At 46.6% G+C, this 127,004-nt stretch overlaps 1 protein-coding gene across 2 annotated transcripts; it reads left to right on the plus strand.

The window, feature by feature from the left end:
* Positions 1-6,140: 6,140 nt before the first annotated feature.
* Lima1 (LIM domain and actin binding 1) lies at positions 6,141-121,103 on the plus strand. 2 transcript variants are annotated; one of them, XM_041642497.1, is made up of 11 exons: positions 6,141-6,271; positions 50,131-50,272; positions 64,905-64,950; positions 78,072-78,536; positions 90,795-90,876; positions 91,722-91,864; positions 95,950-96,054; positions 102,185-102,242; positions 105,289-105,398; positions 114,814-114,947; positions 117,795-121,103. In XM_041642497.1, the coding sequence occupies exons 2-11, from the start codon at positions 50,154-50,156 to the stop codon at positions 118,789-118,791; spliced, it is 2,259 nt and encodes a 752-aa protein (XP_041498431.1). In that variant the 5' UTR covers positions 6,141-6,271; positions 50,131-50,153; the 3' UTR covers positions 118,792-121,103. The 2 variants fall into 2 exon arrangements, with proteins under 2 accessions (XP_041498431.1, XP_041498432.1); XM_041642498.1 differs by lacking the exon at positions 50,131-50,272 and having other exon boundaries at positions 6,230-6,271.
* The last annotated feature ends 5,901 nt before the right edge of the window (positions 121,104-127,004 follow it).

Genomic DNA, 127,004 nt, shown 5'->3' on the forward strand with positions numbered 1-127,004 from the left:
GTAAAAGCAGACAGACAGTATGTTTGTCCTTCTGTACTTGTGGCACTGTGGTGCATGTGAACAGTTACCTCTGTGTACTACATTTCCTTCCTTTAACTATGTTATGCCCTTTGCTAGCAGATAAAGGCCTATGGCAATATCAGTATTTTTCTCAGCTTACACACTAATTGAAAGTTGCAGGCTGATTTGGACAAGAAACTGCTTTTGCCTGGACTGCTTGACAGCATACTGTATGCACTGGACATGCAGGACCCACAGAGAAATGACTGCTGAACTTGCCAGAAGAAGGTAAGACAGTCCTTCGGGGTTCCTGTTTCATGAAAGAGTCTGTCAGACATTCTGCAGGACACAGAAGAAAGGGACTGACAAACTGCCTATATAGACAAAACAGTCTTTCAAATTTCCTGCTTTACTAGAAAGTCTGCCAGATACTATGGGCCTGTGGGCTGAAGATTGGATGCCCCAACATTACAGAAGGACTTTGGGTGACAGAGTAAGATATCTCTGTCATTTCTAGAGTTTTGGAAGTTACTTACAAAGAACTTCCTGCTTACTTAGGTAGTATATGCTTCTAGGGTCTTTGATGGAATTGAAAACAGTTATAGTTTTCCTTAGTTATGATAAAAGATAAATTAGAGGGCTGGAGAGATGGCTCAGAGGTTGAGAGCACTGGCTGCTCTTCCAGAGGTCCACAGGCATATATGGAGGCAGAATATTGTATACATAATAAATAATTTTTTTAAAAAAAGATAAATTAGATATGAAACTTTCCAGATACAAATGGACTAAATATTATAAGTGTAATTCTTGCTCGATAACTGTTTATTTAAAACATGATTAACAAAATACAAACAATTCTCCCACACCAGTATGTAATTTTATTATGTTAAAGTTAAAACCTTGCTTTTTATTTAGACAGAAAAGGAGAGATGATGTAGGATTCCCCTCTGTGTGCTGTGAATGTTTTATTGACACTGGTTAATAAAGAAGCTACTTTGGCCTATGGCAGAGCAGAATATAGCAAGGTAGGAAATCCAAGCAGAGATAGAAGAGGAGAAAAGGTGGAGCCAGGCAGATGCCATGCAGCTGCCAAAGAAGAAAGATGCCAGAAACTTACTGGTAAGTTACAGCCATGTGGCGATATGCAGATTAATATATGGGTTAATTTAAGATGTAAGAGTTAGCTAGCAGGGCTGGAGAGATGGCTCAGTGGTTAAGAGCATTGCCTGCTCTTCCAGAGGTCGTGAGTTCAATTCCCAGCAACCATATGATGGCTCACAACCATCTGTAATGAGATCTGGTGCCCTTTTCTGGTGTGTGGGTATACATGGAAGCAAAATGTTGTATACATAATAAATAAATAAATCTTTAAAAAAAAAGAGTTAGCTAGCAATATGCCTAAACCATTGACCAAACAGTGTTGTAAATAATAAAGAGAGAGAGAGAGAGAGAAAGGAAAGTTGCAGAGTTGCAGGCTGGAGATATGGCTCAGCTGTTAAGAGCACTGGCAGTTCTTCCAGAGGCCCTGAGTTCAATTCCCAGACACCACATGGTGGCTCACAACCATCTGTAATGAGATCTGGTGTTCTCTATGCAAAAACACTATATACATAATAGATAGACAGATAGATAGATAGATAGATAGATAGATAGATAGATAGAAAGAAAGTTGTGAGTAGACTTCTATTAAATTGTAATAATATTTCCAAACATCGTATTCTAGGGTTGTAGTTCAGTGGTAGAGGTAGCAAGCAGAAGGTCCTGAACTCTTGAGAACCATAAAACAAAAACAAAACACTGCATTCATGTGTACTGATGCTTTCTCTATTGGTACAGACACAGCAGCTGCGTATGAATGTGTGTGCCATTGGGCTGAATGGAAACCAAAGGACAAGTTCCTTGGAATCTTCCATGCGATTTAAAGACAGGAGTCCAAGGCATCCACTGAATTATTTTGCTAGATTAAAAACTAGGATGGTTTTGGTTTTAGTTTTTCGAGACAGGGTTTCTCTGTGCAACACCTCTGGGTGTCCTGGAACTCGATTTGTGGACCAGGATGGCCTTGAACTCACAAAAACAAAACAAAACAGGCTGGGCAGTAGGGACGCACACCTTTAATACCAGCATTTGGGAGGCAGAGGTGGTGAATCTCTGTGAGTTCAAGTCAAGCCTGGTCTACAGAGCAAGTTCCAGGAGAGGCTCCAAAGCTACACAGAGAAATCCTGTCTTTTTTGTTTTGTTTTGTTTTGTTTTTTTTGATTTTTCGAGACAAGGTTTCTATGTGGTTTTGGAGCCTGTCCTGGAACTAGCTCTTGTAGACCAGGCTGGTCTCGAACTCACAGAGATCCGCCTGCCTCTGCCTCCCGAGTGCTGGGATTAAAGACGTGCGCCACCACCGCCTGGCTAGAAATCCTGTCTTTAAATACTAAAAACCAAACTAAACTAAAACAAAACAAAACAATTTTGACACCAGGCAGGGGCATACCTTTAATCTCAGCAGTTAAGAGATAGAGGCAGGCAGGTCTCTCAGTTCAAGGCCAGCCTGGTCTACAGAGCAAGTTCCAGGACAGCCAGGGCTACACAGAGAAACCCTGTTTCAAAACACCAAACCAAAATAACAAAAAGACTTTGATAATACTTTCTCCAAGGATGTTTCATAAGATGAAACTGTGAATAAGTGTTTGATTACTATTTGGCTCAGCTAAGAAGATGCCTGCTTTCCTACCAAGAGAATCCAGTTCAGACCTGGGAGCTGGCTAACACTTTCATTAGGTTCATCAGTGAGACAAATGAGAAACCACGGGGAGAAAGTTAGAACTCACTCGCCAGTGATGCAAGCAGCTCTCTGCGGAATTCCAGACCAGCTCACCAACACCTGCCTGGTTCTCAGCATCTCAAAATGTAATGGCTGCTACGGTGCCTTTCTACTCAATTCTGCTTCCCTGACATTTTCTGTCTGCCTGCTGCCCCCTTTCCTAAATGAAGCACGGAGCTGGGAATGTAGCTCAGTTGGGAGAGAGTTTGCTAACACAAAGCCCTGTGGCTGACCCGCAGCATTGCACAAATGACAGCAACTGGGTGTGTCGTGTCTAGAATCCCAGGACTCGTGAGGTGGAAGCAGGAAGATCAGAAGGCCAAAGTCATCTCTGGCTACGTGATGAAGTCAAGGCTGGCAGGAGATCTTGTCCCTAAATAAATAAATACTGGATGGCAGCCACATCCCTTCTGTGTGTGGTCTATGGTTACTTTGCAGTGAGAGATGAGTAACTGTTACACAGAGACTGTGGATTAGGAAAACCTAAACAATAGGCTTGTTCTGTTTTGTTTGAGACAGTGTCTCACTATGTAGGCCTGGCTGGCCTGGAACTCATTCTGTAGGCCAGGCTGGCCTCGAACTCACAGAGATCCGCCTGCCTCTGCCTCCCGAGTGCTGGGATTAAAGGTGTGCTCCACCACTGCCGCCACCACTGCCTGGTCCAAAATTTGATTCTTAAGAATGGTTTTTATGATTCAGGCAGTGGTGCCGAATGCCTTTAACTGCAGCACTTGGGAGGCAGCGGCAGGAAGTTTGAGGCCAGCCTGTCCTACAGAGTCAGTCTCAGGACAGCCAGGGCTACACAGAGAAACCCTGTCTCAAATAAACAAACAAAAAGAATGGTTGTACTAAAAACTGGCTCATAAAAGCCTCTGCTGCTGTACCACAACCTAAACCTTACAAAGACTCGGGGGATTGCTGATCTAGTAGGTAAGTGGCTGACCAAGACTTAGATCTAAAAGCTCAACAGAGGTTAGAGGGATGGATTCCTTTCCATATGCAACAGAAACCATTTGTTGAAGTACAATCCCATACTCCTTTTTAAAAGCATTTTTTATTTTTTGTGTGTTGGTGTTTTGCCTGCATGTGCGAAGGTGTCAGATCCCCTGGAATTGGAGTTACAGACAGTTGTGAGCTGCCACGTGGGTGCTGGGAATTAAACCCGAGTCCTCTGGAGGAGCAGCCAGTGTGGTTAACTGCTGAGCCGCCTCTCCAACCCTGACATTACATGCTCTTCAATATTCTCCTCCATGTTGGGTTCTTGCACACATGACCCATGTTGGGTTTTAGGGTCCACTCAGTTTTGCTGGCCTTTCTTTTCTGCTTGTTTCTTAGCAGGATCTTAGCCTCCAAGGTGCTGGTGTTTACAGGTTAGGTAGGGACTGAGCCAGGGGCCTTGCATACGCTATCATGAGCTACAGTCTCAGCTTTTACTCACGCCTGATGGTATTAAAGTAAAATAAGCAGGCTCTTAGCCTAAGGTTATTTTTGTTCCAGAAAGTCCTTCTAACTGATTAATTCTGAATTGAGATCGCCATTTACAGATAGCCAACCCATAAATTGGTTATATAACTAGGGTGCTGCCATGTGACCATATCAAATAGGGCAAAGTCTAGCTGTAGCCAATATCATTACTTCCTTGTTCAGCTTAGAAAGCTTGTTTCCCAAGTTGTTAAAGCAGTTTGCTGCTTTCCTTTTCAAAAAACATTTCTTATACAACTTTTTAAATGATTTCTTCTTATGGGCATTGGTGTTTTGCCTGTATGTGTGTCTGTGTGAGGGTTTTTGGATCCCCTGGAATTGGAGTTACAGACATTTGTGAGCTGCCATGTAGGTGCAGGGAGTTGAACCAGCGTCCTCTGGAAGAGCAGCCAGTGCTCTTAACTGTTGAACCATGTTTCTAGCCCTTTTAAAAATGTTTGAATAAACTGGGCAGTGGTGGTGCACGCCTTTAATCACAGCATTTAGGAGGCAGAGGCAGGTGGATCTCTGTGAGTTCGAGGCCAGCCCAGTCTACAAAAGAGCTCCAAGACAGGCTCCAAAGTTACAGCGAAACCCTGTCTCGAAAAAAAACAAAAAAAGGTATTTGAATAAATGCTTTAAAATGTTTGGATAAAGTGTTAATCTTTCCTGGAGCTTAAGTACATTTATCCAGAAGTCGGTCTAGGTTAGATATCCCAATGAAGAGGCTATTCTGTTGCTGGAAGGTGTTCACTTCCTTAATGCATAGTCATCAACTACTTTCTGTTGCTAGACATCCTCGCTCTGCAACACAGGCGGCCCAGACAACCATCCTATTTCAGACTTCTGGGCGCCAGGATGAAGGTCACGTGCCATCATGCCCTTTGTCTTTAGGACTTTTAACCAAATCTTTCTACCACTAGCCCTTATCACACTTATCAATACTTACATGAAATGCTTCGGAAGTTCTTTCATTTGATACTTTACTTGGGAAAAGGTACTGTCAAAGGGCATCACGCAGAGGAATGGAGCTTGAGAAAGAATCTGAGGGCGTGATGGCCAAACGATACGGCTCCTCAGAATCTCCACAGCTCCTCATGGCCCAAGTGCAGGAACAGAGGCGGGTCTTGCAGAGACTGTGAGAAGGCCGAGCCTTCTAGGATGCTTGCTATTGCCCTTTTCTTACGCGGGCGCGCGCGCGCGCGCGCGTGTGTGTGTGTGTGTGTGTGTGTGTGTAGGGGGGCGGGGAGAGGTGAGCAGGAGCTCGTAGAGCGTGAAGATGGTGTCAGCTCCCCAGGAGCAGAAGTTACAGCCAACTATGAGCCACAGCTCAAAGTGGTCTTCAGATGACTCCCCACCCGCCACCCATGTCTCAAAAAACAAGGGAAAACTTCCAGTTGTTGCAAAAAACAAACCACAGCAGCTCCTGGAGAATTTGGACACCACCTCCTCTCTTCTCCAGCCATTTCTCTCCATGAGGAAACTCAGGTCCACTAAATTGAGATGGCCTAATGCTAGCCCAAGCCAGGCCTCATTCGCTCCCTGCTTTTTACACAGGCCACGGCTCTGCATAGAACTCACCCTGACAGCACCAGGAACTTCCCTGCAGTTGAACTTAGACCACACTTCTGGGTGATTCTTAAATCAAATTGCTGCAATCCCTAGTCAGAGAGAGTTAGAGTGAGCCAGAGAGGCGACGACAGGGTTGGAGGCAGACACAGGAGCCACGCCTCCCGCAACTTCAAACCGCAGCTAGGGCGACGCTAGCGCTCACGAGTCGCAACGCCAGGAGCGAGCACGCAGGCCCCACGGCCGCTCGGGAGGCGGGAGGCGTACGCGGCGCCGCAGCCGGGGGCGGGGCCGGGCGGAGTTCTGAGCCGGACCTGGGCGGGGCCGCAGAGCCGTAGGTACCGCAGCCCAGACCCGACAGGTGCGCTGGGTAGAGCGCAGGGACCGTGACCGTGCAACGCCGAGCGCCGACGGCTTTCTGGTCTGGTAAGAGCCTCCTCTCCCGTCATCCCCGGAGCCTGGGTATGCTCGGAGTCTCGGGCTGCGCTCCGCGTTCTCTCCGCGCCTTTGAGGCGGACTGTATGTAGCAGGAGCGGGAACCTCTCCCCTTGGGGTCGGCAATGGAGGAGCCCCCCACCCTCCGCTCGCCCTTTTGGGAAGTGCGCGGGCTTGAGCCTTCGCTGCCCCGGCCCATGGTCTCCCACGGGATGGAGAGAAAGTGGCAGTTCATCAAAAGTCAAAACTCTTTCTCGGGGAGATAATCCGGCAACTCTTTCCTTCTTCCATGCAGCCGTTCCCTCTCCAGTTTTTCTCCCTTCCATTCCTCCAGATGAACTCTGATTAAGGCTTAATACCATTCCGAGAAGTGTGGAGAACATAGGAGACCCTCATTGCTTTCCTTTTCAAATCGCTCTCATGTACTTGAGCTGGGACCCGTTGCTCACTCACATCCTTACGTGTTAATATTAGGTAACTGTACACCTCTGGCCACACACACTAAAGCTTGAAGTTGTGGGTGCTAGGAGCGAACCATCTGGCACCCGTCCTAGCCTCCTTATTGGTGCTCCCAACAATGAGTTTAGCTGATCCTGGTGAGAGATACCGACCTACTATTGTCTTGCAACTAATTCCATCTTTCAAAAAATCTGCCTAATCCAATGGTTCTGTTGACTTTACAAGTTAGCCAAAGGCTCTGGGGTTATCGGTTTTTAGGACAAGTGCTCCTTGGAGGAGAGATCGTCTTTTGCACCTGAGTGGGTAAGTGGACTGACTACTTTTTATCTACATAGTTTCTGGTGCAGTATACATAATTCCAGTTGCATCTACTACTGGTCTTTCCGAGTTCTATGGATGAAGTGTGATCTTGTTTGGACAATCTTCAAAACGCTAGAAAGTTGGCAGAAGAGGGTTTTGTTTTGTTTCATTTTTTTCAAAAAACGACTCCTCCTCCTTTAAAAAGTTCCTGCTTGGCCTGGAACTGGCTGTATAGATAGACCAGGCCGACCAAGATGTGGCTGCCTCTGCTTCTCAAATGCTAAATGCTAAGGTTGAAGGCCTGCTGTTCCACCATCCCTGACCGTATAAATATGTGCCGTTTGTGTGTGGGATATGTGTGTGTGTGTGTGTGTGTGTGTGTGTGTGTGTGTATGAATACCAGCACAGCATGCCATGTGGGCCTGTGGAGGTCACAGCTTATAGGAGTTGGTTCTCTTCGTTCGGGTTGGAGGATCAAACTCGGGTCCTCAGACTTGTGCAGGAAATGTTTTCACCTGTTGAGCTGTCTTGCCAGCCTGCAATGGTTTTTTTTTTTCTTCCTTTCTTTTACCATTTTACATTTATTTATTGTGTATGTGCCATGGCATTTGTGTTGTGTGTAGGTCAGAGGACAACTGGGGGTCTGCTCTTTCCTTCCACCATGTGGGTTCAGGGCTTAAACTCAAGGTGTTAGGCTTTGTGGCAAGCACCTTTTACACGATGAGCCATCTTGTCGGCCTCTTTTTAAAGGTCTGCACACACATACCTTTGCATTGCTAGAATAACATAATATGGTGCTAAATTATGTTAGGAATTTTGGGGGGAACAAAACCCTTTTTCAATGAATTTTATGAAAGCTTTTCTGTAGATTCGAAGTTCCAAAGCCCCTACCCTAAAAGAGCCTACAATTAAATGAGTTAGACACGCCACTGATACATCTTACCATATTGGTGAAATCTTTTGCCGATATTGTTTTGGTATTTCTTCTCTCTCTGCCCCCCATTCCCAAACCCTGAGAACGTGCATACAAGAGAAGCGTTCCCGACTGCTATTTTACCACTCATATCAGTCAACTCTACGGCTTTTGAAAATGGGATTGGAGTCTGTTCAGTTCTCCGGAAATTCAGTATATAGCTGGTGGAGCTGTTGGGTGAAGAAAGTACTGTTATCAGGTAGTCCCTGACCCGTGGAGTCTCTGGGCTGAGACCGTGTGTTGGCATGGTTAGCAAAGCAGGGCCATTTTGTAAAAATTACCTCATTGTATGACTTTGTTTAACTTGATACATTCAGGCTTTGTTCCTGACTCTAGTTAAAGGTGGAGCCAAGTTTCAACCTAATAATTCTAGGAAGAGAAAGCTTCAGAAGTGAAAACAATTCTATTAGCAACGGAGACACTCTTCACTGCTTAGGTGCCCTTTAAATGCTCGACTCTGGGTGTAGCTCGGTGGTAGCGTGAGGTTAGTGTGTGTGAGAGCCTGTGTTCCATCCCCAGCACATGCACACACAGAATATGAAGGAGATCTTGTCTTAGGCCAGCTGAGGGAAGAGTGGAGCCTTTGAGGGCTCTTTAGAGTTTGATGATCTGATATCTGAAGTTTACGGCAGGGCTTTGAAAACTCTTCATTTGGGATTGGAGAGACGGCTCCGCAGTTATGAGCACTTCCAGAGGACCCGGGTTCAATTCCCACTACCCACATGGCAGCTCACAACTGTCTGTAAGTTCCAGGGAGTCTGGTGCCTTCACACTGACACACATGCAGGCAAAACACCAATGCACATAAAAGAATATTTTTAGAAAGAAGAAAATGTTTCATTTGACTGCAGGCTTTTTGTTGTTGTTTTGAGTTTTTTGGAGACTATGTCCCATGAAGCTCAGGCTAGCTTCTGATTGCTATGTAGCCTCAGAGGCTAGACTTGACCTCTTGAATTTCCTGCCTCCATCCTCCATGTGTTGGCATTGTAGGTGTGTACCGCCTACATACCTTCCCAGATATGACTACAGGCTTTTATTAATTTCCCAACCGTTTAACAGTACCGTAACATACAAAGGATGGCCATGATGTGGTGCCCTCCTATAGGTCTGTTTGTCAGCGTGTGTGCTAGTTGCTTCATTTGGCGATTTGAGCCGTGGCACTTAATGGGACTGTTTCTTTGACCCTGCTGTCTCATCTCCTTTGCTCCCTAGAAGGTGTTTTCTGATAGAAAGTTTTATAAAAGCATCAGGTTTATTTGCATGCATTATGTATTTGAATATCTACAAATGTTTATTAGAATGTTTTCAAATATAATTTTAATTTTTCTTTTTTCTTTATTTATTTTAGCGTTTTTGAGATAGGATTTCTCTGTGTAGCTTTGGAGCCTGTCCTGGAACTTGCTCTGTAGCCCAGGCTGGTCTAGAACTCACAGAGATCCACCTGCCTCAGCCTCCTGAGTGCTGGGATTAAGGCATGCACCACCACTGCCTAGCTAATTTTAATTTTTCTGAGGGTTTCACCAATCAACTATAATCAGGTATAGTTAACTTTAAAATTCTGTGCCAAAGGTTTATGAAACATACACACACATAGAATTGTTGAGTGAGGGAGATCACGAGGCATCTTCACTATGAATCACTACTGTACCACAAACTAGAGAAAAAAAAGTCATTATTTAAGTTGAAAGTGAAATTAATTTCCTTTTGTTTTAATTTTAAATTACGTTTATTTATGTGTGGTGTGTGTGTGTGTGTGTATGTGGTGTGTGTGTGTGCGCATGTGCATGTAGTATATGTGTGGTGTGTGTGTGTGCATAGTATGTGTGTGTGGGGTGTGCGTGTGGTGCATGTGTGTACATGTGTGTGATGTGTGTGGGGTGTGTGTGCACATGTGCTTGTATGGGCACATGTGTGCCATGGCATGCCTGGGGTATGAGATGACAGCTTGCAGGAATCCGCTGTCTCTTCCACGGTGCAGGTCCTGAGGATTGAACTCTGGTTATCAGGTGCTCTTCCCTGCCGAGCCATCATCCTGGGCACCAGTTCCCACGCTTTCCTCACTGCGTATTTCTACCAGAGAGACGACGTTCACTTAAATGAAATTTGCTTGTTCTACAGACAGAAAATGCTTAACTTTGTCCCTAAGATAATTTGTGCAAGAAGAGACTAGTTTTTAGAAGGTTGCTCTGTTCTTTAACTGTGCTTTTTACAGGAAGATAAAGCACCCCATTGTAGACTGTGCACAGTGACCTCATGATGTGGTTCAGTCCCTTAACACAGACTCTCCAGGTGTTTAGGAACAAATCAGTGGCTTTTAAGTAGTTTCCGCTCTATTGTTAGGAAGTCGAGGTTCTTGGTAAACGGCACTTTCGGCAGAATCGTTCTGATGTGTTTATTCTGTGGCTGGATGGAGACTCAAATGTATTTTAAAGGTTTATTATCATCTTTACTTATGTGTGTGTGGGCAGAGGGAGTCTGCTCGCAAGTTCAGGTGCCCACAGAGTTATCATCTTTACCTATGTGTGTGTGGGCAGGGGGAGTCTGCTCGCAAGTTCAGGTGCTCACAGAGGCCAGAGCATCAGATCGCCCTGGATCTGGAATTAGAGGTTTCAAGTTGCCTGATGTGGGCACTGGGAACTGATCTTGGGTCCTCCGTAAGAGCTAAAGTACTCTTCACCACTGAGCCTTCTCTCCAGCTCCGAGGCTCAGATGATCGCTTGAGTGAAGACTTCTTTTCACTGAAGAAGGTGGTCTGACCCACACGCTCTCATTAGCCAGCCTGTCAGGTGACCTCTTGTCACTTAAACGTTTTAGGGGCTGCTCTGTTCCTAGCATCCACACTGCATGTCTCCCAAGCCTCTGAAACTCCAGCTCCAGAGGCCCTGAGGCCTCTTCTAGAGGCGTCTGCACAAATGCTTGAGCTCCATAGACACACACACACACAAAGATAAGAGCTAATTAGTGATTTTTCAGTAACTGCGCATGTTCACTTGTAGGACATTAGTACAATAGCATGAAATTTACATCCTTTTGATTTTCTTCTCAAATTCGTTTGTTTCCTGAGACAGTCTCTCACTGTGTAGTCCTTACTAGCCTGGGACTCACTATGAAGACCAGGTTGTACTTGAACCTAGTAGTCCTCCTGCCTCTGCCTCCCTGTGCTGGGATTAAACAGTGGTCCTCGATCTGTGGGTCATAACCTCTTTGCAGGTTCAATGACCTTCACAGGAGTCACATTATCAAATATCCCACATATCAGATATTTACATTACAATTCATGGCATTAATAAAATTACAATTATGAAGTAGCAATGAAAATTTTATGGTTGGGGTTAGCACACCATCAGGAATTGCATTAAAGGGTCACAGCGTTAGGAAGGTTGGGAACCACTGAGTCAGGAGCCTGCTGTATCTTGCAGGTTGGCCTGGAACCCATGATCGTCCTGTCTTTTGCCTGGGATGCGAGACTATCATCATAATTGGAGAGCAAAGGCAGGAAGACTGCTAGGAGTTAGAGGCGAGCCTGAGCTATACAGTGAGTTCAGGACCAGCCTGTGCTCCAGGAGAGACCTGTCTGAAAAGAACCAGACTATTAAGAGTACTTAGGCAGAGAAGCTGCTTCCCCCCTCGCACCCACAAGGCAGTTCACAATGTCTCTAGCTCCAGTCCCAGGGCCTTCCTCATCTCATTCTGCCTGTGTGGGCGCCAGACACACATGTGGTGCACTTACATGCAAACAGAACACTTGCACACATAAAATAAAAATAAAAATTTTAAATAGAACCGAACAGTAAAGCTGGGCGTGGTGCTGTGTGGCTACGGTGCCCTCCGCAGGGCAGGTGGTGGGCAGAGGGAGCTGCCTGCCTTTTTCTTTCTTTTTTTTTAGGTTCCTTTTTAAATTGTTTTTATTGTGCTATATATTTTTATCCACTCCCTTGAGAACTGCTTTCTTAAAGGTGTCCTCTACTCCACAGTGCCCTGTGATCCCTTCCCCACACTGCACAGACATACATTTTTAAAAGGTATGAGTTGTATGTGCTATGTAAAAATAACATGTACCTCACTTGCAGCCTTTTGGTCAGGTAGTGTGGGACGGGTGTTACGTGTGTAGTGTGAAACGGGTGTTACGTGTGTAGTGAAGGACGGGTGATACATGTGTAGTGAGTAGTGTGAAACGGGTGTTATATGTATAGTGTGGGACTGGTGTTACATGTGCAGCGTGGGACGGGGGTTACGTGTGCAACGTGGGACGGGGGTTACATGTGTAGTGTTGGACGGGTGTTACATGTGTAGTGTGGGACGGGGGTTACGTGTGTAGTGTTGGACGGGTGTTACATGTGTAGTGTGGGACGGGGGTTACGTGTGCAGCGTGGGACGGGGGTTACGTGTGCAGCGTGGGACGGGGGTTACGTGTGCAGCGTGGGACGGGGGTTACGTGTGTAGTGTTGGACAGGTGTTACATGTGTAGTGTGGGACGGGGGTTACGTGTGCAGCGTGGGACGGGGGTTACGTGTGCAGCGTGGGATGGGGGTTACGTGTGCAGGGTGGGATGGGGGTTACATATGTAAAGGTGCACTGCTTCTCCCAAGGTGAAAATCCCAAGACTCTTGGAAGCGCCTTCTTGGACTCAGCTCCCTGGTTGGTGATAGCTGCCTACGTCTCCAGCCTGTACCAACACGAGGTTTAGAAAACAGTCAGTTCAGAAAGATTCACTCAGAGCACGAAGAAAGAGAACTCATTTGAACTGCTTCTCCAACTGTATAGGTCAAACTATTGATTATAGTAAGAATCTTCCCCTTGAGAAGGCCCCATGTTTCCACGTGCTCACGTGGATTGTAAGTTTAGAGTAAACAAAGATAGTTTTGTACTAACAATACATTGTTGGCGTAGCTTCAGAGCAGCCCCTCCCCCCGTGGTGGAGCATCTGCATCATCTAAGTCAGGCACCCTGCAGCTCAGTGATGCTATATAGTTCAAGTCCATATCCCTGTGGATGACCAGTGTCTAAGTGGTTATTAGGTGTGGTATACATGCATTGTTTTATTTGCGGATACATGGGTTAGTAAATATTTTTTAAAAAGAACCTAAAACTAAAAGCTGGCATGGTAGTATATGGCTGCAATCCTAGCAACACAGGGTGGAGGGTGGACAGAAATTCAAGGCCATCCTTGGCTACGCGTCAGAGTTTGAGGCCAACCTGGGAAGTACGATACACTTTCACTATGAAAAAGAAAAACAGGCCAGGCGGAAGTGGCACACGCCTTTAATCCCAGCACTTGGGAGGCAGAGGCAGGCGGATCTCTGTGAGTTCAAGACCAGCCTGGTCTACAGGGCTAGCTCCAGGACAGGCTCCAAAGCAACAGAGAAACCCTGTCTTGAAAAGCCAAAAAAAAAAAAAAAAAAAAAAAGGAAAAAAAAAGAACCAGAAGCAGCAAATATACAAATATACTTCTGATAGTAAGTGTAGAGTGTTTACGTATTTTGTAACACGGCTCATGGTATGGACATTTTATAGTCCCTCAAACACACTCTGTTTTGTACACAGAAGGATCGCCAATTTTGTTTCATTTCTTTACTGATAAACTAATGATATTGAGATATTGAGATGCTTTTGTTTTGTAGTTCCATAAACTTTTCCTGTGTAAGGAAATGCTGGGGCTCAGGACTAGGGTCTTGAGCATGCTAGGCAGCTGCACCCTGTCCCCATATATCCTTAAAAGTCTGAAATTTGAACCTGTCTGTCCAGACATAATAAATATCCTATGATTTTTCTCTAGTGCCCTGCCACTGTCTTCCTTGCTGCCACTTAGCAGCAGAAGATAATAATACTAACAATTAAAAAAATAAGATTTTTTTTTGAGCCAGGGCCTTGTGTAGCCAGGCTGGCTTTGAACTCCTGATTCTCATGCCCCCACTTCCCAAGGTGTACTTCAGCCCTGTGCCAAGCTAGGCTTTGGTGGTGTGGATTTGTACTCCCAACTCCTCTAGACACTGAGGCAAGAGGATTGCAAGTTCAACGTCATCCTGAGCCACAAAGTGATACAAGGCCAGCCTGGGCAGTTGAGAAGAAGTCTCAGGATGATAAGGAAACAGAGCTGGTGACATAGCTGAGCAGGTAAAAGTGCTTTTTCTATTCAAGCTTGCTTCAGTTAGGGTCACTGTTGCTGTGATGAAGCACCATGACCTAAAGGCAAGCTGGGGAGGAAAGGGTTTATTTGGGTTACACCTCCATATCTTAGCCCATCACTGAAGAAAGTCAGGACAGGAACTCAAACAGGGCAGGAACCTGGAGGCAAGAGCTGATGCAGGAGCCATGGAGTGGTACTGCTTACTGGCTTGCTCTCCACGGCTTGCTCAGCCTGCTTCTTCCTTCCTTCCTTCCTATTTATTTATTTTGGTTTTTCAAGACAGAGTTTCTCTGTGTAGCCCCAGATGTCCTGAAACTCACTCTGTAGACCAGGCTGACCTTGAACTCACAGAGATCTGCCTCCCTCTGCCTTCCAAGTGCTGGAATTAAAGATATATACCACCATTGCCTGTCTTCGGCCTGCTTATAGACTGCAGGACCACCAGTTCAGAGGTGGCTCTGCCCACAATGGGCTGGGCCTTCCATCTACGTCAATCACTTATTAAGAACATGCCCTACAGGCTTGCCTACAGCCTGATCTTAAGGAGGCGGTTTTTTTTTTTTTTTTTTTTTTTTTCCGTTTTTCTCAAATGAAGCTCTCTGCTGACTCTAGCTTGTGTCAGGCTGACATAAAACTAGAAACTAGCAAGCTCAGTCCTGATGCTGGGGGGTGCGCAGGCGGACAGGGATGACCTGATGCTGGGGGGGGTGGGCCGCGGGCAGACAGGGATGACCTGATGCTGGGGGGGGCGGCATGGGCAGACAGGGATGGAACTGACTCCTGCTGGAACACACTTGCCTGCACCCACATCACCTCTGACCTCCACACATGTGCCATGACATGACTCATCCATCCACACTCATGTGTACACACACGCACATTAATACATTTTTTTTGTAGAAACTGAAAGGAAGTCAGGAATGGTGGTGCCCGGCTTTAATCCCAGCACTCCAAAGTTCAAGGCCAACCAGGACTGTGCAGAGGGGCCACTGGTCTGGGAGTCGGGCTCAGTGGTCAGCCTTTGCCTAGCATTTGTGGCATGGTAGGTCTCACTCCCAGCACCCACCCCCACCAAGATATTCCTTACCCAGTTTTCAGGGAGGTTGCATGTTTTAAACTGCTTTGCATAAAGATTAATAAGCATTGTTTTCTGCTGGGGTGTGAGTGCCCAGCGTTTGCATCTTTGGAAACACTGGTTGAAAGTTACTCTGAGGTTTTCTGATCTGATAAGCACAGTTAGCTTAATTTGTATTTATTTACTCACTTTTTGTTATTGTTCCCACTCTGTAGCGCAGGCTAGCCTTGAATGGAGTGGCCTTGGCTGCTGGGGCCCCAGGCTCTATCATCCTGGCCTGTTTGTGTTCCTTAGTTTCTTGTCAGGCTGGACGTTTGTCACGCACATTTCCATTTGATTTCCAATGACTTGCCTTTTGGTCAACCTCTTTTTTTTTTTTTGAGAGGGTTTCTCTGTGTTGTCCTGAGAACTCGCTTTGCAGACCAGATTGACCTCAAACTCACAGAGATTGTCTTACCTCTGCCTCTGCCTCCAGAGTGCTGGGATTAAAGGTGTGCATCACCACCGCCCAGCTTTTATTTGGTCTTTTGTTTGCTTTCGTTTATTTGGAATGTTGAGGTCTTGGGGAAAAAGATGGACTTTCCAACCAGAGTGAACGAGTGGCTTAAAAAGTGGCAAGTGGCCAGGGCCGCACTTGGAAGTAGAGGCAGGTGGATCTCGCCGAGTCTGAGGCCAGCCTGGTCTTCCACGACAGCCAGGGCTACATGGAGAAACCCTTCTCAAAAACAGACAAGGAAGGAAGGAAGGAAGGAAGGAAGGAAGGAAGGAAGGAAGGTGGCAGGGTTAGCTAAAGTTGTGGTATAATACTTGTTCTATGGGGGCAGAACTGCTGATCCATGAAGTGGCACTACCCCGAGGAAAGATTCTTAGGAAGCCCAGCCAAGTATTGTCACAGCCAGGTAGGGGAGCTTGGACAAGTCACTCATTGACTCAGAGTCTCTGTGGGACAGAAGGGTTGGGCTCTTGATCCCAAAGTCCACTCTGTAGAGCTGTGGTTACCAAGCCGCTCTGAAGTTACTTCTGGCCCCATTGCTACCCGGCTTCCTAAGATCAGCGGCAGTAAAGGCCGTTCCCACTGGACTGGCAATGGAACCCTGAGATAAGCATTGTAGCCCTTTAATTCTCAGGACGATAGAAGTTAAAATAAAAATGGGTGCAGCTCCTTAGGTACTCCCCTAGACCGAGCCTCAGGAACCTCATAAACTAAGTTAGAAGAAGCCTGCTGGCTTAGCGCACAAATCCTGTCATGGCTGGCGGCTCCGAACTAGGTCTCACCCTCAAAAGAGGATTTATCTGCCATGTCAAGCTATTAGACAAGATCTGCCGTTCTTAGTATTTTCTTTGGGATTTGGAGAAGCTCATTTTTAGAATGCTTACTCTTGAGCTCAGCCTGCTTGTTTTTGCCTGAAACACTGTGTCTGACTAAGGAGAAGGGGTTCCTGCGTCCAAGGACAGTCAGGGTCGTAAGAAGAACTTATCTCAAAATATAAAGTAGACACTTAAAAAGGATAGGATTCATTTTTATTTCCCTCTTAATTTTAATTTAAATCTTTCCCCTTTAATTTTAATTTTTGAGAGTCCATTTTGTTTTGTCGTTTGTGTATGTGCACAAGTGTCCTACGGTGCGTGGAGGTCAGAGGACTGCTTTCAAAAGTCAGTTCTCTTCTACTTTGGGATTCTGGGATTCGATCAGGCCTGTGTGGCAGGCACTTTCTTCCGCTGAGCCATCTCTCCGGTCTTAGGTTTTTATTTTTTTTATGTGAATATATGTGTGTCTGTGAATGTGCCCTAGGAAGTGTGAGAGGTGTCAGCTACCTGAAGCTGGAGTTCCAGACAGTTGAGAGCTGCCTACCTAGTGTTGGTGCTGGGAACTGAATTCTGGTCCTCTGCGAGAGCAACATGTGCTCTAACCACTGAGCCATCTCTTCAGCCCCCAAGTTGGTTTTCCTCAGACAAGATCTTACTGTGTATCCCATTGTCCCCAGTGTGTAGCCCAGCAGTGATCATGGCATTCATCAGTCTCTTAACAGGTTGATTGATTGATTGATTGATGATTGATTGATGATTGATTTTTTGCCAACACCATTGAATAATCCTTGGAGCTGGCTTCAGACTTTGGGACCAGCAGAGCTGTCATAACAACAAACAGAAGGTCAAGAGCTTGGATTTTCAAAGTACGGGTTCCCCAGCTTACCCGCTCGCAAGCTGCCTGGGCGTGGGGGAAGGTAGACTGCCCAGTGCCACCTGTCCTCTCTGGGGACCGAGATGGGAGTGTGAAACTTAACTGCGCCTGAGGAGCCGCGTACACGCTTCAGGGAGCCAGTACCCAAGGAATGCTCTAAATTTCAGTGTGCATCCTTCAAGATGCCCCCACATATTTTTCCAGGCTTATCTCTCGACACTACCCTCCCTCCTGGCACCGCAGCAGAAGTGATTCACTGTTTCCTGGACCCGCCCGGTTCTCTTCCTGCCTCCGAGCCTTTGCTCAGGCAGTTCCCACAGCCTCCAACTAACCCCCACCCCATTCCTGATGAACCCCTGTTTCTTAAGAACCCAAATTAGATGTGACCTCTTAAAATACAGGAAAAGCGTATTCTGGTATTGAGCTTTGAAATCAGTGGCTCCCTCTCCAGCCTTCATTTATTGCATTTTTATTTTATTTCTTGCCTCTATACTTGCTGGATTATTGCTTCCTTGTAAGATTACAAGCACTATGTGCAGGAGTCTCTATCACTGTGTCTATAATGCATATAGCAATCAAATCCTCATCGTATATGAAATATATCTGATCTTGCGTCCACAGTGTTATATAGCAATTAAAGTCCTTTCCAGCTGCCTGTGAGTCCGTGTTTAATCCGGCTGCCATTGTCTCGCACTCCATCCCCACTCACTCCCCAGCAGATCCACTCCTGCCCCAGGGCCTTTGCGTTTGTTCTTTCCTTTGCCCGGAACATTCTCATCACCTCTTCCCCTGGCTGGCTGCCTGTATCCTCCCCCTCATTCTGCATTCCCGTCAAACGTCAGTCATTGGGAGACTTTCCCGAGCCACTCCGAAGCGACTGCCCCCTTGCCATCTCTACCCGGGTTCCTCTTGTGCTTTCCTGCACCAATCACATCCTTTATTTGTTCCAGTTCCCCAACAGAATGGACGTCTCACAAGGGAGACCTTGCCTATCGATCGATCGATCGATCGTTGTTAACTTTTAGCCGCAGACCCTGCCCAATGATTGTGAGAGCTCGGTAGATGTTTGCTGAGTGAATGAGCATTGAAGAAAGACTTCTCGTTTTCACAAAGTCTTGTTTGGGTCTGCAGCCCCAAAGGTGTGCTGTTATCTTCCCAGTGGACAACAGTCTGAGCAGCTCCGTGTGGGTTCACATCAGGTAGCAATCTCTGAGGGTTTCTGTAGGACAAAGGCCTGGGCATGGAGGCAGCTGGGGTTCGGTTCCCTCGGGGTGCAGATTTCCAGGGTGATCCCAGGACCCAGCCCCCGCTTCGCTGCCGCTGCCACTGGGAGTCTGCAGAGTGAGCACGGCTAGAGAACATGGTTCTCTCGGCTCTCGTTACCCTTTCATCCCCCCTTTGTTTGTTTATTTCGTTTTTTGAGACAGGGTTTCTCTGTCCTGGAACTCCCTCTGAAGACACTACTGGCCTCAAACTTGGAGATCTGCCCATTTTTGCCTCCTGAATGCCGGGATTGAAGGTATACAGCACTACCACCTGGCTCTCCCGTTACCCTTTAAAACCTGGCATCTAACTGGTAAACACCTCAGTAACCAGCAGGCTTCTGTCCTCTGGGGTGTAGGAAGGAGGACAGCAGGCCTCTTCTGTCCAGACCCCTCCACGAATGGTGAAATTATGTTCCTTCTGCTTACTCTATGTCTTGAAATGAGACTGATTAGAAATACTTTTCAATGGCTGGGCAGTGGTGGCACAGACCTTTAATCCCAGTACTTGGGTCGCAGAGGCAGGCGGATCTCTGTGAGTTTGAGGCCAGTGTGGTCCAAAGAGTGAGTTCTGAGACAGCCAGAGATACACAAAGATACTGTCTTGAAAAAAATAAAATTAAATAAATAAAAACAGAGACACAAGTTGACTTCTCCGTGTCAACTGAAAGACATGCCTATCAGCATTAAGAGACAAACATTAAAATTCAATTAAAACATTGATATTAGGGGGGCTGGAGAGATGGCTCAGCGGTTAAGAGCATTGCCTGCTCTTCCAAAGGTCCTGAGTTCAATTCCCAGCAACCACATGGTGGCTCACAACCATCTGTAATGAGGTCTGGTGCCCCCTTCTGGCCTTCAGGCATATATTGTATACATAATAAATAAATAGATTAAAAAAAAAACCATTGATATTAGGGTGTTAGAGTGAGGGCTCCAAGGTTGAGAGCACTGGCCATTCTTCCTGAGGTCCTGAGTTCAATTCCCAGCAACCACATGGTGGCTCACAACCAACTAAAATAATAGGATCTGGTGCCCTCTTCTGGACAGCAGGGATACATGCAGGTAGGTGTATATACACTATACATAACTGATAAATAAATCTTTAAAAAGAAAACCATTGATGTTGATGCTAAATGTAGCTCAGTCCTGTGCCTTCAGGACTTGAGAGATATAGACAAAAGAGGATCAGGAATTTAATCCCAGCACTCGGGAGACAGAGGATTAGAGGTGTGCACTGCCACCGCCGGCTTCCATTCTTATCCGAATCAGCTACATTTTCTTCCGTTTTCATCTTAAATTTGAAATTATTGATAGAATCTATTTTTCTGGCAATTTCTCTTACTATATGTTTTTTTAAAAAGCCCTGTTGTGTGATGTTTTACTCTTTTGGACTCTTGGGGGCTGACCACCCAACTTCCAAAGAAATCAGACACGGAAGCTTGTTCTTAGTTATGAATGATCTGCCTTAGCTAGTCTTGTTTCTCTTCAGCTTTTCTAATTTAAATTATCCCGACTACCTTTTCCCTCTGGGCTTTTTCCTTTTCTTCTGTACATCTTACTTTCACTCTGACTCCCTTGCTGGCTGGGTGGCTGGCCCCTGAGGGCCTCCTCCCCATCTTCTCTCCTAGCTCCTCCTCTTTTCCTCAGTTCTCTCTGCCTGCCAGCCCCGCCTATCCTTGCTCCTGCCTTGTTATTGGCCGTTCAGCTCTTTATTAGACCCTCAGGTGTTTTAGACAGGCAAAGAACCACAGATTCACAGAGTTGAACAAATGCAGCATACACAAAAGGAGCGCACCTTAAAATAATATTCCCCAAGTAAACCCCCACTAAACCATCCACTGAGCGTCGTTTGCCCTGACGTTGAGTTGATTATCAGTAGAGCTGGAGAGGCAGGGAGGAGCCAGAAGAATAGCAAACAAACTAGGTCATTTGGGATAGAAGTGGAGGCAAGCTCACTTAGAGCTGGCAATCGTTCCCTTGAAAGAGAGGATAGATTAGAAAGGCTCTTGGGTGATCTTCTATGGCCTACAAATTTTAGGCCATGGTAAGCTTTTAAAGGCTGTAAATAGCAGTTTATGCCTGCAGAAGATAAGTGGAGAGACCGCAGTTACGGGGTTTCCTTTTTAAAACTTTTTTTACATTAAATTATCTCACATGGGCCTGGAGGGATGGCTCAGCCGTTAAAGGCTGGGCTCACAACCAAAAATATAAATTATCTCACATGTATATGTGTGTGGACACATGTGGAGTCAGAGAACAACTTTTGATGCGAATTCTCTCCTCCCACGTGGGTTCCAGGGCTCGAACTCAGGTTGTCAGGCTTGGAGGCAAGCGCCCTTAGCTGCTGAGCCGTCTGGCCCGGCCTGCCTCGGGATTCTGAAGTGCAAGAGAACTCATCACTAAGCTACATGCCGATCCCGACCCTCTCTTTTATTGATGATTTAACAGAGATAAGTCGACCCTGTAGGACCCATATACCAAGGCCACTTTTCTGTGGTATTTGTGCTGGCAGCCATCTTGTTTCCAGCCTCGCCTCCTGGAGTTAATTTGACTTCACCTCTCTGAGCCTCACGTTCTTCCTATGCATATTACTCAGCAACTTAAATCCACTTCAACAATATTTCTGCATGTGTTACTATAAGAATTGCTTAGGTTTTATGTGGAATTAAATTAAAACTTCATGTGCCTGTAATCCCAAGAAAGGATGACGATCACAAGTTAAGACCCTTCTGGGCTATGCAGTGAACACAGGTACAGCCAGGGTACAAGGTGAAGCCGCGCCCAATAAGGGGGCTGGAGAGATGGCTCAGTGGTTAAGAGCTCTGGCTGCACTTCCAGAGGACCCAGGTTCGATTCCCAGCACCCACATGGTGCTCACAACTGTCTATAGCTCAAGTTCCAGATCTGACATCCTCACACCAATGTACTTTTTAAATAAAGTTAAATAATTTTTTTAAAAAAAGAAGACAAAACAGAAAACTCTGGCCAAGCACGTTGGTATGAGCCTGAATCTCACCACTCAGGAGGCAGAGGTTGGAGAATTAGAACTTTGACTTCCATGCTGGCCCAGGGTACATAATGAGTTCCGGGTCAGTCAGGGCTCTATAGCAATTACCTGCCCTTAAAAAAATGCTCAGTAGATATTAGGTATCTTGGAGTTTCTGTTTAGATTTTTTGTTGTTTCGAGACAAGCTCTCAAGTAGCTAGCCCAGGCTTGCCTCAAACTCACTATGTAGCCTAGGATAGCTAGATGATCTAAACTTCTGTTTATTTATTTGGGGGGGGGGCACAAATTCGCAAGGCCACAGCATGTGTGTGGAGCTCAAAGGACAGCTTTGTGAAATCAGCTCTCTCCCCCACCCACCTTCAGATGGATTCTGTGTGGTCAGTTCTCCCCCCCCCACCTTCAGATGGATTCTGTGTGAAGTCAGTTCTCCCACCCTCAGATGGATTCTGTGTGAAGTCAGTTCTCCCCCCCCCACCTTCAGATGGATTCTGTGTGAAGTCAGGTCTCCCCCCCCACCTTCAGATGGATTCTGTGTGAAGTCAGTTCTCCCCCCCCTCAGATGGATTCTGTGTGAAGTCAGTTCTCTCCCCCCTCAGATGGATTCTGTGTGAAGTCAGTTCTCTCTCCCCCCCCTCAGATGGATTCTGTGTGAAGTCAGTTCTCCCCCCCTCAGATGGATTCTGTGTGAAGTCAGTTCTCTCTCCCCCCCCTCAGATGGATTCTGTGTGAAGTCAGTTCTCTCTCCCCACCTCAGATGGATTCTGTGTGAAGTCAGTTCTCCCCCCCTCAGATGGATTCTGTGTGAAGTCAGTTCTCCCCCCCCCAGATGGATTCTGTGTGAAGTCAGTTCTCTCTCCCCCCCCCTCAGATGGATTCTGTGTGAAGTCAGTTCTCTCCCCCCTCAGATGGATTCTGTGTGAAGTCAGTTCTCCCCCCCCCCTGAGATGGATTCTGTGTGAAGTCAGTTCTCCCCCCCTCAGATAGATTCTGTGTGAAGTCAGTTCTCTCTCCCCCACCCTCAGATGGATTCTGTGTGAAGTCAGTTCTCCCCCCCCCTCAGATGGATTCTGTGTGAAGTCAGTTCTCTCTCCCCACCTCAGATGGATTCTGTGTGAAGTCAGTTCTCCCCCCCTCAGATGGATTCTGTGTGAAGTCAGTTCTCCCCCCCCCCAGATGGATTCTGTGTGAAGTCAGTTCTCTCTCCCCCCCCTCAGATGGATTCTGTGTGAAGTCAGTTCTCTCCCCCCTCAGATGGATTCTGTGTGAAGTCAGTTCTCCCCCCCCTGAGATGGATTCTGTGTGAAGTCAGTTCTCCCCCCCTCAGATAGATTCTGTGTGAAGTCAGTTCTCTCTCCCCCACCCTCAGATGGATTCTGTGTGAAGTCAGTTCTCTCCCCCCTCAGATGGATTCTGTGTGAAGTCAGTTCTCCCCCCCCTCAGATGGATTCTGTGTGAAGTCAGTTCTCCCCCCCTCAGATGGATTCTGTGTGAAGTCAGTTCTCTCTCTCCCCCCTCAGATGGATTCTGTGTGAAGTCAGTTCTCTCCCCCCTCAGATGGATTCTGTGTGAAGTCAGTTCTCCCCTCCCTCAGATGGATTCTGTGTGAAGTCAGTTCTCTCCCCCCTCAGATGGATTCTGTGTGAAGTCAGTTCTCTCTCCCCCCCCTCAGATGGATTCTGTGTGAAGTCAGTTCTTCCCCCCCCTCAGATGGATTCTGTGTGAAGTCAGTTCTCCTCCCCCCTCCTCAGATGGATTCTGTGTGAAGTCATTCTCCCCCCTCCTCGGATGGATTCTGTGTGAAGTCAGTTCTCCCCCTCAGATGGATTCTGTGTGAAGTCAGTTCTCCCCCTCAGATGGATTCTGTGTGAAGTCAGTTCTCCCCCCCCAGATGGATTCTGTGTGAAGTCAGTTCTTCCCCCCCCCTCAGATGGATTCTGTGTGAAGTCAGTTCTCCCCCCAACCCTCAGATGGATTCTGTGTGAAGTCAGTTCTCCCCCCCCTCAGATGGATTCTGTGTGAAGTCAGTTCTCTCTCCCCCACCCTCAGATGGATTCTGTGTGAAGTCAGTTCTTCGCCCCCCCTCAGATGGATTCTGTGTGAAGTCAGTTCTCCCCCTCAGATGGATTCTGTGTGAAGTCAGTTCTCCCCCCTCAGATGGATTCTGTGTGAAGTCAGTTCTCCCCCCCCCTCAGATGGATTCTGTGTGAAGTCAGTTCTCCCCCCCCTCAGATGGATTCTGTGTGAAGTCAGTTCTCTCCCCCCTCAGATGGATTCTGTGTGAAGTCAGTTCTCTCTCCCCCCCCCTCAGATGGATTCTGTGTGAAGTCAGTTCTCCCCCCCCCCTCAGATGGATTCTGTGTGAAGTCAGTTCTCCCCCCCCTCAGATGGATTCTGTGTGAAGTCAGTTCTCTCTCCCCCCCCCTCAGATGGATTCTGTGTGAAGTCAGTTCTCCCCCCCCCTCAGATGGATTCTGTGTGAAGTCAGTTCTCCCCCCCCTCAGATGGATTCTGTGTGAAGTCAGTTCTCCCCCTCCTCAGATGGATTCTGTGTGAAGTCAGTTCTCTCCCCGCTCAGATGGATTCTGTGTGAAGTCAGTTCTCTCTCCCCCACCCTCAGATGGATTCTGTGTGAAGTCAGTTCTCTCTCCCCCCCCCTCAGATGGATTCTGTGTGAAGTCAGTTCTCCCCCCCCCCCCTCAGATGGATTCTGTGTGAAGTCAGTTCTCCTCCCCCCTCCTCAGATGGATTCTGTGTGAAGTCAGTTCTTCGCCCCCCCTCAGATGGATTCTGTGTGAAGTCAGTTCTCCCCCCTCAGATGGATTCTGTGTGAAGTCAGTTCTCCCCCCCCTCAGATGGATTCTGTGTGAAGTCAGTTCTCCCCCCAACCCTCAGATGGATTCTGTGTGAAATCAGTTCTCTCTCTCCCTCAGATGGATTCTGTGTGAAGTCAGTTCTCTCTCTCCCCCCTCAGATGGATTCTGTGTGAAGTCAGTTCTTTCCCCCCTCAGATGGATTCTGTGTGAAGTCAGTTCTCTCCCCCCTCAGATGGATTCTGTGTGAAGTCAGTTCTCCCCCCCTCAGATGGATTCTGTGTGAAGTCAGTTCTCCCCCCTCAGATGGATTCTGTGTGAAGTCAGTTCTCCCCCCAACCCTCAGATGGATTCTGTGTGAAGTCAGTTCTCTCTCTCCCTCAGATGGATTCTGTGTGAAGTCAGTTCTCTCTCTCCCCCCTCAGATGGATTCTGTGTGAAGTCAGTTCTCTCCCCCCTCAGATGGATTCTGTGTGAAGTCAGTTCTCTCTCTCCCCCCTCAGATGGATTCTGTGTGAAGTCAGTTCTCCCCCCCCTCAGATGGATTCTGTGTGAAGTCAGTTCTCCCCCCTCAGATGGATTCTGTGTGAAGTCAGTTCTCCCCCCAACCCTCAGATGGATTCTGTGTGAAGTCAGTTCTCCCCCCTCAGATGGATTCTGTGTGAAGTCAGTTCTCCCCCCTCAGATGGATTCTGTGTGAAGTCAGTTCTCCCCCCTCAGATGGATTCTGTGTGAAGTCAGTTCTCCCCCCCCCCTCAGATGGATTCTGTGTGAAGTCAGTTCTCCCCCCAACCCTCAGATGGATTCTGTGTGAAGTCAGTTCTAACCCCCTCAGATAGATTCTGTGTGAAGTCAGTTCTCCCTCCCCCCCCCAGATTGATTCTGTGTGAAGTCAGTTCTCCCCCCCCTCAGATGGATTCTGTGTGAAGTCAGTTCTCCCCCCCACCCTCAGATGGATTCTGTGTGAAGTCAGTTCTCCCCCCCCCCCACCCTCAGATGGATTCTGTGTGAAGTCAGTTCTCCCCCCCACCCTCAGATGGATTCTGTGTGAAGTCAGTTCTCCCCCCTCAGATGGATTCTGTGTGAAGTCATTCTCCCCCCCCCCTCAGATGGATTCTGTGTGAAGTCAGTTCTTCCCCCCCCCCAGATGGATTCTGGGAATTGCGAGGCTTGCCTCACCAGGCCACAAGCACCTCACCATTGCCCACTCAGCCATCTCAAAGGCCTCTGGCATTTCTGAGCCTTCGGTGCTGGGATTGCAGGTATGTGCTTCCGTGTTGATTGTAAGCAGTGCTAATGTTGGAAACTGTGGTCTTTGCCTGAGGTGACATGCAAGCACGCAGTCATCTCAGCTACACCTCAGCCCCCAAGTGGTTTGTACTGCCCTACAGCTGCCATTTTTATTTTATTTTACTTTAAAAGATTTATTTACTTATTATGTATACAGTGTCCTGCCTGCATGTATCCCTGCACACCAGAGGAGGGCACCAGATCTCATTACAGATGGTCGTGAGCCACCATGTGGTTGCTGGGATTGAACTCAGGACCTCTGGAAGAGCAGCCAGCGCTCTTAACCTCTGAGCCATCTCTACAGTTCCACTGCCATTTTTATTAAACAGTTAATTATCAATGAGTAAAATCTTTAGGAAACTAAGCTTAGGGAATTCTTAATGGTCCAGAAGTAGACACTCATCAGCCTGAACCTACAGAAGCTCTGAACAGCACTTTAGACCAGGCCACGGCCTCTGGCCTTTATCATTTCCTGAGAGCCTTGAAGAAGGTTCTCAGAATACTGTGACATCAGGGGTGTGGTCTCAGCACGTCATTAGCCCTTAGTAGTTAAGACTTGGTCAGGCTGTTTTCAACCTAGGTTCTGACTTTTCTGTTGCTTTAGCCAAGGTCTCTCTCCAGAGCCCAGTTGGCTAGAACTTCCAACAATCCTCTTGCCTCAGCCCCATGATACTGGAGTGACAGGTGGGATTTATGAGGTCTGCCATGTTCTACTACTCTAATTTTATGTATCTATTTATGGGGGAAAGGCAACTTGGGGGGGGGTCAGTTCCTCTGTTTCACCATATGAATTCCAGGGAGTTGAACACAGGTCATCAGGCTTAGCAGGAAGCAGTATTACTGCTAAAACATCTCCAGGGCCCTCGTTCTAAAACTCTGTGACATTGAGAAAATTACTGCACTTCTCTGAACCTGATTCTTCCTCTATGGGATGAGAATACTTGCTTCATGATGTCATAAGCATTGCATGAATGAGATCAGGTAGAATAATGACCCAGTATATGTTAAGCATGTGGCATCCGGCTAGCATTCGGTAACTCATCCTCAGCTTACAAAGCTACATGACCCGGCGGAGACACGGTCTTCCTAGGTAGATGACCAGAACCTCCCGCCTTTCTCCCTGCTCTGGCTAATAACTTTGGAAGCAAGCCAAGACTACATCCCAGATCTCTTTTGCACTGGAGTCCTGGAGAACCCATTTCAGAATCCTGTTTGGGCTTCCTGTGTGAGACCGCGTTAGCCCAGCACCCTTGCACATTTGTAATCCCCGTACGTGGGAGGCTGACCAGGGAGAATCAGGAGTGGCAGCTATGGTGGCGCACGCCCTTAATCCCAGCACTCAGGAGGCAGAGGCAGGTGGATCTCTGAATTTGAGGCCAGCCTGGTCTACAGAGCTAGTTCCAGGACAGTCAGGGCTACACAGAGAAACACTGTCTCAAAAAAACAAAACCAAAAAACAAAAAAAGAGTTTGAGGCTAGCCTAGATCTCATAGCCTGTCTCAAAGAGAGATGCAGCCTCTAAGGCTGATCCTGATATTCAAACGATATTTGGATGGCCCCTGCCTGAGTGGGAAGTGCTAGCCTGCCTGGAAGTGGAGTGCCTGAAGTACCTGGAGCACAGCCCCAAACAGTGACCTCTTAAGGCTGGGAGGACACATAGCACCAGCCAGACTTCACTGGGCTGGGCACAAGAGGGATATTGATGAGCAGTAAGATGTGGGTATTTTACAAACAGAGACGTCTTCAGAGACAAGGTTCTTGTCTGTACGGTCAAGCACCATGTCTGCTCGCAAAGAATATTAATGAGGCCTGGATAAGAATCAGACACCGGGAAGGGACAGCTGCCGGGAGAGGCAGTTCAATTGTACGAGGAGCTGCATGTGATATTCAGACAGGCCTCATGCAGTTTAAAAGCGTAATTAAGTTTTAGAGATAATAAACAATTTATAAATGACATTTTAAAAATAAATGCTGGCGAGATGGCTCAGCTGGTAAGAGCATGTGCTCTACCGGCCGGATGATCTGAATTTCATCATCAGGATTCGTGAGAGAAGGAGAAAAACCCATTCCCAAAAGCTGGCGTCCAGATATGTGCCACAGCATAAGCACACCCATCAAACACACACACAGGGTGGGGGAGAGCCTCCAGATATGTACCACAGCATAGGCACGCCCATCAAACACACACAGAGAGACAGAGAGGGAGGGAGAGGGAGAACCTCCAGATATGTACCACAGCATAGGCACGCCCATCAAACACACACAGAGAGACGAGAGGGCGAGAGAATTTTAAAATAAAACAAATGACCAGGTGGTGGTGGTGCACACCTTTAATTCCAGCACCTGCGAGGCAGGTGCTGTGAGTTCAAGGCCAACCTGGTCTGCAGAGTGAGTTCCAGGGCTGGTTCCTCCATAGCTACTAAGAAACCCTGTATTGGAAAAACAAAACAAAACAAAACAAAAACAACAACAGCCAGGCGGTGGTGGCGCATGCCTTTAATCCCAGCACTCGGGAGGCAGAGGCAGGTGGATCTCTGTGAGTTCGAGACCAGCCTGGTCTACAAGAGCTAGTTCCAGGACAGGCTCCAAAACCACAGAGAAACCCTGTCTCGAAAAAACAAACAAACAAACAATAAAACAACAACAACAACAAACTTTTAAATTGAGAGCCACAGCACTCAGGAGGCAGAGAGAGTCCGGCAACTTTGAGGCCAGCTTGGCCTACATAGTGAGTTCCAGGCCAAGCAAGTGAGACCCTGTCTCAAAAACCAAACATCAACAAAACAAAACAAACCCTTTATGTTGAGCTTGGCAAGGTGGTGAAATATGTCTGTAATCTAACACTCAGGAGGCGAAGGCCAGCGTGGGCCACAGAGTAAGACCCTCGTCTTGTTCCTCCCCAGCACGCTGGCTCAGTCAGCAAAGTGCCCGCTCCGTAAATATGGTGACCCGAGTTTAATCATCAGTGTTCGCATCAGAGCTGGCTGTGGTGGCTTTCATGTGGCATCCAGTGCTCAGGGGAGACACAGATCTCCAGACTCCAGCCAGTCCAGCCAGTCAGTGAGCTCTAGTAAGAGACCTTGTCTCGAGATGTAAGACGAGCTGCCGAGAAGGAGGTCCAGTGTGACCCTCACGCTTTTACACAAATCCACACGCAAACGTGCACAAAAAGTACGACTTTTAATTGCATAAGAAATGTACGAAGGTTGATATATTTTTAAAAATATTTCTTATTGTTTATTTACTTTATTTTATGTGCACTGGTGTGAAGGTGTCAAATTCCCTGGAACTGGATCTTCAGACAGTTATGAGCTGCCATGTGGGTGCTGGGAACTGAACCTGGGTCCTCTGGAAGAGCAGTCAGTGCTCTTAACTGCTGAGCCATCTCTACTGCCCCGAAGGTTGATATTTTTATGGACTTAGTCTTTTGTTTTTTTTTTTGTTTTGTTTTGTTTTTGTTTTTTCCAGACAGGGTTTCTCTGTGGTTTTGGAGCCTGTCCTGGAACTCGCTCTGTAGACCAGGCTGTTCTCGAACTCACAGAGATCTGCCTGCCTCTGCCTCCCGAGTGCTGGGATTAAAGGCGTGTGCCACCATCGCCCGGCTGGACTTAGTCTTTTTACAGTTCTGTGTTACATTTACCACTTCAAGAGGTGATTCCTGTTTAATTTAACTTTTTAGTTTTTTAGTAATACTGGGAATTGAACATTGGGCCTTTCGAATGCCAGGCGGTCTCTCTCCCCAGAAAGCAACATCCCTGGTCCATAATTTGGCTTCTGATGCCGTAGGATGCAGCGAAGTGTGGAGTACATAATTTCAGTCCCACACTCAGGTGGGGGCGGGAGGACCAGAGTAGAAGGTTATCATTGGCTACACAGCGTGAAGCCAGCCTTGGCTACGTGAGACCCTGTCTCAAAAAATATATATGAAAGGAGGAAATGTAACACTAATGGATTTTATTTCTTTATTTAAAATATTTACTTATTGAATTGTGTGTGTGTGTGTGTGTGTGGTATGTGTGCTTGCGTGAGTTTATGTGTATTGTATACATGCAGGGCCCGGTGCTGGGACTTGAACTTAGGTTCCCTGAACAGCAGGAGAGAGTTCTCAAGCATGGAGCTGTCTCTCTGGCCCCAAATGTTTTAGACAACGTCTTGTTATATAACCTCTACTGATCTAAACTAATAATCCTCCTGCCTTGTCTTCCGAATGTTAGGCTTACTGACATGTGCCACTGTGCCCAGATTATGAGTAATGATAATAGTAATAATAAAAGCTATTATTATTACTGTTCTGTTGTTTTTGAGACAGGGTCTCACTATGTAGCCTTAGCTGGCCTGGAACTTACAGCAATCCTGCCTCAGCTTCCTAAGTGTTGAGATTACAGGTTATGGCCTGCTATTCATACAACTTTTTAAATAAAGATTTACTTTGAATTGTGTGTATGCAAGTGTGCATGTGCAGGTGTGTGCGTGTGCAGGTGTGTGCGTGTGCAGGTGTGTGCTTGTGCAGGTGTGTGCGTGTGCAGGTGTGTGCGTGTGCAGGTGTGTGCGTGTGCAGGTGTGTGCGTGTGCAGGTGTGTGCTTGTGCAGGTGTGTGCGTGTGCAGGTGTGTGCGTGTGCAGGTGTGTGCGTGTGCAGGTGTGTGCGTGTGCAGGTGTGTGCGTGTGCAGGTGTGTGCGTGTGCAGGTGTGTGCGTGTGCAGGTGTGCAGGTGTGTGCGTGTGCAGGTGTGTGCGTGTGCAGGTGTGTGCATGTGAAGGTGTGTGCATGTGAAGGTGTGTGCGTGTGTGCTCAAATGTGTGTTGGTGTCAGCAGAGGCAGAAGAGCGTTTTGGATACCCTGAAGCGAGAGTTACAGATGGTTGTGATTCAACCTGCGGTGCTGGGACATGAACCTGGGTCCTCTAGATCGGTCAGTGCTCTAACCTCTGAGCTACCTCCCTGGTCCCTGTTATGAATTATTTTTAACTAGAGCCTTATGACAGCCACAGGTCTTATATAGAAATTAAGCTACTGTTGTTTGTTTGTTTATTTATTTATTTATTTATTATGTATACGATATTCTGTCTGTGTGTATGTCTGCAAGCCAGAAGAGGCCACCAGACCTCATTACAGATGGTTGTGAGCCACCATGTGGTTGCCAGGAATTGAACTCAGGACCTTTGGAAGAGCAGGCAATGCTCTTAACCTCTGAGTTATCTCTCCAGCCCTAAGCTACTGTTTATTGTATGTGACTTAGACGGTGGTATAAAGAAATGTCAGGAGACCTCTCCGCATTTCTCTCCTTGTATGTTTGGCCACTCTGGGCAGGTTATCATCTCCACTTTACAAAGCGGGAAGGTTGCCATGAGCCTGGTAAACTCTGGAGTCAGAGTGGGAACCAGCTGGTGTTTCCGTCATATGGTCTGCCTCCAGGTAACCATGGAGAGGATGGTGATGCGTGCCCTGAGGCGGGGGCACCGCAGTCGTCATTGATTACCTGGCAACTTTCAAGCAATAATTTTATTTTATTTTTGGTGCTGGGATTTAACCCAGGGCTTGGTGATGATCATCATGGGTTTTATCACTGCCCAGAGTTCCTGTAAGACATAATGTAGGCAGGTAACTCATCTGAGTGCCCACTCGGTGGTTTTTCATATGCTCGGAGCTGTGCAGCCACCACATGACTAGCTTTCCATTGTCACCTCCCGGGAATCCCATCCATAAGCTGTCGGTGAGGCGAGCACTGGTCCATTTCCAGCTCCAGAGACTTAGCTTCCTATTAATGGAATCATAAACCATGTGTTCTTGTGTAAAGGGTTTTCCGGAGTCCATGCTATAGTGTATATCAGGGCTTCAGCCCCTTTCATGACCATATGCTATTTCATTGCGTGGATATATCGCGTTCTGTTTCTAGTGATAACTAGGTGCACAATTGGATTATGTCCACTTTTTGATTATTGTGAATAACGTTGCTATGAACTGTCCTGTATGTGTACGTAAGTTTTTTATTTGATTGGCCAGTTGATTGATTATTTGATTGATTGATTTAGATAGGGTCTCACTGTGTAGCCCAGGCTAACCTGTATGTAGCTCTCGAGGCTGCTATCTCAGCCTCTTGAGTGATGGGATTGCAGCTAACCTGTATGGAGCTCTCGAGGCTGCTATCTCAGCCTCTTGAGTGATGGGATTGCAGCTAACTTGTATGGAGCTCTCGAGGCTGCTATCTCAGCCTCCTGAGTGATGGGATTGCAGCTAACGTGTATGGAGCTCTCGAGGCTGCTATCTCAGCCTCCTGAGTGATGGGATTGCAGCTAACCTGTATGGAGCTCTCGAGGCTGCTATCTCAGCCTCTTGAGTGATGGGATTGCAGGTTTGCACCGTCATAACCAGCTTTATCTTTGGTTTTTTTGTTTGTTTGTTTTGGGTTTTTGTTGTTGTTGTTTTTGAGATAGCAGAAAAAAATAGTTTATTGTACACAAGTTACACTTGGCCACAAGTGAGAACAGGACAGAGCAAAGGACCAGAGGGTCTGTTTTGGTTGTAACAAAGCCAGTCAAGTCTCTCAAGTGGTCTCTGCGAGCAGAGGTTCCAGGTCCACGGAGACTTATCCCGTCAATAGCACACAGTCCAACAACTTGTACCGCGTCCCGGCTTTCAGCGTCCCTTGCTTCTGTTCCTTTGGCCTGCGTGGGTGGACAGGCTAGCTTACTTGTGCCTCTGCTCATCTTCTCTTGCGCTTCAGCCTTCACGTTCGCGTCTTCCTCCGCTTCGCTCTTGTGGCGCAGGAGTTTCAAGGAAGACGGTGCTAAGGCCACCTGCTTTTGTTTTAACTAACATAATTTTGCATGTTTGTTAGGTATGGGTGACATGGTAATTTGACATGTTTACACTATCTTGAATGTTTCTATACGTGTGCACATGGATTCTCGTGTGTTTTTATGTGCACACACACACAAGGAAGCATCGCCGACTCAGTTCTGTATTTAATCCTCTGAGGACCTGGTGCGCTTTTCCAAAGCATCTGTCCCATTGTCCTTCCCACCCACAGGGCACAGCGTTCCGGTTGCTTGCCTGTGCACCAGCACTTCCTACCCAGTTCTCACGCACATGGCCAGCTCAGCAAGCGTTTGTAAGAATGTTTACCTGTGGCATGATTGAACGCTGTAGCACTTTCTTCTGTTCCTTCTTGTTCGAGCGAACTGACGGGCTGAGGCTGTACCTCGACCAGCCAGCTCCTCCCTGAACACAGAGCACGCTGGATGTGCTGGGTTCAGTATTCAGCTCTGCAGAAACGAAAACAAGAGCAAAGCATGCCGGTTGTGACTCCTAAAGTTGATTTTGAAACTTGCTAATTGTGCCCTGGAGTTAGAAAAACACTAGAGTATTGTAAGTCTCTTCATCTTACACAAGAGGGAGGGCAGGGCTCAGACAGGTGTCTTTCTGGGGTCACTCGGCTAATTAGTGGCAGAGGCAAGATTAGAGCCCACGCCTGCTGTCTTCCTGATTTAACTTTTAAATTGTGATTTTGAGTCTGTTCCAGCTATGGTGCAAGTTATTCTGACTTTCGGACACACCATAGGGCATGCCCGAGTCCTTCCTGAGAGCAGCTTGTGCTTCTGTTTTGTGAATCTTTGTGATCTCTGGCACCATGGGCTCATATGGGTTTGGCTCGCACATATAAAAATGCTTTTGAGAACTTGAGAACTGGGCCAGGAGAACACTGGTTTGAGGATAACAGCAGTCATGCTCATGACTGTCGGGATTTAGGTGATCAGTTCTTGTGAGCACAGTGTTTGAAAGGCGTTCTTAGGAAAATGTGAGTGGCCAGACAGCCCACGGCACCTGGGTAGGAGCCCTCACCAGGCTTTGTCACTGTGACTCGCCCACGAAACACATCATCCCCAGTTGGACCTGGCAGTGTTCCAGACGGTCACAGACCAAATCGCCAAGTTGCTTTTTGGTTTAATTTAATTCTGTTTTATTTTGCAGTGCTGGGGATTGAGCTCAGGGCCTTCAGTACTAGGCAATGCTCACACCCCTGGACTATAGCCCCAGCCGCTAAGGTTTGGTTGTTAACCCTTTCAGAACTGCCCAGGTGGCAGGAAGGTGTCTGTCCTTTCACTTCTCCTCTCCTGTGTTTTTCTTTCCCTTGTGATTCCTTCCTCCTCTAAGTGCTGGGGATTGAATCCCAGGCCTGACAAGGCTGGATGACGCGCTCTTTTGCTGAATCACTCACCTTTAAAAAAATGAATATTTGGCTGGGCGGTGGTGGCACACACCTTTAATCCCAGCACTCAGGAGGCAGAGGCAGGCGGATCTCTGTGAGTGCAAGGCCAGCCTGGTCTACGGAGTGAGCTCCAGGACAGCTAGGGCTATACTGAGAAACCCTGACTCAAACAAAACAAACTAGCAAAATAAGTGTTTTGTCCACTCATTTTGCTTTTTGTTGTTGTTGTTGTTTTGTTTTGTGTTGTTTTTTGAGGTGGTGTCTTACTGTATAGCGCTGGATGACCTGAACTCACTCTGTAGACCAGGCTGGCCTCAAACTCACGGAGACCCACTGCTTCTGCCTCCTGGGTGCTGAGAATAAAGGTGTGCACAGCTGTGTAATGTATGACCTTAACTTTTTTTTATTTTATTACTTGTTTGAATGATATCCATGTGGGTGTGTGTACCCAGTGTCGTTTGCATGGAGGTCAGAGGGCAACTTTCAACAGCAGTTCTCTCCTTCCACCATGGGTTCTGGGATCCAGCTCAGGTCCTCAGACTTACCTGACAAGTTCTTTTACCCACTGAGCCATCTTGCTGACCCTAGTTTGCTTTCTTTTTCTATTAAAAAGCTTTTTTTTTTAAAGATATATATATATATTTTTTAAAGTATTCTGTGAGTCTGGGTATTTCCCCTGCATTTGTGTCTGTGTACCACATTTGTACAGTGCCCTCAGAAGCTAGAAAGGATGTACGGTCCCCTGGGACTAGAGTTATAGTGTGAAGGTGTCAGGTCCCCTGGAACTAGATCTTCAGACAGTTGTGAGCTGCCATGTGGGTGTTGGGAATTGAACCCGGGTCCTCTGGAAGAGCACTCAGTGCTCTTAACCACTGAGCCATCTCTCCAGCCCCGGGACTAGAGTTATAGATGAGTGTGAACTGCCACGTGGGTGCTGGGGATGGAATCAGGGTCCTGCAAAACCATCATTCCAGCCCTAAATTTTTATTATTTTTAAAATTATGTATGTGCATGCGTTTGTGTGTAAGTACTGTGCACTGACTGTAGGTGCTGGAGGAGCAGACAGTTTGTAAGCTGCCTGACACAGGAGCTGGCAACAGAATTCAGGGCAAGGGTAGTGCATCTTCTAACCGCTGGGCCGTCCGTCTCTCCAGCCCCTTTGGTTTCTTTTAAGATAGGCTCTCGCCGTGCAGCCAAGGCTGGTCTTGAGGTCCTAGCCTCCGTGTCTCATGTCCAGAAGGCCTGAGCTACAGGTGTGTCAGCCCATCTGGATACCTTTGTGTGTCTTTCTGAAGAGTTATTTTAAGTTAAATGACAAACCAGATGAGATGAAACTAAACCTGATCTTATCATCAATATCCATTCATTTACACAGTGACTTTGTGCCGTCTCGGCAAGGAAGTTGTAGGTGTCTCTAGGTATACGCATCATACTGGGCAAACTCGGTGTGTCTGAACTTAAGGCTACTTCTTGTTTTAATGGATTGCACCATGTCCCAAGCTGGCTTCAAACACCTGATCTACCTCCTGAGAGCTGGAATCACCAGGATGTTTCACACGATGTGGCTCTCCAGTTGCTTTGTTTTGTTTGTTTGTGATCAGGAGCTGGAGCGCCTTCCTCAGCCTCCCAAGTGCCACCTCGCTGGCTCAGGTTCCTGTTAAAGGACAGATTGCTGGATGACAATAGAAAATTTAGAGTGTTGCCCTATTCCACATTCTGTGGCCCCTCTCCCATTCTTCCTGGAGTCTCCAGCCCTTCAATTCTGAGCCTTAAAGGCGCTAGAATCACCACAAGGTTCCGTTTAAAGGTCTTCCTGGCTTCTTATCTAACTTGATGAACCGTGGGAAAAGGAAAGTATTTTCAACAAGTTCCCTAGGTAATTTTTGTGTATTCTTAAGTTTATGACCTGCTAGATTAAAATTTCTTTTCTCTTTTATTTCTCATCTTAATTCCTTTTGGCTTCTCAGCTTACACCCTGGCTTTGTTAGCTGTTGAGCCATAGTTATTCATTAGTGTTTGTAAGAAAACGCCTGAGTTCTGTCACCAGCGCTGACTGGAACACTGCACTCTGAATTCAGGTTACACGTCTTTTCTGTTGTAGTCAGTGGTTGCTCATAGTTTGCGATGATTTATTTTGCAAGAAACAAACAGCATGTTTCACTGTTGCTTTTCCCTGGAAGCCACTAGTCCGTACAAAGAGCTGACTTCAGAGCCTGGGACCCTTTTCTTCACTAACAAATGCCCTGTCCTGGGACCTCTAATTCTAGCACTTGGGAGGAGACAGGAAGTCAGAAATTCACTTAGCCTCGACTACATAGCAAGTTCAAGGTCAGCCTAAACTATCTGAGACTCTGTTTCAAGAAAACCAAGCCAGAGACTGGAGAGCTGGCTCAGTGGTCAATAGCTCTGTGTGTTCCAGAAGACCTGGATTTGGTCCTGTGTCCCGTCCAGTTCTCCCCCACCTACACAGCTGCTCAGTTGGTCTGGAACTCCAGTCTTTGGAATCTGATGCTCTCTTCTGGCCTCCTCGGGCATTGCATACAGATGGTACACATACATACATGCAGGCAAGACACTTATAACACAACAACAACAAACTGTACGGTGTGATCAGTGTTGGGGACTGGTCTTGTTGTCTGAGAGCTGAAGAGCCTCTTAGGGCTGGGGAAGGAGCCCAGTGGGGAGAGTATTGCCTGAGCCCTGGATTATATCGCTAGTACTGCAAGGAACCTTCTAGCCCAGACTTGAGGTGTTGGGGAGGAATCTAGAAAAGTGTCCTCGAAGCTAGGACAGGAACTGAAGCATTTCCCCGGGAAGAATGGCATTGTCATAGGGGAACAGCGTTCTCAGAAATCCTGGGGTCAAGGTGTGAGCTGGGGGCCTAGAGAGATGACTCCGTGCTTAAGAACACTGGCTGCTCTTCCAGAGGACCTGGGTTCAATTCCCTGCACCCACATGGCAGTCAGCTCATTGTTGTCTGTAACCCCAGTTCCAGGGACCCTGACACTCTCACAAAGACCAACATACAGGCAAAACACGAAGGAAGGAAGGAAGGAAGGAAGAAGATGTGAGTCGTTGTGCCTGAAGTTTCATGCTGCTTTGAACCCAGCACGCGGGAGGCCAAGGACGGAGGCTGCAAGTGGAGCTGACTTGGGCTGCATAGAAAGGTCAAGCTCTCCTCAAAAGTTTAAAAACTATTTAAAATGTGGGGGGAAAGTTTGTACAAAGTCTGTATGTAAAATAAAATAAGGGAAATAGATCTAAAATAGCATTTTTAATGGTGAGTAGCGTTATATACACTTGTTGTTTAGTAACTTGTTACATTCCTTTTTTTTTTTTTTTTTTTTTGAGACAGGGTTTCTCTGTGGCTTTGGAGCCTGTCCTGGAACTAGCTCTGTAGACCAGGCTGGTCTCGAACTCCTAGAGATCCGCCTGCCCCTGCCTCCCAAGTGCTGGGATTAAAGGCGTGCGCCACCATCGCCCAGCCAAGACAGTGTTTCTGTGTGTAGCCCTAGCTGTCCTGGAATTCTCTCTGTAAACCAGGTTGGTCTTGAACTCAGGGAACCTCCTACTTCTGCCTCCCTAGTGCTGAACTTTTTGTTCTAGAAACCATGACCCATGGTTTATCCTCATTTTACAGAGGGGAACCGGTGTAAAGTATATGACTCACACATCTGGACTCTGGTCTATGGCCACATCTGTATTCTGGTCTACGGCCACATCTGGACTCTGGTCTATGGCCACATCTGTATTCTGGTCTATGGCCGCATCTGGACTCTGGTCTACGGCCACATCTGTATTCTGGTCTGCGGCCACATCTGGACTCTGGTCTATGGCCACATCTGTATTCTGGTCTATGGCCTTGCTCTTGGTCCCTTACTGGTCACCAGTCTTTCTCCTCCCAGTGGCACTATGCTAGTGAAGAGGTAAAGAAATTGACACACAGTTGCTTTAATTAGAAAGATAACCAGGTGGTGGTGGCTCACATCTTTAATCCCAGCACTTGGGAGTCAAAGGCAGGCGGATCTCTGTGAGTTCGAGGCCAGCCTGGTCTACAATAGCTAGTGCCAGGACAGGCTCCAAAGCTACACAAAGAAACCCTGTCTTGAAAAACCAAAAAAGGGCCGGGGGGGGGGGGTGGTGGCGCACGCCTTTAATCCCAGCACTTGGGAGGCAGAGGCAGGCGGATCTCTGTGAGTTTGAGACCAGCCTGGTCTACAAGAGCTAGTTCCAGGACAGGCTCCAAAACCACAGAGAAACCCTGTCTCTAAAAACCACACACACACAAAAAAAAAAAAAACAAAAAAGGAAAAGAAAAGAAAGATATAGATCAAAGAGCCTGCAATCCTCTTTTAAACTGAAAAACTTATATGTATATATTCTGATACATTCATACTGTCCTTTATGGTATATTAGTTTTTTAAAAATTTTTTTATTATTTATTTAACTTTATTTTATGTGCATTGGTGTGAGGTTGTCAGATCCCCTGGGACAGGAGTTACAGACAGTTGTGAGCCATGTGAGTACTGGGAATTGAATCTGGGACCTCTGGAAGAGCAGTCAGTGCTCTTAACTGCTGAGCCATCTCTCCAGCCCGGCATATTAGTTTGATATAAACAAGAACTCATATTCTGGTTCCATTGGAGAAAAATCAATAAACTCCATTTGAGGGTCATAGGGTAGAAAAGATAGTTTAATTTGGATTGTATATTCTGTGTGTGTGGATCCAAGGAGGCACTCAGACAGAGGCAGGAAGTTTTTCACACCTGCACATCGGTCGTCGTCTGATATGACTTTGTTTGCTTGTTTTTGAAACGACAGTGTGTAGTCCTGACTGTCCTGAAACTTGCTTCGTAGACCAGGCTAGCCTCAATCTCAGAGATTCACCTGCCTCTGCCTCCTGAGTGCTGGGATAAAAGGTGTGTGCCAACACTTGGCTGTGGTCCTCATTTTGATCATCAGGAAATGCCTGGGACCAGAGCGAGGCCAGAGTCGTGGGTGGAAGTCGATGAAGTGACGTGGGTGAGGGCTGTACCACAGGAGCAAAGTGAGGGTGAGAGGGAAAAGTTCAGCTAAGAAAAAATTTTAAAAAGCTTTGTACGAGTTCAGATATATATTATAGATATAGAAACAAACTCATCCGAAATGGCTCACATCTAGGTAGAAAAGCAGGGACAGAGGTGGGTAGAGGTTGTGGAAGATGAGTGTTTGATTGGAAGCTGCTTTGCTGTGATTCGAAGGTAGAGCGAGCCTTTGTCTAGCGTGTTCAAGGCCCTGGTTCAGTCTCTGGAGAAAAAGTCTGCCTCTTTTAGGTGGAGACACTTGTTCCCCCAGTGTAGGCAGAAGGGAGAAAGACCGAGTGGAGAGCGCTTGTCTGCTTCTGTATTTTATCCCCGGCATGGTAGAGTGTGCCTCAGTAACTGAATGTAACACTTAGTGCAAGCTGCTCAGAGAGTGAATCCTTATACCTTGGGCCTCCGGTTAGCAGTTCCACAAGTGAGGTTGCTTCTCAGTTACACAGCCCCTTTCTATACGCAATATCCATAAAAAGGGGTGAAAGGGGTCACATGTTCCTGAAGTGACTGTCCTGATGCAAACGTCTATGTCCTTGCTGACTCTGGGAATTTGGTTGTCCTTACAATTGCCCTATTGTCTAGGTACATATCCCTACAGACAGCTGGCGAAGTCCTCCCAACAGATGTGGGCTGTGGGTAGCCCGACTTGTCTATAGACTTGTCTGTCATCTTCCTGAATAATAAAAGACTGAGCCTTTTGTAGATGGTAAGTGAAGTTTCGTGTTTGTTGTTTATAGGATTATTTTGGGGGGCAAGGACAATATCTCACAACTTAGACAAGGCTGTCCTCAAACTCATGATCCTCCTGTCTCTACCTTCTGCACTGTCCATAGGGGCTTGTCTGTAATACCACACCTGGCTTCAAGTTACTAAGTCGCCTTTGTTTTCATATGATCTGCATTTATGTCGAGGGTTTGAATAAGGACTGGTGAGGTGGCTTAGTGATCTGATATTTATATCTTTCCGACCTTTACACGTAACCATCCACTGACCCAGCGATTCTTGCTCACAGGTGACGTGTCAGTAGAATAATATCTGGAAGTCTGAAAATGAGACTCATCTCAGAAAGACTGGATTGCTGAAACACAATGCCTACCTTTAATGTAGGTTCACAAAAGCTGAGATCCCTGATACAGTGGGCAGTGTCCTGCTAGCCAGGGTTAACTAGGTTTCTCTTAGGAATAGGGATGATTGCTTCTGATGCTCATCATTCTCAGAAAAACCAGCTGTCCCTTGAACTCTTCGGGGCTGTGGAGCTCAAGTCCCTTTATACGGATAGTGTAGGGTTTACATGTAACCCATGTGTGCTCCATCCGTCACTAGACGACTTATGACTTCTAGTGTAGCAGGTGCAGTGCAGAGTTGTGCTGTATTTGTTGATCATGGAACAATGACCCAAGTCTGTGTATTCAGTGTAGGTGCAACATTTTCTTTTCTTTTTTTAAAGATTTACTTTTTATGTGTACAGTGTTCTGTCTGCATGTATGCCTGCAGGGCATAAGAGGGCAGCAGATCTCATTACAGATGGTTGTGAGCCACCATGTGATTGCTGGGAATTGAACTCAGGACCTCTGGAAGAGCAGCCAGTGCTCTTAATCTCTGAGCCATCTCTCCAGTGCACTGTTTTCACTTTTTTAGTGGTTTCTTGTTTTACTGGCTAGCTAAAACTTACAGCAATGCCGTATCCTCGGCCTCCTAAAGTACAGGCATGCACTAACATATCTTGCCAAATGCAACCTTTTGAAAATATTTTTGGTTCTCAGTTGGTTTATTCCACCAATGCAGAATCCAAGTGTGTAGGGAGCAGCTGTAGGTGTTGCTATTGCTTTTAATACATTTTAATCACATTGATGTGTGGTTATGCATGAATGCCTATGCACCACGGCACAGGCGTGGAGGTCAGAGGTCACCTTGCAGGAGTCCGTTCTTGACTTTTAACCTTTAAAACCCGGGCTTAAACTCAGGTTGTCAGGCTTGATAGCAAACACTATCATGCTGGCCCACTATTCTCTCACTGAAAAACAATTGTTTGAGTTTGCAGCTAGGCAGTTCAGGAATGAATTGAGGTTATCTTTCTTCTCAGCGATCAACTTTTTGTTTTAGCTAAAAGTGGTTATTTTAACCATCATTTTGACTTTTGATGTAAAGAAAATGGAATTTGGAACCAAATGATACCCAGCTCTGCTACTTTATAACTAGATTAACTTTATTATTTAATAAATCTGACTCTCAGATTCATAATCATAAATCAATAGGGCTGGAGAGCTGGCTCAGTAGTTAAGAGCATTTGTTCTCTCCGAGGACCCGAATTCAGTTCCCAGCATCCAGTGGCTCACAACTGTCCATAACTCCAGTTCCAGGGAATCTGGCTCCCTCTTCTGACCTCTGCAGGCCAGGCATGAACATGGTACACATACATATAAGCAGACAAAATACACATAAAATACAAATAAATAAATCAAACATACATATATTAATAAAACCAATCTTATTTGAGTGACCATGGAGCTTAAGTGAGATTTTTGCTTTGTCTAAAGTAGCTGTTTCAAATGTTCTCTCAAGAGCTTCATTGACATTTTTTCTCCCTGTGTATTCCAGACTGTCTGGAACTCGCCATGTAGCCTAGAATGGCTTCAAACTTGGTGGTCTTCCTGTCTTAGCTTCCCGAATGCTGGGTTGCGTGAGTGAGTTGCCATGACTGACTCTGAGATGTGATGTCTTTCTTTGTAATTTTTTAGCCTGTGTTTGCACAAGTGCAGAGGTCAGGGGAATCATGACATTAGATTCTGCCTTTCACCTTGAGACAGTCTCTTGTTTGACACTGCACAGGCGAAGCTCCCTGGTCCTGGCGCTCTAGAAGTTGGCCTCTCCCTGCTTCCCATATCACCACAGGGACGCTGGGATGGCAGATACTCACTGCTGCTCCCTGGTAAAACAAAACCCGTCTTGAGGCTGGAGGGATGGCTCAGCAGTTAAGAGCACTGGCTGTTTTTACAAAGGACCTGCATTTGGTTCTCACTGCCTACATTGGGCAACTCGTAACTGCCTGTAACTCTGGTTCCAAGGGGTCTGATGCCCTATTCTGGCCTCTGGGTGCCTGCACACATGTGGCCACATACACCTAGAAGTAAAAATAAAATTAAAGCCATGCAGTGGTGGCACATGCCTTTAATTTCAGCCCTTGGGAGGCAGAGGCAGGCGAATTTCTGAGTTTGAGGCCAGGCTGGTCTACAGAGCAAGTTCCAGGATAGCTAGGGGTACACAGAGAAACCCTGTTTCAAAAACAAACAAACAAACTAATTAATTATTAATTAACTTGAAAGCAGAACTGGTCCTTTTTTCTATATTACACTTAGCCTTTTAGTCAGTCCAGTTGATAATGCTAACTTCAACTCGTCTCTTACTCTATCTGTCCATTCCCACACATGCTACCGTAAACCTGGACTACTCTCACTTACGGTTCCAGTAGTCCAGATTTGTCTTTGTTGTTCTTGGCAAGTTATTCATGGATGCAGATTTCTTTTTTCTTCTTTTTTTTTGTCTTAAGAGAGGACCTTACATATCCCAGGCTAGCATCAAGCTCATATATATATATATATATATCAGGGGATGACCTTGAACTTCGATCCTCCTCCACACACACACACACACACACACACACACACACACCACCAGTGCTAGGATTACAGGTGAGTGCCACCATACTGGCTGTGTGTCACACACACACACACACACACACACACACCACCAGTGCTAGGATTACAGGTGAGTGCCACCATGCTGGCTGTGTGTTGTGCTAGGACCCAGGCTTCATGAGCACTCAGCAAATGCTAGCTACATCCCAGGGCTTCATGAGCACTCAGAGAGCTCTAGCTACATCCCAGGGCTTCATGAGCACTCAGAGAGCTCTAGCTACATCCCAGGGCTTCATGTGCCCGCTCAGAGCGCTAGCTACATCCCAGGGCTTCATGAGCACTCAGAGAGCGCTAGCTACATTCCAGGGCTTCATGTGCCCACTCAGAGCGCTAGCTACATCCCAGGGCTTCATGAGCACTCAGAGAGCTCTAGCTACATCCCAGGGCTTCATGTGCCCGCTCAGAGCGCTAGCTACATCCCAGGGCTTCATGAGCACTCAGAGAGCGCTAGCTACATTCCAGGGCTTCATGTGCCCACTCAGAGCGCTAGCTACATCCTAGGGCTTCATGAGCACTCAGAGAGCTCTAGCTACATCCCAGGGCTTCATGAGCACTCAGAGAGCTCTAGCTACATCCCAGGGCTTCATGAGCACTCAGAGCGCTAGCTACATCCCAGGGCTTCATGCACGCTCAGAGCGCTAGCTACATCCCAGGGCTTCATGAGCACTCAGAGCGCTAGCTACATCCCAGGGCTTCATGAGCACTCAGAGAGCTCTAGCTACATCCCAGGGCTTCATGCGCGCTCAGAGCGCTAGCTATATCCCAGCACAAGCTGGATTGTTTCATGACAGGGTAACCCAGACTCACCTGGAACTCGCAATAATCCTTCTGCCTCAGCATCTACAATGCTAGAAAAATAGGTATACCTGGCTAAAATAATCATTTAAAACATGGTGTTCACATGCCACTTGCCTCTGAGAAACCTTGGTGCACCGCAGGCTGCAGTGCTCGGTAGAACTTTTATTTTATAATGTGTGTGAAAGCTAAGGGAATCATTATTTGCCTTAAAGGTCACACATATGACGGTCAGATGCCCTCTCTGCTCACTCCTGGGCTAATTCTTGCCACCGTTGGAATAGGGCCACGTTCTTCAGCGTGGTTTTTCACAGCTCTCTGGTGTGGTGCTGTCTGTTTCAGCCTAGAGTCTAACTCACTTCCTCAGATACTTACCAATGCTGCCCTTCCCACCTCAGATGCACTTCCTCCGTCTGCCCTCACTTTCCATTCTGCCATTCCCAAGTCCAGCTGATGTCTTTTCCTGCCTCTGAGCCAGAGGCCTGCATTGCCCTTAACCACATCCTTGCCTGTGCTGTGATTGTGTAGCGGTCAGCAGAATCCATAGATGAGGAGCAGTCTGTGGAGAGACGCTCTCTCTCCATCCTTCAGGTACAGTCTGTGGAGAGACGCTCTCTCTCCATCCTTCAGGTACAGTCTTTAGAGAGACTTTCTCTCTCCATCCTTCAGGTACAGTCTGTGGAGAGACGCTCTCTCTCCATCCTTCAGGTACAGTCTTTAGAGAGACTTTCTCTTTCCATCCTTCAGGTACAGTCTTTAGAGAGACTTTCTCTCTCCATCCTTCAGGTACAGTCTGTGGAGAGATGCTCTCTCTCCATCCTTCAGGTACAGTCTTTAGAGAGACGTTCTCTCTCCATCCTTCAGGTACAGTCTGTAGAGAGATGTTCTCTCTCCATCCTTCAGGTACAGTCTGTGGAGAGATGCTCTCTCTCCATCCTTCAGATACAGTTCACTCACTATTTGAACATGAGGTGTGTTTCTCCTAACCTTAGACCAAAGCGAATATTACAAATTTCCTTTACATTTTGGACAAAAGTAATCAAAACCATGAACTTGAATTTGGGAATTACTTTTTAAAAAACTTTATTATCACTAATTTTACAAATAATATATTCAGGTCTGGTGGCAAATGCTTGAAATCCCAGCACTTGGAGAACTGAAGCAGGAGGATTGTGAGCCAGAGAGCTATCTAGCCAGACCCTGATATATGAATGTCTAGGAGTGCTGGTGGTGGTGGTGGTGGCGGCAGTGGAGGTGGTGGTGGAGGTGGTGGTGGTGGCACTGGAGGTGGTGGTGGAGGTGGTGGAGGTGGTGGAGGTGGCAGAGGTGGTGGAGGTGGTGGTGGCAGAGGTGGTGGTGGTGGAGGTGGTGGTGGAGGTGGTGGTGGTGGTACGTGTAGTTTACATATTATCTTATTATTGTTGTCCAAGCAAGTCTCAAACATTCCTGCCTCGGCCTTTAAGATAGTTGGGATTATCAACTTGCACTACTGCAGCTGGTTCTGTGTTTCTTTTTTGTGAACAGCTTTGAGAACATACTTTGTTTATTTTTTCCTCTTTTATCTGTAATTGTTCACTGTAAAAGAACTGACAACATTTATATTCACACCCACACTGGAAGCATAATTTTCCCAAATGTTGTCTTATAGTGTTGGTCAACATTTCCTAAGTTTGGCTTGACGGACAGCTGCGGTGGTGTCTCGTTTTGATGGGCAGCTGTGGTGGTGTCCCGTCTTGATGGGCAGCTGCGGTGGTGTCCCGTCTTGATGGGCAGCTGTGGTGGTGTTCCGTCTTGATGGGCAGCTGTGGTGGTGTCCCGTCTTGATGGGCAGCTGTGGTGGTGTCCCGTCTTGATGGACAGCTGTGGTGGTGTTCCGTCTTGATGGACAGCTGCGGTGGTGTCCCGTCTTGATGGACAGCTGTGGTGGTGTCCCGTCTTGATGGACAGCTGTGGTGGTGTTCCGTCTTGATGGACAGCTGTGGTGGTGTCCCGTCTTGATGGACAGCTGTGGTGGTGTCCCGTCTTGATGGACAGCTGTGGTGGTGTTCCGTCTTGATGGACAGCTGTGGTGGTGTTCCGTCTTTATGGACACAGCTGCGGTGGTGTCCCGTCTTGATGGACAGCTGTGGTGGTGTTCCGTCTTGATGGGCAGCTGTGGTGGTGTCCCGTCTTGATGGGCAGCTGTGGTGGTGTCCCGTCTTGATGGACAGCTGTGGTGGTGTTCCGTCTTGATGGACAGCTGCGGTGGTGTCCCGTCTTGATGGACAGCTGTGGTGGTGTCCCGTCTTGATGGACAGCTGTGGTGGTGTTCCGTCTTGATGGACAGCTGTGGTGGTGTCCCGTCTTGATGGACAGCTGTGGTGGTGTCCCGTCTTGATGGACAGCTGTGGTGGTGTTCCGTCTTGATGGACAGCTGTGGTGGTGTTCCGTCTTTATGGACACAGCTGCGGTGGTGTCCCGTCTTGATGGACAGCTGTGGTGGTGTTCCGTCTTTATGGACACAGCTGCGGTGGTGTCCCGTCTTGATGGACAGCTGTGGTGGTGTCCCGTCTTGATGGGCAGCTGTGGTGGTGTCCCGTCTTGATGGGCAGCTGTGGTGGTGTCCCGTCTTGATGGGCAGCTGTGGTGGTGTCCCGTCTTGATGGGCAGCTGTGGTGGTGTCCCGTCTTGATGGACAGCTGTGGTGGTGTTCCGTCTTTATGGACACAGCTGCGGTGGTGTCCCGTCTTGATGGACAGCTGTGGTGGTGTCCCGTCTTGATGGGCAGCTGTGGTGGTGTCCCGTCTTGATGGGCAGCTGTGGTGGTGTCCCGTCTTGATGGGCAGCTGTGGTGGTGTCCCGTCTTGATGGGCAGCTGTGGTGGTGTCCCGTCTTGATGGGCAGCTGTGGTGGTGTCCCGTCTTGATGGACAGCTGTGGTGGTGTTCCGTCTTTATGGACACAGCTGCGGTTGTGTCCCGTCTTGATGTGCAGCTGAGCTGCATGTAGCTCCCATGCCTTTCTCTCACTAGAGGGAATACTGATGATGTTTGCACCCGAGTACTTTGACCGTTCCAGAAAGGAGCCTTTTTTTTTTTTCTTCTTTTTCGAGACAGGGTTTCTCTGTGGTTTTTTGGAGCTTGTCCTGGAACTAGCTCTTGTAGACCAGGCTGGTCTCGAACTCATAGAGATCCGCCTGCCTCTGCCTCCCAAGTGCTGGGATTAAAGGCGTGCGCCACCACCGCCCGGCAAGGAGACGTTTTTTAAAGCTCTCACATTTACTATTGTCTCATTCTGTATGAGTGTCATTTCTCCTCATCATAGTAACCCCATTGTTATGAATAAGAAATCGAAGTTTGAGAAAAAAGCAAGCTTTAAATGATCAAACCAACAATTGTACTTGAATACAGCCGTCTCTCACGCCAAGGTTCCTCAGTGTTACTGTGTGTGATGCTATCTCCCAACATGGGAATTAAGTCACCAAAACCAAAACTGTATTATTTTCAAAAAAGGTTTTTGCTGGAAGGACAGAGCGCTGCCCTGGGGAAGGAGTGGCGTCCTGGAACGTCATCTGTCATCTGGTTTATGTTCAGAGGCTTCCAGAGTGTTTGGTCCAGCACAGCACATTCTGCTGCTGCTGAGGCTGTAGAGGGCAGTTCTGATGAGTACATTCTCCAGACCATTTCTGCTCTGCAGTTGTTAAGACAACAGTTCTTTAATCTGTATTCTCCCCTATTCAAATACGGAAGTGTTGACTTGTTTCTGATCTCACCTCTTCTGGGCAAAGGTTATAACTTCTTTGGGAGTTACTAGGGCAAGAAAACCCAACCAGCAGCTGGCAGGTGGGGGCTGAGTGATGTCAAGAGTGCACTGTGTATGTTCTACAGCTCGGAGGGATTCCAGAAGAGAATGTTAAGTGTAAGGGGTTTATCCTCTGCGTTTCAATGTATCATGCCCCAGTTGTCCAGAGGCTTCATAAGAGCCAGTGCTAATATGTTATACTGAAAATCTTCTGTGCAGCACTGAAGTCTGCCTGATATTTAAGATGTATTATCTCCTTAAATATGCAGATAAATCCTAGGAAGACAAACGTTATCCTTGGTTTTCATCTGCAGATACTAAAACTAGAGAGATGACACAATTTAAAACATTTTTTGCAGTTGTATACCTGTACACAATGTGTTGTGATCACATCCACCCCCATTGCCTTCGCTTATCCCCGGGCTCCCACTGACCCTCTGCTTCTCCCCAACAGCTCCTCTCCTGTTTTCTATCTTATTGATTGATCTGTTGGTTTTTGTTTGTTGATTGTGCTGGGAAAGGGCATGTGCTTGCCATCGCATGCTTGTGGTGGACGGAGCGTTCTGTCTTTGCTTCCACTATGTAGGTCCTGGGATGGCACTCAGGTTGTTGGGCTTTTTGGCACATGCCTTCGCCCACTGAGTCATCTCAGCAGCGCCATGGCCTTCCTTTTGTGTGCAGGTCCCCACAGCTGCTATGTGTCCTTGATGGCAGTAGCCACGTCGTATCCAGAAGATACAGCTCTGCCGTCTGTCCTCTGGCTCTTCTCCTCCTCCTCCTCCTCCTCCTCCTCCTCCTCCTCCTCCTCCTCCTCTTCCTCCTCCTCCTCCACAGCTTTCCCAGGACTTTGGAGAGTGCAATACAGATGTCCAGTTTAGGCTGAGGCCTACACTCGGTAGTCACTTTTTCTCAGCACTTTGAAAAGCCTCTGCACTGACCATTGCACACTGTAGAAAGACGCTTCTCTAACCTAGACTGAGACCAGCGCCGGCCCATGGCAGTTTGTCCACTTAGCAAAGCATCACTGGTGCATTCCGTCTAGAGCTCAGCCATAGGCTTTGCTCACGTTTATAATACCAGACCTGAATTAACCCAATCAGAGAGTGATTGATTAAACCCCAGACAGGCTTGCCCTGTTGTACAAGTGGAATATCTTGCCTGGCAGGTTGGTAGTGTACCGTAGCTTGGTAAGATACTTGATGACATTTCTCCCCCAGTGGCGTGCACAGCCCCTTCCAGAACTGTGAATGCAGCAAGCAGGGAGGAAACTTGCAGCTCGGTTCTAGCTTGCTTTCTGTTCCCTGCATCCAAAGTGTTTGATAACTTCAATAGGGTCTTACCATCTAATTCTCGTGGGAACCAAGGCCGGTGCTTATAGCTGTATTGTTTTGGGTGTTTCTAGGAACTCCCTAACCGTTACTTCTAGGGAGGTATCCTGTGCTAGCACTAGGATTTTCATTTTAAAACCTCTGTTTCCTTGGGGCTGGAGATATTGCTCTTGTGGAGGTCCTGGTTCTGATCCCCAGCACCCACACGGCAGCTCACAAGCATCTGTCACTCCAGTTCCAGGGGATCACATGCCTTGTTCTGTCCTCTACAGCACCAGGCATGCACATATGCACAGACATGCGTGTAGGCAAAACACCATGCACGTAAAATAAAAATTAAAAACAAAGTAAAACAAAAATCCTATAGCTTCTGGGAGCAGCATTACTTATATAGGGTACCTCCACTCAAACCATTATTATCATATTTTTTAGTTTCTAAAATAGTAGGTTCCCTTTTGGTTGGCCCTCTTCCCCTCCCCTATATTCTCTCTCTCCCCTCAAACCCACCACTGTTTAAACCTTTCTGCCTTTAGTAATCCTCTTTTACATTAGCTTTACTGTCTCCCACCAAAGAGTCCCCCCACATACTCACATCTACTCTGGGGGCCCCTTTCTTGCCTCCTGTCCACTATAAGTACTCACTCCACTCACTCCAACTTACAGACCTCTAAAAATTTCAAGCTAGGACTAGAGGAAACAGTTTCTTCTTTCAGGGCCTGGGTTACCACACTCGGTTTAATGATTTCTGTCCCTAAGACTCCACGAGTTTCCAACATTTTGTATCTGTTTGTCCACTTTGCAGAGTTGGGTTGGAGCCCAGAGTCTTCCTTACCCATGTGAGGCGAGTTTTTTACTGCTGTGCTGTATACCAGCCCCAGATAGAACTTTTCAAAGTAACAAACTTGCAATACCATCAAAGCCTGCCCACCTCCTTCTCTCATGCTTTGCAAAGTCCCGAGCTCTCTCCAGAATAACAGTGATAGCATAGTCAGTGCTCCTTGGTGTAGGGAGAGAAGGTGGGGAAAGAGAGAGAGGGAAATGGAGAGGGAGGGCAGGTGGGAAGGAAAGTGGAGAGAGAAATAAGGAGGGAGGGAGAGAGAACAAAAAGCCCTGTAGACGTAGGCAGAGCCTGGCTTGTGCTTGACTAGCAAGATGTTGATTGTATCTCTTCTAGGATATTATTCCAGGACGGGGAAGATTTCACTCCAGATGTGACTTTGGAACAGCCTTGAGTTCAGAGAAAGGTCAACTGATATTTGCATAGTAGGGTCAATGATAAAATGGAGTTGAAAAGAGATCATCTATTCTGACCTCCTTTTACAGGAAACTACCCCAAAGATACTGACTCATTTGACCAAGGTCACACAAGCTTTGGAAAAGCAGCAGAGGCGCATGGCCTGCTGCTTGGGTCATTCTGCTGCCCGTCCATGCCTGCTGGGAATCCTTGTCTATGTTTAATATTCCCCCTCTCTCTATTCTGTAGGTGCTTCAGAGGCTGTAGACAAGATGGAATCAACTCCATTTAATAGACGACAGTGGACTTCCCAGTCATTGAGAGTGACGGCCAAAGAACTTTCTCTTGTCAACAAGAATAAGTCATCGGCAATTGTGGAAATATTCTCCAAGTAAGTGCTGATCTTGGCCCAGTTTTACCACCTGTCAGGAAAATTGGTGAGGCAATGTCAACGGCTGGATTAAGCAGCCCTGGAGCTTGTGCAGTGCAGGGAGAAAGAATGTTGTCGTCAGGGGATTCTTCCCTATGCCGGGATTCTAGGTGTGCGCCACTAAGCCCAGTTTTCTGGTTTTTAGGTTTTTTTTTCTCCCTACTCTATAGCCTGGGTTGGTAACCTGGGACTCACTATGTATCCCAGACTGGGTTTGCATTATGAGTAAATAAATTTCTTGCCTCAGCCTCCTGAGTGCTGGGTTTCTTGGTGTAAGCCACCATGCCCTGGGGGTGGGGAAGGATCAAACCCAGAGCTCTGTACAGGCCCTCTGTCCCTGGGCCACATTTCCTGTCTGAAGAGGTTTTTTGTGGTTTTTTTTTTGTTTTTTTTTTGTTTTTTTTTGTTTTTTTTTTGGATTTTTTCGAGACAGGGTTTCTCTGTAGTTTTTGGTGCCTGTCCTGGAGCTAGCTCTTGTAGACCAGGCTGGCCTTGAACTCACAGAGATCCACCTGCCTCTGCCTCCCAAGTGCTGGGATTAAAGGCGTGCACACCACTGCCCTGCTCCATCTGAAGAGTTTAAATGTCACTTAAACTTCAGCTTATCAGTTATACTTGTAGCATTTCAAAGTGCCTGATAGGCAGCACGGTTGAGGCCTTACTGAAACGCACACACTCACTTGCTGGTTGTCTTTGCTTTTACACTAAGCCTGCAGAGACGCTGAGTGTGACCAGAGACTGTCACTCAAAAGTCCAAAACATCTGCCCTTTAAGAAAATGAGAAATGAAACATTAGCCAGCCAGGTGTGGTGACCAGCACTCAGAAGGCAGAGGCTGGGGGATCTCTGAGTGCAAGGCCAGCCTGGCTACAGAGCGAGTTTCAGGCCAGCCAGGCTACCCTGAGAAACCCTGTCTGGGGCTGCAGTTTGCCACCCCTCCACTGACCTTCAGCTTGAGGACTTTTCCTGCTCTCTCTGCATCTATCTGTATTTTTAGTGAAGATCACAGTGACTGGAGCACAGAGCTGCTGCTGTATACAGTAGGTGCTGCACACAGTAGGTGCCGCTGTACACAGTAGGTGCTACCGTACATAGTAGGTGCTGCTGTACACAGTAGGTACTACTATACACAGTAGGTGCTGTTGTATACAATAAGTGCTGTACACAGTAGGTACCACTGTACACAGTAGGTACCACTGTACACAGTAGGTACTGCTGTACACAGTAGGTGCCGTACACAGAGGTGCTGCTGTATACAGTAGGTGCTGCTGTACACAGTAGGTGCTGCACACAGTAGGTACCACTGTATACAGTGGGTGCTGCTGTACAGAGAGGTGCTGCTGCACACAGTAGGTGCTGCTGTACACAGTAGGTACTGCAGTACACAGTAGGTGCTGTGCACAGTAGGTGCTGTTGTGCACAAATGTGCTGCTGTACACAGAGGTGCTACACACGTGCTGAAGGGATGGTCCATACACCTTTACACACCAGAGAGAGCAAGCAGAGATGGTATTGGTGGGCCGAGCCCAGGACAGGTGGTGGGCTTGGTGCACTAGAGGTTTCTTAGCAGGAAGCTGCTGCTCTTATGAAAGAGAGAAAGACGTGAAGACAGTGATTCTAGGAGCTGTGTCTAGAATATAGTTAAGCATCAACAGGAAGTTTCAGTGACCTTTCCTTTGACAGCGAATCTCTCTCGTACCTGTTACGTGGCAAAGGCTGACCTCATCTCCTAAGGTGGAGTGCAGCAGGGGACAAGACTCAGGCAGCCCTACGGTTTCCTTACGCATTCTCTATTGCTGCAATTTGATGTCAAAAAATACCATTCTCACCTGAAAAGAAAACACACACATTTCAAGTAAGATATGGGAAGAAGAAAAGCTACTAAGCCCTAATCCTAGGCCTCAGGGACTTAGTTTACTTTAGACCCATCAGCTTTCCTGGGGGCTGGTAAAATGGCTCAGCAGGCCATCCACCCTAACAATCTGAGTTCAAGCCCCAGGACCCTAATAGTGGAAGGAGAAAACAATTCCCGCAAGTTGTCCTCTGCCCTGGAGGTGCGGTGTGCGTGCACACAAAACAAACAAACAAAAACAACTAAGAAATAGAATGTAAAAAAAAAAATTAAAGAGCATTTCTTTTAGAGTAGTTACTACATTCCAGTTCTGTCTTAAAAAAAAATAAAAGTCCTGATATACATGGTGGTACACATGCTATACTCCCAGACGCAGGAGGCTGAGGCAGAAGGATCACTATTTTGAGGTAACACATTAGCTATATAGTGAGACCATGTCTGAAAACCTACAACTCATGGCCTAGTGTCAGAGATCTGTATTCCCAAGTATTTGGGAGTCTGAGGCAGGAGGATTGCAGCTTCAAGGCCTGCCTGGGCTACAGAGTGAGTTTAAGACCAATATGAACAACTTATTGAGACCCAACAAAATAAATAAGCTGGGCACGGTGGTGCAGGCTGGGCACGGTGGTGCAGGGTGCCGGTGGTGCAGGCTGGGCACGGTGGTGCAGGCCTTTAATCCAGCACTTGGGAGGCAGAGACAGAAGGATCTCTACAAGTCCAAGGCCAGACAGATTTACAGAAAGAATTCCAGAGCAGGGGCTGGAGAGATGGCTCAGTAGTTAAGAGCACTAACCGCTCTTCCAGAGGATCTGGATTCAATTCCTAGCACCCACATGGCAGTTTACAATCACCTATAACTCTAGTTCCAGGGCATCTAATACCCTCTATTGGCCTCCACCAGCACCAGGCAAACACGTTGTACACAGACATACATGTAGACAAAAATAGCCATACACATAAAATAAATTTAAAAATAAGAATTCCAGACCAGCCAGTGCTTCATCCTTCTAGGAGCATAACTCAGCAGGGCATGTTTGCCTGCCGTGTGCAGCCTCACTAAATCTCTAAAACTTAGAGGCATAAAATAGTGAATCAATAGCCGGGCGGTGGTGGCGCACGCCTTTAATCCCAGCACTCGGGAGGCAGAGGCAGGCGGATCTCTGTGAGTTCGAGACCAGCCTGGTCTACAGAGCTAGTTCCAGGACAGGCTCCAAAGCCACAGAGAAACCCTGTCTCGAAAAACCAAAAAAAAAAAAAAAAAATAGTGAATCAATGACAGCCTTTTATAACTGTCTGATTTGTGCGCGCCTCTTCTCAGCTTAGCATTAGGGAGGAGACTCACAAACTGGGGGCTGCAGACATCTGGAAGCTCACGCACAAATCAGGAAATTGATGCTGGCTGTCACCTGGGATCTTAGCAACACCTACACACAGCGAGTTTATGTGATTATTTGGCTTGGTGGCTGGGTTCCAAAGGCAAGCTTCCAGAGAAGAAGGAAAGGACTACAAGGTGCCGCTTTGCCTGCTCATGACCTTAGCCTGGGACGATCATGTTGGCCATATTCTCAGATGTGAGTCGCTAAGGCCGACCCGTATTCCACAGGAAGGGGTGTGGAATTTGGCTCCATCTTCTGAATATTTGGAATCTTTGAGCCTTTCTTTTGAGACAGCGTCTTAGACCTCAACTCGCTTTCACCTGTCTCTGCTTCCCAGATGCTAAGGTGCAATACGTCCCCACCTGGCTCTTGTTCCTTTTCCTTTAAATCCTATGGCTTGAACCCCAGGACTTGTTCATTCCAGGCAAGCATTCTACCACTGAGCTACAACCCCAGTTCCCTTGAACATGGTTTTTGGAGACAGGGTTTCTCTGTGTAGTCCCTGCTATCCTTGAACTCACTGCAGATATCCGCTGGCCTCTGCCTCCTGAGTGCTTGGATTCAAGGCGTGCGCCACCACCGCCAGCACCAGCTTCACCATGCTTTACACCATCTTCTGCAGGCTTCCCTGGCCTTTCCAAAGATTCTACTTCTGTGTGTCTACAATGGGGCCCAACTACTTCAGGGAGATTTCTTTTGCTGAGTTAGAGACCCTTCCAGCTCAGACTAGCCTGGAACTTGCTGTGTAGCCGAGGATAAACCTGGAATTCCTGCCTCTACTTCTTGACCCAAGTGATCCCTCCCTGGGGTGGGGGTGGTGGTCGGTTGAGCAGTCACTGATAGCAGAGGAGGAGGACTTGTGAAGTAAGACCTGAACACAGACAAAGTGGATAAGGGGAGGTGTGATGGAGGGAGCAGGGAGGCAAGCAATCTGTCACGGCAAAACCAGAACAGGAAGGGACTGGTATAATTCAGTTAGCCAGATGGTAGGCATGGGCGCTGTGCTGCAGTTAGGGTTTAGTTAAATTACCAACAAAATGCAATGGAAAGTTTCCATGCAGGGAGACCGACTTGATGAGACTTGTACTTCCTAAAGATGCTTCTGACAACAGCGTGGAAGGTTTATTAGGAAGGTGAGAGATGGGAACATGAACAGTTAATGGGGCTCTCGTGGGAACCCAAGTGAGAGCTGTTGGGAGCGGGTGGGGGGCCACAGGAATGGGAAGAAAGAAAAGGCATGTGAGACAGCAAGGAGCTGTGATTAATGGGCCTTGGAAACCTCTGTCCTGCCCAGAAACTGCTCCCCGTTTTACCTTTCCACTGACTGAGCCCCACCTGAGCTGCACTCGGCTTTCCCGTGAATGCTGGCGGGCTTTCCCGTGAATGCTGGCGGGCTTTCTCGTGACTTGCCTACTCTCTCTGCACATGTGTCCCTGAAGTGCTCTGGGATCAGGAGTCACAATGGCTGCTCTTCTGCACTGCCAGTACCGGCTCCATCCTTGGTCATATCTGGTTCTGAAGTCCTAAGCCTGTGCTTTGAGGCCTGCATCTTACCAAGCCCCCAGCAACCTGCCCGCTTCCCTGCAGTGTGTGCCAGACTCCCTGCATCTTACCGAGCCCCCAGCAACCTGCCCGCTTCCCTACAGTGTGTGCCAGACTCCAAGAAAGTTCCTTGTCTTCAGTGGAGCCCTTAGCTCCTAGCTTACTTTCCTTTTAGCTCATTGAGAGAATGACAGTCATTTTAGGTAAGACAGATTTTCTTTGTGTAGTATAGTAATAATTTTTCTTTCCTCCAAATGCAAATGTTGTGATAAGCAAAAAAAGTAAAAAGAGACAGGAGGGAAAAATCCCAAAAAGCAATAAGACCCCCAGGTTTGTTGATGCCCCCAGTGCCCGTGCTTCCTCTAGCGATGGATGAGTCTTTGGTCCACATCACTGACCCAATACCTTACTTCATAATTACTTGATCTTCTCTACTTCTCAAACCGTCTCCATGCCCCTGCCTTCATCTCCCAGTTACTGTTATCCAAAACCCTTTTCAGAAAGCACGTGTTTGGAAAATGAGCCTCTAGTTAGAGCCCGTGCTCATTCTGCATCCGTACTGGCTGCGCACTTGGGCTTCACCAGGGCACCCTTGCCCTGCATGGTTAGTCACTTCCGTGACACTCTCTCCTCTTGGCTGTTTTTGAACATTTTAAAATTTTTGTTTATTCTGCTGGGATTCTACTTTGAAAATCAAAACCTGAGTACAAGCCGGGCGGTGGTGGCGCATGCCTTTAATCCCAGCACTCGGGAGGCAGAGGCAGGCGGATTTCTGTGAGTTCGAGACCAGCCTGGTCTACAAGAGCCTAGTTCCAGGACAGGCTCCAAAACCACAGAGAAACCCTGTCTCGAAAAACCAAAAAAAAAAAAAAAAAAAAACCTGAGTACAACAGCTTAGGGAAAGAAAATGTGAATGTGTTTGACAAAGTAGATTCATCAGAACCTGAAGGTAACATGTACCTGGGGTCTCGGGGGTGACATTCAGGGTCACGGAGCTGCCTTGACTAGGGGAGGATCTAGTGGCTGACTGGGAAATCTCAGTGTCTCAGGCTGAGTCTGAGTCCCTCTGTCCTTTCTAACTGTGGCTGAGATGCCTGCTCTTGCATGCTGTGCTGGGGCCTGCCATGGCTCCCTCTGCACGGGGCAATGGGGTCTCGCTGGCACTCGACTTATCCCTAGCTAGGGCTCTCCAAGCTCTTATCTCCTCAGTACTCTTCTTACCCCATCCTTTCTTGTCTAGCCAGTTCTCGTGAGGATTTGACATGCATTAGAAAGTCAGAAAAGGTCATTCATCTTGGTAGCTTTTTCTGTTTATTTTTTGTGGGTGTATATGTGTGTTTTGCCAGGATTTATGTGCCATGTGTATGCCTTGTGCCCTTGAAGGTGTCAAATCTTCTGGAACTGGAGCTATGGATGGGTTGTGTGCTGAGAATCAAGCCAGGATCCTCTGGAGGAACAGGAAGTGCTCCTCTACTGCTCCACTCCAGCTTTTCCTTCCTTCCTCCTCCCTTCCTCCTCCCTTTCCTTCCTTCCTTCCTCCCTCCCTCTCCTTCCTTCCTTCCTCCCTTTCTTTCCTTCCTTCCTCCCTTTCCTTCCTTCCTCCCTTTCTTCCTTCCTTCCCTCCCTCCCTCTCCTCCCTTCCTTCCTTCCTTCCTTCCTTCTCCTTCCTTCCTTCCTTCCTTCCTTTCATACGTTCTTTCTTTTTTTTTTTTTGAGGCAGAGTTTTCCTCTACAGCCCCCCCCCCCAGCTGGCCTAGAAATCAGTTATGTAGGCAAAGTTCACAGAGATCCATCTGCTTCTGCCTACCTAATGTCAGCATTGGTGGTGGTCTTAATTTTGCAGAAAGAACCTTAGAAATCACATGACCTTCTCCATGTGTTACAGGTTAGCTAAGAGCAAATTGCACGAATAAAATATAAATCCTGAACGCATTTGCTTAAAACCAACATAACCAGGCTTTTATTGTGTGTGTAGTGGGGAATATTCTAATGACCAGACCTAATGTCTGATGCGTGCTATGCATGCACTCTTCCATAGAGTATGAACCTGTCTGATGCGTGCTAAGCATGCTCTTCCACGGCATATGAACCTGTCTGATGCGTGCTATGCATGCACTCTTCCATAGAGTATGAACCTGTCTGATGCGTGCTAAGCATGCACTCTTCCACGGAGTATGAACCTAATCTCAGATGCGAGCTACGCATGCACTCTTCCACGGCGTATGAAACCATGCTACGAATGCACTCTTCCACGACGTATTTCTAACCCTCACAAAAGCCGCATGGGAGGGGCATTATCCCTGTTTTGTAGTAGAGAAAATTTGCTTGAGTTAATATTTGAGTTTGTCTGCTTAGTGTTTTTTCCCCGAGGCATTGTCTTAACATGTTGAACTTGTTTTGAAAGACGAGTGAAGCTTTATTTGGTGGGCTGGGAGCGTGGTGGGGACATTCCGGGGAGCAGAAAATAAAGGCATAGAAACGGCAGCAGGGCAGGAGAGATGGCTCAGGGGTTAAGAGTACAGATTGCTCTTCCACAGGACTGGAGTTTAGTTCCCAACACGACATCAGGAGTACAACCACTCTAACTCTAGCTCCAGAGTATACAACACCCTCCTCTAGCCTCTCCAGGCACACGCACACACACGCAAAATTATTAAATATTAATAATAAAACACAGGCAATACTGTCTAAGGCAGTAAAAATGAAGAGCTCAGCCTGGGTTTCTTTTCTAGGTTTCCTTTTTTTTTTTTCTTTTTTTCGAGACAAGGTTTCTCTGTAGTTTTGGTGTCTATCCTGGAACTAGCTCTTGTAGACCAGGCTGGCCTCGAACTCACAGAGATCCGCCTGCCTCTGCCTCCCGAGTGCTGGGATTAAAGGCGTGTGCCACCACCTCCCGGCTCTAGGTTTCCTATTAAAAGGAAGCATGCAACTAATCCTGCTTTAAGTTCTTTAGAGTTCATTCACTATATATTCCTAGAGATGGCTGCAGAACTATGTTTGTTTGTTTGCTTAAAGATTTACCTTAAAATAAATAAAATTAGAGCCCAGCATGGTGGTGCATGCATGCCTTTAATCCCAGCACTCAGGAGGCAGAGGCAAGCAGATCTCTGAGTTTGAGGCCAGCCTGATCTACAGAGAAAGTTCTAGAAGAGCCAGGGCTACACAGAAAAACCCTAGAGAGAGGGATTCATGTTATAGTTATATATACAGAAAGGTAGTTTTCTGGCAACAGAGCCTACATCTCATGCTCTTTATAGCTCCACGCTTAACTCTTTAAACCCTTGCTTTATACATCTTTGACCCTGACCAGAAAGAACTCTTTGTGGGCAGTTTGAAAAGTTAGCTTTGGTTTCTCTTCCCTGTGGTTTCACATCGTGTGACCCTTTTCTTGATAAAGGTTAACTGGTGGAGTTTTGTTTCTTTGCCCAAGTTTCCTGTTTGGCTAAATAGTTTTGAAGCAAGAGGGACTCTATCTAGCCTTGTTGTTTCCTAGCTACGCTCCCTGAGGTCTTCAGAAGAGCCTGCGGAGCCCAGAGCCCATTCTGAAAAGGGCTGAGCCCAGGACCCTGCTCCGCAGACCCCGTACTGAGCTCTTCAATATGCCAGGTTTTAAGTAGGTTAGGATAGCCTTGAAATGAGAGTCCTGCAGCCGGAAGTTTGAAACCACACCTGCCTAACCTTCCTCCCAGTGTGACAGATGAGGAACTTGAAGGCTCAGCAATAGTGATTAAAGGTCACTCGCTAAGATGTGGAATTGGCCCATCCAGCACACTGCTCCCTCAGCCCCCACTAGCTGTGTCTCCTCCTTTTCATGGGTCCTGCTGAACCTAGTATATTTTTATTTCTGAATCCCCTTACTAAGCAGGGTAGAGGTTCAGTTGGTGTATGTGTGTGTGTGCGCATGCGCGCTCTCAGTGTGCTCTTCTTTAGTAATAACAGTGAAAAGGCCTTCAGGTCTCCCTGGATTGCTTCCTCTTTTGCTTCCCTTTCACATTTTCGTGGTGAAATTTTCCAGGAGAAAACAGTTGCCCAAACCCTGGGAGTTTCCGCTTTTTCTTCTTTTGGCTCCGAGTTTTCTTTGAAAGCATACAAGCAAGAGTCATAACTCAGGAACTCCGGTTTCTGGCCTTAGACATATCGGAGACGCTGTTATTGCTCCCCAGATAATTCTGTACCCCTCTGTCAGCTGACTCCCTCACAGCTGCGCAGTAACCAACAGTTGCGAGATTAAATTCCACACAGGAAATCTGGGAAGGGATGAGATTTTATTATAGAATTCTTTTTTGGAGGGGACAGCGTTTTGATGTATAGTCCAGGCTGGCCTTGAACTCAGATCCTCCAGAGTTCTGGAATTACAAATATTGTCACACTTGGTTTGGAGACATATCTTTGCAAATCATTTTTTTTCAACTTGAGCCTTGAGGCCTGAGTTCTGGTGCTACGCTCAGAGCCGGTAAGACAGCCCAGTGGTCGAGCACTTGCCCAGCCAAGTACGGGTTGAATTCTCAACACTGCGGAAGAGTTTGGTGTGCTGAGCTTCACCAGCCTGCATGAGAAGGGTCCCTTGAGCCAGAAGGTGGAGTCTAGCTTGAATAACACAGAGAAAACCGTCTCAAGAAGGAAGAGGGGGAAGAGAGATGGCTTAGTGGTTTAGAGCACTGGCTGACCTTCTAGAAGATTCGGGTTCTATTCTCAGCATCCACTTAGCAGCTCCCGACCATAACTCCAGTCAAGGATCTACTGCCCTCTCCCAGCCTCCTTGGATAGCATTTAAAAGAGAGAGCTAGGAGCCTGGCGGTGGCGGCGCATGCCTTTAATCCTAGCACTCGGGAGGCAGAGGCAGGCGGATCTCTGTGAGTTCAAGACAAACCTGGTCTACAAGAGCTAGTTCCAGGACAGGCTCCAAAACCACAGAGAAACCCTATCTCGGGAAAAGAGAGAGAGAGAGAGAGAGAGAGAGAGAGAGAGAGGGAGCTGGGCATGCTGGTGCACACCCAGCACTTGGGAGGTGGAGGTAGGAGGGAGCCAGCCTGGGCTACATACCAAGTTCAAGGCTATGAAACCCTATCTCAAAAAATGAAATGGAAGCAAACAACCAGAGTATTTTGGTGTTTTAAGATTTGTAGTTCTCGGGCTGGAGAGATGGCTCAGAGGTTAAGAGCACTGGCTGCTCTTCCAGAGGTCCTGAGTTCAATTCCCAGCAACCACATGGTGGCTCACAACCATCTGTAATGAGATCTGGCGCCCACCTCTGGCATGCGGGCATACATGGAGGCTGAATGTTGTATACACAATAAATAAATACACTATTGTATTATGTGGCTTTAAAAAAAAATTTGTAGTTCTCTTCGGACAGCAAAGGAAAGGGAACCTCTGTATATGTATCAAGCAAGCTCACTGTAAGAACAACTACATAACTTGAAGCCTGTGTGTTGATTGCTCCTGGCTCTCTGTACCGTGGCATTACTGTAATAAATGGCAGATGATTATCTGTACAGGGTGTGGAAACAGAAGTTCAAGGCCCAATCTAAGTCATTTAAACTGCAGCCCACCCTGCCTCTCAATTCCTACCTAACGCAGTCTCCTAAGATATATTAGTTGGGAAAAAGCCAATATACGGAGATTGCAGCAAAGCCCTATTTTCAGTGGTGAGAAATTGGAAGTGATTTAACTGACCATTAGATAACTCAGGTTGAAGCTGAGGGTGCATTTTATATAGCTCTTGGGTGGGAAAGGAGAAGGATCAGGAGTCTAAGACCAGCCTCCCCTACGTACCAAGTTTCAAGCCACTTGGGCTACACGGGGCCTTGTCTCAACCAAGTGAAGATGGGAGCAGCCTAGAGGCAGAGGAGGCAGTGGTCATGGTGACAGGCGTTGGTTCTGTTTATCATGGAAGACAACTGCCAAGATGACAAAGATGCCTGTGCTGCTGAGGAAGTGTCTCTCCCTGTATCCTCCTGTGACCTCTTGCCCTTTCTTCCTTCCCAGATATTTCTTCCCTTGGCCTCTCTGGCAGTCTCCTGGTTTTCCTACTCTCTGCTCCTCGTCACTAACAACTTCTTCCTCCCCAAGCTGCTAAGTGTTAAGTCTCCAGCACCGAGTTCTGGGCATCTTCTTGCTCTACCCGCTCTGTGAGTATCAGACCCCTCAGACTCTATGGTCCTGTGTGGGCAGACAAGTTTGTGACTAGCTCTTGCCTCCCTTCTGAGCTCGGATATTTGTGTCTCAGTGCTCCTACCTGAACCAGCACAATGGCTCAGCAGATAAAGGCACGGGCTGCCCAGCCTGACGGTCTGAGTTTGACCCCAGGATCCACATGGTGGATTGGGAAAGCCAATTCCTGCAAGTTGTCTTGTTACTCCACATGGGTGTGCACATGGTTAATTATTGCTGCCACCCACTGGGCAGTTAACGTGGCTGATCTCTGTCCTAGTTAGGATCACTATTGCTATGATGAAACACCATGACCAAAAGCAACTTGGGGAGGAAAGGGTTTATTTGGCTTATGATACTATTAATCATAGAAGGAAGTCAGGGCAGGAACCTGGAGGCAGAGCTGATGCAGAGGCCTTGGAGATGCTGCTTACTGGCTTTCTCCTCGTGGCTTGCTCAGCCTGCTTGTAGAACCCAGGACCACCAGCCCAGGAATGGCTCCACCCACAATGGGCTGGGATCTCCCTCATAAGTCACTAAGCAAATTCTCCTCCGCAGAGGTTCTCAACCTGTGGGTTGAGACTCCTTTGGGGATCAAACATCCCTTTTACAGGGGTCACCACAACATAAAGGGTCTGCATTAGGAAGGCTGAGAACCACTGTTCTACTGGCTTGCCTAAAGCCTGTTCTTTTCTGGTTTTTGTTTTTTGTTTTTCAAGACAGGGTTTTCTGGCAGCTATGGAGCCAGTCCTGGAACACACTCTGTAGACAGGCTGGCCTCGAACGCAAAGATCCGCCTGCCTCTGCCTCCCCTCCCGAGTGCCAGTACTGGAATCAAAGGTATGTGCCACCACCTACAGCACCCACTTTTTAAAAGATAAGGCTGGGGATGCAGATCTGTGCACCACATGCAGCTGCCCTCCCTCGGCCTCCCAAGGCTGGGAATGCAGATCTGTGCAACCACATGCAGCTGCCCTCTTTTGACCTCCCAAGGCTGGAGATGCAGATCTGTGCCACCACGTGCAGCTGATATATTTTCTTCTTCTTTTTGTTTTTTGCCTTTGGGACATAGTAGACACCAAGAACTATTTCTTTTTCTTCCTTCTCTCTGTCCCTGTCCTCTTTCTTTTTCTGGTATCGGGAAATGAACCCAGACCCTGTGCTCACTAGGCAGGCTATATACACACTCAGCACTCACACACACACACACACACACACACACACACACACTTTTTTTTCTTTTACTTTTGTGTGCATGGGTGCTTTGCCTGCATGTGTGTCTGTGCACTGTGTGCATGCAGTACTCCCAAGAGGCCAGAAGAGGGTGTCAGATCCTCTGGGGCAGGAGTTGCAGCCATTGTAACTGAGTCTGAGCCATTCCTCCAGACCCTTCAACCTTTTTTAAAAACTACCTTTAAGCTCCCAATCGGTCCCCCCCAGCTTCCCCAGTGCCTGGCAATGCTTAGTCCTTGAATAAAAACTTGGGCTGCTTTGAATTTCTCACCGAAATGAGCATAGATTATAGAATTCATTTTGTGTTGTTTGTTCTTATTGTATAATCTGAATATTAATCCTGCGTTAGGATACAAATTCCAAATGTTCCCTCCATTCCAGAGGAGCTTTTCACTCTGCTGATACTGTCCTGTGTCTCAGAAACAACAAGAAAAAAGAAATCATTTTCCTTATGTAAGGGTGTCTATAGGATAAACTCTGAGAATAAAATTTAACATTTGCGTTGGTATAGTTTTGGCAAGATGGTGACAACAAATGCCTTCCAAAGAGGTTTTCCCTCCCCACCAGAAATGTTAGACCTCATTTCCATATCCCCAGTTGAGCCTATTAGCTTTTGAAGAAACGTCTTTCCACTTGATAAATAAAATATGTTCTGCTGAATGGAGATGTGGCTCTCTTGGTAGAGTGTAACACGAATTCTAATTGGTCTTAAATAATATCCGGAGCAGGTATCAGGGGGAAAAAGCTGAAGGATCAGAGAAGCAGTGTGGCCAGCCTCTAGCGAGATCTTTTACCTCTACCGAAGGGGCAAGCGCTCCTGTCCTCAGAGTGTCTCCTTAGACTGCACTGAGCTCCTGTCTTCTTCCCGCCCCTCTCTCCACCCAGCCATATCTCTTCCTGTTTCCACCTCCGTAGTGCTGGGATTAAAGGCTTGGGATCCTAAGAGCTGAGATCACCTTTTGTCTGAGCTCTGTTTCTCGTTTCTCTTTTAGACTGTAGCCCAGAGTGACCTTGAACTAACAGAGGTCCTTGTGCCTCTGAGTCCTGGAAATTAAAGGTGTGTCCCACCACTCCCTGGCCTCTAGTGGCTCTGAAATTAAAGGTGTGTACCACCACTCCCTGGCCTCTAGTGGCTTAGCTCTGCTCTCTGATCTTCTGGCAAGCTTAATTTGTTAAAACACAAACAAAATATCACTACAGTAGGGTCTAGCATGCAAGTACCACAGATGTCCAGGCGCATGTTGTGGGGGTGGAGGCAGGTTACAAATTCAAGGTTAGATTAGATTACCCGTAAGACTATTACACCTTTAAAAATAGAGAAAAGAAGAAGAAAGGAAGGAAAGAGTAAAGAAAGGAAAGGAGGAAGGCAGGGCCAGGAAGGGTTAATGAGTAAGAGTTCTTGATGCATGAGGACCTCATGGGATCCCCAGCACCCACATAAAAAGCTGAGCCTGTCAGGTGGGTACAGTGGCTCACACCTTCAGACGGCAGAGACTAATGAATCTCTGTGAGTTTGAGGCCAACCTGGTCTCAAAGAGTTCCGGACCAGCCAGGGCTACACAGAGAAACCCTGTTTTAGAAAACCAAAGCAAACAGAAAAGCCAGTCATGACCCCATATACCTGTACCCAGAACTGAGGAGATGGGTTGGGTTCAGTGAGAGAGCTTTTCCAAGGGAGGAAGGCAGAGATAAAAGACACCTGTGTCCTTTTCTGTCCTCTGAGTACCTCTCCACACGTACACACCACCCCTTCCTCTCTGTCTCCGTATGTGCTCTCATAGGTAATGTGCACCTCTGCTCACACACACACACCTGCCATGTCTCCACCCCTTCCTCTCTGTCTCCGTATGTGCTCTCATAGGTAATGTGCACCTCTGCACGCACACACACACACACACACACACACACACACCTGCTGTGTCTCTCTCTCTCTGTCTTTCTCTCAAATGAAACAAACACAAATAACCCCATGCCATCCAGTTTGTATACATGATATGGAGTGACTGTACCTTCATATCAAGACCTTAGCTTGGGCTAAATTCAGGTTCAAGCATTGCCTGTAGTTAGGCTACCTCAAAGAGGTTTGCTCACAGCAGCTAAGGTTCAGGGCTGTTACCTGAATGGAGGCCCGCCCATCTTAGAATTCATGGAGTGTTGGTTTTTGTTGACTAATTCCACAAGTTCTTGTTTTGTTTTGAGACAAGGTCTCATGTAGCCCAGGCTGACCTCAGACTCACAAGTGGCTGAGGATAACCTCGAACACCCGATCCTCCAGTTTCTATCCAGTTTACATAGTGCTGCGGGCGGAACACTATTTGGGGGTACTATGTTGAGTGAGCACCCGCCAGCTGAGCTCCATCCGCAGTCTCCTGCCCTGTGCAGCTGGTTCTCACATTTGACCGCATCCTCATGCATCCTTGTTTCTCCCTTCTCTGAAGGTACCAGAAAGCAGCTGAAGAGGCAAACACGGAAAAGAAGAGGAATGTAAGTACTCAGTGGCCCCAGGACAGGTGGAACATGAGCAATCAGTGTGGCCCGGCCACCTGGCCCTCTGTGGAGCGTGGGCTCCGTGTCAACTGAGCTGGACCTTTGTGCCAGCTGCTCTGTGAGCTCTCGCACCTTACCGAGGTGCAGGAAATCCTATTTTCAGCTCTTTTCCTCTTGAACCCCTTTCTCCTTCCTGTGTTGATAAAGGCTAGAAGGCTAAATGCTTTCCTGAGGTTAATAAAATGGCCGCCCGTCAGCTCAGATGAGAGCAGGTCTCCTGGGCCACCCACCTTTCTCCAAATGACCAGTGTGCATTTAAAAGGAAGCCTGGCATCCGTGCTCCTCCCTGGGCTCTTTCTGGAAGCTCCTAGACTGTGCACAGCCACGGGGTCCTCTTCCTGGTCTAACCTCCTGCTGGACCAGATAATTTTCCCTTTATTTGTTTGTTTGTTTGTTTGTTTATTATTTATTTATTTTGTGTACAATATTCTGTCTGTGTGTATGTCTGCAGGCCAGAAGGGGGCACCAGACCTCAATACAGATGGTTGTGAGCCACCATGTGGTTGCCAGGAATTGAACTCAAGACCTTTGGAAGAGCAGGCAATGCTCTTAACCACTGAGCCATCTCTCCAGCCCCTCATTTTCCCTTTTTTAGGGTGGAAAATGCTCTCACTGTGCTCCAGGCCGATCTTGAACGCACAAGCTAGAGAAAGCCCTGGCTTTAGCTTCTGAAGGAGTCAGCGTTATAAGGAGCATAGCCTGGATGACTGCATGACAATTCCCTGTCAGTTTGCTCTCTAGGGGAGTGTTATTGACTAGGTCTTTAGTTTAATTTTCCTGTGATTTGAAAATCGAGTTCCCTGGTACGTTAACAGAGAAAAGCATTTGGTCCTGGTGATTCATGCCAGTTATCCTAGCACTCAGAAGATGAAGCAGGTTTGAGACCTACCTGAGATACATGATGCATTCCAGATCAGCCCTGCCTGCGATGTAAAACCCTGTCAAAAAAGTAAAACCAAAGGAAAAGGAAAAAACCACCATTGTCCTCCCAGCTCCTGGTTGCCCTCACCTCTCTCTCCTGCCTGTTTTCCCGCTTCTTCTGTTTTCTCTTTTACTTGGTTAGTTAACAAGTTTTTGTAGGGCACCTACTATGTGCTAAAGGACCCTGCTGTGTCTGAAGGCTCTGTTTCAGACGCTGTCAGCATGGACCATGTCTTCTAGGGAATTTTCATTCTAGTGGAGGAAATAATGACAAAGCCAAGCAGCGACTGTTGGTTGAGACCAGGGTGAAGATCCAAAGGTAGCTTAAGTGTGGCTCTCTCATCTGACTTCTAAGCAATCCGTGTCTGAGGTCCTGAGCCAAGGAGAGGAAAGATTCCGACAAAAGGAACACCGCACGCAAAGGTTCCAAGTAAGCGCGCTGCTGTTGTATTTGAGAACGAGAAAGAGAGAGTTCTGCAGGGTCCTGGGGAAGATTTGGGCTTTCTCTCTGAAGAGAAAGGGCTTTGGAGAAATCTACCGAGGGCAGAAGTGATCCAGCTTAAACTGTTGAGGAGCAAAGGCAGAGCATAGGGAGCAAGTAAGGAAAAGTCTGGGCCTGGAGGTGGAGCTGGCTGTAGGGTCTCACCTAGTGTTCTGGGGCCCTGGGCCTGGAGATGGAGCCGGTTGTAGGGTCTCACCTAGTGTTCTGGGGCCCTGGGCCTGGAGGTGGAGCCGGTTGTAGGGTCTCACCTAGTGTTCTGGGGCCCTGGGCCTGGAGGTGGAGCCGGTTGTAGGGTCTCACCTAGCATTCCGGGGCCCTGGGCCTGGAGATGGAGCCGGTTGTAGGGTCTCACCTAGTGTTCCGGGGCCCTGGGCCTGGAGGTGGAGCCGGCTGTAGGGTCTCACCTAGCATTCCGGGGCCCTGGGCCTGGAGGTGGAGCCGGTTGTAGGGTCTCACCTAGTGTTCTGGGGCCCTGGGCCTGGAGGTGGAGTTGGCAGTACCGTCTCACCTAGCATTCCGGGGCCCAGGGTTCAATCCCAGTACAGAATAAATCAGGTGTAGACATGCCCAAGTGCAGTCCAGCATTGAGGAGGTGGAAGCAAGAGGATCAGAAATTCAAGATTATTCTCAGCTACATAGTGAGTTCAAGGCCAACCTGGGCTACAGGAGACCCTGTCTCAGAAGAAAGAAGGAAGAAAGGAAGGCAGGGAGGAAAGAAAGGAATTAATTACTCAATTAAGGTGAGTATGGTAGAACTAACATCGCAGCACTGTTAGGGAGGCTGAGGACAGCTTGAGTTACATTGTGAGTTCAAGGTCAGCCTGGGCTATGTATTGAGACTGTCTCAGAAAAAAGAAACAATTGTAATAATTTAGAAAAGAAAGATAATGAATTGAACTGTAAGAGTGATATTGTGATAAGAAGCCCAAATACCATTAAATTAAAATACTATTAATTGAGATCAAATCAGCTTTGACCCTGTTTCATATATGGCTGGTCTGTCGTCTGTCTTTTTCCATGTCTTAATATAGGGTTTCATGTGGCCCAGATTGGCTTTGAACTCATTATAGCCAAGGTTAGCCCTGAACTCCTGCTGGAATTATAGACATCCACCCCCACACCTGTTCTGAGGGACTTTCTTAAGACACACAAGTGGAGTCGTGGACTAGAGAGATATTAAGATCCCTTCCAGAGGACCCAGGTGTCTTACAACTGTCTATAACCCCAGTTCCAGGGAATCCAGTGCTCTCTTCTGGCCTCTGTGGGCGCTGTATGCACATGATATACAGATACACACAGGCAAACCCCACACATAATGGAATGGGTGAGAGGTGATGCAAGCCTGTAATCATAGCTGTTGTGGGAGGATTGCCAAGGGTTCAAGGCCAGCCTGGGTACTTAGCGAGTGTCAGAGCAGCTAGGTCTACATAGCAAGATGCTATCCAAAAGAAAAGAGGAGGGGGACATAGAAGTGAAAATGGCAAATAGGAACTTGCCTCTCCAATGTGACGTTGCAATAAATCTAGGCTGGAGATAAAATGGCATAGGTCAAAGTCTCTGGCACTTGGATGAGCCACAGGGCATAACCTAGGGTGTGAGTGTAGACAGACAGGAAGTTGATGACTGAGCTCAGGAGCACTGTGGGGTCTCACCTCTCTCTCTCTCTCTCTCTCTCTCTCTCTCTCTCTCTTGTTTTGCTTTATGGACCTAGAAGTTGAACTCAGGCCTTGTGCATGCTAGGCAGAACTCCACCTCTAAGCTGTACCCCCAAAATAGAGCCATCCTGTTTAAAGGCTGAAGAACTGAGGAGGAGCTGGCGGAGGAGGCAGAGAGTTCAAGGCCACTCACGCTGGGCTGAGGGAGAACCTGTCTCAACAAACAGAAAAGGATAGGGGCAGTGGTCTGTACCAGCAGATGGCAAAGGCAAGGAGTCCACCTTAGCTTGTTTGGTAGTTGAGGTCAGTGAATGGCAAGGGTCATTAAAGAAGATGTACTAACATGTGAGCCAATGGTTAGCCTCCCTGACGGTCAGGGAAGCACTGAGGTGTGCACTGTGATGTAATAGATGTTCATCAGTGGGGAGTGGGGAAGCATGGTACAGCTATACAATGTAATATTTGTTCCATGTAGTTAAGATTCTATGTATGTGGCATATACATGTCACATGCCTGTAATCTCAGCAGTCAGGCAGGAGCAGGAAGAGGTTTAGGCTGTGTCTAAAGATCTATCTTTAAAAAAAAGAAACAAAGGAAAATGACTGAAATGTGAAGAAATGGAAATTGTCACTGCACCTTTGAGGGCCCTTCACTACGCAATGCAAGAGATAGCACTTAAAATAGCAATAAATAAGAGCCACCTTTTCTGTACTTTTTTTTTTTTTTTTTTTTTTTTTTTGGTTTTTCGAGACAGGGTTTCTCTGTGGCTTTGGAGCCTGTCCTGGAACTAGCTCTTGTAGACCAGGCTGGCCTCGAACTCACAGAGATCCGCCTGTCTCTGCCTCCCAAGTGCTGGGATTAAAGGCATGTGCCACCACTGCCCGGCTTCTGTACTTTCTTTATTTTGAATTTTTTTTTAAATATTTATTTATTATGTATACAATATTCTGTGTGTATGCCTGCTGGCCAGAAGAGGGCACCAGACCTTATTACAGATGGTTGTGAGCCACCATGTGGTTGCTGGGAATTGAACTCAGGACCTTTGGAAGAGCAGGCAATGCTCTTAACCTCTGAGCCATCTCTCCAGCCCCCTATTTTGAATTTTTGTGTGTGTGTGTGTGTGTGTGTGGTTTTTTGAGACAGGGTTTCTCTGTAACTGTCCTGGCATCCGTTTTATAGACCAGGCTGACCTTGAACTCACAAAGATCCACCTGTCCCTGCCTTCCAAGTGCTGGGATTAAGGCATGTGCCACCATCTCTCGGCTGAAGTTGTTTTTGAATTAGAGTAAATTATACCTTTATCTAAATGACTGTGGTAGTGTATACCTATAATCCCAATACTTAGGAGGCCATGGCAGGAGGAGCACGGGTTGGAGACAGTTTATATAGTGAGACATTGTCTCGGGATAAAACATCTGGCTGGAAAGATGGATGAGCAATTAAGAACATGTATTGGTCCTGTAGAGGACCAGGTTGGATCCCAGCACCACACTGGGCAGGTCACAGTGAACCTGTAACTTGAGATCCAAGGCCTCTGGTTTGAGGGCGCCAGCACTCACGTGCACACACCTCTACACAGCCACACACATACATGACTGAAAATAATAGCTAGTGTCACATGCACACACCCTTTATCAAACTTCTTACTGAATGTCCTACAGAGCTCTGAAAACACTTCTCAAGGCCAGGGACTGGTCAGATAGCTCAGCAGTTAGAACTCTTCCAGAGTACCTGTTTCAATTCCCAGCACCTACACAGCAGCTTAACACTGCCTGTGACTGCAGCTGCAGGGGTTAGACATTTTCGCAGAGACATACACACAGACAAAGCACTAATGCACATAAATTAAAAGCAGTTTCTCACAGCCGTGGAGTGCCCTGAAGCAGGCTGAGCCTTATTCATATTTTTCCAGTTTTCCACTAACGACAGAGCTGCTTTTCCTTTGTCAGGGCAGAGGGAAACGGGAAGTAACTGACCTTGGTTAGCAAGTACCCATACTTTACCATGAAGAGGAGCCAGTGTGTTTCCGTGGTAACCGTAGTGGGATTGGCTGCATGATTGCCTGCGCTACCAAAAATGTGCTTTCTGTTTCTCTGCCCAAACCATGGGAATGCAGATTAGTAACCCCACCGCACTGACATTCTCAGGTCATCCTCAACCTTGCTGAGATGCGTGCCATGTGGGCATCCAGCCATGCACCCAGATTCTAGCTTCTACTTTTCTGAAACCTGTCAGCCTAGCGACCCCCCACTCCCCAAAGCCTGTGTGTACAGTTTCACTGCTGTACTCAAACATCTTCCCACCTTTTTTCCCCCTTTGACATGGGTTAGGTCTCCAACCTGGGACAGATGGCACTGAGGTGCCTATAGACATCAAAGCAGACGCTGCCTGTCAGTCTCTCTGTGGTGCCAGTGCCTTCCACACCCTACCTCTCCAACCAGGGTCTGCACTGGATCTTCCTTCCCCTAGCTTCCCTGATTCCTGTGTAACCCAGCCATTTTGGCTCCACCCATCTCTTGGCTTCCACTCTTGGTTCCTGCTCTCCTGGCCTCTTGGCTCCTGGCTCTCCCTTCTCCCCTTCTCCACGTGGCCTGGTTCAGTTTGCCGGTCTTGTTCAGTCTGGACTCCTCCATGTCCCTCCGTGTCTGCCGTGCTCTGCCTTTGTCATTCACCATGGAGATTTACTGTATAGTCCTGACTGGCTTGGTTTTATATTGTTTTCAGACAGGGTCTTGCTTGGTACATAGCCCGACCTCTCAGCATTGCTTTTGCTTCAACCTTCCGGATGCTGGACTCACTGGCATGCACCCACTGCGCCTGGTTCCTCATCTTGCATCATTCACTTATCTTATTATTATTAATTTTTTTTAGATATGATCTCTCCGTATATAGATCCCTGGCTGGCTTTGATTTACAGACTCATAGCTCTCCTCCTTGACCTCCCAAATCCTGGGATTATACACCTTAACCACCATGCCCAGCTTCATCCTGCTTTTGTGTTTGTTGTTTGTTTTTGAAACCATGTTTCATGTAGCCAAAGCTGGCTCAGGCTCCCTGTGTATCTGAAGATGTTCTTAAACTCTCTCAATCCTCCTGCCTCAGCCTCAGCCTCCGCCAAGTGCTGGTGTTACAGGTGTGAGCCACTACACTCAACCCTCTGTCTTTTAAAATGATCTCCCTGACAAGACTTCTCCATGATGGCCTCTTCATGTTACAGATAGGGAAAGAAAGGAGAGTTAGTCACCAAAGGGTTGCTCATCACAGTCAGATGGTCACGCAGGAGGGACCCTATGTCATACTTCGTGTGATCTGTACTCAAGCAACAGCTATTATCCAGAGACATTGTCTGCCAAATCTGCAACTTGCTGAGTGGATCCGGTGCAGGGTACTGAGTGGATCTGGTGCAGGGTGCTGAGAGGATCTGGTGGAGGGTGCTGAGAGGATCTGGTGGAGGGCGCTGTGTGGATCCAGTGCAGGGTGCTGAGTGGATCCGGTGCAGGGCGCTGTGTGGATCTATGCAGAGCACTGAGTGGAGAAAGGAGGCTGTGGAAGTGTAGCAACCATTATGGCTCTTGACCACAGGACCCTTTGTGACCCTCTGGTGCCTTAGGAAGAGCTAAAAGCTTGATAGAAATGGCAGCAACTAGCACTTCCCCTTCATCTGGGCCACTTCCCCGCCTCAGAGAGTGAGCAGAAAGACTACTGCTGTAGTCCAGGCTTGGGATTCCAGGGCTGGCTGGTCACATGGTTGATCACAAGCATGGAGAACCACAAGAATTTTTGTTTATGATTACTGTGTGTTTCTGTGTGTGTCCTGGGGATTGACTAGGGCCTCACACATGCTGGGAAAGCACACGATTCCACTTAGCTATATCCCCAGTCCTTTTATCCCTTTTTAGTTTGAGACAGGGTCTTGCCAGTTGCCTAGGCTAGTCTTGAAGTCATTCTGTAGCCCAAGGATGGTTAACTTTTAACCATCTGTGTCAGCCTCCCTAGAAGCCAAGATTACAGGCCTGTGTCACCAGGCCTGGCAGTATTTATTTAATAATATTGTTGCCTCTTACCAAAGGCTACTGATGTCAAATGATATTTGCAGACATTAACAAGGGCTCATGTATTCTCTACAGTAGCCCTTTATAATAATGTATAGCAACCAGAAAACTTGTCCAAAGTCCCATGGCTGGATGCAGGTAGATAATGCAGATAACATATACCCATTGTAAAGAACACTAAGAAAAAGCCAGGTGTGGTGGGCACCTTTAACCCCAGCATTCGGAAGGCGGAGGCAGGTGGATCTTTTTGAGTTCGAGGCCAGCTTGGTCTAAAGAGTGAGTTCCAGAACAACTAAGGCTACATAGAGAAACCCTGTCTCAGTAAACAAAACGAAACAAAAATACAGAGAAAGAGAAAATGTGGGTGATGTGATCTCCATAAACAATTATCTAACGATAAACCCTCACCTCTCAGGTCTTTCCTTTTTTGTTTTAGAGATCACTTCTGTTGTGTAACTCCCTTCTCTTCCCCATCTTAGCTTGCCTCTAGCCCTAAAGATGTGGCTGGAATATTGCCATGGCCTGGGCCACACTCCCAGGAAGATTTAAGGATGTGGGATAGTTAATGACGTCACACCATAGTGCCTTGTGCATCCCCTTTTGTCTCTGACACTGCCTCATCACTCTTGAAGTTGCACCTTTAAGAGCCCATTTTCTTTTATGCATCCTGATTTTGGGTAGTGGTGTAAGTTTGCATGTGCACTTGTATGTTTGTTTATATGTGGGCACACACATGTGAACCTGCATCGGAGATGAGAGCCACCTTAGGTGCTGCTGTGGAGGCATCCCCAACCTAGTTTTTTGAGGCAGAGTCTCTCTCCCTGGCCTGGTGTTCACCAGTTAAGCCAGCCTGGCTGGCCCGCAAGCCCCAGAGACCTGTTTCTGCCTCTCTGGCACTGGGTTCACAAGTGTACATCAATATGCTTGACTTTTGTTTTGTTTTGGAGTTTGTTTGTTTCTTTGTTTGTTTGAGATACAGTCTCACATGCTGGCTAAAAATTTACTGTAATCTCCCTGCCTCGGTCTTCAGAGTACTGGGATTGCCAGTCCTTTACTTCCTTGTCTTTTTTTGTTTGTTTACTAAAGTTTACTTTTGGAAAAACTTGCCGATAAAAAATAACACACACTGAAATTAACGAGACCCAAAGTCTGTACATTTCAGTAAAATTCTATATAGATTGAATAATTATTCTGAAGCTATGGAACTTCACTTTGGATTTTACACTCTATCAAATACATTTTTATGTACTTATCACCAAAAAAAATCACGATAGAGTTAGAACTAAAAGAACAATTAGCTTTATATTAGTAGTAAGTATGGGGGTGCCTGAGTGCAGGTAATGGACACAAGTTATGAAAGAGGAGGGAAAGAGGCACTCTGGGTTTGTTGGCTTGTTTGTCTTATTTCTATTTATTTATTGGTTTTTTGAGACAGGGTTTCTCTGTAACAGCCCTGGCTTTCCTGGAACTTGTTCTGTAGATCAGGCTGGCCTTGAACTCACAGAGATCCACCTGCCTCTGCCTCTGTGTGCTAGGATTAAAGGTGTGCACCACCACTGCCAGGCAAGAAGCACTTTGAAGTAAAACATCATGCTGCCTCTCCCTGAAGATGCTCCCACAGAGATGTCATCCCTCCAGCCCTGTTTGGACACTGCTATTATTCTGCCTCCCAAATGCCTTTGTGCCTGTTCATCGTAAAGAGCAATGAGGGTTTTCACGGAACTAACGAGCATCGATTTTGTTTAATTCTCTGTGAAAGTTGTTGTGGTGTGAAGGTGACATAGATTAGTTTTGTTCTCCCATTTGTTAAATTGTAAATGTGTGTTTATTATAAAAGAAGAGTACTAATGCCATAAATCCTTCTCTGGGAGATAGCAGAGTGCTTGCCTTGCAGATGAGGGGGATCTGAATTTGACCCCAGAACCCATGTTTTAAAAAACAACTGGGTAGGTATGGTAGCACTCACGTGATCTCAACTCTGGGGAGGTGGAGACAGGAGAGGGATTCCTGGGATACTGAGGAACGCCACTTCTGACCCACACAAGAACAGACAAATGTGTGCACACACAAACATGCATGCACATAAATCAGTAACCTGTACAAGGTATTCCACCATAGGGAATGGGCTACAAAAAGCCAGCTGATGCATCTGGGGTAAGTCCTGGTCCCATCGCCAGGGCACCCCAGTTATGTATGTGACCAAGTCACATAACTGTCACCCACATTCACAGGGCCTAGTTTGGTCTCATGCAGGCTCCCCAGCTGTCAGTCAGGAGTCTCTGAGCTCCCACTAGCTGGGGTCAGCTGTCTCTGTGGTTTTCCCTATCATGATCTTGACCCCTGCTTGCTCATGTGATCCCTCCTCCCTCTCTTCAACTGAACTCCAGGAGCTCAGCCCAGTGCTCTGCTGTTGATCACTGCATCTGCTTCTATCAGTTACTGGATGGAGGTTCTATGATGACAATTAGGGTAGTCAATAATCTGATTACAGGGGAAGGCCAGTTCAGGTACCCTTTCCACTATTGCTAGGAGTCTTAGCTTTGGTCATCCTAGTGAACTCCTGAAAATTTCCCTAGCACGAGGTTTCTCCCTAACCCCATAATGGCTCCCTCTATCAAGATATCTCTTTTATTACTCTCCCCTCCATCCCTTCCCCAACTCAGCCATCTCTATCCCTCATGTTCCCATCCCCTCTCTTCTACACCCCTCCCAATTTACCAAGAAAATCTTAACTATTTCCACTTCCTGGGGCCTTCCGTGTGCCTCCCTCTTAGGGGCCTCCTTTTTACCTAGCTTCTCTGGGGCTGTGGATTGTAGCCTGGTTCTCCTTTGCTTTCTGTCTAATATCCACTTATGAATGAGTATATACCATGTTTGTCTTTCTGGATCTGGGTTACCTCACTCAGGATGGTTTTTTCTAGCTCCATTTATTTGCCTGAAAATTTCAAGGTGTCATTGTTTAGAGGCTTGGTTCTGCTTCAACTTGGTGTGCCAGACTTCGTTGACTCCCCAAGGGAGGCCTTATCCTGTCTGAGGAGTGGATGGGAGGTGGGATGGGAAAGGAAGTGGGAGAACAGAAGAAGGGAAAGGAGAGGGAACTGGGGTTGGTATGTAAAATGAAAAAAAAATTGAATTAAGAAAAAAGAAACTGTAAACATCTTGATGACTTCTAGACTACTTTTCTATGCTCATAGTTATGATATTCAGTCATATTGTAAAATCGGATCTTCATGACTTATAATTTACCTTTTTTTAAGTTGAAAATCATCTTTCTATGTCAGTAAAAAAATGCAGTGATCCATGGTCTATATCTAAAAAAGGTGGGGTCCAGTCTCCAAAGCAGATGCAGCTCTAGCCTGTGTGGGCCTGGTGGGGCAGGCGAAGGCAGGGGCCTCCATACCCTGTCTGTGCAGGAGGTGGTGAGCCTGGGAATACTGCCGGCGGTGAAGCCCTGCTTGGGGGACATTTTCCACTTGTTTTTACTTTTTGACACAGGGTCTGTGTTGTGCAGGCAAGGCTTAAAGTCCCTTTAACTCCTGGGCTCAAGCAGTTATCCCCTGCCGTCCTAACTGGGCCGTCATACCTGGCAGGAGCGGGAGTTTTCTCTGTCTTTTGTGTTTCCTCTGCCACTGACTCATGCTGGCAGCCTCTAGCCAGGGTGTAAATCTGAGGGTCCAGCAGTTCTTCTGCAGCTCTGTGTGTCCGAGCCTTGCTGCTCCTCGGTGAAGCGACTCTGTGTGTTCAGAAGAGTGCTAGACCTAATTCCCAATATAGCTAGCTGCTAATCCCACTAAGTCCCTGAAGTCGTAGGCATTGTCCCCTCTATCCTAGTGAAATCCTGAGGTGTCGCAGGCAGCAGGAATGGAGAGTAAGAAAGTCCTGGAGGTTGGTGGGTGGCGTTTGGTTCGTTAGGACTCTCAAAGCATACACTGCTTAATTTTACTTCAACAAACATGTTTCCACTATTACTCCACAGCATCACTGGCAACGTGCGAATTGTTTTTCAATGGATTCTATCGTTTTTGACCCACGTGACAGTGAACACTCTTTGGTGTGTGTGTGCAATGAGTGTGTTCTTTGAGTATGAGTGGGGGCCGGTTCTCTTTTTTTTTTTTATTGAGAAAAGAAGAAAAAAAATAAACAAAAAACAAGTTTCCACCTCCTCCCAGCCTCCCATTTCCCTCCCCATCCTCCCACCCTTCTCCCCCTCCCCCCACTCCTCTCCCCCTCCCTCTCCCGTCCACAGAGCAGTCCGGGTTCCTTGCCCTGTGGTAATTCCTAGGTCCTCCCCCCTCTGTCCATATCTAGGAAGGTGAACATCCAAACTGGCTAGGCTCCCACAAAGCCAGCACATTGAGTAGGATCAAAACCCCGTGCCATTGTCCTTGGCGTCTCATCAGCCCTCATTGTTCGCCATGTTCAGAGAGTCCGGTTTTATCCCATGCTTTTTCGGTCACAGTCCAGCTGGCCTTGGTGAGCTCCCAGTAGATCAGCTCCACTGTCTCAGCCATAAATAAGGGCCACGGAGTCTACAATTGGTGAACCTAAAGAAGATAAGTAAGAAGGTGAACCCAAGGAAAAACATATAGTTATCCTCTTGGCTAAGGGAAGTAGACCAAATTGCCGGGGAAAAAATTGGGATCTTGGGGGTGGGGTGGGATGGGGGTAAGGGGAGATGGGGAGAGAAAAGGTAGAAGGGAAGGAGGGGGGACTTGGGGAAACAGGAGAATTGGGATAAAGGAAGGTTGGACAGGGGAGCACGGAACCACAATTCTTAGTTAAGGGAGCCACTTTAGGGTGGGCAAGACACTTGACTCTAGAGGGGCTCCCAAGTGCCCAAGATGAGGTACCCAGTTAATTCCTTGGGCAGCTGAGGATTGGGAACCTGAATTGACCCTATCCTAGAGCAATACTGACGAATATCTTGCATATCATCATAGAACCTTCATCTGGTAATGGATAGAGATAGAAACAGAGACCTACACAGGAGCACTGGACTGAACTCCCAAGGTCCCAATGAGGAGCAGAAGGAGGGAGAACATGAGCAAAGAAGTCGGGACCACGAGGCGGTTCTCTTTTTCTTACAAGGCCCGTGTGTTCCTCCACCGAAGGATCTGGAAAATAGTGAATCTTCCAAGATGACTACAAATTAGCTATAGATAAATAGTAGAGAGGAGAAAGATTATTATGCAGAAATAAAATCTGAGAGCTGGGAACGCAGCTCAGTGGTCATGCCCAAGGTCCCTGTTTGACCCTCTAGCCTGGAAAGTGTTTATATGCATGTGAATCTTGTCAGCTATATACTAACACCACACACACAAAAACTGTGACTCTCTAGATCTCTTAGATAGGCCCAGTCCTCCATGTTGCTCTCCAGAATTTTAATTGGAATTATATAGGTACCACATCTTTGCCTTGTTGCTTTTTTTGTGTTTTGTTTTATTTGTTTTTTGTTTGTCTGTTTTTTTGGTTTTGTTGGTTGGTTGGTTGGTAAGAAAGGAATCGCTAGCATGCTTCCTCCTGCACTTTTGTGGCATACCTGAGTGAAGTGAACTTTTATTCAAGTGTAGTTACAATGTTGAAGGTACCTAGCAATTTGCTTTTTCTTCTTGCTTTTCCGGGTGAGTCTTAGGAGAAAAAAAAGTCTGTCCAATGCAACTCCAGGAGATCTAGGCTGTCCTTGCTGCTCACTTTGTCCTTATAAGGCTATCCTGTTTTATCACTTCCTGCTTCAGCTCCTGACTTTTCCCTCTTCCCCCTCCGGGCCCTGGGTGGATGCTTGCTCCTGTGGCCGGGCAGTGGTCACATCTGTCTGAACCGGCAGCGGACCAGGCGCAGCTTGGAGTTTTAACTTTCATTTTACGAAGACGCATGTTTGGCTGTTGCATCAGGCAAGTTATAACTGGTACTTACTTCTTGTTCTTCTAGAACACCGAAAATCTCCCCCAGCAGTTTAGAAGAGGGACCCTGTCTGCGCTAAAGAAGAAGTGGGAGACCTCGGTGGCCGGAGTGGAGCCCCACATAGACACAGTGCCAGACAGCAGCGGTGAGGGCGGGCGCAGCGTGGACCCCTCTCCTGCCGAAGTGACCGTCGGCTCTGCTTCTGGACCCCGAGGAGACCGGGAAGAGCAAACCCAGCCCAAACCTAGATTTGGATCTCGCCCGGAAGCCGTTATTCAGTCTTGGTATCCCCGCTCTCAGGACAGCCTGGATCTTAAAGTCCAGGCCACAGAAAGTCAAAAAATGGAAAATTCTCTGGGAGATTCCAGGCATGAAGTAGAGAAATCTGAAGTGAATGAAAACACAGAAGCTTCAGGCAAAATAGAGAAATACAATGTTCCACTGAACAGACTAAAGATGATGTTTGAGAAAGGCGAGCACACTCAAAACAAGGTAAGAGCCAAGTGGGCTTAGGAAAACCGGGAGTAATTCGTTCTCTAACTGAGGCTGTCTGTCTGGTCAGCTGCAGCAGAATGTGGGATCAGTATGTCTTTTGATTCGAGTTGCGTTAATAAAAGCCTCAAATGAACTGTTTACACGGGTGCTGGGTTTGCGAGTCTGCAGTCTAGTTTCATGTAAATCTAGCTATTCTGGGATGCAGGTTGGTACCAAAAAATGAAGGCAGTGGATGCTGGTAGCATCATGTGCTCCCGCACACTCACCCTTTTAATTTGTCTTCCTGTGCCTTTTGTCATTTGTAGCCTTGGGGGTGAAACTGCTGCCTGAATGGCTATCTACTTGGACACAGCTGCCGCCCGAGAGTTGAGGCCAGCGTGCCTAGTGTAAAGACTGAGGCTTGTCTCAGCACTGGCTGAATCCCTTCTCTTCTCGACTTCCTCATCTGTGCCTCCCAACAAATGTTTTTTATCAGCCAGGCTCCTGTCCCAGGAAAAATCAGTGCTGAGAGCCCAGCTAGTGTGGCTTTTAGGGGTTTTGACTTGCAAATGCACAGGGTTACATTTTCCTGCATCTGCTAATGAAATTCAATCCTTCGTGTGGATTGCACACCAGTCCCCAGAGGGAATTACTTAACTGGAAAATGAGTTGCATATGCTGGTGCCTCGCAGCACACTACTCCAGGGGCTGCCGAGCTGGTCAGTTTTTCCAGTTTTCTCATACTTTCCTACGTAGCTGGCGCTGTATACGGACGGGATGGTTTTTTACAGCAGCCCTCATAATGCAGTAAACATATCTGATGGGTAGCAGAGCCATCATACACTCAGATTTCAGCTACGTGGGAAAGCTGTCTTTTCGTAAGCCAAGTATTTGGCCCGCTTCCCTGTATTGGTGAAGTAATAGTGTAAGGCATTCCTTCTGAGATAAAGAAATAGATAGCTTATCCCCTTGAGTCCTGGCTAAGGCTGGGGTGGTGCTGTCAGTTTCTTCAGTAACTCCCTGCAGCTGCTGCCCCCTGCCCAGGAGCGGGCTTGCCTGGAGACCATCTTTGGATGCTAGGAAGAATTTTTAAGGGTTTTTTTTGTTGTTGTTGTTGTTTGTTTTGTGTTTTAGCTAGAACCCTTTCCTGAGTATGCACTTTAGCTCTGCTTCAACACTGGAACCAACTGGCAAGAGACGGAACCACAGAGCTGTTTTATGGCGTTTCTTAAACTCCCCTCTTGACTGCTTTAGTTCCCTGGGCCTGCCAGCTCCCTCTTTCCCCTTTATGGTCTTAATAAAAAAAAAAAATGTTTCTTATTTAAATGGGAAGGAGAATTTTAAATGGAAGGGAAAATGTAAGAAATCCTAACTAGAGAGGAAGGGGCTTTGTTATGACTCAAAGGCCCATTGTCAGCCTCCCAGCCCCTGCGGGTGGGTGCTGACGTCATGCAGCTCACTCACACAGCTCACACAGTGCGGTTCAATGGAAAGGGCCCGTGCACGTCAGAACTGGCCCAAGGTAGGAAATGACTGGGACCGCGCAGGCAAAAGTGCTGACTATGTGTAAGGCTGGAGAGAGAGACTGAGGATGGGTCAGGGCAAGTCTATTTAAAGAAATAGTCAAAATAGCATGGGGGGGGGGGGGAGCGGGGATGAGCACTGCATAAAGAACAACCCTTAGCTGAGCTGGGTGACCCTTGACTCTCTTAGCACTCTGGGAGGCTGAGGCAAGCCCAGCTACAGCACCGCAGATGCCCTGATTCCCCTGGCTCTGCATAAGAAGGGAGGGACCGGAAGAGGATGGGGAAGAGAATTCCTGCTTCCTCAGGGTTAAACCTTGTAGCTAAACTCATTGGAAAAGGGTTCTCAGAGTTACCTGTGCTTTTTGAGGCCTGGGTATTGTATGTGTGTGCCTTTTTTCCCCCCAAATTAAGTGGTCCTTTGTCCCTTATGGCTGTTTCAGAATAAGTGTGATTATTTGTATAAGAAACATTATCAATTATTTTAAAAAGTTTTGTCCAGGGCTGAGACTATAGCTCTGTGTATGTGTGTGTGTTTGCCTAGCATTTGCGAGATCCTGGGCTCCATCTCTAGAACCAGTCACTCCCTATTTCCCCTATACACATACACACACACACACACACACACACACACACGAACACAGAGAGATTCAGACATACATTCAAAAGAACCACTCACTCCCCTACACACACACACACACACACACACACACTCACCCATGTTCCGTACAGTGTCTTGTTTTAGTGTATATATGTATGTTTGAGAGAGGGTCTCATTGTGTAGCCCTAGCTGGCTCTGGCTCCCCAGGGTTAGGATTCAAGGCTCACACCACTCTCCCTGGCTGTTTAGGGCAACACTTTAATCCAACTCTTAGAAAGCTCCACATCGGGTGTTTGGAAGACTGAAAACCCCTAGGCCCCTCCAGGAGTAAGACTATTGCACTACAGCTCAGAACCTGACGATTAGTGACAAGTGACACTGTGATACTTCCATCCAGCAGTTCCAGTACGCAGGAGTTTTAGGCCAGCCTGGGCTACAAAGTGAGTCTAAGGCCTGCCTGGAGCCTCGACTATATAGTGAGACCCAGTCTTTTTTTTTTTTTTTTTTTTTTTTGAGGCAGGGTTCTCTGTGTGTAGCCCCTGGCCGCCCTAGAACTCACTCTGGAAACCAGGCCTCAAACCCACAGAGTGCTGGGATTAAAGGCTCATGCCACCACCCACCTACCTGGGACCCAGTTTTAAACTAAGCCAAATCCTAGAAATGATGATCGTGTTTTCTTTAGCTTCACATAACAGTGACACGTAATAGCATATATGTGCTGCAGTAGCGTGAGCCCTTTGAGCGGACGGAGGGCACCACACTAAAGCCTGACCTCACCCATACTGACAGTTCATACACACCTTCTTGTGGGTGGTGCTGGTCTTGCTTTACTGTTTTGTGCAGAGAGTTTGCCTGCATGTCAGCCTGTGTGCCATGGGCATGCCCAGGGAGGTCAAAAGAAAGCACCAGGTCCAGTTGCCCTGGGACTGGAGTCATAGATTGTGTGGACCACCGTGGAGGGTTTTGTTGTTTTGTTTTGAGGCAGAGTCTTATGTAGCCCAGGCTGACCTTGTGTTGTAAAGAGAGGGCCACTTCTTGGTTCCCAGCCACCCAGCTAGCTTAGACCTGAAATAATCAAACAGAAACTGTATTAATTAAATCACTCTATTAATTAAATTAGCTCTAGCTTCTTCTTGGCTAACTCTTACACCTGAATTTAACCCATTTCTAGTAATCTGTATCGCCACGTGGCTGTGGTTTACTGGCAGTTCCATCTGCCTCCAGCAGGACTATGTGGCTTCTCTCTGACTCAGCCTTTCTTTTTCCCAGCATTCAATTTAGTTTTCCCCGCCTAGCTAAGTTCTACCCTGCTATAAGTCCAAAGCAGTTTCTTTACTCATTAATGGAAATCCCACACCAACCTTAGGCCCTTTATCCTCTGCTTCCTTTTGTGGTGAGATTGTGTGGATGCAGATGTAGGGCAGTTCTGATACTTTCCCTGTGTCTTGCCCGAATGGCTGTTGTTAGTGTATCAGTGATCAGTCATCTTCTAACTGCTTTGTGCCAACTGACGGCTTCTTACTCCAGCCAGCCGTATTTCAGTCAAACCTGTTGAAACTCAGTGTCAAGACTGGAACATTACATAAGACACCCCCATCTGCCAGCCAGGTACCTCCTGTGTCTGTGCTGCCTGCCGCAGGGCTCACTCCTGACCAGTGGGTGTGCATAGATGCCCGTCTCCTCTGGCCTCCAGATGTTGTGTCGACCCTAGAACTACTTGGGAACTTCTAAGTTATTTTGTCTGTTTCCTGCTCTCGGTTGGGATATCATAACCCCAGCTGAATGAAGTTAGAGAAGTTAGCGGGATGCCTGATGTCATGTGACTGATCTCGGGACAAGGCCTGAGCTTGTGTGGTAGTCCTTCTATCGTATGGTGCAAGCTCCACGGACATTAGAGCTGGTCACTGTCCAGACACAAATGACTGTAGCCCTTCCTGTCTTTCTACTGACATTAGAACTGGTCTCTGTCCAGATGCAAATGACTGTAGCCCTTCCTGTCTTTCTACTGACATTAGAACTGGTCTCTGTCCAGATGCAAATGACTGTAGCCCTGCCTGTCTCTCCACGGTCACTGTCCAGACACAAATGCTGTCCTCACACATAAGCTCTCTATTCCCACCCCCCTTTTGAGACAGGGTTTCTCTGTGTAGCCGTTGCTGTCCTGGAACTCACTCTGTCGACCCGGTTGGCCTCAAACTCAGCGATCCTCCAGCCTCTGCCTCCCAAGTGCTGGGATTAAAGGTATGCTCCACCACCGCCTGGCTTGTTTAGTCTTTGTTACCTAGGCATATCTTCCTAGTCCATGCTCTTCCCCTTTTATGAGATATATTTCATTACGCTGCCAATCACTTCCCAATAATTAGATTCTTTTCTGTCTCTGAGTATCTTGGCAGAAATGTTTTGTTTTGAATAATTTCTTTGGACTATATTCTGTTATATGTACCATATTTAGAAGGTATACTTCTCTGGATATTTTTTTTTTCTGGTTTTTCGAGACAGGGTTTCTCTGTGGCTTTGGAGCCTGTCCTGGAACTAGCTCTGTAGACCAGGCTGGTCTCGAACTCACAGAGATCCGCCTGCCTCTGCCTCCTGAGTGCTGGGATTAAAGGTGTGCGCCACCACTGCCCGGCTCTGGATATTTTTCTTACATATTGTGTCAGTTTATCCTCAAAGATTGTACTATGTCAAAACTAGCATTGCCTGAGCACATGACCCTGGAAGCTTCGTCAGCTGTTGGTTTTGTGTGTACATGTTTTGCCTGCATGTATGTGCACCACATGGGTGCCTGGAGTCCATGGAGGTCACAAGAGGGCATCAGAATCCCTGGAACTGCAGTTACATATGATTGTGAGCCACCATGTGAACCCAGGTCCTCTGGAAGAGCAACAAGTGTTCTTAACTGCTGTGCCTTCTCCCCAGCCCCCCCCCCCCAGGCTTTTAACTACTGAATAAGCGTACTAAATAAGAAATCTCTCTCTCTCTCTCTCTCTCTCTCTCTCTCTCTCTCCTCTTTCTTTGTTTTTGTTTGTTTTTGCTTATTATAAGGCTAACACAACTTCTATAGGACACTTAGAGATACAGAAAATGTAGAGAATTCTGTATCTGGTGAGAAGTGCTTCTCTGTCTTTGTTAGGGTTTCTGTTGTGATAAAACACCAGGACCAACAGCAACTTGGAAGGAAAGGGTTTATTTCACTTAACACACTTCCTGTCCATCACCGAGGAAGTCAGGAACTCACGTGGGGCAGGAACTAATGCAGATGCCACGGGTGGGGGTGCTCCTTACTGCCTCGCTCCCCATGGCTTGCTCGGCCTGCTTTCATAGAACTCAGGACTGGCAGCTGGGGCTGGCACCGCCCGCAGTGGGCTGAGCCCTCCCTCATTAATCCTCGGTCAAGAAAACAGGTGGGGGATTTTCTCAGTTACTTCTCCCAAGTGACTGTAGTCCTTGTCAAGTAGACATAAAACTGGCCAGCATGTCCTTCTATGTACATTTTTTTAATACGAATGAATACACCATTTTGTTCCGAGTTCCTGAGGAAGAAAAAAAATGTTATCACTTAATACTTTGAGAAGTTGAGAGATTTATTTCTACCTCACGGTTTCTGTACATAGTTATGCAAAATCTCATTTTCCCTAAAACCTACCCTCCCTCCGTCCTTGATTTTTAGGAAATGTGAGAGTCTGAAGGAAGGATCCCCATGAGAGGGTAGAAGGCAGTGAAGGGGTGGATGAGGGACTCGTGTAAAGCACAGAGAGTCATCATCATTTGGGGAGGAGACAGGACCTCACGGAGCTCAGACAGGCTGGTCCCAAGTCTGTCCTTGAGCTCCTGACCCTCCTGCCTCCCTCTCCCGGAAGCTGGGGCTTCAGGCGTGCACCAGGACACCTGACTTGAGAATCAGCTTTGCCAGGTGTGGTTGCCTGTGTGCATGCTGTTCACCCCAGCACTTGGGAGGCCAGGCAGGTGGCTCTCCATGAGTCTGAGGCCAGCCTGGTCTACAAAGCAAGTTCCAAGACAACCAGGGCTACACAGAGAGACCCTGTCTCATCAACCTTTTTTTGGTTTTGTTTTGTTCTGAGGTTAGGTCTCCCACTGATCTCACTGGACCTGGCCCTCGAATTGGCAGACTGACTGAGCAGCAGGCTCCCGCACCCACCTGTCTGTCCATGTGGTACACACGTACATTGTCACCGCTGGGTTTTACCATAGGGTTGGGGGTTCCAGCTCAGGGCATTATGCTTGTACAGCCAGCACTTTCGTCTGACTCATGCCTCTGACCCCGGCAATCCAGAGACTGACGCAGGAGGATTGCCATGAGTTCAGGCAAAAACCTGGGCTACAGAAAAAAAAGAATTTTCCTGAAAATAAGGGTAGAGGAGATAGAAAATCTGCCTTGTTAATCATTTAGAACCTAATTTCCTTTTTTTTCTTTCTTTCTTTTTTTTTTTTTGTTTTTAATTCTAGGAAAAACATTCTACAGACTCCCAACTAAAAGCCTCAGTGCTTACTCTCTTATTGGCATATGATAGTTACAGGAAGTACTTAAGAGACATTCGCACAGGCAAGCCTAGCCAGCTGACAGGGAAGGAGAAGTTGTAGGGTGTGAGAAGCCAATCCTTGGGAAATTCCACAAAGCCTTAAAATAAAATGTCTTGTCCCTTCTGTGCTTGGCAGAGTTTAACACTTCTGGAGTATCTGTGTGTCCGAGACAAAAAGGCTGGAATGATGTAACTCTGTTACAGAGAGGGGTGTGTGTGTGTGTGTGTGACTGCAGATAACACACAGAATACACAGAATACACAGAACAAAACATTCTGTTTGTCCCCCCCCCCTTACATTCTTGAGAAATACTGCTTCCTCCTGCACTGAACTGTGTTCCACCTCTTTCTTTCTTTCTTTCTTTTTTTTGGTTTTTCGAGACAGGGTTTCTCTGTGGCTTTGGAGCCTGTCCTGGCACTAGCTCTTGTAGACCAGGCTGGTCTCGAACTCACAGAGATCCGCCTGCCTCTGCCTCCTGAGTGCTGGGATTAAAGGCGCGCGCCACCACCGCCCGGCACCCTCTCTTTCTAAAGGTAACCTTGAAAATGATAACCCTAGCCCCAGCTGGGCCCTTGCGGCTGGGTTGGAGCCAGTCCGATCAACTGACAGCCAGTTTCCTCCTCAGCCGGCGTCTTTGCTTCTCCCTGTCCCAGGTAGCCTTGGTCCTGCCTTGCTTTCTGGATCGATTCTAATCCTACTCACCAGACGGCATTTCTAAGGCTCCCAAGTAACCCAGAGTTTTGTTTTGTTTGATGTTTTAGGTTTTGCTGTTTGAGGGGTGGGGGTGTTTGGGTTTGGTTTTTGGTTTTGTGAGATAAGGTTGTCCTACCCACCCTAGTCTTGCCTCCAGCCAGATCCTTCTGCCTCCAAATTTATTCTTCAGGAGCTGTCTACCTTTGGGGGAGGGGAGCACTACCATATTACCTGTGTGGAAGTCAGGGAAATCTCCAATTCTCCCCTTTCAGTTCATCATTAGGCGTGGTGGCCAGCGTCTTTCTCTACAGAGGTGCCATCTCACCGTTACCGGGGCTGCCTGGTGATCTTCTGGGAGCCACCTGCCTCCACTTCCCCAAAAGTGGGATTACAAGTGTATAACCCATGTATGGCTTTAAGAAGAAATGGATTCTGGAGATTAAACTCAGGCCTTCGTGTGTAAGGCAGATAAACACCCTGCTAGTTGAGTTCTCATCCTAAACCGTGTTATTTTGCTTAAGACAGGGTCTCATTAACCCAGGCTTGTTATGTTGCTGAGGATGACCCTGAATTCCCAATCCTCCTGCCTTCTCTTCCCACTGAAAATAGCCGTATTTTGGGTCTCACTGTGTTGCCCTGGCTGGCCTGGGACTGGCCATGTAAAAGGAAGACCTCGAACTTTTGATGCTTCTCCAGCTTTAGAGTGCTGAGTTGCTGGTGTGATAAAATGCTGAGATTACAGCTTACACACCCCACTTTCCATCCTAGTGTTTAAGTTAAAAGCTAGGGCAGCTTTTGTTCCTGCCCCTTTAGTGTGGAGCCTTACTCAAGGCGGGGGTGTGGCGCTGGGACCAAAGGTGAGCTTTGCCAGCAGCAATTTGTAGAACTGTACTTGAGTTTTATCTTTGAGGGATGTAAATTCCTCTGTTGGGAATGAGGAACCAGCCAGGCAGTGATGGAGCAAGCCTTTAATCCCAGGACTCCAGAGGCTGAGGTGGGCAGACGAATTTGAGGCCAGCCTGGTCTACAGAACAAGTTCCAGGACAGCCAGGGCTACACAGAGAAACCCTGTCTCAAAAAAACAAAACAAACAAAAAAAAAAAAAAAGAAAATAGAGCCTGATCACAATGCATTCTATATTTGTGTGTGTGTGTTAGAAAATGCTTGTTTTAAAAAATAAATATGTAGGGCTGGAGAAATAGCTCAGAAGTTAAGAGCATTGACTGCTCTTCCAAAGGTCCTGAGTTCAATTCCCAGTAACCACATGTTGGCTCACAACCATCTGTAATGAGATCCCATGACCTTTTCTAACATGGTATATGTAATAAATAAATCTTAAAAAAATATATGTAGGGGGCGCAAAATGACACCGCAGGCTAGAGCATGAGCTGGCCAGCTAAAGCAGCCTGAAGACAAGTTCAGATACCACAGTAGCAGAGCTGTCTTAGGGTTTTATTGCTCTGAAGAGACACCATGACCACGGCAGCCCTTATAAAGGAAAAACATTTAACCGGGGCTGGCTTATAGTTCAGAGGTTTCGTCCGTTGCTATGGCGGGAAGCATGCAGGAGAAGAAGTTGAGAGTTCTTTTCTACATCCGGTAGCAGGAGGAGACAGTGAACCAGACTAGTGTTTTGTTTGTTTGTTCTAGACAGGGTTTCCCTGTAGCTCTCAAGCCTGTCCTGGAACTCACTCTCTAGACCAGGCTGGTCTCAAACTCACAGATCACCTGTCTCTGCCTCACTCACCACCACCCAGGGGCTTGAGAGACCTCAAAGGCCACCCATAATGACATACTTCCTCCAACAAGGCCCTGCCTCCTAATCCAGTTTCTTTTAAGCTACAGGAACCAACTCCTGAGAGTTGTCATCTGACCTCCACTTGTGCGCCGTAGGAGTGTGTGTGTGTTTGTGTGTGTGTGCTGCACACGAGCGTGCAGCACACACTGTAAAATAGGGACTTTTTTAAAATTAGTTTTCAAGAAAAATATATAATCCATGATTCAAGGCAGGAGGATCCCAGTTCAAACTCAGCCTGGTCAGACAGTGAGGCCCTATTCATCCTCTACTGTACCTAAATCTAAAGGGGGGGCAGGAAAGGGAGGGGGTAGAAGAAGGCAGGGGGAAGGCTGCAGAACTCATTTTCTTTTAGTTTGAGATGTGTTTGTAATTTCCAGGATTTCTCCTTTTGAGTCCTGGAAATACTAATTTCTGAATTGGTCTTGTAGCACGGTCACACCTGAAGTTGAACTTTGAGAATTTGAGCAGTCGCTGCTGCTAATTTTCTGTCAGTGTCCCAAATAGCTGCTAGTTTATGTTGGTTCTCCTGCTTAGACACACAGAGGTTTAACCACCTTCTCTAGCACCAAGCCGACCCAAGCTGTAGGTGGAGTGTCATGCGGACCTTGACTCCACCTCGGCTGTCAGTTTTCTTCTTTCAGACCAAAAATATTGAGCCAAATGGGTCATATAGATGTAGTTGATGTGAGTGGTCCTGACCCAAGTATGATGTGGCAATATTTGAGTTTTATTTGTTTTGGTTTTATGAAACAAAGTCTTACTTTATAGGCCATTCTGACCCGGAACCCAGGGCAGCCCTTCTCCCATAGTCTCCCAGGTCCTGGAATTACAGTTATAGGTCATCGCTCCCAGCATTATTTTGGTTTTATTTGAAATATATTATTACAATATAACTAGGGCTAGCAAGGATTAAATTGCTTTAAATACATAGTGAATTTTTGAAGTCAGTTAACACATTGTATTTAAGAGTTTAATAACTTGCATTAGTGATTATTAATAAGAAGCAAACAAAATCGGAACACACAGAGAAATCGGAAGTAGCTTGACAAGGCAATGCCTCGATAAAAAGGGTGCGTTGGAGCTAACAACACACCAGGCCAAGATGGCTCCTGTCTTTTATCCGTGTGGTAGGTGGTGACTATGTCTTATACCATTGATGGGAGCTCAGCTTCACAGGCTGCCGGGATTGGCTAACTGCCCTCGCCTGGCTAACTACATTTGATTTTAAGAAAGAAGTTTCTCAGCCGCCTGGCTAACTACATTTGATTTTAAGAAAGAAGTTTCTCAGCCGCCTGGCTAACTACATTTGATTTTAAGAAAGAAGTTTCTCAGCCGGGCGGTGGTGGCGCACGCCTTTAATCCCAGCACTTGGGAGGCAGAGGCAGGTGGATCTCTGTGAGTTCGAGACCAGCCTGGTCTACAAGAGCTAGTTCCAGGACAGGCTCCAAAACCACAGAGAAACCCTGTCTCAAAAAACAAAAAAAAAACAAACAAACAAAAAAAGAAGTTTCTCATGTGTTGAACTCAGTTTAGCTGAAGAACACTTACCTAGGGTATTTGAGGCCTTGCATTTGATCCTCAACCGGAAGGAAACGGGGTGAGGAGGAGTGAGGGAGGAAGTGTCTCTTGCCTCCTTACACGCTGGCTTTCTCGTAATTCCTACTTCTAGTTGTCTGGAAACGGATCTGCTGGAGACTGTTATTACATATGCCTCCTCTGCTACGTCTGGGAATATTCTGTGAGACTAAGTGGCTTTTTGTTGAGTATATTTCTAATCCTAAAATTGTAATTTAAAACCTTATGTATTTTGGTTTTTATGAGGAGGTTCTCCTGCAACCTCATATATATATTTGCAGAATCTGGCCCTGAATTTCTAACCCCCCATCTCCGCCTCCACTCCAGGATTAATTACAGGTGTGCGCCCGTTACACTCAACCTAATTTGTAACTATGGAAGGGTCTATCCAAATAGGAGATAGGAAATCCTGTCTCAAAAAACCAAAATCAAACAAACAAATAATGCTACAGTCTACAAATCCTGGAAGTGAGTGCAAAGGCATAGTCTCCTGCAGTCAGCTCGCGGATCAGCGGGAGAACAGTTACAGCGCTCTACCAAACACTAACAAAATATGACCGGGCACCTTCACACACACTACGGGAAGGAGAAGCTTTCCGTATATAGAAGCAAGTGTCAATGAGTCTTGAAAGAATAGCATTTGCTAGACAGAGGACAAATGTGATTTGGGCGGAGGAGCCTCGTTTATTGTGCCGTGCGCGGTCCTCAGAGCAGTTTGAGTTCCCTGAAGGACAGAGGATGTATCAGAATACATGGAGACATCGTCAGTACATCCTCTGGGCTGTACTGAACTCTTGCAGGGATGTTCAAGGGTAATTGGGAATTCTGAGAGAATTTTGAGCAGGGGAGTTCAGGGAGATGCAGATTTTAGAATAATTACTGTTTATTAGTTAGGGTATTGGCAGCCTCTCGAGGACTAGATTAGAATGGGGAGAAAGAACCCATTAAGAAGATAATGGGATTGTTAAGGAGAGCAATGATGAAGACCGCCAAGGCAGCAACGGCGGGGTGCGGTGAGATAGAGGGGTGCTGCATGTGCCTCAGTGGTTTTATGGGGCCTGTCATTGTCACCTGGGATGGGAGGACTCTCCTCCAGCAGTCCTTAACATTTCAGTGCCCATGAGGAAGCTGGCCAGTGGCTGTCAGTAGCAATGAGCTTTGTTTATCTGTTTGTTTGTTTGTTTCTTTGTTTTCAAGGCAGGGTTTCTCTGTAGCTTTGGAGCCTGTCCTGGAACTAGCTCTTGTAGACCAGGCTGGTCTTGAACTCACAGAGACCCACCTGCCTCTGCAACCACCAGGCTTCAGGTTATCATTTTCAAGGTTACCTTTAGAACAGAGGGGCTAAGAAAGCAAAAGCACAGTTCAGTGCAGGAAGAAGCAGTATCTCACAAGCTTTGTTTATATAGCCCTTTATTTGTCTGGGAGTCCATGTGACTGTATACTGCTTGATATTTAAAATGTTCCTTTTAAATGTTAAAATGATCCTTTGGATTTTGTTAATGAAGTGTTGAGTGTTACGTCAGTATCTCCCGTCTTCTGAACAGAGTCTTTGGACCCCAAGCCGAAATGCAGGTGGAAGGATCTCTGAGAACAGCTATTCCCTTGATGACTTGGAAATTGGTCCGGGTAAGTAGGCCTAGAGTGTGTGAGGCCCTCCAAGAAGCAACTCAGTCATAGCGAACCCTTTGCACTCAAAACCTGGGCTTCTAAAGAAGAACGGCGTGCGCTACATAGGAGTCTGTGTTAGCTACAAGCTGTTCCCAATGCTCTCTCTTAGCTGTCCTGATTTTTGTTTTTGTTGTTTGAGACAAGGTCTCCAGCCCACACTGGCCTAGAACCTCAAGGTAGCCAAAGTTAACCTTGAACTTCTGACCCTCTGGTCTCTGATTCCCCAGTGTGCTTTTGTTGTATGTTAAACCCACACTTGGGAGCCTCTGAGGGGTGAAGGGCTCTAGACGCTGGGACTGCACAATTTTCTGGAACCGGAGAACTTCAGTAGACCAAGATTGGTTGTCCCGGAGCTGGTGGTGTGGCTCCATGGTAGCCAAGTGCTTAGCATAAACCCAACAAAGTACTTTGTCCACAGCACAAAAAATAAGTGAATAAAAATAATAAAATTGTATGTGTTAGGGTGTGTGAATGTGTATATAAAATGTGCGTTTATGGTAAAGGTACTTTACTAAGAAAGTGAATTAAAATCACCTTATGAAAGACAATTCTATTTCTGATTTTCTTTGTGTGTGTGTGTGTGTGTGTGTGTGTGCCTTTGGTTGTTGATTTGGGGTTTTTTGTTTTAACCTTGAATGTGTGGCGCTGCCGCCTCAGCCTCCCCAGTGCGGGGACTATAGACAAGAACCACACCTGGCCTTTTTGTACTTCTAAGAGAAATTAGATTACATTAGATTATAGTCACCCAAGATTTAAACTCCCCTTCTGTCTCCTGACAAAGTGTATTATTTCCCCGTTTCCAGGTCATTTGTCATCTTCCACATTCAACTCGGAGAAGAACGAGAGCAAGCGGGGTCTGGAGCTCCCACGCCTCTCGGAGACCTCCATCAAAGACCGCATGGCTAAGTACCAGGCCGCCGTGTCCAAGCAGAGCCGCCCAGCCGGGGTATGTGTCCTGCTCGGTTTGCGTTTTGGTTGGGTGGTTTTTGGTTTTGTTGGTTTTGCCCTATAGCCTTATCTGTCCTGGAACTAGCTCTGTGCAGACCAGGTTGGCCTCGAGCTCACAGAGATCCGCCTACCTCTGCCACCTGAGTGCTGGGATTAAAGGCGTGCCTGCACCATTCTTACTTGCTCGGGACAGCCATCTTGAGCACTGTCTAGGAATTGTCTCCTGGGCCCTGACCTCTGACCCTGGCCAGTCCTTTTTCATAAGTCCTATATCCCTCCTGCCTTTGTAAGCATACGTTTTCCAGTCCTGATTTTGCGTCCCCAGCTCATGCATGCATAGTCATATCTCCTTTATATTCTATGTTACCAGCAGTGATAGCAAGACTTTTCCTGGCTTGTCTACTCAACTTTTTCATTGTCACTGATGATCAGTATTTTATTAGCCTTAATAGGGATATCTATTGTGAGTTTCTTTTTGGTTTTGTGGTGGGTGCAAGTGCATTGAGCATTAAGTTTTCCATTGAAATATTGCTCACATAACATAAAAATCGCCTTATGTTTTTTTGGTTTTGGTTTTGGTTTTTCGAGACAGGGTTTCTCTGTGGTTTTAGAGCCTGTCCTGGAACTAGCTCTTGTAGACCAGGCTGACCTAGAACTCACAGAGATCCGCCTGCCTCTGCCTCCTGAGTGCCACCACACCCAGCCTGAGACAGGATTTTGCTCTGTAACCTAGCCTTAGAGTCACAGAGTGGGACTCAGGAGACAGGAGCACAGGATGTCATCACACCTGCCTTATGTCATCATCAGATCTGCTCACTTGTCCGTTTACCGTAGTGCGGGAAACAACACAGGACCGCAAGTGTGCTGGAGATGTCCGGTACCACGGAGGGGCATCCTAGCCCAGCTTCTCACTTTTAGAGGATGCGGAAGTTTGTTCCTTCTGTGACTATTCATGGCCAAAGTTCTTAGCAATGTTGGGAGAATAATGTTGCTTTATTTGTTCCTGGACAGATCGAAACTGTGCAGGCTCAAGATCATAATGTGTATTCCAGAAGTTAGGCCTTTCCCCCATAATTGTGCATTCCCCAGTACTAATGGACCCATTCTCTGAGACACCCTTCCTTCCTTCCTTCCTTCCTTCCTTCCTTCCTTCCCTCCTCCCTCCCTTCCTCCCCTCCTCTCTCCCTTCCTCCCCTCCTCTCTCCCTTCCCTTATCCCTCCCCTCCTTCCCTCTTTTCCCCCTCCCTCCCTTCCTTTATCCCTCCCCTCCTTCCCTCCCCCTCCCTCCTTCTCCTCCTCACTCCCTTCCTTTATCCCTCCCCTCCTTCCCTCCCCCTCCCTCCTTCCCTCCTTTATCCCTCCCTCTCTCCCTCCCTCCCTGTCTTCTTTTTTCAGGTCTGGGGCCTGAAATCATAGCTTTTACACATGCCACACCATGCTCGACCACTGAGCTACACCCTCATCCCTTACTCCAGTTTTTCGCAGTAGATTAATAAGAGACAATGTGTATAGATTTCAATAGAGTGAAACTCCCAGAGTTCCCTGACTGAAAAATGGGCAGAACTATGCTCCTTTGAGCATAGTTCGGGAGACACAGAGATGGGTGAGGGGCAAAGCTTACATCTTGTCTGTGACTGGAGGTGTCTGTCTGTCTGTCTGTGCAAACATTCCACCCAGATGACTCCTCGGGTGGGAAAACCTGTTCAGCGACCTCATTTTTTTGTTTTTAGCACACTGGAAAGAGTAGGCACAGCCGCGACAAAGCAGCCTCCTGCTTGCTGGTTTTTTGCTCTTCATTTTGAAATAATCTGTGTCCCAGCCTGACCTCAGACTGCTCATGTAGCCAAGGCTGATCTTGAATTCTGTCCTCCTGCCTCCAACTCCTAAGAGGTGAATTACAGTGCCACCACACATGGTTTTATTTGGTGCTGGGGTAGAACCCAGGGCTGTACCAATTGAACTACATCCTTTGTTCCCCCTTAAAAACAAAGCCTCAAGGGGTATATCAGCAACACAGGGTGGCTGAGGTTTGAAGCCAGGTCCGGGACTGCCAGGCTACAGAAATCCTGCCTCTAAATGAATTTTTCTAGTAGAATTTCTTCCTTAAAGTTCTGCTCTGGGGATTTCAAGAGTTGAGAAGTCTTTAGAAATTCTTGCGGAAAGTATGTTTTATCTCATCCTCAAAGAATGTCTGAAATTCCTCACAGAACACGATTGTAACGGGGAGCTTGGAGACAGACAGACAATAAATTCGTGGGTGTCATGGTGTGTTCTGCAGTGCTGGCGGCCATCTCCTCCTAATAGGTGCATTTGCAGAGCCGAGACTGGCTACTTTGAAGTCGCCGACCTTACCCTGTTCTTCACACCCACTTCCATTAGCCCTGTGGCCTGAGATGGCTTTGTTTCTCCCAAGCCCTGAAGAATCACAGAGAGGGACTGGGAATATGTCTGAACTGGTGGTGCTTCCTAGTGAGCAGTCTTGAGTTTCACCACAGCCCACTTTGGATGGACTAGGGTGACAGACATTTCACCACAGCGCCACGTTAGATGGAGTATGGGTGACAGACATTTCACCACAGCACCACGTTAGAGGAGTATGGTGACATTTCACCACAGCACCACGTTAGAGGAGTATGGTGACATTTCACCACAGCGCCACGTTAGATGGAGTACGGGTGACAGACATTTCACCACAGCACCACGTTAGAGGAGTATGGTGACAGACATTTCACCACAGCACCACGTTAGAGGAGTATGGTGACATTTCACCACAGCGCCACGTTAGAGGAGTATGGTGACATTTCACCACAGCGCCACGTTAGATGGAGCACGGTCACAGACACTTGAGAGGTAGAGCAGGAGGATCAAAAGCTCAGGGTTATCCTTGGCTATATGGTCAGTTTGAGGCCAGCATGGACTACATGGGAGCCTGTCAGAGAGAGAGATGCAGGGGGAGAAGGGGGGGGGGGTTAATAGGAAAGCAAGCCCAGGAAAGATAGGAAACGGCCATCTTCACCCCTCTCTGTTGGCTTTAGATATTTTAACTTTCTACTCCTAGTGTCCTTTACAAGGAAGAAAGAGGGTTATTCTCCTTAGGCCTTATGGCACTACTAATACGTGTCTTTTAATGTTGAGGCTCAGTTAAGAAATACAGATTAAGGTATATCTGTAAATTTTATGTAAACTGTTTTTTTGAAAGTTTCATAGAAAAAGATTGTTTATGGTATCATTCAGTATAATTTCGGTTTTTATATGTGTCCATCATCCCTGTCTTTCTTTCCAGGCCGGGCATTTATATGTATGGTCAGTATATTTTCTTAATTGTTGACACTTGGCACCACCTTTCCCTTCTCCCAAATGGTGTGTAAACTCACAAGCTTTGCATTTCACAAGCTGGGCTGTTGGAAGAGTGGCTCACAGAATGCCGGGGGCTGGTGGGCGGGCTGTGTGTGCCCGTGTCAAAGTGTGGCTCACAGAATGCCGGGGCTGGTGGGCTGTGTGTGGCTCACAGAATGCCGGGGGCTGGTGGGCTGTGTGTGGCTCACAGAATGCCCGGGGCTGGTGGGCTGTGTGTGGCTCACAGAATGCCAGGGGCTGGTGGGCTGTGTGTGGCTCACAGAATGCCGGGGGCTGGTGGGTGGGCTGTGTGTGGCTCACAGAATGCCGGGGGCTGGTGGGTGGGCTGTGTGTGGCTCACAGAATGCCGGGGGTTGGTGGGTGGGCTGTGTGTGGCTCACAGAATGCCGGGGGCTGGTGGGTGGGCTGTGTGTGGCTCACAGAATGCCGGGGGTTGGTGGGTGGGCTGTGTGTGGCTCACAGAATGCCGGGGGCTGGTGGGCGGGCTGTGTGCGCCCATCGATGCGGCTCTGTTCTAACTCTAGTCCCTGCGAGATAGGAGGGCTGAGTCCACACAGCTGCTTTTGTCATTTCACCAGCCGATGGGTTTGGCTTGTGACAGGCGCTTGATTTGACCTGAGTTCTATGAGAGGAATTTTTGTAAGTGTTCCAGGGTTCCTGAGAGATGTGCGGTGAAGAGAACGGTATGGAAAGCATTTGCGTTCACAGGTTATTTCTGTTTTGTAGAGTGAGTTGAAAGCCAGTGGCGGCGAGATCAAAACTACGTTGGAGCAAAAGGAGAGTGTGCCCCCAGGTCCCGAGGCCTGCAGCTCCCATCAGGAGGGAAAAAAGGTAGGTTGCAAGGCCATGTCCAGTTGCCAGGGAAGCATGTGTTCTAAATTAGGGGCTTAAAATTGGAAAGGACTCTGGCTCCAGGCTGCAGTGTCTGGGAATTTGGTGGCAGCTGCCAGGACAGATTGTCATTTTGCAGGTCACAAAATTTTAGGAAGCTTTGTAATTTACAGCTGACCAAATCATGAGCCTTCATTGGGAAATTCTTTTGTTCAGCAAATGCTCAGAAGGCATAAAGCTAGAGTCATTTATATAAATCTGCTTGGTCAGAGATAAAATTTTTATTTTTTTATAAAGTTTTTAAGGTTTTGTCGTGTGTGTATAAATATTTTGCCCAAATGCGTATATGTGCAGTGTGCATGTAACTACGCCCTCAGTCAAAAGAGGGTGTAGGATCCCCTGGAGCTCAGGTTACAGAGAGTGTGAACTATCATGTGGGCGCTGGGGATTGAACCCAGATCCTCTGCAAGAACTGCAAAATCTCTAAACCACTGAGCCACGTCTCCAGCCCTGAGATCCTGTCTTTAAATCATTTACAATATTCGTCTTAATATATACTTGATATGCTATTTTAAGATTTTCTTTTGTTGCTTGTTTTACCTTAATTTTGTTTTGAGATGAAGGTCTTACTTTGTGTCTCAGTCCCATCTTGAACCTGTACAAGCAATCCTCCTACCTCAGCCTCTTAAGTAACTGAGACTGTGGGCTCATGAATGACATCACTTGTGCTTCAGATGGTTTTGGTTTAGATTTTGTTATGCTAGTGGCTAACCCAATGCCTTGCACTTACTAGGCACGTGTTCCACCACCGAGCCCTCATACACATGATTTTAGCATCCTATGTAGTAAGTGCTTAGCTTAAAAACTGAATACTGAGGGGCTGGAGAGATGGCTCAGTGGTTAAGAGCACTGGCTGCTCTTCCAAAGGTCCTGAGTTCAATTCCCAGCAACCACATGGTGGCTCACAACCGTCTGTAATGAGATCTGGTGCCTTCTTCTGGCCTGCAGGCATACAAGCAGGCAGAACACTGTACACATAATAGGTAAATAAATCTTAAAAAAAAAAAAAAACAACAACTGAAGACTGGGCCAGCAGGGTGGCTCACCAGGAAAAGGTGCTGGCGGGCAATGCTGAGGCTCTGAGCTCGGTCTCTAGGACTCAACGTGGCAGAGAGAACCAACTCTTGCAAACTGTCTTCTGATTTCCACATGTATGCTGTGGCATGTTCTCGCTCCCACACATTAATAATTAACTAATAATTTATATAATAGGGGGAGTAAACTAAAGGCGGAGCCAGGCATAGTAGCAAATACCAACAGCGGCAGAACAATGCAGGAAGCAGAAGCAAGAGGGATCATGAGGTTAAGGCCAGTATGGTGTGCATAGACAGTTTGAGGCCAGCAAGACTCTGTTTGAAAACAAAGAAAAACAGCACACACATTCCTTCTCATTCATAGCCTTCCTCCTTCCTCCTCTGTCTGTCTCTCTCCCACGTGTCCTTCGTGTACAAGAAAGCTAACAGATTATTGCCTTCTAACATGCTAGCTATTATTACGGTAGGTACCATGAGAGAGTGGAAGTTCAAAACCTGATTTCTTCAGGAAGATGCTGAGCCCAGTTGAGGAATGTTCAGGGATGGGCCACGTGAGTGGAGAACGATTGGAAATGGCAGGGATGGGCCAGGTGAGTGGAGAACTGTTGGGAATGGCAGGGATGGCCACGTGAGTGGAGAACTGTTGGGAATGGCAGGGATGGCCACGTGAGTGGAGAGTGGCTGGGAATGGCAGGGATGGCCACGTGAGTGGAGAGTGGCTGGGAATGGCAGGGATGGCCACGTGAGTGGAGAGTGGCTGGGAATGGCAGGGATGGCCACGTGAGTGGAGAGTGGCTGGGAATGGCAGGGATGGCCACGTGAGTGGAGAGTGGCTGGGAAAGGCAGGGATGGCCACGTGAGTGGAGAACGGTTGCAAAAGGAAAAGAATAGACATGCAGGCACAGCAGAGTGCAGAGACCTGAGATTGGCTTGGTAGGTGCCATTTGATTGATTTGGCAAGGTAGTGGTAGTAAATAATGAGAGTAGTGAGAGACAGGTGGCAGGATCTGGAACTGCCTTCTGGGCCACCCTCAAGGGCTTAGATATAATCAGATATCAGTGGGAGGCCATGGAAAGAGTGCCAGAATATCACATTTGTGATAAGATGGATGGCTTAGTGACAGCAAACAAAAATTTATGTAGACAGCATTCTTGCCTGTCATAGACTCATCAAGTAAATTTTATACTGGGCTTAGCAGTAATGAGCAGATCCGGGTTCAGTTCCCATCACCCACATAGCAGCTCACAATTGTCTATAACTAAAATTCCAGGGAATCTTCCACCCTTTTCTGAGCATCCGTGCATACTAGGCGTACACATGGTGCACATGCATACCAGCAGGCAAAGAACTCATACTTAGATTTTACTTTAATCTTTAAAAAAGTAATAAACTGTACACATCCTTACAACCATGCTCTTTCTTCCTTTTTTAGAGACAGGGTCTTACCCTTTAGACCAGGCTGGCCTGAAACTTACAGAGACCTCGCCGTCTCTGCCTCTTAAGTACTGGAATTAAAGGTGCACGTCACCGTGCCTAGCCAGTGAAGGCTGTTTCCCAAATATGCTTGGGATTTTCCTTATAGTTTATAAATAAACTATAAAAAAAAATCTCATCACTGAGAATCTCCTCATCTTTACCTCAAGATCATAACTGAAGAAACACTCATCTGGAAAATGATGCTCTTGGTGTCCTTAATTCTGTTTTGTGCTTCATTCTTGATTGTCTTCATGCTGATTAGATTTGAAATTAGAACTCTGGAACAAACTGCAAGATCAGAACATTTTAATTACAGTGCAAAAGAGCAGAGTTGCAAGAGAATCATAAATCAGGGAGTGGGTGGAAGGAGGAGGTAAAGACAATAAATGCGCTGCAAGCTCTTCCTGCCCAGTGTAGGCTTTTTAGAGCCTGGCTCTCCTCCAGGCTGCCCGACCGACTGCCTTTAGTTAACCAGTACCAATTCTCTGTTTGAACTTTGGTCTGCTACAAAAAGATGTTAATGCTACAGGAAATGTTCTTTCAAAAAAACAAAACAAACAAACAAACAAAAAACAAACAAGCTGGGTGGTGGTGGCAGCGCACTTCTTTAATCCAACCACTAAGGAGGCAGAGGCAGGCTGATCTCTCTGAGTTTGAGGCCAGCCTGGTCTATAAGAGCTAGTTCCGGGACAGGCTCTAAAGCTACAAAGAAACCCTGTGTCAGAAAAACAAAACAAAGCAAAAAGTCAAGCACACACATATTTTTGTTTACCTTTGAGAATGTAAGAGGGCACTGGCCAGCCTGGAACTAAAGTGACAGGCAGCTGTGAGCCACCATGTGGGAGTTGGAATTGGCCGCAGGTCCTCTGCAGGGACAGCCAGTGCTCTTAACTGCCGTGCAGTCTCTCCGCGAACTTTCTTGAAATGCCATGCTTGGTCAAGCCGTTGCCTTTTCTATAATGAGATGTCTGAGCGTGGTCTCTGGGGCTCCTGCCTGGAAGTGCCTGTAGTAACAATATCTGTCCCTCCATGTGCAATTACAGGACGTCAACATTAAGTGTTCAAGGGGACTGGGTTAAAGGTTAGGGAAGAACAGCCCAGGATGGATGCGCCTACAAATTCACTAGAGTTGAAGGTCTTTGGTTTTGGGTTTTGGTGACAGAGTCTCATATAGTATAGGCTAACATCTAGTTTACTGTATAGACAAGGATGACCCTGAATTACTGGCCCCTCCTACCTCTGTTTCTTGAGCTTGTAGGCATGTGCCAACCAGCCAGCAGTGAAGATCTTTTTATGACCAAGCAATTTCAAAAAAAAATTTTGTTTGTTTGGTTGGTTGGTTTTGGTTTTGTTTTCTCAAGACAGGGTTTCTCTGTGTAACAGCTCTAGCTGTCCTGGAACTTGCTCTGTAGAACAGACTGGCTTTGAACTCACAGAGATCCACCTGCCTCTGCCTCCCAAGAGCTACAGTTAAAGGTGTATGCTGCCACCGCCCAGCCAAAAAATTTATTTCATATCATTAAGTGAAATACTGCATGTTGAGGCAATCAGTTCAATGCCTGTCATGTGTTAAACACTCAGCAAATATCAACTGTGATTATTCTGGTTTATTCTTTGCCAAGGTCGAGTTCCCGCAGTGAAAATAGAGTAGGGGAAAATGCTGGTGTAGCGTTCAGGTATGGTCCGCCAACAACTTAGTCTCCACTGTAAATGTATTTGGTTCTTCAGACATCTGGATAGAGACACTTGGTGTCGCCCATTGAAACCAGCATCATGATCTTAAAGATGGAATATGTACACCAGGATGGCTTCTGAGGAAAGGATATAGTACCTATGCATAAGATCTGCTTCTTGGGCTGGAGGAATGGCTCAGAGATTAAGAGCACTGACTGTTCTTCCAGAGGTCCTGAGTTCAGTTCACAATCTGTAATGAGGTCTGATACCAACACTGTATACATAATAAATAAATAAACAAATCTTAAAAAAAAAAAGATAAAAAAGATCTGCTTCTTGTTTTTTTAAAAAAAAACAAACTGCCATTTTGAATTTTTCTGTTGGTTTTTGGGTTTTCCCGCAGGTGTGTCAGTATGGGTTTTTTGTTTGTTTGTTTTTATTTTTTTTTTTATTTTGGTTTTTCGAGACAGGGTTTCTCTGTAGCTTTGGTGCCCGTCCTGGAACTAGCTCTTGTAGACCAGGCTGGCCTCGAACTCCCAGAGATCCGTCTGCCTCTGCCTCCTGAGTTCTGGGATTAAAGGCATGCGCCACCACCGCCTGGCTTGTTTTTAATTTTTTTCTTAGATATATATTTCTATTATTACTATTTTCTTATGTGTATGAGTTTTTTTGCATGTGTGTATGTCTGTGCACTATGCTTTTCCTGGTATCTGATGACCAGGGCAGCCTGGCCACACGTGGGGCCCAGGCGGCACAGCTGCCATGGCAGGAGGCAGCACTGGGTTCCAGGAAAAGACTTCAGCTGACACCATCCAGGGAGGGCTGGCGTCTAAAGGGAAGTACCTGACATTCCAGCCATTAGATAAGCTGTCCCTAAGCCCTGGACTCACATATTTCCCCTTTTGCCAATATCCCTAGACAAATGTCAGCCAATCAGGGCCCTGAACCCTGGAAATCCCCTCACTTCAACCTCTAGCCCAGCTGCGTTTGGTACTTTCTCTTAAACACTGATTCAGACAAGTCTAAGCTCAAGCATGAATAAAGGTTCTTTGCTTTTACATATGAGTGCAGACTCTGTGGTGTTTTGGGGGTGACTCTGCGGTGTTTTGGGGCGACCCCACAATCTGGATGTAACATCTGAAATGGTCAAAAGAGGGTGTTGGATTCCCTGGGACTAACTAGAGTTAGATGATCGTGGGTGCTGGGAATTGAACCTGGATCCTTCAAAAGAGCAACAAGTGCTCTTAACAGAAGAGCCAACTTCTTCAACTATTGCTCCTTTTTTCTTTCTTTCTTTCCTTCTTTCTTTTTTAATTTTTTACTTTTATCCTTATTTTTATTTTTTTGAGACACGATATACTGTAACCCAGGTATATCAAACTCACAGTATAGCAAGGGGATTGTCTTTAACTCCTGATCCTCTTCCCTTCACCTCCCAAGTCTCAACCTCTCCACCCAAAACACAGAAACAAAACCAGGAAAATAAGAGTAACAATAACTCCTGTACTTAAAGATGCTCCTAGCCTTTGCTGTGGATCATTCTCAGCACATGAGGGGTTCGCTCTCCTTGCCATGGGATTTTGTTTGGTTTTTGCTTCCTGAGATACGGCTTGAAAGTTCTTTATGAGGGAGACAGGCACACTTGGCAGCTGAATGCAGTCTGTTCTAGTGTTCCTCTGTAATTGAGAGGCACGTTAATATCCTCGTAAAAGACGTTTGCTGCCTCTTGTTTAAATGCTCAGCTGTTCTGGGGCCGTTATTTTCCCCCAGGCAGCCAGTGACTAACTGGAGTCAGCAGGTTTTTATGGCCTTGGCAGCGGGTCTGCTCTTTTGTTTTTAATGTGCTTCCTAATTCCCCTTAATCTTTTTTGTTTTTTTCCTGTAGGTTTCTGCGACTGAGAATAGCCTGGTGGCCCATTGTAGCCCTGCTGAAGATGATGCCTGTAAGCATTTGCTCTTAGCCCTTCACGGTGGGTTAGGGACACAGCACACAGTGGTGCGGTATGCCCCACATCACACCAGCAGCTAAGCTCATCCGAGTTTCCACTGGGTTTTCGGGACTGCTGTTTGAACACCCTTCACTCTTTTCATAGCTCAGGAAGAAGTTGAGTTACATGTGGGTAACATGGTAACATGGAACAAAGATTTCTTGTTATTGTTTTGCTTGTTTGTTTTCAAGGTAGGGTTTCTCTGTAGCTTCAGAGCCTGTCCTGGAACTAGCTCTCGTAGACCAGGCTGGCCTCGAACTCATAGAGATCCACCTGCCTTTGCCTCCTGAGTGCTGGGATTAAAGGTGTGCACCACCACCATCCGGCTAACTTTTTTTTTCTATAAATTTTTGAGATTTTTATTTATTTTTATTTAATGTATATGTATATTCATTATTATATATATATATATATATATATATATATATATATATATATATATATATATATGCATGCCTGAGTTGTCTGTGTACCATGTGCCTGTAGTACCTATTAAGACAATGGCATCAGATCCCCTGGGACTGGAGTTACAGACAGGAGTTACCATGTGGTTGCTGGGAATTGAACCTGGGTCCTATGAAAGAGCAGCCAGTGCTCTTAACTTCTGAACCATCTACCCATCCCTTACTAAAAGAATAACTTTTAACAACATTTCTCTCATTGAACTTATCCTACCTTTTGCACTGAACTATTCCAAGTCCGAAGCTATATAAACTGATCTTGAAGTCTTATTTTAGTAGAAGGTGTTCAAGAAGAACTGTATTAATTATGGGGAAACATTTAAAGGCTTAGGGATTTTTTTCCTCAAAGTGCTAAGTTTTGACATAATTTTATACAGTTTTGAAGTAATTGTAAGCCTGGTTCCTCAAAGATAAAAGATTTGGGTTTTACTTTACTGTAAGCAGAGGCTACTCATTTGTTTCCGGCTGCCCAGAGCCGAAATAATCGCACAGAAACTATAACAACTGCAGTACTGTTTGGCCAATAGCTTAAGCATCTTTCTTACTAGTTCTTATATCTTAAAATAACCCATTTCTAATGACTTAGGTATCACCACGTGGCTGTGGCTTACAGTGTCTGTCTTCTCTGGTGACTCCATGCCTTCCCTCTGACTCTGCCTTCTTTCTCCCAGCATTCAGTTTAGTTTCCCTGCCTAGCTCTACTCTGCCCTATCACAGACCAAAGCAACTTCTTTATTCATTAACCAATAAAAGCTACACATATAAAGGGTTTCCCTAACCATTTGCTATCTCTGCTTTATTTATTTACTTTTCTAACTTGGTCTCACACCCACTGGGCTAGAACTTCCTGAGCTCCCCCGCCCGTGCCTCCTGGATGCTGCAGTTAGACATGTGAGATTACGCCGTAATGCTCGTGATACTGAGGCCACTGCTGATTTTCAGTGTGCTGTTGTTTTGTTATTTTTGGTTTTTCCTTTTTTGTGTGTGTGGAGGTTCTCTACATAGCCCTGGCTGCCCTGGAATTCACTATGTAGACCAGGCTGGCCTTGAACTCACAGAGATCCACCTGCCTTTGCCTTCAAGTGGGGATTAAAGGCTGTGCCTCTTTACCCAGCTCAGTGAATTGTTCTTAAATATGTATAGATTTCTAGCTTCCCCCACAACAAATCTGGACACAGAAACCCTCAAAACGGAGGTCAGAGCACAAGTCAAGCAGATGGCTATAAATCTCCCTTGCGATTGCCCAGAAGCACTCAGCCTGAAATCAGAAGTGTACCTTCATGTTCGTTTGCTTGAACTAAAGGGTCTTTTAAAATTAGGTTTGCAATACATTTCTTCCTTCTTTTTCTTTTCTCTAGAAACAAACCATTACCTTTCAGTGCTATGCTGCTTTGCTCTTTAAAAACATTTTTTAAAGATTTATTTATTATGTGTAGAGTGTTCTGTCTGCATGTATGCCTGTGTGTCAGAAAAGGGTATCAGATAGCTGGCGGTGGTGGCGCACGCCTTTAATCCCAGCACTTGGGAGGCAGAGGCAGGCGGATCTCTGTGAGTTCGAGACCAGCCTGGTCTACAAGAGCTAGTTCCAGGACAGGCTCCAAAACCACAGAGAAACCCTGTCTCGAAAAACCAAAAAAAAAAAAAAGGGTATCAGATCTCATTACAGGTGATTCTGAATCACCATGCGGTTGCTGGGGATTGAACTCAGAACCTCCAGAAGAACAGTCAGGGCTTTTAACATCTTAGCCATCTCTACAGCTCTCACAAAATTATATTTTATTTATTTATTTTCATGAGGACTCAGGCCAGCTTGTGGGAGTCTGTGCTCTTCTTCACTAACGGGTGTCGGGGATTGAACTCAGGGCCTCCGGCTTAGTGGTAAGGGCTTTCACCTCCAGAGCCATCTTGCTGCCCCAATTTTAGACTCAGGAATTTTGTTTAAATGGTCTTTTACCAGCTGTGTGAATGGCTTTTCCATATCTTCCGAGTTTCATTGGGACATACATACACTGGCAAGAACTTAATTTATTTGCTGTTGCTTAAATAATTAGAAAGAAAACCTTTATGTGGTATTTTCATTATTGACATCTGCTTAAAACTAATCCAAAGCAAACTGTTCATAGTGGCACACCTTCAGTCCCGGCGCTTGGACAGAAGAAGCATAGTAAATCTCCAGCCTGGTCTACATAACAAATTCTACCCCACCCAGAGCAAGACCCTCTTCAGCTTCAGCTGAAGCGCCGCAGAAGAAATCATTGGGAGTATGCCAACTACCAAAACCAGCAAAATCTATACACAGCCTTAAGGAATGGCAGTCGCCTCAGAGCAGAATGTCACACAATGTTTGTGTCCCAGCTGTGTGCTGGCAGCCTGACTCCTGGGGGAGCCCAGGGCGATTTCAGTTTAGAACCTCTTCCACAGGAAAGCAGGTTTTTTTTCTGAGGCTAAGATGACTGGTTCCTGTGGGAACCATGCTTTTCTTCCCAAAAGAGCCTTGCTCCGAGCTACTCTAAAATGCCTGCCTTCATTGACTCTATCAGGTGCCTCCCAGGTGAAGAGTGAGGCCCCGCAGCCTGTGCACCCCGAGCCACTGAGTCCTGATGCCAGAACCTCCAGTCTTCCGGAAAGTTCTCCTTCCAAAACGGTGAAGGTATGGTAGTGCTTGCTTGTCGAGTCCTAGACTCTTATTTCTGGTTCCATGTTTTGCAGTTTTTATCACTCTGTTCAGCATTACCTGTTTTGGCTGTCCTCAATATGATGCCAGGAAAGGTATGCCTAAGGGTCATTTTCAGGGGCAGGAGAAAGAGCTCACTGGGTAAAAAACACCCACTGTTCTTCCAGGGGACCCAGGTTCAATTCCCAGTACTCACTCCAATTCCAGATGGTCCACCACCCTCTTCTGGCCTCCTGGGACACACACACACACACACACACACACAGAATCACTTTCAGCCAGTTATGGTAGCACACACCTTTAATCTCTCAAAAAGCAGGTGAGCATGTCTCTTGAGTTCCAGGCCATTCAAGTCTGTTAGTTTGTCACGGTGGCTTCCGGCTGTAATCCTGGCATTCAGGAGTCTGAAGCAGGGTTGCTGTGAGTTCAGAGGTGAGACAAGATTTGCCATAAGTTTAAGGCAAACAAGATAACAACAAAACGGGGGATGGAGAATATCTGAGATTTGCTGGCCAGCCAGTCTAGCCAAATAGATAAGCTTAAGGTTCGGTTAGAGACTTTGTCCCAAGAAATAAGATGGGAAGTGACTAATCCTAGCATTCGGGAGGCAGAGGCAGACAGATCTCTGAGTTTGGGGCCAGCCTGGTCTACAAGAGCTAGTTCCAGGACAGGCTCCAAAGCTACAGAGAAACCCTGTCTCAAAAAACCAAAAGGAAGGAAGGAAGGAAGGAAGGAAGGAAGGAAGGAAGGAGCCAGCAAGTATAAAAAAATGAACCGAGAGTCTAGAGTGCAGCTGAGTGCCCCAGCTAGACCGCACAAGACCATGCCTGGCACCAACGGAGTCTCAGGAGTTGAACCAGTGCCTGTATTCTGCTTGACTCTGTCCAGAGATCGGCTCTCGGTGCTCCGTCTTCCCAGGGTCTGAAGGCTGGAAAGGTAGCCAGTGCCGTACATGGCCTTCCTTCCCACAGCTCTGCCCACATGTCAACATTTGGGTTGTGGTTCTGAATCAAAAATCGATTTTTAAAAAAGTGGTGGGGGAGGTGGCTAGAGAAATGGGAATGAGCACTTAACACTGGAGCAGAGGACCCGAGTCTGGTCCCAGCATCTATTGCACACAGATTACAGTCACCCTTAACTCCATTTCCAAGGAGATCCTACACCTCTGGCTTCCTTGGACATCTGCACCTACATGCATTTCCAAACTCACAGACACATATACATTAACTTTAAAAATAATAATAAATTTTTTTAATTATTTATTTATTTATTATGTATACAATATTCTGTCTGTATGCCTGAAGGCCAGATGAGGGCGCCAGACGTCTTTACAGATGGTTGTGAGCCACCATGTGGTTGCTGGGAATTGAACTCAGGACCTTTGGAAGAGCAGGCAATGCTCTTAACCACTGAGCCATCTCTCCAGCCCCAATAATAAATTTTTTAAATGTAAAGACAGATAGAGGGGCTGGGCCCTAGCTTCATGGTAGAGTGCTTTCCTAATATGCAAGAACCTGGATTCCATCCTCGAGTTCTGCAAGAAAAAATCAGGCAGGGAAGGTGGTAAAGAAGACCAGTGCTGCCGGGCAGTGGTGGCGCACGCCCTTAATCCCAGCATTCAGGAAGCAGAGACAGGTGGATCTTTGTGAGTTTGAGGCCAGCCTGGTCTACAGAGTTGAGTTCCAGGACAGCTAGGGCTACACAGAGAAACTCTGTCTCAAAAAAACAATAAGTAGGGGGCTGGAGAGATGGCTCAGTGGTTAAGAGCACTGTCTGCTCTTCCAGAGGTCCTGAGTTCAATTCCCAGCAACCACATGGTAGCTCACTACCATCTGTAATGAGATCTGGCGCCCTCCTCTGGCGTATGAGTATACATGGAGGCAGAAAGTTGTATACATAATAAATAAATAAATCTTAAAAAAAACAATAAGTAAACAAACAAACAAAGAAGAAGAAGAAAACCTACCATTGCTATGATAAAACACCATTTCCAAAAGCAAGCTGGGGAGGAAAGGGTTTACTTGACTCACACTTCTGCATTGTAGTTCATTGTTGAAGGAAGCAGGGCAGGAACTTGGCGGCAGGAGCTGATGCAGAGGCCATGAAGGGAGTGTTGCTTACAGGCTTGCCCTTCTCCTAGAGCCCAGGATCACCAGCCCAGGGATGGCACCACCCACATGGCCTGGGCCCTCCACCATCAATCAGTAATTAAGAAAATGCATCCAGGAGGTGGTGGCCCATGCCTTTAATCCCAGCAACTGGAAGGCAGAGACAGGCAGATCTCTGTGAGTTTGAAGACAGCCTGGTCTACAGAGCAAGTTCCAGGTCAGGCTCCAAGACTACACAGAGAAACCCTGTCTCCCAGGCTTTGCCTACAGCCCAGTCTTATGAAGCTGTTTTCTCAGCTGAGGCTCCCACCTCTCAGATGACTCTCTAGCCAGTGTCAAACTGACATACAATTTGCCAGCACCATCAGTGAAATGACTCAGCAGATAATCCACATGACAAGCTGCTTGAGCCCACAAGAAAAGAAAGAACCAACTCCTGCAAGCTGTCCTCTGGGTTTTCCTAGTGTGTTACAATGCGCATGCACACTCACACACACACACACACACACACACACACACACACTTAAAAATAAATGAAAAAGAAAAGAGTAGCGAAGCCAGGCATAGTGGTGCATGCTTAAGCTGAGGCAGGAGGATAGCAAATTCCGGGCTAGCCTGGACTATGCATTGAGACTGACCCTTAAATGACTTCACTGACCTGGTTATGGATTCTGTGTAACCGAAGAATCGGAGCCCTGGTTGGTCCACGAACAAACATCTGGTACTGAGAACGATTGATTTCTCAACACGGTTCTGCTACCTTCCTTGGCCTGTTGGGCCAGATGACTTAGGACTTGCTTGTGCTGACCCAACACGAGATTGAGATCCTCCAGGCTCCGAACCATGAGTGCTCTGTAAAAGGACACATCACAAGGTCTCCTGAGTTGGTCCGAGAGGAAATACATGGGGCAGATCTCTTCGTGCTTACCTCGGAGCCATGGGCGCCTTTGTCCCTGGTCATGTCGTCATAGCTTTCACAGCCTGCCTTTACACACACTTCAGAATTTGAAGTTTGGGTGAGGACTAGAGTGCGTCACCCAGGTCCCTGTGTCTGTCGGTAGTCCAGAGCTCAGGTGCTGGTGTGCAGAGCCGGGTCTGGGACCTCATTTCATCTCCACTTTATTTACGAGCTGTTTGTTCTCTCTTGTTCAAAGTCCCCTTACAGTTTACAGGTAAGATAAAAGCTTTAGTAACTGTACAGAAAGGCCTGCTGGCGTAACTGGTCTCGTGGCCCTAGACTTTGCAGCAGAAGTTATGCCTCTACTTTAGAAAATTACATGCAGCTAAGAATACATTTGTTCACTCAAAATAGATTTCTGAATACCACGCATCCTGAGTCAGGGGAAGAGATCCGTTCTTAGTGCCTGTTACTGAAAAATAGGGCATCCTAGGCAGGGAACTCAAATAATTTCAAAGTTTAGTTCAGTTCCCAGCAACCACATGGTAGCTCATAAGCATCAGTAACTCCAGTTCCAGGGGATCCAGTGACCTCTCTGCCCTGGAGCACCAAGCACAGTTGCAGTGCACATAACATACATGTAGACAAAACACTCATACATATAAAATAAAAATAAAATTCTCAGGCGTGATATAGAGTCAGACGCCTTTCATGCCAGCGTGAGGAAAGCAAGAATGTTGTAGATTTTGAACACTGGCCACAGAGCTCATTTTGCAAGGCATGCGTAATGCTGACGAAGTTCAAGCTGCAAGCTTGTTCTCAATGAAGATAGTGTACTGACATCAGAACCTGTGGGCTGGAACAAAGGTCAGGTCTAGCCTACTTCAAGAAACTCTGGGACTTTTTAAATTTTTATGTCTCTATTTATTTTATTGTATGAATATTTTGCCTGCATGTATGTTTGCGTTGTATGTACCTGGTTCCTATGAAGGTCAGAAGAAGGTATCAGATCCCCTGGAACAGCAGTTACAGGTGGCTGTGAGCCACGGTTCGGATGCTGGGAATTGAACCTGAGTCCTCTGCCAGAGCAACCAGTGCTCTTACCCACTGAGCCACCTCTCCAGCCCCAACTCTGGGGATTTTTAACAACTTCTCAAAGATCATTTGAGACAGGGTTTCACTATTCTTCCCAGGCTGGCCTCAATTCACTGTAGTTCAAGTCTTATAATTCTCCTGTGTCTGCCTCCCGAGTACAAAGATTATAGGCATTTACCATCATGCTTGGCTTCTGGGGTTTTCAGTTCCTAATGACAGACAGGTTGGGGAGAGAGATCAAGACCCCAGAAGGAAGGAAAAGGCAAGAGGATGTGACCATCCTGAGGACCACCAACTTGTCCTCATTGTGCCAAGACAGCTGAGTCCCAGGTTCCTTCAAAGGGCCCTGCTGGCAGAGCTGGAAGGAGAGAGAGCACCACACACTGCTTGGCAGGACACACTATGTGGTGTCCCTTTCAGTACCTGCCTAGCTGTTCCCTGTGGGTAGAGATAAGAGGCTCAGTGGTTTTGTCGTGTGCTGCTGGGGATGTCAAGCCACAAAGCATGATAAGCAAGCTCTTTCCACTGAGCTGCCCTCCCCCAGCCTGGCTTTGTGCCCTTTAACAAAGCTATGACAGTTATGATTGACGGTCATGAGAATGTTGTCACTGCTTTTCCCGCGTCCTCACCTCTGCCCTCCTGCAGATAGTCTATTTATTAGAGGCAGCCTGTCTGGGATCTGAATGGTCCTGGGAACGAGTTCACAGAGAATTCCGCTCAGAGAAGCTGCAGGCTACACTGAGCTGGCTCAGCCATTTACTGCGTGGTAAAGAATTTCAGTTTTATTACCTAGTTATTTTGCGAAAACTGGAAGGAAGGAATGAACGGCATTTGTGGTATCCATCTGATGAATGGAGGTCGGGCATCAGTGCAGAATTTTTCTCCGATTTCATCATGTCTAAAGGCGTGGTTTCACTGCCCATGGCCAGCTGCTTCCCTTTCTCCTCATTCACAGATACTCCACCAATGGGGCCTTCATTAGACTGAAAAATATGTGTAAGACAAAATGCTGAAAGAATATAGATGAAGCCATGTAGATTCATTGGAAAATAGCCTTACATAGATAGATGCCCATCAAAAGAAGGTCTGTAATATTCCTCATATGTTGATTAATATAGATTATTTCTATGTTACCCCATTCATTTCAGAATGTCGTGAAGATAGTATCTACATGTTTTAATTTGAAATCAAGTGAGGACTAAAGCTTGATGCATGTGTGAGGACTAACATCTGCTCTCTCTTTCCAAAGAGTTGCCTTTAGTTACGGGAACTGAACAACCTCCCTGCACGGTGTAGAAAACAATGTTGGTCTGACTTGGGAGTTCCTGACTGTGTGTGTAACCTTGGTCAGGCTTCTGATGCCCCTCATGCTTCAGTATCTATGTGTGAGAAAGGGGGTGGAGGAACAGAAAGGAAAAAAAAAGTCTTTACTTACGCAATGAGAAAATATATTGTAAAGATAAAACACATCTAACGTTCTCATGTTGGCAGAGTTCTGAGCACGCTGTGCCGAGTCTGAACCTACCATGGAGACATGGGCAGGATGCATGCCAGGCCTCCGATAATGGGGAGTTTTCGCGCTGACTGTGCTTCCTGTTGCCTGAGTAGACATGGGGAAATTTCAGAAAAGTGGCTGAGAGCCCAGGATGGACAATTAAAGGGAAGGCCCAGCACAGCCACTGTGACTGGGAGCCTCTTCTGTTGTTTTATGACAGTAGAAGGTCCCTTGGGCAGCTGCTGCTGCACACGCCCGTAGCAAGAGAAGACGGTGGGTGAGACATGAATAGAAGTCACGGGAACCTGGTGGGCTGGCCAGCTAGAATCGCGGTCAGGCTGTTGACTAAGGCAGCAGGCTGTCAAGCTGATGTCAAGGAGGAGATGACTTTCCAGTGTATGTGGGAGGCTCAGTGAAGACAGCAGGTGTGGGTAGGTGGGAGGCGATAGAAGGCTGAAGAATTATTAACCAGACAACTCCTTTGTGTGGGTGAAGGTTCATAAAAGCTCTCTTTCTCTCGAGGCTGAATGTGTTCCAGGTAGATCTGAGAGGGCTGGGTTCTACCTCCCGGAACAGAGTTACTTGAAAGAGAATGTGGTCTTATTCTTGGATCCGAGTCTGAGTTTCAGCTCGGTTGCACTCGAATGCTCCAGGGCACACCAAATGCTGTGTATTCATTAAAGGTTCCTATTCGTCTCTTCCAGCTTCTGCGTCCTGCTCCTGGCACCTAATCTCTGCTCCTGCCTTCACTTTCCTCCTAATGTGAGCAAAACCTTCACTGTCTCTCAGGTTCTCCTTTCTGTACCCTGGGCTGCATCCTTCCTTGGTGTGTTCTTTCTGTGTGTGTGTGTGTGTGTGTGTGTGTGTGTGTGTGTGTGTGTGTCTAAGCATGCTCTGTATCCTTTACTGTTGTTCTCCCGAATCTATTTCAACTGTTGAAAATACAGAATCCACTCTTTGCAGCTGAGAAAGATTCTCACTCTGATAAGCACATTTATCCTATCACTTACTCAATTTGGACAGATTCTCTTTAGTAGCTCCAATGGTAGCATTATTCTCAAAGTTTATTCTGCATTTTAATCTAGGTCCTGCTAACTGAGCAAGAAAATACCCAGTCCTTGTAAAGAACACCTTATTAAAATGAGGCAACAATATCTCCCTCTAAATCTAATCCTATTAGAATGTCTATAAAAGAGCCCAACTGTGGTGGCTCACACCTTTAATCCCAGCACTTGGGAGGCAGAGGCAGGCGGATCTCTGTGAGTTCAAGGCCAGCCTGGTTTACAACAGCTAGTTAGTTCCAGGTCAGCTAGAGCTGTTACACAGAGGAATCCTGTCTGAAAGAAAAGAAAAGAAAAAGAAAGAAAGAAAGAAAGAAAGTCTGTTCTTCAAATAATGCCTTAGTGGCTGCCAACAGCCCTCACCACAGTAACTTGGGTCACCTTTAGGAACTTTCTATGACTGGTAGACTAAGTTAACCTGCAGCCTTCGGTTGGTTAATGTTTTTCTCTTTAGGGCTCTGCCCTTCCAGATAAAGGGATTGCTCTTGTCACTTCCACTCCATTTTGCACTTGTTCTTTTTGGAGGGAGGCAGCTTCAAGACAGGGTTTCTCTGTGTACTTTGGAGCCTGTTTTTTTTTTTTTTTTTTTAAACTTTTTATTTATTTAACTTTATTATGTTCGTTGGTGTGAAGGTGTCAGATCTCATGGAACTGCATTTTCAGACAGTTGTGAGCTGCCATGTGGGTGCTGGGAATCGAACCCGGGTCCTCTGGAAGAGCAGTCAGTGCTCTTAACCGCTGAGCCATCTCTCCAGCCCCCTGGAGCCTGTTTTGGAACTAGCTCTGTAGACCAGGCTGGCTTTGAACTCAGAGATCCGCCTGCCTCTGCCTCCCAAGTGCTGGGATTAAAGGCGTGCACCACCACCGCCTGGCTAGCTCTTTTATTCTTAAATCCTTTGGATTTGCCAGTCATTTTATTAAGCTTAGTTTTATAGATCTTCACTTTCATTTTATATTTGTTTCTGCCTCCATTTTCTACCAAGCCTACTTGGAAAACAATCCCCACTTTTTTATTTTGTTCCTGTAGCAAATATGCAATTGGCATGATATTTTTTGTTTGTTTGTTTTTGTGGGTCTATCTTCAGAATTATTAAGTCTTTTCTGTCTATAACCTGGTCCTTTGGGGCTTAACTAAATTCTGGTTCTGGGCCTAGGGATTAATTTGCACTATTTACCATCTTATGTTTTCTGCTGAGAAGCCAAGTTCATCTAAGCCCCACAGGGGACACCTAGGAACCTGTGAGAGTTGCCTGGCCACCTAAATTGCATTCTTCCTCTATTGCCTGAGATGTTTGTCAGGTCAGGGACAGCAAGCTCTGCCACCTTCAGTGGCCAGGTTAGACTGTTTATCATGTAAATGCTCATAATCTGTTTTAGAATTCTGGCTTTTATCAAGGCTACAATAGCAAACTGGGGGAGGGGTTTAGGGTCTCAGGAAGTGTAGGCTTGCTCAGACTTGATGGGTAGCCAAGGATGGCCTTGAATTTATGATCCTTCTGCTCCCACCTCTCACTCAAGTGCTGGGATTACAGACATGTACAGCCATGCCCAGTTTGATTCTGTGTTGAGCTATGAGCCCAGATCTGCCAGCCCCCAGCTCTTCTATTTTTAGAAACTGAATTATTGTGTTGAGCTGCATGGCAGCTCTTATCCCACAGTTTGTAAGCAGCTCACAGACTTGTCGTCATTAACTATATAGCATTGCCCAGGGCATTGCTTTAGTCTCTGCTAGTTTTCGGGCGAGTTATAGGCAGTTTAGTAGGCTATGCTTCCTTCTGGAATCCAGGTGCTGTGGTTTGTTTCTCTTACAAATTATTGCATTTGTATGTCACTTTAGGCTTGTTTCAAAATATGCCTAACTTGAGGCTGGCAAGATGACTTAGCAGGTAAAAAATGCTTAATGCCAACCCTAAGGACCTGAGCTCAATCCCCAGAACCCATATGGCAGGAGAGATCAAACTCCCCAGAGTTGTACATATACATTGATAAAAATAAAGTAATAGTAAGTGTAAAAATGTTTTTTAAATATGCCACATTTAGATGTAATGCCTTATACATATAATCTTGGCACTTGGGAAGTAGAGGTAGGAAGATAAAAGTCATACCTGGAAATAATGAGTTTGAGAACCACTTGGGTAATATATAAATCTGTCTAAAAAAAAAAAAAAACTAGAATAAAACCTGTAGAGAGAAAAAAAATTAAAAAAAAAAACCTGTAGAGAGTAATAAAAGATGTTCCAAAGAAATTGAAATGCCTTTACCCGATTCCCTAAGCTTAATGCTTTTGTTTTGCTTGAACACCCGACACCCCACACCCCAAGGCTGCTGTAATCGGCTCCTTTTACTTGCCACATGGATTGAATTTCTTTCTTCTGTGCTGTGATTTTACTTTCTCTTACTCCCTGCCCTTCTAACTACAGCTCTCCATCCTTAATGTTCCCTATAGGAGTGTGTGTGTGTGCGCGCGTGTGTCTGTGTGTGTTAACTTGTCTACCCCTTGCTCTGCATCACAGTCCAAACCCACCTGACCTCGAAGGCTTCTATACTCAGAGCAGCCTCACAATTTGGTACAGAAATTCAAGAGAGCCTCCCAGTTCTAACAAGTCAGCTGTAGAAGCTGAGCAGGTGTAGTGCCTGTGAAAATGACCCAGAGATAAACTAAACCCCCTCTGCCCGTCTCAGCATCTGCCCGGTCATCACTGTGGACGCTGACGTTGTCCGTTCCCTTCTCTAGAAGTTTCAGGCACCTGCAAGAGAGACCTGTGTGGGGTGTCAGAAGACCGTGTACCCCATGGAGCGTCTCCTGGCCAACCAGCAGGTGTTTCACATCAGCTGTTTCCGCTGCTCCTATTGCAACAACAAACTTAGGTAAGTCAGTCCCGAACAGGCCTCTCTGCATAGTGAGAGCTCGCGGGGACTCTGGCTTGTAGCACACACTGTTGGTCCTGAGGCTCCCAGGAGAGGGACAGCTCCGTCACACAGAATGATGATGATGTTGAGGACTCCTTGATGCATTGATGTGTGAGAACTGAAGCCTAAAATACTATGAACTGCTAATAAAACCCCTCACCCATGACTAGATTTAGTAGTGTTTTCCTGTGGTGCCTTTGAACCATAACCTTAAATCCTAAGGCATGGCATGGGCTTGGAATCCCAGCTACCGTGGGACATTGAGGCAGGAAGGCCTCAAGCTCATGGCCTGCCTGGACAACTTAGTGAAACCATGTCTCAAAGAGTGAAAAAGAAGGCCGAGGGTATAGCCCAGTGGTAAGCTCCTGAGTTCAATCCTCACAGTGGAGAAAGTAGGGGAAGGGCCCTAAAGCAAAACTGTCAATATGGAGAAATATTTCATATTACTTTTTTTGTTTTTTGGTTTTTCGAAACACAGTTTCTCTGTAGCTCGTGCAATCCACCTGCCTCTGCCTCCTGAGTGCTGGGATTAAAGGCGAGCACCACCACCGCCCAGCACATTACTTAATTTTAAATTGCATAGTTTCAGAAAGGAAATATCCAAAATGTTGTTTCTCCATCTTTCCTTCCCAAACAAGTATCCTAGAACACTTTTGAAAGATGTTCTGGCATCTACAAGGGTTCTTACGTTTGTTTTAAGATTTATTTATTGTGTATATAGTGTTCTGCCTGCATGTACACCTACAGGCCAGAAGAGGCATTAGGTCTCATTTTAGATGGTTGTGAGCCACCATATGGTTGCTGGGAATAGAATTCAAGTCCTCTGGAAGAGGAGCCAGTGCTCTTAACCTCTGAACTATCTCTCCAGCCCCACCTATGGGGTTTTGTAGCTCACCGCAGCTAGAGCCAGAGTGGTAGCTCTATCTAGATAATGCTCCTTACACTGCATCAAGATCTGCCTCTGGGATCTCCACTCTAGTTCTTTCTCTGCCCATTGAATTAATTTTTAAAATTTATTTATTTGTTTATTGGTTTTTCTTTTTTTCTTTTCTTTTTTTTTTTTGTTTATTGGTTTTTCAAGACAGGGTTTCTCTGTATAGGTTTGGCTGTCCTGAAGCTCACTCTGTAGACCAGACTTGCCTCAAACTCAGAGATCCATGTGCTTCTGCCTCCTGAGTGCTGGCTTAAAGGTGTACTCTACCACTGACCATCTTTGAATTAATTTTTTTTCAACAAAACATGTATCTCTTTTGGGGGAATGCTGTCATTGCTATCACCCTTTAATTTTTTTTTATATACATATGAGTGTTTTACCTGCAGGTATGTCTGCACCACATGAATGCCTAGTGTCTGCATAGGTTAGACAGGGCATCAGATCCCCTGGAACTAGAGTTACAGATGGTTGCAACCTATCATGTGGGTGCTGGGTCCTCTGGAAGAACAGCCAGTGCTTAACCTCTTCAGCCATCACTCCAACCCCTGTTATGATCCTTTAAAAGCCATTACAGTGGGCTGAGCATGGTGGCGCACCTTTAGTTCCAGCACTCGAGAACAGAGGCAGGTGGAACTCTGTGGCTTCAAGTCTAGCCTGGTCTACATAGAGAGATTCTAGCTGTTTTGGTTTTCAAGGTTTCTCTGTAGTTTTGAAGCCTGTTCTGGAACTTGCTCTGTGACCAGGCTGGTCTCCAACTCACAGAAATCTGCCTGTCCCTGACTCCCAAGCCATGGGATTAAAGGCATGCTTCACTACCACCTGGCTGTGAGAGTCTATCTTAAAAAAAAAAAAAAAAGTTAAGGCTGGGCAGTGGTGGCACAGGCCTTTTATCCCAGCACTCAGGAGGCAGAGAGAGGCGGATCTCTGTGAGTTCAAGTCAAGACCAGCCTGATCTACAGAGTTCCAGAACAGACTTCAAAGCTACATAGAGAAACCCTGTCTTGAAAAACAAAACAAAAAACAAACAAAAAAAAATTAAAATGGGTAAGGCATATCCATCTCCTGGCTCCTTCTCCTATAGGCCATGACTTGCCAGTCAGGATTAGACACTAAGTGCTAAGTTTTTCAGCACATTGTATCCATCCTTACAGAGTTGTGCTTTTAAGGTTAGCAAAATTAGAAACTAGGACGAAAAAGATAGGAGTTACAGGTTATAAATACTGTAATGTATGGCTGATCAGAGCCAAGTGGGATTACCTAGGGAAGACTCACAGAGAAGTAATTGTTAAACATTTTGATAGAGAATGAAATCATTTGGAAATGAGGAATTGCATATTGGTAAGGAGAGAAACCAGTGAAGGTTTGACCGAGGGAGTGATCGATCATCTTGTCTTGTGTAAAGATAAAAACAGACAGTGCCTCACCAGAATCAGAAGGATTTCAAGTTCAAGGCCAGCCTGGGTCGCGCACCACGCGCTCAGGCCCTCCCCAGAAAAAGAAAGAAAGAAAGAAAGAAAAGAAAAGCTCTTAAAAGAAGATAAGGTATCCTGGGCATTGGTGGCATGCATCTTTAATCCCAATCCCGTGGGTTGGGGGCAGAGGCAGGCGGATCTCTTGAGTTTAAGGCTAACCTGAAGGGGAGAGAGAGTAAGGTATTTACGATATGTTATTAAGTTATTATGATAGGGCATTTATGTGCTTTTAAAGATATTTTCCTGGGACCAGAGATAGAGCTCAGTTAATACAGTGTTTACCTATATGTTCCCAGCACCTACCCCCACAGCAGGACAGGAGACTTTCTCCCGTCTTAGGTTGAAGCCTGCTGATATAAATCAGACTCACTGACTTTATGTCTTCTCTTTTGATGACAGTCTAGGGACATATGCCTCCTTACATGGAAGAATCTACTGCAAGCCTCACTTCAACCAGCTCTTCAAGTCTAAAGGCAATTATGACGAAGGCTTTGGGCACAGACCGCATAAGGCTCTTTGGGCAAGCAAAAGTGAAAATGAAGAAACCACAGAGAGACCAGCCCAGCCTCCAAATGCAGGGGAGACCCCCCATAGCCCCGGGGTAGAAGATGCCCCCATCGCTAAGGTGGGTGTCCTAGCTGCAAGTATGGAAGCCAAGGCTTCCTTTCAGAGGGAGAAGGAAGATAAGCCAGCTGAGACCAAGAAACTGAAGATCGCCTGGCCACCCCCAGCTGAGCTTGGCAGTTCAGGAAGTACCATCGAGGAAGGATTCAAAGTCTCTAAGCCCAAGTGGCCTCCTGAGGAGGAAACTGGCAAGGCGGAGGCTCCCGAGGACGTAGACCTGGACCTGAAGAAGCTGAGGCGCTCTTCCTCGCTGAAGGAGCGGAGCCGGCCATTCACTGTAGCAGCCTCTTTCCGAACCTCTTCAGTCAAGAGCCCCAAGACGTCTCCTCTCGGGAAAAGCTGGAGCATGTCAGAGCAGAATGAGGAGTTTGGAGGAGGGTTAGTAACAGAAAGGAAACGCATGGAAAGTGCCGAAGGCCCTGGGCAGAATGGAAATGTGGACAAGGCACGCCGCCAGAGCAGGGATTCCGCCAGGGAGGAAGCGGTGAGGAGTAAGGACATTCATGGTGTTGAGCTGGAGAGTGAGAATTTCATAGAAAACGGAGCAAACATAGATGATGATAGCAATGACCTCACGCAGCAATCACCACTAGAACCCGAGTCTCCGAGTTGGTCCCGCTTTGTGGACACCACTCCTACTAAAGAATTCACTACCCAGAATCAAAAATCTCAAGATGTTGGGTTCTGGGAGGGGGAAGTGGTCAGAGAGCTGTCTGTGGAGGAACAGATAAAGAGAAATCGGTACTACGACGAGGATGAGGATGAAGAATAACAGAATGCCGTGGTGCTGGCCTAAAACTCCCACAATGCTAGTCTCACTTCCCTTTATCAAGTGGTGCGCAGAGACAGGCAGCTTGGCGCCAACTGGCATCTATGTGGGAGCCACTTGGGAAAGAAATTCCTGCTACCAAAACAGAAAACAAGCAAAGAGAATCCATTCTAAGTGCATTATTGAAACTCCATTTTAAGCCTGGTATGGTGGTAGACACCTTTAATCACAGCACTCAGAAGGCAAGGCAGCAGATCTCTGAGTTCGAAGCCAGCCTGATCTACAAAGAAGTTCTAGAACAACCAGAGCTGCACAGAGAAAACCCATCTCAAAAACTCAAAAAGGAAGAAAAGGAGGAACAAGAGAGAGAAAGAAAAGAAAGAAACTCCATTTTTAGCAGCGAAGAATGCATAAGGGCTAAGCAGGGATTCTCTGGGTAATGCAGCCAGCGCCCACTGCATTCCCAAAAGTCAATATTAAAATGTCTAGACAGGGACACATTTTCACACTACAAATAAAACCATTGTGGAATTGGAAACAAACAGAACAGATTTAGGTGCCTACATATCATGACCAGAAGCACTTTAGTATAAAGGGCAAGTGTAGATATTTTTACCAATTTCCTTTTTTAGTACTCAATGTTAAATCAAGTATTTAGTCTTTCAAAATTTTTTTATGCATTTCCTCCCTCTGGTAGATATGGGAAACTATCGCTTTGCATCCTGCTCTCTGCATTTTTGATTACTGAGGTATTATACAGCCACCTGTGGCCCAGTGAGATGGCTCACTGACTAAAGGTGCTTGCTACACAAACCTGGCCACCTGAGTTCCATCCACAGCACCCACGTAAAGGTGAGCGAGCAGGCACCACAAAGTTATCATCTGACAAATGTGCCCTGTGGCACACACGCCCATCAAAAATAATAAACAATCAAAAAAGATAAGCCACCCTTCCTAAATAATTTAGAGACAAAGACCAGCCTATATGCTTTAGTGCTTGGAGAGACCCAGCTGTACCCAGACTGTAGCATTTGCCAATGTGTTTGTCTGATCTCTAGGTGATTGCCTCCTCTTTTTGGTGGCTTCTTACACTTTACTGAAAGCTGAAATGTTTTGTTTTGTTTTTTGTTTTGTTTTGTTTTTTCGAGACAGGGTTTCTCTGTGGTTTTGGAGCCTGTCCTGGAACTAGCTCTTGTAGACCAGGCTGGTCTCGAACTCACAGAGATCCGCCTGCCTCTGCCTGGGATTAAAGGCGTGCGCCACCACTGCCCGGCCAGCTGAAATGTTTTTATAATACCTTTGGATTAGTGTTCACCATGCTCCCTGTAGAACACAATGAAGAGGACTCCAGGAGAGATAACAGGAGGGACAGCCTGAGCTCAGACCTCCTAATGCCTATCAGCTCCGAGGCATTGATTTTTATAGCAGATAATATTTCCAGGGTTAGATTAAATCAGTTTTAGGTACTTCTTCTTGGATGGTGGCCTAGCTTGAGTCTCTGGTGTGCTAGAAGACAGGGCTGAAAGCCACTGACAGGAGGAAGTTTATTTCCTCATGCAGGTCGTAGTCTGTGGTCCTCAGGGGAAGCCGGGCAGGAATCTGGAGGCAGGAACGCTGCTCACTGGTTCAGTTTCCACGTCTTACTCAGCTTGCTTTTGTGTACAACCAGGGCCTCCTGCCCCGGGGTGACTCTGCTCACAACAACAGAACCCACAGACTGAGATTCCCAGACCATTCATTCTGTTTCTCAAGTTGGCAAAAACCAGCCCAGGTAGTTTTCTCTGGCTTTAGAACATTCTGAGTGAGTACAGGGTACATTTGTTAAATGTGGCTGATAGCACGAATCATGTATGGGGGGTGTTTTTAAGGTAGAGGCCTTTGGGCATTTGTGGAGATGTTAGATAATGCTTCCTTATAGTCTTTAGCCTAAAACTTTTTTATTCAATAAAGCTTTAAATTTACATTTCAACTTTCCACTGTTCGTTCGTTTCCATTGTTAGGGTCTCGGGTCTCCTGACCTTCTCTAACGTCAGCAGTTTGAGGGGGAATGTGCTGGAAATCCATTTCACCACTAGATGGTGACATTGAGCTGAATTGTGAATTTTCATCCACCCTGAAGGAAGACAAAAATTTTCTGGAAAATTGCAAGTAATTTGGCAAGAGAATTAGTATGTACTTTCAAAATGAGCTGTTTGTTTTGCCAATTCCAATTCCAATGGTGGTTTTTACTGTTTTATTGTATTCAACATTTAGTAATTCACCTTACAATTATGCCTAACATGCAAAATATAATTTCCAACCATCTCTGCTGAAAATGCCTGTTTTTCAGTCTGTGTGTGAGCATGTTTAGTTGTCTATTTCTTCTGCAGAGTTGACTGTTCAAGCGTTTGCTTCTGTTGTTAATTTGTTGTTTTAATACTACCCTGGAAAACCAGGTGTGGTGGCCCATGCCTATAATCCCAGGACTCAGGAGGCTGAGACAGGAGGATTACTGTGAGTTGGAGGCCAGCCTAAGCCACAAAGTAAGACCCTGTCTCAACAAAACAAAGCAAAAAGAGACTGGAGAGATGGCACAGCATTTTAGAGTGCTTGCTGTTCTTCAAAGGACCCAGGTTTAGCTCCCAGCACCCGCATGGTGGCTCACAACCATCCTAATTCCAGTTCTAGAGGGTCTGACACCCTCCACTGACATCCACAGATATATATCTATCCAACCAAAATATACACTTAAATGAAGATTATAAGCAAGCTGGAGTGGTGACTTGTTCTATCATCCCAGCATGCAAGATGCAGAGGCAGTTTTCTATGATTGGATTTTTTTGGGGATGTAGGTATACTTTGGGGACAGTTTGTTATATCATTCAGCATCTTCTCTAGTCTTTTTTGGTTTTTTCGAGACAGGGTTTCTCTGTAGCTTTGGAGTCTGTCCTGGAACTAGCTCTTGTAGACCAGGCTGGTCTCGAACTCACAGAGATCCGCCTGCCTCTGCCTCCCGAGTGCTGGGATTAAAGGCATGTGCCACTCTTCTCTAGTTTTATGAATATATGGCAAAGTACCCCTGCTCTTGCCTTCATCCCTTGCTGAAATCTACTATGCTCAGTGAAGATTTGGTGCACCAACTTCACTGACACAGGAAATACCCGGGCCTGGCCTGCGCTTCACTGCCCCTACTGTGTACCTTCCCCTTTGATCTCTCCACCTTGCACAGACTAAACACGCTGGATTTTGTACAAAGCAATTTGAGTGCCGTGGACAGCCACTGGATGTCACCATGTGGCGGGGCTTCCTGGACTGAGGTTACTGTTTCTGTGCCTTTCAGTGGATGAGACAGACATCATTACTATGAAGGTATAAAGAATGAAACAAAGTCACTGGGTTTGATATACTATTGTCTCTGTCATGAGAATGGCCCAGTAACACAAACATCTTTAGAAAACAGTACAGTCCTAGAGTCAAACAAAAGAGGGTACCTCTTTTGTTTCCTGTGGGGAAGGCAGGAAAAGGGGCCATCTTTGGACTACATAGGGTTCAGGAGACCGTTCCTGTCTGCTGTAGATCAGCCAGCAGCTGGCTGTTTGGACAACACCAGGCTGTGTGAAACTGCTTTACGTGAGATCTCTGTCAGAAATGGCGGCTAGCTGGAGACCTGTTCAGGGTAGAAGTCAGCAGGGCGAAAGGGCGTCTCCCTCAGGGTTGGCAGTTCCCAGTTCCAGAGGTTCATAAGCTGGGTTACTGAGACTCTCTGGGGTGTCAGCTAGAGGCCAACGCCCAGGATTTAGACTGGCAACTCTGAGGCTGTCCGTCAGCCAGGGTTTACATTTCCTAAGTCTCACCTGCTGCCTTTGGCTCCTCACAGCCTCTCTACTGCAGTCTCAGCTTCTCTGTCATCTCTCATTTTCTAGATACTTCTGCCTCTGCTGTGGCTTCTCACAGTCTACCCTAGATCAGGACTCCTACATTCCACTCGTGAGCCCTTTCCTCCCAATAAGCTTTGTGTGACTAAGGTATATAGATGTATAAAGTAGGTATACAAACAAAATGTTTAATGATAATAAATCATATATAAAATGGCGGGAGAAGGAGTTGAGACAGGATTCATCCTGCCTGTCCTGGAACTCACTTTAGACCAGATTGACCTAGAACCCACAGAGATCCACCTGTCTCTGCCCCCCCCCCCAGTGTTGGGATTGAAGGCGGGCACCACCACGCCCAACTGAATTATTTTTATGTGTAGGAGTTCTTTGCCTGTATGTGTATCTGTGCATCACATATGTGACTGGTGCCATGGAGGCCAGAAGAGAAAACTGATCCCTTGCAACTGGAATTACAGATGGTTATGATCTGTTATGTGGGTGCTGGGAATTGAACTTGGGTCCTCTGGAAGAACAGCCAGTGCTGCCCTGAGCCATCTCTCCAGCACAAGTATTTAGTTAGTTAGTTAGTTAGTAGTTAGTTTTTTGAGACAGGGAACTTTGGAGCCTGTTCGGGAACTAGCTCTTGTAGACCAGGCTGGCCTCGAACTCACAGAGATCCGCCTGCCTCTGCCCCCCAAGTGCTGGGATTAAAGGTGTACACCACCACCGCCCAACAAGCAAGCCTGGGTCTTTAGCAACAACATGTTTTTAACTGCTAAATCGTTTCTCCAGCCCCTGCATATTAAATCTTAATCTTTGATATTTGTGGTAGTTTGAATGTAATTGGCTTTCATAAACCTATAGGGAGTAGCACACTATTAAGAAGTATGGCCTTGTTGGAGTAGGTGTGGCCTTGTTGAAGGAAGTGTGTCACAGTTGTGAGGGAAGTCTCCTTTGCTCAAGGTTTGCTCAGTATGATGCTCAGTTCACTTCCTGTTGCCTTCTGAGCCAGCCCATGTCTACCTGCACACTTCCATGCTCCCCACCACCTCAATTAAGTGTTTTCCTTTATAAGAGTTACCATGGTGTCTCTTCACAGCAATAGAAACCCAACTAAAGCATCTTCAACACTTTTTTTTTTTGAGACGAGTCTCAATCAGCCTGGCTGATTACCTCTATTTCCTGAGTGCTAGAAATGTAATAGTTATATTTTAATAATTTAATAGTTAGCGTTTATAATTTTCAGTACATGCACCCCACTTCACATATTTAGCACAAATGGCAGAATTAAGAGGCTGGAAAATCAATGATCACCCTTAGCTCTGGTGATTCTCTGCAATTGTTTTTCTTTGTTTGAGACAGGGTCTCCTTATATAAGTTTCCTGTCCTGGAACTCAAGTGTGAAGACCAGGCTAGTCTCCAACTCCTGTCGATCTGAGTACTGAGATTAAGTGTGTCCCACTACACCGGGCAGTCTCTGGAACTTTTGTGTGTGTATGTGTGTAGCTGATGGGGTTTGAACTCAGGTCCTCTTATTAGCATAAACCCTCTTACCCACTGAAGCATCTCACCAAACCCTTCCCTGACCTCTTCACTAGCCTTTCTGCTGCCATTGCCAGAAACCTTGGGTTTTGTCTGATTTTTGTGTTTGTGTGCTGATCAGGACAATGACCATAAGAAGTCTTTATTTGGGCTGGGCGGTGGTGGTGCACACCTTTAATCCCGACAATCAGGAGACAGAGGCGGGCGGATCTCTGTGAGTTTGAGGCCAGCCCAGTCTACAGAGCAAGTTCCAGGACAGACTCCAAAGCTACACAGAGAAACCCTGTCTCAAAAAATGAAAAAAAAAAAGTCTTCATTTTGGCTTCATGTTGTAAACTAGAGGTTGAGTAAACAGAGTGGCCTCCCACACTAATACAAAAAAAAAAAAGCAGCTGTATAGCTTGAAGAAGGGTTGGCACACTTTGATCCGATTATAATTCCAATTATAGCCTTGTATATGCTACCAATCGCAAACCTTAAATTCCACCAATTTCAGGCTTTTTATTGAGTCACTGAAGAGATACTTTTTCTCCTCTCCCTCCCCTGTGCTGAAAGAGAATTGCTGCAAGGTCAGTAGAGCTACGTAGAACTTAGAGGGTTGTCTTGGTGAGCAGGGAGTTCCCCAGAGCCCATACGAGCTGCTTGAAACAGTCATGACTGGAGTAAGGTCTCTCGAAGCAGTGTCATGCCGTTTTCACCATGGTTACAATGTTACTGGTAGTGGAAGGTATCTATGCACGATTCAAAGGAACTGGGTTGTCATGGTGACAGTTCAGCTGACCATCAATAGAAGAGTAGATTGATTAACAACTCTTGGTTAAATCAAGTCAGCTAGGCACAAGTGGAGGGCCTGCCAGCTGTCGATCAAAGGGTAAAACTGGCTGGTTCTCAAGTGTTCAGTTTATTTGAAGTAAATATTAAAGGGTTCTTAAAGTAAGGCCTATTATTAAAGCTCTTTAACAATGTTTAATTCCTAGCCAAATACTCTCAGGGAAAGTTAGAGTCTGCTCATTTGTCTCACTCTACCCTATATTCAATAGGAAAATGCTTTCTAATAAACTCATTAGAATTGGCATGTGCACCTTTGGGCATGCCATGCTCGAGCAAGACCATCATGAACCAATTCCTCCATTCTCAACTGCCACATTTTCTGTTTCCTGGTGCTCTGATTTGAGATCCCATGGAAGCAGAATGGTGTCTGTTCACTTCCTTTTAAAGTTGTTAGACTAATCTTGGTGTCACACAGAGAACATAGGAACAAAGAGAAAGTAACTTGGCCGGGTGGTGGTGGCGCACGCCTTTAATCCCAGCACTCAGGAGGCAGAGGCAGGCGGATCTCTGGGAGTTCGAGGCCAGCCTGGTCTACAGAGCTAGTTCCAGGACAGGCTCCAAAGCCACAGAGAAACCCTGTCTCGTAAAAACCAAAAAAAAAAAAAAAAAAGAGAGAGAGAGAGAGAGAGAGAGAGAGAGAGAAAGTAACTTGGCAAGGCAATTCCTTTCAGTAAAAAGGATACCCAAGAACCCAAACAGGACGGGTTATGGTGGCACGCATGTGTTTAAGTACTAGAGAGGCAGAGGCAGGTGGATCTCTATGAGTTTGAGGCCAGCCTGATCTACACAGTGAGCTCCAGGCCAGCCAGGGCTACACAGAGAAACCCTTGCCCCAGAAACAAAGCAACAAACAAAGATCCCAAAGGAGCTAGTGAGCACACTGAGACAGGACATTTCACTTGGCTTTTATTCTAATGTATGTGGTAACTGTATCTTTTCCCAATTGATTGGGGGCTTGTCTGGCCTCACAGGCTTTCAAGATTTACTAGTTCTTTTTATTTTATTTTATTTTATTTTATTTTAATCAGCCTATAGGAAATGAGGGAAAGTGGAAAAGAGTTTCATCCCATTAAGTTACTTAAGCTCCAAGAATGCTGCAAGGTTTTTATGTAAACAGATGTTTTACAGGTGGGGGAAAGGGTATTAAAACATTCTCATAAAGGTTTTACGAGGTAGTTTTGCATAAAAGTCTTACTAGGTAAACTGGGCTAATGGCACACAACTTAAACCCTGCACTCAGGAGGTAGAAGCAGGAAGACCTGTGAGTTTGAGGCCAACATAGTCTATAGAGTGAGTTCCAGGACTACACAGAGAAACTGTTTATCAAAGAGAAAAAAAAAATTGTCTTAGAAGGTAAACAAATAAAAGACCTGAATTTCTTGTTAGAAGCAAGGTTTTATTGGTGTTGTGTAACTGGTGATTTCTCTCCCACCTGCCAGTTCCCAAATAACTACTCTGGGGCTTAATTTTAATAAGCCTGTTAGCTCAGGCTTATTATTAACTAGCTCTTACAACTTAAATCATCCCGTTTCTATTATTCTCTATTTTGCCTCAAGGCTCATGACTTGTTACCTCACATCTTGCTTCTCCAGCAGCTGTTGGCATCTCCCCAACTCCACCTTCTTTCTCCCTGTATGCCTGTTTGAATTTCCCACCTGGTTATATTCTGCCTGTCTATTGGCCAAATCAGGTTCTTTACATTTGTTTTGTTTTGTTTTTCGAGACAGGGTTTCTCTGTTGCTTTGGAGCCTGCCCTGGAGCTAGCTCTTGTAGACCAGGCTGGCCTCGAACTCACAAAGATCCTCCTGCCTCTGCCTCTTTCAGCAAATCCTACTGGCGTGTGCCACCACAACCGGCCCAAATCAGGTTCTTTATTAACCAATGGTAATAAAACATATTCACAGCACACAGAGAGACATCCCACATTGGTGATGGAAAGAGAAGACTAATAATTGTTTCTTCTAAAGTCTATAAAAATTACAAGGTAGC

The sequence above is a fragment of the Microtus oregoni genome, unplaced genomic scaffold (genome assembly GCF_018167655.1).
Source record: "Microtus oregoni isolate MIOR12 unplaced genomic scaffold, Mior012 000077F_ref0000221, whole genome shotgun sequence".
NCBI lineage: Eukaryota > Metazoa > Chordata > Mammalia > Rodentia > Cricetidae > Microtus > Microtus oregoni.

Excerpts from the sequence above, each read along its gene's own strand:
- Lima1 (XM_041642497.1), top strand. The coding sequence starts at position 50,154 with ATGGAATCAACTCCATTTAATAGACGACAGTGGACTTCCCAGTCATTG. Across the intron at positions 78,537-90,794 it reads GCGAGCACACTCAAAACAAG|AGTCTTTGGACCCCAAGCCG; the intron begins GTAAGAGCCAAG and ends TCTTCTGAACAG. Across the intron at positions 96,055-102,184 it reads CCCATCAGGAGGGAAAAAAG|GTTTCTGCGACTGAGAATAG; the intron begins GTAGGTTGCAAG and ends TTTTTCCTGTAG.